Here is a 144,179-nt window from a genome sequence, read left to right as displayed (position 1 = left end):
TTTCCCAATACATCACAGCTATTGCTATGAACACCTTCCACCTCAAGGATTCTAGGTAAGTTATCCTGAATATAGGATGTAGATTTTTCTCAAGAGGACGAGAATAAGGGTAGATGGAATGCAGGAGAGAGCATGACTTACTTCCTGCTAAATGGGCAAAAACTTAATCTTTCTTCCTCTTTCATATAGAAGTCAATGCCAAAACCAATACCAGTGGGGAGACATGCTGAAGCAAAGCCTCCAGAGTCTCCCTCCCAAACACAGGAGAGCTGAGGGGCTTCTCTGACCTGATTAAAAACTCCACCCCTCCTCGGACTCCATGCTTCTCTCAACCCTCCATGAATGACATTCCTCACTGTTTTCACTCATTTCCCCTCCCCTCTCCCATCCTCTTACTGCCCCCCACCTTGCCCTAGGATTCTTTTTCAAAACTTACTGAAGCTCTGTCTTCATGGCATAGCCTTTGATTTCATTTTCAGTGGACAATAACATTTCATTCCAAATATATTCATTGAGCACCTACTATGAACTGGGCACTGTACTGGGTGCTGGAGATGCTGTAGTGAGCAAAGATGCTAAACCCCCTGCCCTGGAAGAACTCACAGTCTACTTAAGGAATACATGGTAAACAAAAGAAGAAAACATTGGGAGTGTTAGATGGTGTGAAGTACTAGGCAGAATAATGAATCAGGGAATTTATAGAGGAGATGTGAAGGTTAGAGCATAGGCAGAGTCGTTATAACCAAGTGATCCAAATATTCAGTAATTTAAATAGAAGTTTATCTCTCCCTTATGTGAATGTCTTACTATTCTAGGTGGATGGGGCATCTCTGCTCCATAGGGTCATTCAGGGACCCAGATTCCTTCTACCTCATTATTCTGCCATCCTCTAAGATACTGTCTTCATGTGTGGGACAGAAGCTGGGTCACTGATCTGTCTGGGGTCCAGTCTGAGGGAAAGTGATAAGAAAAGGGAATCTAAGGCAAACAATTTCCTTTCAGGCAAGGGAGGCAGAAGTTACACAAAAATTAGCTCTCTCACCTATCATTAGTGAGAACCTAGTCACATGACCATATCTAGCTGCAAGGGAAGCTGGGAAATGTAGTCTTTATGGGGCAACCAGGTGACCAGAAGCAAGAAGAGAGTGGACTGAAGGGGTCAGGGGAAACTGGCAGTCTATCACATGTGCTGTGCAAAGATCAAGGCTTAAATTTTTGATAAAGTAGGCAGGGAAGCCCTTACTGGGAAGGTAACATTTAAGTAAAAACCTGAAGGAGAGAGCTATGCAGTTTTCTAAGAGAAAAGCATTTCCAGGCAAAGGGAGAACAGATGCAATGTCCCTGAGGCAGGAGCATGCCTGTTGTGTACAGGAAACAGGAAGGATGTCAATGAGGCTGGAGTGAGTAAGTGATGCAGACAACTAGGGGGGCTGAGGTCAGAGAGGTCTCCTACTGAGGTGGACCTTAGAGGCATTGGCAGGGATCTGGTTTTTACTCAGGGTGAGAAGAGAAGCCATTGGAGGTTTGTGAGCAGAGAAAGGACACGATGGCACTTGAACAGGAAGTGTCTGAAAGAATTTATGTCCAGCATGGCATCAACCACACTCTACCACTCTGCGCTCTGTGGCCCTTTCATCCTTCCTCTTGAGCACCTCTCAGCTCCTGCACCCCTGAACCCCAGAATGCCAGCTTTGAAGGCACACTGCTTCACAGTCCTATCAACCCTCAGCGTCTAAACATTATCTCCACGAAGCACCTCCCACAGTCCACACCTTTTCATTCATCCCAACGTGCTTGCACTTAGCAGACTGGTACCGTGCCTCTGAGTAGATTGTGAGTTCTCTGGGAGCAAGTGTTTCTCTACTTGTTCCACCTATTGCTAAACATAGAGCCTGGAACACAGTAGAGAAATCAAGAATTATTTTCTGAATTAACTGATTAATAGCAGAAGGAAAGGAGACCTTCCCCACCAATCTTGCCCTGGCATTGAAAACCAGACTGAAGTCAGTTGATATTCTTCTCTCTTCTCTCTGGGTTTCCTCAATCCTGCGCATCCAGGAAAACATAGAATCAACCACAACCCATTTAATGAGCTCAGAACATGCTAGAACATAGGTTAGCATTGCACTAGATGCTGGGTTTGAGTACAGATCTAGAATTGTCAAAGCATATGATCCACCCACCACCTCTGCCCTGGATGGATAACACACTCAGTGAGGAGACACACTTCCAAGGCTGGAGTGTGGAACAGGATAAAAGTGCTCATTTGGAAATAGAGTTACTATATGATCCAGCAATCCCACTCCTGGGCATATATCTGGAAAAGACAACAACTCTAATTCCAAAAGGATACATGTACCCCAACGTTCATAGCAGCACTATTTACAATAGGCAAGACATGGAAGCAACCTAAATGTCGATCCACAAATGAATGGATAAAGAAGATGTGTCGTATATATACATATATATATATACACATATATATATATATACATATATATATATGTATATATATATATGTATATATATATATATATATAGTGGAATATTACACAGCCATAAAAAAGAATGAAATAATGCCATTTGCAGCAACATGCTGGTACCATGCTGGTACCATGCCAGCACTGTCCCCCTGCCATAGGTCCAACTAGAGATTATCATATTAAGTGAAGTCAGTCAGAGAAAGACAAATATATGATATCGCTTATATGTGGAATCTAAAAAAATGATACAAATGAACTTATTTACAAAACAGAAATAGGCTCACAGACATAGAAAACAAACTTATGATAACCAAAGGTGGGAGGGACAAAATAGGATTTTGGAATTATCAGATACACACTACTATATGTAAAATAGATAAACAACAAGGACCTACTGTATAGCACAGGGAACTATATTCCATATCTTGTAATAATCTATAATGGGAAATAATCTGAAAAAGAATATATATATGTGTATATGTATAGCTGAATCACTTTGCTGTACACCTGAGAGATTGTAAATCAACTATACTTAAATTTTAAAAAGTGCTCATTCAGTCACCTCTCACCCATTCTTCCTCCATTCAAGGTGTATTCTCAGGTACTTGACATGTTTCAGTCATTGTACTAGGTGTGGAGGATACAAAAATATAAAAGACCCAATCTTTGTCTTCAACCAGTTTATAACCTATGGAGAGAGTAGAAAAGTAAATCTGCAATTACAGGGTCATGGGCTAAGTGCTAAGATTGTAAAGCAGATAGGATGGAGTGTGCTGGAAAAGGATCCTGGGGGTGACTTCATATGTTGTATGAGTAGAATGTGTGTGTGTGTGTGTGTGCGTGCACGCACGCACGTGTGTGTGTATAAAGGGAAGAAAAGGAAGAGAAGGTGCAGTGAGTTTCCAGGCAGAGGGAGCAGCTTGTGTAAAGACCAGGAAGGAGGTGGTGGGGAAAGAGACCAAGTGTAGAATTTAGAAGACAAGTTGGGAAACGCCAAGAAGTAAAAATTCCAAAAAGCACCTGTGCCATACTGAGAAAGGCTTGGAAAGTCATGGAGGGACGTTTGGTTTGTGTCTGAAGAAAAAGAGAGAAGACTGTGGAGGAGTGGAAATAAACTGGAGACACTAGCCAGGAATGGACTATTCACCATTGGACCAAAGATACATGAAAGGTACTCAACATCACTAATTAATGAGAACATGCCAATGAAAACAACAGACACTGTTTTCCCCTATCAGATGGACTACAAATATAAGTCTGATAACATCAAGTGTTTGGTGATGATGCAGGGAGAAGGGAATTCCCATATTCTGCTGGTAGGAGTGCAAATTGCTATGTATTAACCATGTCTTTTATTTTCTGTATTCTGATGCTTTGACACCTGGGGCATTGTTGACCCTGGAGAGACTGCCCTTCCCAGGGCTAAGCAATTCCTAGAGATAGTAAACTAGAGCCCACACACCCCACTACCTCCTTTATGGTCTCTCACACTTAGAGTCACTATTCCCCTGCCATAATCACCCCAGCGCCAGGTACCAGACAACTACGGACAGCCCCTATGCCTCAGAGCCCACTGAAATTATTCAAACTAGCCTATTATAAACTTGTTTACCCACCTCACCCATTCCTTCCCATGAAAACCACACATTCCCCACTGCACCCCTCACTCCCTCTGCCCCCTGACCGGTTCTGGTGCTTCCCCAAGTGGCCCTGCATGATTTGCCATGCCTCCTGCTTCTAGGGAATTGTGAGTATAAAGAAAAACACCTCTTTCCTGACTGTCATTTCCATATCTACATGTCTTACTGTATCTGATTAAAACAAAGCCTTTGGTGTCCTTAACACATGCTACACTTAGAGGAGGGTAAACTGCCCTGCAAACACACCACTCATTATTACCCCTAAAGAAGCCCTGGCAAGTTCACCTCAAACACTTCACCCACTAAGCAAAGATGATGTCAGTACCTACCTCATACAACTGCTGAGAGGCTTAAATGGGATCTCCTGGAAAGCACCTGAAGAGCACCCAGCACTGAGTAAGTACTCAGGCAAGCATGTCCCAGGATGTTCACTGAAGATATTTATGTAATGGTGGAAAATTGGAGACACCCTGAATAATGGAATGACTAAATGAATTGTGGTACAGTCACACTAAGGAACAGTATGTAGTCATTAGGTATAAACTAGATCTCCATGTAGGACCATGGAGAGCTCTCCAAAACATTGTTGGGTGAAAGAAGCAAATTGTGGGACAGAATGGACAGTAAGACATGATTTATGGAAAAACAATACCATAGATTTTCTATCAACTAATGTGAATAAAAAGGGAAAATGCCTGAAACCATGCACAGAAGACAGTGGGGTTGCATCTGGGTTGGTGAGAGCAAATGGAATTGTTGGGGAGGATTAATCAAAGAATAGTTTTATTTCTATAATTTATATTTTACTTTCATTATTCATTTATTTGTATATAATTTTGTTGAGAATACTATTATGTAATGCTTAGATAGTTAGAAATTAATTTGCAAGGCAAAGGAAAAGATAGGAGGGGAAAAAGATAAACATAGAAGAGGAAAAGGTCGGAATGAACCTGGGGCCTAAGGACATGAAGTTAACTTTGAGAATACTGTGCACTGATGGTATATTTTTTGAAACTAGAGATAATGGAGATCTATCTACATAAGGCATCTTTTGACTGAAGCATTTCCTTGGACAGGAGTGGAGGGATGTCCAGTAAGGACTAACTGCAAAACTAGTTTGCCATTTTGTAAAAGATCAACGCTGAGCTCCCCTCCTCATAGAGATTATTGAGATACTGGCTTCCCTTGTCTTTCTCTGGAGGCTTCCTCATTTCATACTATATCCCTAGCAATGGGTTGGTTGTTTTCCTATAATAATTATAGTAGGCTAGACTGACATAACCGATAAGCCAAAACAAGTAACAACATAAGAGAAGTTCCTTTCTCTTAGGACAGTGCAGGGCACTGACGGTGGGGCAGGGATGGGAGAGTTAGAGGAAGACATTCAGGACCAGACAGAAGGCAACTTTGTCATCATCAACATAGTTTCCAAGAATCTGTGATCACTGCCATTTCAGCTGTTTTATAAGATTTAAAGATGGTGAGACCCAACACAATGACACTTGGATAAATGAAAGGCAAAATTCTTTGATTCTTAGAGCTCTGAACAAGAGAAGGTTGCTAGGCAGGGCCACACAGGGGATTGTACCCAGGAACAGAGTAACAGCAGGCTGGGGCTCTAGGGGGCAGCTGATTTATGGCAAGCCGGGTGGGGTTAGCTAGGTTTCATGGTCTTCCTGTGGATTGGCTAAGTTGAATAATTTGGGGGCAGGGCTCTGGGCATAGGGGTTGTCCCTAGTTGTCCGGTACCTGGCTCTGGGGCAATTAGGGTATATGTTTCGTGGCCCCAGAGTGTTAGGGCCCAACAATGAAGTGGTTTGGGATGTGGACTTAATTGGCTGTTTAAGAAGGGAAACTGACTGACCAGCCTCTTATTCAGGGCTTCAAAACTGGGAAAAGACAGTACAATTAAAAAAAAAAAAAGTTATATCAGCCCATAGAAGAAGGAGGGTAAGGCATAAGGTCCAGGCCTAAAAGTGGTCCACATCTTTTCTGCCCACATTCCATTGGCCAGAATGAGGTCACATGGCCAACTAGTCACATAGTCTCACATAGATGCAAAGGGAGCTGGGAAATGTAGTCCCAGGGACAACCATTTCTGAAGAAGGAAAGCTCAGATTTCAATGGCCAACTAGCAGGCTGCGCCAAAAGGCTGTAAATGAATCTGAACTCAAATATTGCTTTACTTCTTCCCTCCCCCCACCCCCCCAGCCCCCGCTTTCTTAATATCTGTTTCTCCTGCTTACATGGTAAGCTGCTTCAGGGCAAAGACCATCATGTTCTCTTGCTTTTGATTCTTCCCCAGCAATTATTTCTGCACCCAATGGGCTTCTCACTAAAACAAGTCTCAAGTAATTTCAGTATGCAAATTAGCTGCCACTTAAGAGCCTGCCATAAATATCTGATACTTAGAATATAATTTCAGTTAGTTAAATTTAGATCACTGGGGGGGAAAAAGAACAGCAGCATAAACATTCTCCGGGCCTTTGGCCTTTTTATTTAATTCTGAATTGGATAAGTCTTCACTAACTTTAAGCTTTGACCTCTATATAGCAATATTTGGTTCTTGGATTAAATCAAAGAAGTGTTGCTAATGAAATGGTTTAACAACGTCACATATAGTCAGATTTTCCATTTCAGTTGACTCTTAGGTAAAGGTAAACCAGTGCTTTCAGGAACACTTTCAGTAGTTAATTACATTAAAAATGTTATTTTCCTGACCTTTTTATCTTGTCTCATCTTCTTTCACCTTGCCTTTTTTCCTTGGTTTCTTAAAGACTCTTACCTTTAAAACCACTGTCAACTTAGCATAAATATTTTCTTTGGAAGGCTAACACTTAATGACACCAGGGAAGGGGTGGGAGAAAACAAACCTCACTATGGAATCACTCGACATTCATCCAGCACTAATTGAGTGCCTAAGGTATGCTGAACACAATGCAAATCCATAAAAATGCAAATGGCTATCATCTCAGCCTTTAAGAAGTTCACAGTTATGAACCTGAACCTACATTTTTTCTACGTAAAAGTTTTTATTCAGTCACCCATTCATTCAACAAATATATTTTGGGTCCTACTCTGTGTAGGTTGCTGATCTAGCTACTGGAAATATAGACTTGAACAAAACAAAGATGCCTGCCCTTCTGGAGCTTACATTCAAGGAGAGGAAGGTAGGCAATAACTTATCCCCACTCCCCACCCTTCCAGCCCAGAGGTGATTTCCTTTACCTGTGAAGTCCCCTGATATTTTAGTATCTTCTGGCAATTGCTACTCTCTACCAGAGTTGACAAAGAGCAGGAACTAGGTCTTAACTTTGATATCCACCATGATGCTAGGACAGGGTTAATAAATGCTTATGAGCTCAATAAATGAATAATGAGTGCGTCTTTTCACAAAAGTACAACCTGTGTAGCTAAAGCAGGTGAAGACCCACAGGAAGCTGAAAATGCCTTTTTCATGTCCGAAGGCAACAAAGTAGCTGCAAGCTCAATGGGGTTTGCACCCACACTCTCCCCCTGCCTTCTCCTGACCTGGTTTGGGGACTGGGATGAGAGGGTGCAGACATGAACTACATCTACCATTGCAACTGCACCACAAATAAATTTTGCAATGGGCTTTACAGTATGATTTTTTTTTTATTCTCAAAGGAGAATTTTAATTCTCTAGGGGTCATAATAGTATGAGAAAAGATATAGACCACTTCAAGGCATGTTTGGGAAATTATGGATAACGTCTTGTGCCGAGAGAGTATGTGTGTTTAGGGGTGAGTTAGGAGATGGCTATTAATAATAAACATAGAACATCCTGTTAGGGCCTCACTGTTAGAGACCTTACATGACACACCAAGGAGTTTAAACTTTATTCAAAAGACAATGGAGAGGTTGTGGATTGAAGGTTGGAATGGAAGAGGTTGTGGGGAAAGAGGAGAATGAGAAAGCAATGGAGCAGGCATCACAACAGGCCAGGTAAGGGGTAATGACGTGTGAACCAGAGTGGTGGCAGTGGCCATGGGAGAATGGAGGACTGAAGAGGAGGACTGTCAGATCTTCGGATGTGTTGAGGGTAAGGAAAAAGAGGATGCAAGGATGATATCAAGATTTAGAGCCTAGGAGACTAAGCTATAAATTACTATCAAAAATAGGAAACACAAATGAAAAGGTTTCATGAGGATGGTTATGAATTCAATGTTGAACATACTGAGTTTGACTTGCTGGAGGGAAACACACATGCAGATATCAGGCAGGCAGTTGGAAAATAGGGCTTAGGAGCTTTGAAGAGGGCTCGGTGTGGAAGAAGTAGGTCCACGGGTTGCTCCAAGTCTGTCTGTTGAAGCCACAGAATAGATGTACTTGCTTGGGGAGTGCACAATAAAAAGAGAAGAGGCCCTGGACAGAGCTTTTGGGAACTGTACTGTAGGGGAAGGAAGGAATGGAGGGAGGGAAGGAAGAGGGAGGGCAGTCAGTGAAAAAAAGAGCAGTGGTTCTTAAACTCTAGAGGGTCAAAGAATCACCCAGAGACATTCATGAAGATTCCTAGACACCTCCCCAGAAAACCAGATTCAGTAGGAACATACGATCTAAAGAGAACACTCCCTTCATTATCTATTGATGCATGACAGATAACCCCCAAATTTCACATCTTAACACAGCAACATTTTTGATCTCATGGTTTCTGGATATCAAGAATCTGTGAGCAGCTCAGCTGGGTGGCTCGAGGCCTCTCGCAAGGCTGCAGTCAAGTTGTAAGCCAGAAATCTGAAGACTTATCTGGGCCTGAGGCTCTGATTCCAAGATGAGTGTCCTCATCAAGTGGCAGTCAGCTTCCCCTAGAGCAGGTGACCCAAGAGAGCAAGGCGGAGACCACAATATCTTTTATGACCCAGCCTCAGAAGTCACGTTTGTCATTTCTGCAAAATCCTATTGGTTACATAGGTGAGTCCTATTTACTGTGAGAGGAGAGTTCACAGAAGTGACAGGAGACAAAATCAGGGTGGAGGGGCAACTTGGAGGCTGACTACCATATGTCCCTACCCTCCTGGAGTTATTTTGATGCAAGTAGCCCTCAAAGAAATACTGGATGGGAAAGAGTAAAGGTCAACAGAGGAAAGAAAATCAAACAGAAGGTGGACCTCAGTGCCAAATAGGACTGAGAAATCAAGATAAGGTTGAGAAGAGGCCAGTGGATCTGGCCTCTGGTATATCAGTCTTGACCTTCTCAACTCGGAAGCAGCACTTCTAGAGAAACACAACTCTTTTTATGCAACTCATGGTGAGAAATGTATTTTACTTCATTGCCTGGTACACAATGCACTCGTATATAGAAACAAATGTTTCACGAATTAATACCTATTTCTACTGCATGAGAAGCACTGATATTTCTTATTGTAGTCTGGTCTATTTCTCTAAAAAAATGCTAGTCAAGACCCACTGAACTGATTTTGTTGGTCATTAAAGCATCTGACCTGAAGCTTGAAAAAGCAGTCTCAATAGGATTGGATAACAGTGAAGATGATGGTGATGACAAAAACAAATACATTTTGAGTATATACACTTTGCACTAAATGTAATACCATGAATTATCTTATTCATAACAACTCTATACTATAGTACCATTAGCATAATTTTAGATGAAAAAGTTTAGTACTTAAGTAGCTTTCTCAAGGCCATATGGTTAGGAGGTGGTACAACTGTAATTTATTTTAACCTAAACAATATGATTTTGGAACTTACACTTTAGAGCTGTGGGATCCAATATGGAGGCCGCTAGCCACATGTGTGTATTTTAATGTTAAATTTAATTAAAACTAAATAAAATTAAAGTTTCATGTCTCAGTCACACTAGCCATATTTCAAGTGCTCAATAGCCACATGTGGTAGTAGCCTCCATATGTGACAGCAGAGATACAGAGTATTTCCCCCACTGCAGAAAGTTCCGTTGGACAGCGGTGCTCGAGAGCTAAACCACCAAGGGCCAACGTATTGGGAAGATGGGAGTCACCTGAGCATGGCTGTAAGGTGAGAGGAAGGAGTTGGAAAAAGAGAGAAGAGTCGAGATAGGGGATGCAGGTTGGAGCAGTGGCCTGGGGGAGGATGGAGGGGCAGGATCAGGGTACGGGGAAAGTTGGCTTTGGCAAGGGATGGGGACAATTTCTGCTCTGGGTCAGAAAGGAAGAGGAAAATGGGTGAAGGTCCAGAGGAAGGGGAAGGTGACGAAGCTTGCTTTGATAACACTTGATATTGTCTAAAACGTAGGGGCTGAGAACAGGAACAAAGAGTGAGCGGGCCAAGTTTGGGCATTGAGTCAAGTAAGAAAGATTGGAAATCATTGCTGCAGGAGGTGCATATACACATAGAGAATGATTGATGCTCACCCATGGGGGCTCAGCTGTGGTTAGATACTGAATTTTAGGTGCAGCCAACCATTTATTTCATTCATTCAACAAATACTTGCCAAGTGCCTACAACATGCCAGGCACCATGCCAGGCACTGGAGAAACATTAGTGAATGATAGTGACAAAAACAGGCAAGCCCATTCTCTCATGGAACTTACTGGTGGAGGTCTTTGTTAATCACAGAGCTGCCAAGAGTAGCCCTGCAATGGACACATACCACCAAGGAGAGGGGCTGGTGCTCTAAAGTGGCTATGAGAGGGCATGGCAGGGCATTTCATCTGGTCAGGAAGGTCAGGGAAGGCGTGCCTCAAACCAAGACTTGAAGAAGGAGCACCAATCCATACAGAAGGGAGAACGGCTCATAACTTTGCCCTGAACTGGGACCGTGCAGAGACCCAGGCAGGCAGACAAAGGCACCTTTGTAAGGTTCCTGCGGACAGAAGTGTTTGCTGAGCACACAGACAAAGCCACCCATGGTTGTCGAGATTCTACTCCAGCCCTGTGTGTGGGTGGCTTTGAGTGAAAAGACACCATATGATATCCACAGTAGGATAAGCCTGCTGGATGTGGCGGCTGGAATTTTAGTGGGCTGAGGATTCCTACCCTGCTGATAACATCAGTAAAGAAGTCAATGCACAGGACTTCCCTGGTGGCACAGTGGTTAAGAATCCGCCTGCCAATGCAGGGGACACGGGTTCGAGCCCTGGTCTGGGAAGATCCCACATGCCGCGGAGCAACTAAGCCTGTGCACCACAACTACTGAGCCTGCGCTCTAGAGCCCGCGAGCCACAACTACTGAGCCTGCGTGCCACAACTACTGAAGCCCATGCGCCTAGAGCCTGTGCTCCACAACGAGGGAAGATACCACAATGAGAAGCCCGTGCACCGCAACGAAGAGTAGCCCCCACTTGCCGCAACTAGAGAAAGCCCGCGTGCAGCAGTGAAGACCCAACACAGCCAAAAATAAATAAATAAATAATTTTTTAAAATAAGAAGTCAATGCACAACATTATTACTGATACACTACATGCAGAGTCAGCACTCACAGCAAACCATCCATCATCAGACTTGTACTGTAGAGCTATCTCCCCTCACTTAGACCTTTCGGAAAAACAAATTTCCTTTGAAGTTAAAAATGCCAGGCTCAATTTTAGCAAAACAGAAAAAGATAAAACTTTTAAAACCCCACACATTTTTTAAAGTTTCAACAAAGCACATTCTTTAAAAAAATTTTAATATAATATCTATATTATGTTGAGGATGAAGAAGAAATTCCAAATTGGGTAAGTTATTAAGTGTGACTATTTTTGCAAATTTCCATTGGAAAAGCCTCTTCCTATGTTTAACTTTACAAATTATTTGTGATAAAATTTCAAAAATAAATAACGTTATGGCGCAGTTTCGTGTTCCTGTGTCAGTGCTGAGTGATCCAGTAACTGCATCCCGTTATCACACCGTGGAAGTGAACTCCCTTTCGGCTCTCAAAGTACTTATTTTAAGTCCTTCCTTCCTTCATAAGAATTGGTTGATTACCATCTCCTGCTTTTAATTGCATTAAGGTTACAAATGTGAAAAACATCAGAATGCTAAGATGAAGCAAAACTAGAAATGTTTAAAATCCTGTCCTGCTCTCTGGTCCACAGGTGTTTCTCTCTGACTATAATTATGTTGCACTTGCTCAGAAGGGCATACAGTGTAGAGGTTAGGGTGAGGGCCAGGGTTCTGATTCTGGCTCCACTGCTAGCTAGCTTCCTGATCTTCTGATTCTCTCTCTGTGCCCCAAGAAAAAACAGTCCTTACTTCACTTCATTGTGGTAGGGTTTACACATAAAGCACTTACAGCAACACTCCAATGCTCCAACTTAATATGGGTCAGCCCTCGTTTCTACACATATCTACTCTCATACACATGGAATATTTGCATGGCGGGTAAATGATTGTTTCCATGGGAACTTTCATATTTCCAGGTCCTTATCCCACTATCTTCTTCTTTTTTTTTTTTAAAGAAGTTTATAAGCTACAAGTTTCATTCTTAGAACAGCATTAACATAAATTTTTCATTCACTGCCGTGGGTGTTCCCATAAAAAATTTTTTTTCACTGTTTTGTGGGTCTGGTATTTTTAATGAGTTCATATCTCATAGGCACATGTACAGAGTGGCCTATTCTGTATTCTCAGATACTGTTGCTTTGGGGCATCGTATTCTTGTGCAGTAAGGAAAAAGTGGGGGTGGGGCGTGAAATAACTGAATTCCTGTGAAATTCTACTGCAAAGCTAAAATCTGAAACTTAATAATTTAACCTATCATCCAGCCATTGAAGAAAAAACCTTTTGACCCAATTATTATCTTTTTAGAAAAGGTAATTTCAAAGCAATACATTTTTTAATTATCTAGTGTCAGGTGTACAGCATCATAATTCGAAATCTGTATACACTACAAAGTGATCACATCCGTCACCATAAAATTGACCCCTTTCACCCCTTCTGCCCACCCCCTAACCCCCTTTCCCTCTGGTAACCACTGATCTGTTCTCTGTATCTATGAGTTTGTTCGTTTGTTTTGTTTTGCTTTGTTTTGGATACAACAGATGAGTGAAATCATATGGTATTTGTCTTTTTCCTTCTGACTTATTTCACTTAGCATGATACTCTCCAGGTCCATCCATGTTGTCACAAATGGCAAGATTTCATTCCTTTTCATGGCTGAGTAGTAGTCCATTGGGTATACATACCACATTTTCTTTATCCATTCATCCATGGATGGACACTTAGGCTGCTTTCATATCTTGACTATTGTTAATAATGCCGCAATGAACATAGGAGTGCATATATGTTTTTGAATTATTGTTTTCATTTTCTTTGAATAAATCCCCAGAGTGGAATTGCTGGATTGTATGGTAGTTTTCTTAATTTTTTGAAGAATCTCTAAAATGTTTTCGATCGTGGCTGCACCAGTTTACATTCCCATCAACACATCCTCTCCAACACTTGCTATTTCTTGTCTTTTTGATACTAACCATTCTAACTAGTGTCTAGTGTGAGGCGATATCTCATTGTGGTTTTGATTTGCATGTCCATAATAATCAGTACTGATGAACATCTTTTCATGTGCTTATTGGCCATCTGTATGTTTTCTTTGGATATGTCTCTATTCAGTGTCTCTGCCCATTTTTTAATTGGATTGTTTCATTGTTGTTGAGTTTTATGAGTTCTTTATATATTTTGGATATTAACCCTTATCAGATACATGATTTGCAAACATTTTCTCCCATTTAGTAGGTTGTCTTTTTGTTTTGATAATTGTTTCCTTCACTGTGCAGAAGCTTTTTAGTTTGATGTAGTCCCATTTGTTTATTTTTACTGTTGTTTCTCTTGCCCTTGGAGTCCAGTCCACAGGAATATTGTTAAGACTGATGACAATGAGGTTACTGCCTATGTTTCCTACTAGGAATTTTACTGTTTTAGGCCTACATTTAAGTCTTTAATTCAATTTGAGTTGATTTTTGTGTTTGGTGTAAGACAGTAGTCTAGTTTCATTCTTTTCCATGTGGCAATCCAGTTTTCTCAACACCACTTATCAAAGAGACTGTCCTTTCTCCATTGTATGTTCTTTGCACCTCTGTCATAAATTAATTGTTCTTATATGTGTGGGTTTACTTCAGGGCTATCAATTCTGTTCCACTCATCAGTGTGTCTGTTTTTGTGCCAGTATCATACTGTTTTGATTACTATAGCTTTGTAGTATAGCTTGAAATCAGGGAGCATGATACCTCCAGCTTTGTTCTTCTTTCTCAAGATTGTTTTGGCCATTCAGGATCTTTTCTGTTTCTGCACAAACTTTAGAATTATTTGTTCTAGTTTTGTGAAATATGCCATTGGAATTTTGATAGGGATTGCATTGAATCTATAGATTGCTTTGGGTAGTATGGACATTTTAACAATATTAATTCTTCCAATCCATGAGCACAGTGTATCTTTCCATTCATTTGTGTCTTCTTAAATTTCTTTCATCAGTGTCTCATAGTTTTCAGTGTACAGGTATTTCACCTCCTTGGTTAAATTTCTTCCTAGGTATTTTATCCTTATTGCTACAATTTTAAATGGGGTTTTCTTAAATTATCTTTCTGATAGAAATGCCACAGATTTCTCTATATTGATTTTGTATCCTGAAACTTAGCTGAATTCATTTATTAGTTCAAAGAGTTTTTTGGTAGAATCTTTAGGGTTTTCTATATATAGCATCATATCATCTGCAAATAATGATAGTTCTGCTTCTTCCTTTCTGATTTGGATGACTTTTATTTATTTTTCTTGCCTAACTGCTGTGGCTAGGACTTTCAACACTATGTTGAATAAAATTGGTAGAGTGGACATCCATCCTTGTCTTGTTCCTGATCTTAGAGGAAAAGCTTTCAGCTTTTTCATCATTGAATATGATGTTATCTCTCGGTTTGTCATATATGGCCTTTGTTTGTTGAGGTACGTTCCCTCCATACACATTTTGTTGAGAGTTTTTATCATAAACAGATGTTATGATTTTATCAAATACTTTTTCTGCATCTATTGAGATGATCGTATAATTTTTATCTCTCATTTTATTAATGTGGTGTATCATGTTGATCAATTTGCAGATGTTGAATCACCCTTGTATCTCTGGAAGAAATCCCACTTGATCATGGGGTGTATGATCCTTTTAATGTATTATTGAATTTGGTTTCCTAATATTTTGTTGAGGATTTTTCCATCTATACTTATCAAGGATATTGGCCTGTAATTTTTGTGTGTGTGTGTGATGCCCTTAACTGGTTTTGGTATCAAGGTAATGCTGGCCTTATAAAGTGAGTGTGGAAGCATTCCCTCCTCTTTGATTTTTTTTTGGAAGAGTTTGAGAAGGATAAGTATTAAATCTTTGAATGTTTGGAAAAATTCACCAGGGAAGCTGTCTGGTCCCGGAATTTTGTTTGTTGGGAGGTTTTTGACTACTGTAATCAGTCTTCAGGTTTTATATTTCTTCATGATTCAATCTTGGTAGATTGCATGTTTCTAGGAATTGGTCCCTTTTTTTCTATGCTGTCCAATTTTTTGGTGTATAATTGTTCACAGTATTCTCTTATGATCCTTTGTATTTCTGCAGTAGCAACTGCAATTTCTCCTCTTTCATTTCTGATTTTATTTATTTGAGCCCTTTCTCTTTTTTCTTGGTTAGTCTAACAAAAGGCTTTTCAATATTTTTTATCTTCTATTTTCTATTTTTTTTTAATCTTCTCAAAGAACCAGATCTTAGTTTCACTGATCTCTTGTCTCTTTAGTATTTATTTCATTTATTTCTGCTCTGATCTGCTCCTTCCTTCTACTGACTTTGGGCTTCATTTGTTCTTCCTTTTCCAGTTACTTTAGGTGTAAAGTTAGATTGTTTATTTGAGAGGTTTTTTTGTTTGTTTGTTTGTTTCTTGAGGTAGGCCTGTAATGCTATGTACTTCTCTCTTCAACTGCTTTTGTTGCATTCCATAGATTTTGGTACATTGTATCTCTGTTTTCATTCGTCTCCAGGTATTTTTCAATTTCTCCTTTGATTTCTTCAATGACTCACTGGTTGTTTAATCTCTACATTTTTGTGGTTTTTCCAGTTTTCTTCTTGTAATTGATTTCTAGTTTCATAGTGGTCATTGTGGTCAGACTAATTATTAACTAATTATTATAATTTTAGTTAATTTTACTACTTTTGTCTTTCAACCTTTATACCTGCTTTATAAGTGGTTGATCTACTATCTTTCCTGTATATTTACCTTTCTAGTGAGATTTTTACTTTTGTATGTTTTCTTATTATTAATTAGTGCCTTTTCTTTCCAGCTTAGAGAATTTCCTTTAACATTTCTTGTAGGGCCAGTTTAGTGGTGATGAACACCTTTAGCATTTGCTTATCTGGAAAACTCTTAATCTCTTCTTCAATTCTGAATGATAACCTTGTCAGGTTGAGAATTCTTGGCTGGAAAGCTTTTCTTTTCAGCACCTTGATTATGTCATGCCACTCCCTTCTGGCCCATAAAATTTCTGTTGAAAATTCTACTAACAGCTTTATGGGGTTTCCCTTATACATTCTAAGTTGTTTTTCTCTTGCTGCCTTTAAGATTCTCTCTTTACCTTTAACTTTTACCATTTTAACTATAATGTGTCTTGGTGTGGTTCTCTTTGGGCTCATCTTACTTGGAACTCTCTGGACTTCCTGGACCTGGATATCTATTTCATTCCCTAGATTAGGGAAGGTTTCAACCATTATTTCTTCAAATTATTTTTCTGGCCCTTCCTCTCTGTCTTCTCTTTCTGAGATCACTCTAATGCAAATGTTATTCCACCTGATGTTGGACCCGAGGTACTCAAGTATCTTCACTTTCTAAAATTCTTTTTCATTTTCCTGCTCTGGGTGATTTTCATTGCTTTGTCTTCCAGCTCATTGATTCATCCTTCTACTTCATCTGGTCAGCTGTTGAACCCCTCAAGTATAGTTTTCAGTTCAGTTATAACTTCTGTTTGGTACTTTCTTATATTTTCTATTGCTTTGTTGAAGTTCTTGCTGTGTTCATTCATTATTCTTCCAAGTTTGGTGGGCATTTTTATGATCATAACTTTGAACTATTTATCAGGTAGGTTGCTTATCTTCATTTCATTAATATCTTTTGCTGGGGATTTGTCTTGTTCTTTGGTTTGGAACGTATTCCTCTGTCTCCTCATTTTGTCTTACTACCTGGGTTTGTCTATATGTATCAGGCAAAACACCTACTTCTCACAGTCTTGAAGGAGTGTTCTTATGTAGGAGATGACCCTTGGGGCCCAGAAGCACAGTCTTCCCTGAACACCAGAGCCAGGTGCTCAAGGGGAGGCCCTCGTGTGGGCTGCATGCACACACCAGCTGTGGTGGGGTCTCAGCTGCTGTGTGGAAAAGGCAGGGCCCTGGGGTGCTCACCTGACTTGGTTGCAGCATGGCCACTGCCTGGGGAAGGCAGGACACAGTGCATTCGCCCAGCCCAGTTGTGGCGCAGCTGCTGCGCAGGGTGGGCAAGGCCCTCACCCAGCTGGGTTGTATTGTGGAGTGGGTGGAGCATGCCCTCCGGTGCTATCAGGCTAGAGGGAGGGTGCCAAAAATGGCATTCACCAGCTCTTCACCAGCAAGTTAGGATGAGATTGTAACAAAGGTGCCCAATAGCACTTCCATCCCCAAGAAAGTACCAGCAGGTTCCTAGCTCTCTGGCAGCTACTGTAAAATCAGTAAGTGGGTCTCCCTCACTTATGGTCTAGGTGCTCTTTGCCATTTTTGCCCTTTCTGCTGCTTTTGCCCTGGATCTCACTGCAAATGGGTCTGCATGTAAGCCCTTTAAGAATGGGTTCACTGTTCCCTATAGTTTTATGGTTCTCCTGGACTTAATCCCCACTGATTTGTGGGGCTCGTCTTTTCAGTGTTGGACCCAAAGGTCAGGGTGCCTCACATGGGGCTCAATCCCTTCACTCCTTGAGGGAAAGTTCTATATCTTTGGGATCCCTCCCAACTGTGGGTCACTGCTTCTGGGGTGGGGACCTGGGTGAGACACTCTGCTTCTCTGTCTCAATGCATCTTTTTTATCTTTTGCTGTCAAGGCACTGTTTATCTAGTTCTCAGGTCCTTTTCAAAGGAAAATCATCCATATGTTGCTGTAAGTTTGTTGTGTCCATGGGAGGAGTTGAGTTCAGGGTCTTCCTATGCCGCCATCTTAAACCCTTCTACTCAAAGCAATAAATTTACATAAAATAAAAATTACCTAGACATTGAAAGCTTTCACTTGCAACATGAATGTTGAGGAACCTCAATTATCTAGAGTAGTGTTGTCCAATAGAAATACACCGTGATATATACTTACATATATATAATTTTAAATTGACTAATAGCCACATTAAAACAAATAACATGTGAAATTAACTTTGATAATATGTTTTATTTAGTCCACTGTGTTTAAAATGCCATCTCAACAAGTGCCCAATATTATAAAAAGTGTTGAGATATTTAACTTTTTTTTATAGTAAGTTTTTAAAATCAGTGTGTATTTTATACTTATAACACATGACAATTGGAACTACCCATGTTCAAATGCTCATACCCATGTGTGGCTGCCAGCTGCTATATTGGATGGAGAAACTCTAGTTTATTTCTCCCCTTTGGCCCATCCAAGAACTAGTTGCTTTGTGCCAAGAGATCAAATCTGAAGTCACTACCACTAACAGTCATTCTGAGTAAGGGCCCACTAACAGTCATTCTGAGTAAGGGCCCAAAACACATGTCTATTCCATAAGTCAATTCAGATTGTGAGGTTAGAGCACATTTTGCCATATTTTCCAAGTCTCCAACAAATGCAGAAAAGAGGCCCATGTCCTCATTTGGCAGAAGGTCTAAATTCTGAGGCCTCCAGTGAAATACACTGAGGATTTTTCTGCCAAATAAAAAGGAGGCTGATTGTTCCTAGTATCAAGGGAATGCTTGGCAGCTGAACATTTACAAAACATCTCTTTCATCTGCCTGATGGAAGAGCTGACATAGGCTTCCCAGCTAGTCATTCTCCCAGGGATCTTGATCAGATGCTAACAATGCAGGTGAGAGCACCTGTCCTGCTTGGGCAGCTGTGCTCTAAGCAGGAGCCTCGTCACCAGGTCCCTCAAAAGATAAGGTTTCTCTTCCCAGTTTCATCAGCCTCTTCCAGACATTCTGTTTGCTGCTCTGTGCCGTAGTCACTTTTATTACAGCTTCTTTCACCTGATTTCCAAAATCACTGTTTTCAAGGTCACCTAGACTGAGACCTCTTGTCACTGCCACTCGCCATCTTCCCAGGCCCCTGGGGTAGAAACCCTCTTTCTCCAGATCGAGTCCACCTTCAGGTCATGGTTCCTTGACTTCTGCAGTGTACCTTGAATCCATCCCTCCCTCTCCCCTTGCCAATGTCTGGGTTTACACTCACTTCCTTCTTGCTTGCCCCAATTATTGAACCAATTCCTTAACTGGCCCCCTTTCTCCAATTTCCCTCCCCATACTCCTCATCTCAATTTATCCTCTACCTTGCTGCCAGGGTGAGCTTTCTAAAATAGAAACTAAATCGGGTCACTGTTTGGTTTCAAGACTTTTATTGACTCACTGTTGTCTACATAGTAGATTTTAACCCTTTTTTATAAGCAGAGGAAGCCCCAACTTTTTTCAATAACGTGTTACCAAGAACCGCAGGATAGAAAACAGATAAAATCTGAGCTGCTCTGAGCTGCTCTGGGTGAAGCAGGGACAGACGCCTCAGAGGCTGCCCTAAAGTCCTCTAGCCCCACCTCCTCTGGGCTCCCGGCAGCTTCAAGGAATCCTGAAGCACTTCTGGACACAGCTGGAACCCTACTGCCCAGTGGGAAGCCTGTGCTCCTTGGCCTAGCATTCAGGGCCCAGTGGAATCTGGGTCCAGCCCACCTTTTTGGTGCCATCACCCGTCACTGCACTGCACACATACCCCAAGTCCCCGCTACACAAACCACACATGACCCCACATGCCAGGCATTTCTGAGGCTTCACACTGTGGCCACACAGTGTCCTCTGCCGGGTGTGTCCTCCTGCTCATGCCTGTATGGCGAGATCCTAGTTGCCTTCCCAGGTTTAGCACCATCATTCTATGTGAACTCTTCCCTTATGAACAACGTGGATGAACTTCCGTTATAAACTAATCCCTCCCTCCTCTAGGAAGACTGCTGAATTTACTGTCTAACCACTTACCACATCTGTTACCTGGACGTGTTTCTCCTAGCAATATTGTGGGCAAGGGCCTTTGATTATCTTTCTAATCCTGGCCCAGATTTCAATAAATGTTTGTGACATCATGAAGTTAAGACTGTGTCCCCTCTATCATCAACAGAGGTGAGTGAGCTATTCTCAATTCCATGAGGAATTCTGAGAACCTTCAGGGCAAGAAAGAGGCCAAAGAGCCCTGAATTGGGAATCTGGCTTGCTCCACACTATGTCTTTCTTTCTTTCTTTCTCTCTCTCTCTTTCTTTCTTCCTTTCTTCCTTTCTTCCTTCCTTCCTTTCTTTCTTCCTCTCTTTCTTTCTTTCTTTATAATTGAAGTATAGTTGATTTACAATGTTGTGTTAATTTCTGCTGTACAGCAAAGTGATTCAGTTACGTACATATATACATTCTTTTTTCAAAAAATATTCTTTTCCATTATGGTTTATCATAGGATACTGAATATAGTTCTCTGTACTATACAGTAGGACCTTGTTGTTTTTCCATTCCATATGTAATAGCTTACATCTGCCAAACTAGGTCTTTAAATTCAGCCCTACGCTGCTATGGTTTTAATGCTCTTGGAATAATGATACTGATCACTCTAGTGACTAATTTTTATAAGGCAGCAACCACATGCCAAGCACTGCTGTAAGCATTTTTCAGGGATTAACTCATTTTTGTTTTGCAGAATGAAGGCTGCAGGAGTTACTAAATTGAACTCCTCTTTCTAGTTGCACTGGGGACTGAATGAGATCTTACAGATCATCTCCTGCAGCAATGAAGAAACCACCAGAGTCACCAGACAGAGAATAAGATGACCACTTCAGATGATTCAGCAGGTGGCAGAGCTGCCTGGTGGCAGGTCTCCTGGCTCTTGGGTGGCTCTACTTTCGCCCACACAGCACTGCTTCTCTGTAACAGGAAATGGCCTGATACCAGCCAGAGCCACATGTAGATGTACAAAATGTTTTACAAAGCTTCCGCAAAGGCATATGACATTCAGGTATCAGCACAACTCAGTTCATGCCCAAATATTTCCTCACTTAAATGATTCCATTTCAAATTTGATTTATTTTATGTAAAAGTTGCCTCCTAGTAAAAATTATAATCACTAAATAATTTCTCTAACAATGGTATGAGTTGCACCAATAGAAACCTAGGGTAGAAACAACCTCCTGTTCTCAGCTATAGACGTGCTAATGACTGCATGTGAGATCCCATCCAGGCAGAGTGGGCTCCTGGGGAGGCCTCAGTCACTCTGGTTAAGGCTGCTACCACATGGCTTCAAGGACATGGCTGTCATGACCCTCGGATATATACTGATCATAATTTTTTGTAAAGCATGTCATCTTAGTCAGCTGAGGCTGCTCTAACAAAACACCATAGACTGGGTGGCTTAAACAACAGACATTTATTTCTCACAGTTCTGCAGGCTGGGAAGTGCTAGGTGAAAATGCAAGCACATTCAGTTCTTGGTGACGGCCCGCTTCCGGGCTTACAAACAGCCACCTTCTGTTTGGGATCTCACATGGCAGAGAGCAGAAGTTCTGGTCCCTTCCTCTAATCCCATCATGGAGGCCCCACCTTCATGACGTCATCTAAACCTAATCACCTCCCAAAGGTCCCACCTCCAAATACCATCACACTGGGGTTTAGGGCTTCAACATACGAATTGGGAAGAACACAAACTTTCGGTCCGTAACACATGTCTCAATTCAAAGTACATTTCCTGAAAGGCAGCATGATATGGAAAGACAAGTGAACCTGAAGTCAAAACTTCCACCATTGACCAACTGATCTTTGGGGGAATCAGTTAATATGGCCAAGCCTCAGATTTGTCTTAAAGAAATGTTATCAGTTCTACTGGCCCTGGCTAGCTGGGTCACTGTGAAACTTCAAGGAGATGTGGGTGAAGAAGACTGGGATCAGTAAATACTTAATTTTCTTCTTTAAGGATTGACCATATTTGGAGAATGTTATCCAGAACTGTTTCCTCATTACATCTCAGAGAAAGGAAGTGACTTAGCCATGATCCACAGTCCAGGAAGAACACAACAGAACCGGGGCATCGTCCCTCCCTAGCACTCTATCCTTTACCTAAACTGTTTTAGGATAACATTAATTCCATTCTTCTTCTCTAGGAATGTGTAGAAACTTTTGTAAACCCATATATTAAACCTTACAATTTGTAATTGAAGGCTAGAAGGACATCAAAATAATGTTTATTGAATGCATTAAGGCACTAAGCTCTTGATACATAGTTTCATCCGACCCTCAGGGCAGCCCAACAGTGCTATTGTCACGGCCCCTCTTCCAGTCCACTGTTCCAGAATTTGAGGGTCAGGAGAGTTAAGTAACTAGCCCAAGACCACACAAGTGGAAAGTGGCAGAGGAGATTCAAACTCAAGTTTGCATGACCAAATTCAGTGCTTTTCCCATTAGCCCTGGGTGCCTCAACAAGAAAAAATAATCTCACAAAACTGGAGAAAAAGGAAAACAACAATAACAATGTGATTTCGGCATGCTGTCCACTGATGTTATTTCAGAAATGTGCACTTAACATTCATATTTTGACAAAAGCAGTAATTGCCATATTAGGAGAAAACAAATTAGTTGTTTATTTTTTCTCTCTCTCTCTCTTCTAAAAGTTTAAAAAGTATACTTTGGGCTTGCTAACTTAAAAGGGCAGAAGGATGGTGCAGTGAATTAACGTGCTTCCATGGCCGCTTCATTTGCATACACTGCAGAGGCGCAGAGAATGGAAGGACCCCTGACTAAAGGACTTGCCCGCCGCATTCCATTCTGGGGGTAATGCCTTCACCTGTCTACTTTTAAAATTCTGCTACTTTAAGGTATACAAATGCGAGTTCAAATTCCTGCCTGAAACACCAGTGGGGGTTCACTACACACCCTCAGCTTTAAGGGTCACCCTGTCTTTCTACAGCACCTCCCCCCTCCCCCTCCCCCTCTCCTCCCCTCCCCCCCTCTCCTCCCCTCCCCCCTCTCCTCCCCCCTTCCCCTCCCCTCCTCCCCCCTCCTCTCACCGCGCGGGGTGCTAGGAAGGCTGGGGTGGGCGAGGGCCGAGGGCCGAGGGCTGCGGCAACCGGGGGGCGGAGGCGCATTGTGAAGTGGCCAGAGCGTCACAGGCGGCCCGGACCCCCGGGATCCGAGGGCGGGGCGGGTCTCCGCAGCGCCCCCCGTGAGGTCCAGGGACCCTGGCTCAGACGCTGGGCGCGCGGGGAGGGAGCATGGAGGGCTTCGGCCGCTTCTCCCCGTGGCCTCACTCGGACCTCTGGGAGGCCCCGCCGCCCCGCAAGGAGCGCGCATCCTCGGCGCGGCTGGGCGGGTCAGGGCCGCAGAGCGAGCAGGGCCTGTGCTCCCGGCCCGGGACTCCCCGCGAGCGGAGCGAGGCCTCGGCGCCCTGGCCGCACCTGCGCTGCTCGCCCACCCCGCGGCCCCGCCGGCGCCGGTACCCGGACTTTCCGCCTGAAAGCCGCAGCCTGACCGACGTGGCCCGGAGGCCCCCGGACCACGCCAGGAAGCACCGGCCCCGCAGCCGGCGCCTGGAAGACGCCTGGGGGGAGGCGGGTACCAAGCCCCTGGAGCAGGGAGGCAGGCCGCCTAGCCCGGCCTGGCAGCAGCAGCCCCAGCTGCCACCGCAACAGCCTCAGCCCTGCCAGCACTACCCTCCGGCCCGGGGAGATTCGCCCCCACCTTACCCGCGGGGAGCTTACACTCCCCCGAGTGGAACTTTCGGGGTAGAAAAGGTGCAGAGCGGAGACCAGTGGGCAGTGCCGGCCTGCAGAGGTCTCGGTCGCTGGTCCCTTTCCTCGGTTCACACGAAGAAGTGTTCTGTGCCCTCCAGAGAGTTCGGGACGCAGTCAGGTTGCGTGTACCTCCAGAAAAGATACCGTAATGATCCGGTGGAGTCCTTAGCCAGCCAGTACTCCCAGCCCTCGCTCTCCAGCAAGGCGATGCAGAACCAGCACACCCAGATCCTCAAGAACAAGCTGGAAGAGGCAGTAATGTCCTCCAGGGACCGGAAGATTGTGGCCCTGGTGCTGACCTGGCTCAAGAAGGCCCAGAGGATGCGGGAGCTGCAGCAGCAGGCGGCCCTAGCCTGGGAGGAGCTGAAGCGCTCGGACCAGAAGGTCCAGTTGACCCTAGAGACAGAGCGCAAGCTGCTGCTGCAGCAGAGCCAGGAGCAGTGGCAGCAGGAGAAGGAGCAGTGTGTCCGACGGCGGGACCGGCAAGCGACGAACACGAGCCGGCAGGAGCGCAGGTGGAAGGCGCAGCTAGGGGACCAAGAGAACCAGCGCCAGGAGAAGCTGGAGGGGGCCCCCTCTGAGACCGAGGCCAAGCGCGGGACGCAGTACCAGGTGCAGCGCCTGCAGGAGCACGAGAGGATGATGCAGGACCTGCGGGAGCAGAACAGCCTGCAGCTGCAGAAGAGGCTGAAGCAGGTCTGTCTAAAGAGGCATGTGCACACCACCGAGGGCCAGAAGAAGATCCAGGAGACCCGTCTTAGCTCCCTAGTCAATTACCAGGCCCAGAAGGTCCTCAGGGACTGCCAGGCCAAGGCTGAGGAGCTCCTTAGGAAGCTGTCCCTGGAACAGTGTTCCCAGTGGTCCCAAGAGATCCCCCAGGGCCTGATTAAGGAGCATCACCGGGAGCCGAAGGAGAAGGTCAAGAAGGAGGAGGAGCAGTGCCAGCAGGTCAAGGGGTGCGCGGAAGAGTCCGGGGAGCAGAGGAAGGGGCACGAGCGGCTGCCCGTGGAGCTCGCGGACCAGAAGATCCTGCAGACCAGGAGTAACGTCCACAGGAATATCAGCGACAAGGTGCAGCAGATTCGGGAGCTCAACATCCTGCGGGAGAAGAATCATCACATCCTGAAGCTGAAAGCCGAGAAGGAGGAAAAGTGCCACATCGAGCGCATTAAGGAAGCCATTAGGAAAAAGGAGCGGAAGATGGAGCAGATCTCGCGAGAGAAAGATGCACCCTTCGGTGAATTCCAAAAGATCTCCAGGGCCTCCAGGGCAGACAACGTGAGAAAGTTTGCCAACAACTTCTTTGATCCGATAGGGCGGGAGGCCCAGGTTCGAGCTGGGCAGCAGAGAGGAGGCCACTGAGAACCTGACGACAAATAGCTTACAGCCCAGGCGGCTAGAAAGAGATGTGGCAATGTGATTCGTTTTATAATCTGATTATAATTGAGCATTCATTTTTTAAAAGTGTATAAAATAGCTGCAATTTCGTCTGATGAACTAGTTTATTAATTCATTTGGATGGTTGAGAGGGTTGGGGTAGAAATTTGGAAATTTTAAGAAAATTACTTGCCTTTGTACATTTGGATTTAAGTAGAAAATATTCATTTAGTTCTCAAGTAATCTTAGAAGCATATGTCAGACACATCTTTGAGGAACCAAAGAAAAATCTACAGTGGGGAATACAGTTCTGTGTCATGAGGTAAGTCTTTCCCTGTCCAGAACTTACGAAAGTGTGAAGTGTGATGTACCTGTCATAAGAAATCTGCAAGAAAAATCTGCACAAAAAGAGTGTGTGGGGGTAGGGGTGGGAGGAATTTCTGTAAACAAGTATATTTGGGAACACAGCATACTACAGCCCCTCTTGGGATTTCATAATGCATGTGAAATTTTTAAAGGCTCTGAAAAGTCTGGCAGTAAAGACACATTTGATTAACCTAGTGTTTTTCACAAACCACGGAACTCTTTTTTTTCTTGGATCTTTCCATGGGATTGATGTTCTGTGAAATATTTTTGGAAACAGCTCTCTGTAGATCCTCCCAGGCTGCACTTCTTTGGCCTTCCCTTCCTGTGTTAATAGGAAATATTTATAATTCCTTTAGCACTACTGATTGACTGCACCACCACAGACATGCTGTCCAAAAGCTCACTGGAATCTTTTGGTCCAATTCTTCCCCCCCCCCCCCCCTTTTGGTCAGTCTCATCCAGTCTTTTGGAACGAAATTCTATTAGAATCCTTCTCTTCCCCTCTGTTTCTCCTCTGTCTCTTCTGAAGGAGGTATGTGATGTCATTCTGTCTACCCACATTGTGTCTAATTAAACTAACCAGTCTGAATGAATGGCTAAGCATGATTCAGGAACACGACATTTAAAAAATAAGGAGCCAGAAGCTAAGTAGAATTTAACCCATCACATCTCAAAGTCTCCATTGAAAAATTCTAAAGGTGTTCTTTAAATGCCCCTAATGTAACATTTGTCTTTCAAAAAAAAAAAAAAAAAAAGAGGAGAGAGTAAGCCCCACTGGAAGATTTGTGTCTTCTTAGTGTTTTTGAAGTGACATGAAAGGTGACCTGGCAAGGGGTTTTGTTCAAAGGTCAGTGTGAGATCCATATTCTCATCTTACATAATGGAAACTGGGCCCACTTCCCTGCCGTAGTTCCCCTCTGTCTGCTGTCCCCAAAGAGGCCTACTCAGGCCCTCACTCCTTTGCTCAAAAGTAGAAAGGCCCATACATCTTGGCTCAATTTCTAATCTTATTATTTTCTTCTCTTCACCCAAGCTAATGCTGTTCCAGCCAAATGCTGTGTACATTCCCAGCATTCTAGGAAAGTGCTTAAAATATCTCAGACAGACGTCCCATGAATCTAACTCTTCCTCTTGACATAGGTATGTGACTTTGGGGAAGTTACCTTCCTGGGCCTCAGTTTCCTCATCTGTAAAATAGAATTGTATTTCGTACTTCAAAGGGGTGTTGTGAGGGATGATTAAAATAATCTAAGGTGCCTGGCATAGTGTCCAGAACCTAATACACACACAGTAATTAAATATTGCAGTTGTTATTATATTACTGACTTTCCATTTTTGTCAATTCCATTCTCCCTATCTAATTGCTATCTCACCAGCTGCCTCCTCCCATCATACCCACGTCTGATTTCTCTGAGGTTAGCTCACATCCTGCCTCTTGTATGAAATGTGGGACCTCCGTGGCTGCTCTGTCTCAACATCAGCCTCCTTTGACAAGCTGCTCACTTTATGGCTTAGTGAGCACTTAGAAATTGCTGCTTTGTTGGCATATCCGTTTTGCAATCCCCATCTTGGCTTCCAAGCTGGACTGCATGCTACTTAAGGCTAGGGTCATTATACCCATGCTTAACATGGTGGTCAATATAAAGTCAAAAGCCATTAAGCACAATATTTTGACCCTACCTCCATATCCCATGCCTTTACCCTACTAATGTTCTTTGCTCTTTACTCCAAGAAATAAATACAGACTTTCATTCTTTTATCCAATTCTTTATGAATATTACTGGTAGAAATAATCAATACAGAATAAAACTGACAGAAGATGAAGTACATTTACTTTCCCCTATTTCTCCCTTAAAAAAAAATATTCTATATATACATATATATCCCCAGTATAAATATATATATTTTTTGACCCCAACCATTACCCATGCCCCCAAAGACCCAGTGGGGAGCCTAGACTTTTACCCTCACCAGGATGTAATAAGGAGCTCCCCACCCTGGCAGAGTCAGTTGAGACCACCTGGGGAGCCTAGCCTTTCAACCACTACTGACACCACCACCACCACCACGATGCAGTAACAGGGCACCCCTCTCTCTCCCTACTGAGTGGTATCAGATAAAGCCTAGTGGAGAGGAGTTTTATCACCCTCCATCAGTAACACCCCTCTGGTGTCAATAGATGTCATGTGGGGAGCAGTAATGAGGCACTCTTAGACCTCCCAGCCAGGGAGGTATCACTGGAGGCCTAGAGGGGAGCCAACATCCCCACCTCCACCCAGCAGTGGTGGAGAGAGCCCCCTCCCCCCCACTCAGGTGGCAATGGAGGCTGAGTGGGGAGCTGGACTTATATCCCTGCCTGGCAATAATAAGGCCTCAACCTTCTTCCCTTTCTAGAACAGTGTGAGAGAATGCCAGATAAAACAGCAGATCCAGTCCTGCAATACTCAAAATGTCCAGGTTTCAATTCAAAATCACACTTCGTGTCAAGAACCAAGAATATCTCGAACTGAATGAAAAAGACAATAGGTGTCAATGTGAGGATGACAAATGTTAGAAATATCTAAAGATCTTAAAGAAGCCATGATAAAAATGCTTCAACAAGCAATTATGAACACACTTGAAACAAGCAAAATATAAAATTGTCTTGGCAAATAGAAAGCCTCAAAAAAAAAAATACGAGATATAAAGAAGAACCAAATGTAAATTTTAGAACTGGAAAACACATTAACAAAAATAAAAAGCTCAGTGGATGAGCTAAACAGCAGAATGGAGGGGACAGAAGAATCAGTGAACTGTAAGACAGAACAATAAAAATTACCAACTCTGAGAAATAGAAAATTACCAAAAAAAAAAAAAAAAAAAAAAATAGCAGAGCCTCATGGACCTGTGGGACTATAACAGAAGTTCTAACAGTCATGGCATGTCCCCAGAGGAGAGAAGTAAGAAGGTAGGGCTGAAAAAGTGCTCAAGGTAATAATGGCTGAAAACTTTTCAAATTTGGTAAAGAGCTAACCCTACATATTCAAGAAGTTGAGTGAACCCCCCCAAAAGAGTAAACCCATAGAAATCCATAAGACATATCATAGTCAAACTTCTAAAACTGAAGAAAAGAAAAAAATTCTTGATCAGAGAATGAGAAAATAAGCCACAGACTGGGAGAAAACATTTGCAAAAGAGTGGCTATATTAATATGAGACAAAGTGCACTTCAGAGCAAAAATTACCATAGACAGGACCATCATAAACTTACAAGAGAGTCAATCCACTGAGAAGACATAGTTCTAAACATCTATGTATAAACAACAGAATTACAAAATATATGAAGCAAAAACCAATAGAACTAGAAAAAGGAATAAAATCACAGTTGCAGCTGGAGACTTGAACACCCTTCTCTCAACAATTGATAGGACTTCTAAAAAGAAAATCAACAAAGATACAGAAAAACTTAACACCATCAACTAACAGGATCTAATCAACAGTTACAGAAAACCCCAGCCAGCAGCAGCAGAACACACATTCTTTTCCAGCACTCATGGAACAAATAGCAAGAGAGATCATATCCTGATCCAGAAAATAAACTCAGGACATTTAAATTATTGAAATCATACAAAATGTGTTCTCTGACCACAAAAGCATCAAACTAGAAAACAATTACAATGATACCAGGAAAATCTCCAACAGTTAGAAATTAATCAGAACTCTTCTAAACAATCCCTAAGTCAACGTCTCAAAGGAAAATTTTTAAAATACATTGAATTTAATTAAAATAAAATGTCAGATTTGTGGGACACAGCAAAAGCAGTGCTGAGAGGGAAATTTATAGAATTAAGTACATTTAAAAAGGCAAAAATCTCGGGGGCTTCCCTGGTGGCGCAGTGGTTGAGAGTCTGCCTGCTAGTGCAGGGGCACGGGTTCGAGCCCTGGTCTGGGAAGTTCCCACATGCCGCGGAGCAACTAGGCCCGTGAGCCACAATTACTGAGCCTGCGCGTCTCGAGCCTGTGCTCCGCAACAAGAAAGGCCACGATAGTGAGAGCCCCGTGCACCGCGATGAAGAGTGGCCCCCGCTTGCCGCAACTAGAGAAAGCCCTCGCACAGAAACGAAGACCCAACACAGCCATAAATAAATCAATAAACAAATACTTAAAAAAAAAAAAAAAAAAAAAAAAAAGTAAAAAGGCAAAAATCTCAAATCAGTAATCTAAGCTCTCACCTTAGAATAACCTAGAAATAGAGCAAAATTAAACCCAAAGCAAACAAAGAAAATCGAAGAACAGAAATCAATTCAAATAAAATTGAAAAATTCTCTGAAAAATTCAATAAAATAGACAAACCGCTAACAAGACTGATAAAGAAAAAAGAGAAGACACAAATTACCAATATCATGAATGAAACAGCAATATCACTACAGACCCTGAAGACATCAAAAGGATAATAAGGGAATGCTATGAGCAACTTTACACAAAGTTTGACAACTTAGATAAATGGACCAATTCCTCCAAAAACACAAACTACCACAACTCACCCAATATGAAATAGATCATTTGAATAGCCCATAATCACTAATGAAATTAAATTCATAATTTTAAAACTCTCCCCCCAAAATCTCCTGGCTAAATGGTAACACTCAAGAATTTCACAAATGCTTAGACAAGAAATAACACCAATTCTACACAACCTCTTCCAACAAAATGGAAGAGAAGGGAACGCTTCCCAGTTTATTTCATGAAGTTAGTGTTACCACAATACCAAAACAAAGACAGCGTGAAACAAACAAAACCTGCAGAATAATGTCACTCATGAATATAGATGTAAAAATCCTTAACAAAACGTTAGCAAATTGCATTCAACAGTATATAAAAAGAATTATGCACTACAACAAAGTTGGATTTATTCCAAGACTGCAAGGCTGATTCAGTACTTGAAAATCAATCACCATATTAATAATCCAGCACATTAGCAAATTGAAGAAAAGCACATGAACATATAAATCAATACAGAAACAGCATCTGACAAAATTCAACACCCATTCATGAATAATACTTTCAGAAAAATAAAAATAAAGGGGAACTTCCTCAACTTGATAAAGAGCATCTACAAAAAAATCTACAGCAAGCATTACACCTAAGTGAAAGACTACATGCTTTCTCCCAAGATCGGGAACAAGGCAAGCGTGTCCATTCTCACTGCTCTTATTCAACATCATGCTGGAAAGCAAGAAAAGAAAATAAAAAGCATAAGATTGGAAAAGAAGAAACAAAACGATCCTTATTCATAGATGACATGATGGTTTATATAGAAAATCCAAAGGAATCTATGTAAATCTTCTAATAAGTGAGTTTAGCAAGATCACAGGATACCAGAGCAGCATACAAAAATCAATCAGATTTCTATATATTATCAATGAACACATGGTCACTGAAATTTAAAAATACACTACCATTTACAATAACTCAGAAAAACTTACATATAAATCTAATAAAACATATATATGACTTACTTGCTGAAAACCACAAAAAGCTGATGAAAGAAAGAAGACCTAAATAAATAGACCTACTATCCATGGATTAGAGGACTCAACATAATAAAGATGTCAATTCTCCCCCACTGATAAACAGATTTATTGTAATTCCTCTTAAAGTCTCAGATTTTTAGTAGATATGGACAAGGTTATTCTAAGATGTATACGGAAAGGCAAAGGAACTAGAAGAGCTAAAACAATTTTGAAAAAGAGAAAGTGAGAGGAATCAGTCTGCCCAGTTTCATGACTTATTACATGGCTGCAGTAATTAAGACTATGTGATACTGATGAAGACATAGACACATACATTAATGGAACAGAATAAAGAAACCAGAAAGAGACCCACAGAAATATGTCCAATTATCATTTTCGGCAAAGATGCAAAAGCAATTTGATGGAGAAGGACAGACAGCTCAACATGATACTGCTGGAACAAGTGGATATCTACAGGCAAAAAGTAAGGAAGTAACAGAGAGAGAGAGAGGGAGGGAGGAAAGGAGGGAGGGAGAAGGGGAGGAAGGAAGGAAAGACTTCAACCCAAGTCTCAGATCTTATACAAAAATTAACTCAAAGTGGATCATGGACTTAAATGCAAATTGTAATACAATAAAGTTTTCAGGAAAAAATCTTCAGGATCTAAAGTTAGGCAAAGAGTTCTTAAACTTGACACCAAAAGCACAATCTATAAAAGAAAAAATTGATAAATTGGACTTTATCAAAATTAAAAACTTTTGCTGTGTGAAGGAATCTGTTAAGAGGATAAAATGACAAGTTATGGGATGAGAAAATGCAAGTTTAAACTATAATGAGATATCATTATTCACCTATTGAATGGCTAAAATAAGAAATAGTGACAACACAGAATGCTGGCAAGGATGCAGAGAAACTGGATCACCCAGGCATTGCTGGTGGAAATGCAAAATGGTACAGTCACTCTGGAAAGCAATTTGGCAGTTTCTTCAAAAACTAAAGATGTAACTACCATATGACACAGCAATTGCAGTCCTGGGCATTTATCCCAGAGAAATTGACTTATGTTCGTACAAAAACCTATATATGGATGTTTATAACAGTTTTATTCATAATAACCCAAAACTGAGTTAACCCAGATGTCCTTCAACAGCTAAAAGGTTAAACAAACAGTGGTACATCCGTACCATGAAATACTACTCAGCAATGAAGAGGAAACAACTACTGATACACACGACAACTTAGATGAATCTCCAGAGAATTATGCTGACTGAAAAAAGCCAATCCCAAAAGGTTACATAGTGTGTGATTCTACTTATATAACATTAATGAAATGACAGGATTGCAGAAACGAAAAACAGATTAGTGGCTGTCAAGGATTATAGATGGGATGGAGGTGGAGGAAAGTGTTTATGGTGATAAAAGGGCAACATGAGGGGTCCTTCTGGTGAAGGAAATGTTCTGTATCTTGGCTGTCAATGTCAGTATCCTAGGTGTGATACTGTACTATAGTTTACAAGATGTTATCATCAGGAAAAATTGGGTAAAGGGCACATAAGATCTCTCTGTCCTACTTCTTTTTTTTTTTTTTTTTTTTTTTTTAAAAGTGTTTCTTTTGGGGCTTCCCTGGTGGCGCAGTGGTTGAGAATCTGCCTGCTAATGCAGGGGACACGGGTTCGAGCCCTGGTCTGGGAAGATCCCACATGCCACGGAGCAGCTGGGCCCGTGAGCCACAATTGCTGAGCCTGCGCGTCTGGAGCCTGTGCCCCGCGACGGGAGGGGCCGCGATAGAGAAAGGCCCGCGCACCGCGATGAAGAGCGGTCCCCGCACCGCGATGAAGAGTGGCCCCCGCTTGCCGCAACTGGAGAAAGCCCTCGCACGAACCGAAGACCCAACACAGCCAAAAATAAAAATAAAATAAATAAATAAATAAATAAGAAAATCCTTAAAAAAAAAAAAAAAAAAAAAAAAAAAAAAAAAAAAAAGTGTTTCTTTTTTTTTTTTTTTTTTTTTTTAATTTTTATTTATTTATTTATGGCTGTGTTGGGTCTTCGTTTCTGTGCAAGGGCTTTCTCCAGTTGCGGCAAGCGGGGGCCACTCTTCATCGCGGTGCGCGGGCCTCTCACTATCGTGGCCTCTCTTGTTGTGGAGCACAGGCTCCAGACGCGCAGGCTCAGTAATTGTGGCTCACAGGCCCAGTTGCTCCGCGGCATGCGGGATCCTCCCAGACCAGGGCTTGAACCCGTGTCCCCCGCATTGGCAGGCAGACTCTCAACCGCTGCGCCACCAGGGAAGCCCTGTCCTACTTCTTAAAACTGTATGTGAATCTACAATTATCTCAAAAGATTTCTAAAAATAAAATAAAACTAACATTATTGATTGCTGGAAAAAAAAATGCATTTTTGTTGGTGACAATGAGAACGTCAAAACCTGAACCCAGGAAAACTAGATTTAGTAGAAATTTATTAACACAAAGTAAACTCAACAAAGGCTAAAACTGAAAATAGTAACAGTTGTTACTGACTAAAAATTGAAGCACATTTTCTCTATACATTTACCTATGTATAATTTGGCCTGGAAAAATTGAACTTGGTAGAAATAATTCCCACAACAGCAGAAGCTGTAATTGGTCACATTTGATATTGTCAAGAACACTGATAAAATAAATGCAACTGGTCTCAATGCAAAGAAGTTTCGTAAATTGAAAACAAAAATAGAAAAATTTGGAAGCAATGACTGTACCATTTAGAAAACTGATCACAGAATTGAATTGGCTTAAAGGAGTTTGTGTTAGAAAATACTCTCTCAATGAAAATGTAATAGCCTTAGCATTCTGACTTAAATATTTGTATTCAGTACTTAGCAGATCAAAACTATGGGATCAAAACATCCTATCATCTAGCCAAACCTTATGAAATGTTTACTATGTGCCAGGCACTTGACATACACTAGACACTTTTACATTCATTTATATCCTTTTATTTTATAACCTTTATAACATAAATTAGCTACGGTATTTCACAGATGAAGAACTGAGGTTTACAGAGATTGAGCAAGATTTCTGAGATGCTGCTGCTAGTAAGTGGTAGAGCTGGGATTTGAACCCAGTTCTCTCCGACTCCCTATGCTGTTTCCATACATTACCGGCCTTTCAGTGATGAAAAGGAAATATACCATTGTGATTATAACCCAGACTCTGAAACCAGACTATCCATGTTCAAATCTAATCTCCATCATTTAACTAAGAGGGGCATAGGGCAAGGTTCTTTACCCATCCATGCATCAGTTTCTTTATTTACATGAAGGAAATAGAGTGCATAACTCATAGGGTTGTGGTGATTAAATGGATCAACACACGTAAAGTATTTAGAACAGTGTTGAACACACAACAAAAACTCCATGTTAGCTTTTATTATATAATATTTTCTTGACTCCAATGTTGGACAAAATATTTTTGAAAAAAAAAAACCAGGGCTTCCCTGGTGGCACAGTGGTTGAGGGTCTGCCTGCCGATGCAGGGGACGCGGGTTCGAGCCCTGGTCTGGGAAGATCCCACATGCCGCGGAGCAACGGGGCCCGTGAGCCACAACTACTGAGCCTGCGCGTCTGGAGCCTGTGCTCCGCAACGGGAGGGGCCGCGATAGTGAGAGGCCCGCGCATCGCGATGAGGAGTGGCCCCCACTTGCCGCAACTAGAGAGGGCCCTCGCACGAAACGAAGACCCAACACAGCCAAAATAAATAAATAAAGTGAAAAGAATCAAATTTAAAAAAAAAAAATGTTCCTGTTGCTTTCTTACATATCATGCTACAATACAAAAGCTGAATTAGACAACTCAGAAAGTAGTCAGGTTTAAAAAAAAAAAAAAAAAAAAAAAACCAAAAAGAAGAAAGGAAGAAGTATTTTTGAAAATCTGATTTGCGAGGACACTCAGAATTTGGGAGGAATGAATGGTAAAATAACCTAAGTTTTGTCAAACATTAACATGTATATGTCTTTTATTGTAGGATTTGAACAAGATAGTGATATTAATTGCATTTGACCGGATATCAGGAGTTTTAAAGAAGTTACCTTTGGCTCTAGGGGATTGAAGTGTTTCTCCCCTGCCTATCTAATTGAATTAATTCCATATTGGACCAGCTTTTGTTAATGTTCCTACTCTATGCTGATCCTGTAGTGATTGTGCATTGAGGGGAGAAAATACTGATTCAACTGAGTATTCTCAGGCATTAATCCTTCCTGGGTATGGGATGTCACTGAAATGATCTGGAGCTGTATGCTTCTCCTTTGCGTGTATCTTGTATAATGAAGAGTCAATAATGGACTTTTTTAAAATTATTTTTTGAGACACCAAACACTTTCCAATTTGATTTTGCCTTTTTAAAAATCAGAAAGTTCTGGGTATTTTCCAATTCTATATCTAGTTGCAATCAGACCCATTTCCCTTTCTCATAGCACATGAAACCAGCATCATTCTATTTCCAGTTAATTTTTCTGTGCTTCTAAAGGAGTGACTGTTTCACTTTGATGTTGCAGATGTTGAAACTCACAGGAAGTAGGGGGTCAGATTTACTGGAAAGCTTACATTTTTGAGGTCAAGTAGAGGTGAGCTAATTCTCAAAAGGGGAGGAAGGACCACTTCAAAAGGTTCTGAATCTTATTTTCTCCATTAGCCTAATTGACACTTATACTGGGTGGATGATGGTAATTGCTTAAAGCCATGCCCCTTTCACTGCCTTGAAGGTGGTAAAGGGATAGAAGCCTTAGGTCCCTGTCAGGGCACAGCAAGGGAGTCCTCCTGCAACCATCTGAAAATATGAGCTGCCAGGAACTACTCACCCCCCCTTCTTTATAATCATTTTGTAAATGTCTTCTTTTTTTAACTTTTTATTTTATATTGGAATACAGTTGATTAACAACATTGTGTTAGTTTCAGGTGTACAACAAAGTGATTCAGTTATACGTATACACGTATCTATTCTTTTTCAAGTTCTTTTCTCATTTAGGTTATTACAGAATACTGAGCAGAGTTCCCTGTGCTATACAGTAGGTCTTTGTTGGTTACCTATTTTAAATATAGCAGTGTGTACATGTCAATCCCATCCTCTTAAGCTCAGCTCAGAAACACACCCATGTGTTAATCAAGGCTACAGATTGACTCTCCCTACGTGACATGGAAGATGGCCAACAACAGCCTTAGTCTTATGTGTTTCTTATTTGCAATCCAAGAAGAGAGACTTCTCTGCCTCCAATATGGAAAATTCTAGGAAAGACTTGGATTGGACCAGTTTGGGACCCAAGCCTTTCCCTTGGACCTGTCTCTGTCTATTATAGCCTTATAGCATGCAGCATTATACTCCATCCAGTCTGCAAGTCAGGCCTCTTGCGGGCATTACAAAATGAGGTGAAGTGGGCAAGGGTGCTCTCAAGATGCTAAATAGAAGAGAGGATATTGGGTAGCCCTTGGCACTCAGGAAGCAAGCTTCATACACATGAGGTAGCCAGGAAGCAAGCTTCATACACATGAGGTAGCCAGAAAGCAATGACAGAATGATGAGATTTAGGAAATTATATGCCACAAACAATAACTAGGATTTACTTAGCATTGCTTAAATGGCAATGAAATGTTTCCATCTTTCCCTGAACTCTCATACTCCCTGTCTATTTTATTAATGCAAAAACAGGCCCAAATTTCTACGTCTCATAGTGTGGGAGATTAGTGATCTTGAGGGTCCTCCTGTTTCAGAACAGGTATATCTTTCATAAAATACAACTTCTTTGCATTGCTGAGATTATGGAAATAAGGGACACCTCCATGGGGACACACCACACACACACACACACACACAAACACACATAGTCAGAGATCTGAGTAGTTAGTATTGGAAAGTTGCTCTGAGGACATACAGGCAGAGTTGCTCTGAGGACAATTCCAAATAACAGTATGTCAAGAGGGAGAAGCTGACCCTGAGATTCACAGTTTAGTCCAGGGACTATGGAAGGGGATGACATGGGTCCAGGTCAGCAGCGTTTCTGGTCCTGGCAGAAGAAACCACTCTGGAGACAAGCATCCTATTCTGTATTCCACAGACCAAGAACAGCCAAATGTGAGCTCAATAGATCATCACACAAGGACACAAATCATAATGAGTGATTATCAGCAGAAATAAAACAGATTAGGATGCATATGGATTTGAAATATTAGAATTCTCAGAATCAGAATAGAGAATAACCATATATAAAATGTTTAAACAAAAGATGGGATCATAAAGATGAGCAAGCAGAAAGGAATAGCAAATATGATGAAGGAGATTTGAAAAAGACATAGAACTTTTTAAAATGACATATATAGTTTTAGCTATTAAAAAAATTCAGGGAGTGCGGTAATAGCATATTAAACATAATTGAGGAGTGAATTGGTGAACCTGAAGATAGATCTGTAGAAATTTTCTAGAAAGTAGCACAAAGAAACAAGATGTAAAGTGCAAGAGAGAAAAAAAGAGACAAGGAAGGTAGAGTAAGAAGTTCCAATATCATATCAGAGTCCAGGAGGAAGGAGTAGAAAAGACAGGTAAGAGGGCTAATTTAAAGGTAATTTTCTAAAACTGAGGTACATGAGTACAAGGACACAGTAATCATGGCAGTTACCCAACAAGACAAAGAAAAAGTAAATCCAAACATGGACATATTGAAGACAACATGCCAAGTACCAAAAACAAACTGAAGATCTTAAAAGCATTAAAAAAGAAAATGTACCACCTTCAAAGGAATGACAGACTGACAGCAATTTTCTCAACAGCAAAAACCAAAGCCAAGAGACAATGGAATAATATCTTCTAAATGCTGAGGGAAAATCACATCACAGTCATCCTAGAATTGTCCACCTAGCAAAAATACCTCCACTCATGAGAGTGAAATAAAAACATTTTTAGAGAAACAGAAACCAAGTCTACTACCAATAGACCTAAGCCAGAAGAACTTTAAAATATGCACTCCAGGAAGAAGGGAAATAATCTTGGAAGAAAAGTCTGAGTTGCAAAAAAGTAAAGAAGTAGGCAAATATTAATATTGTCCATAAAATAATATTAACATCTAATTTCCATAACTTAGAAATAAAAATGTTTAAGAAGACATAATGAAAATACTCAGGATAATAGTATAAAAGTTGAAAGAGGAAATTGTTGTGTGATTTGCTAGGAGGGTTGAGGTACTATTGTTAGTGTTTAGTAGTTTTGCATGGTATAATTTCAAAGGTAACCATCAGAGAACAGAAAGAGAGTACAGCATCACTTCCAAACGAGTAGAAGGAAAAATGGAATGAGAAAGCCAATAAAAATGGAAAGTTTTAATAGTCAAGAAGAGAAAAATAGGCAGAGGGAAAAATAAATAGGAAGCAGAAGGTAACAGCATAGTGGAAAGACAGACAAATATTGCATCATGTTAATGAAACAGGACTAAACTCACCACACAATGGACCGAGATAGTCACACTAGATATTTTAAAACATTCAGCCATGTGCTATTCACAGGGGACACATTCAAACATAAGGACAGGGAAAAGTTGGAAGTGAAAGATTTATGAAGCAAATATTAACCAAAAGAAAGATTTCTACTGTCAGAAAAGGTAGGCTTTAATACAGAAAAGCGTTATATAGATAGGGCCTCTGTGCAATAACAAAATGTTTGATACATCTGAAAGATAAAACAATTCTAAAAAGTCTTATGTTACATGTAATGCAAAATTGATAGAGTACATAGGGAAATTAAACTCATCATCAGAGTGGGCAATGTTCAAGGTACATCTTTTATTTATTGATAGGACAAAAAATTAGTAAAAATATAAAAATGCAATTATCGTTTGATTTATCAAACATATATAGATTCCATATGACAATATTTACAAAGACTAACCATGGAATAGAAGAAGGGTTAAAATTTTCAAATATCCCTTATCATATGGACCAAGTTTTCCAACCACAGTGCAATTAATTTAGACCTCAAAAACATATGCTTAGAACTTTTAAATCTCACTTTTAAATACCTTTTGGATAAAAGACCCCGAGAAATTTAAATATATTTAGAACTAAACAATAATGAAAATACAACATACCAAGGCTTCTGGAATGCAATAAAAAAGATACTACGAGAGAAATGAGAGAAATGTAGAGACTTAAATGCTTATTCGTATAAGAGAGGCAAGGCTGAAAATTAATGAGCTAAGTACCCAACTTAAGAAATTAGAAAAAGAACAACAGAATAAATTTAAAGAAAAATAACTTTAGGTGTCGAAATTAATGAAATAGAAAACAAAGATTTACAAAAACCTAAAGTTGGTTCTTAGAAAACGCGAATAAAATAGGCAAGCCTCTAGGAGAATTGTGCAAGAAAGAGAAATGCACAAATAATATTAACAATAAAAAGGGATATAATGAGAGATCCATCAGAGACTAAGAAGATAAGAGAGTACTATAAAAAACTACATGCCAAAGAATGCATAAAGATGCATTAACTTAGAAGAAATGAGCACATTCTTTGAAAAATAACCAACTCAAATAGAAATAGCTCATAACCATCAAAACAAGTGAATCAATTGTTTAATTTTCCTACAAATAATCACCAGGCACAGATGATTTTACAAGTAAATTCTACCAAGTGTTCATGGAACATATCATTCTAATATTATGCAAATTCTTTGAAGAAAAAAGAAAAAGAATATTCCCTAATTCAGTCTATGAGTCCACTCTACCTTTGATGCTAAAACTGGAAAAATATAATAAAGAAAAATCATAGGGAAACTTCATTTAGGAACATAAAGAGAGTAATCCTACACAAATATTAGCAAAATAAATCCTGCACTTTATGAAAAAAAATAACACATCATGACTCAGCTGAGTTTATTCCAGGAATGTAAGGTTTAACTTCAGAAAATCTGTAATTATCTTTCACACCATTAGCATTACAAGAACAAAACAATATGGTTATTTCAAAAGACAGAGAAAACACATTCGATGAAATTCAAAATATCTATTTATGATTTAAAAAATTAACTAGCTCAGAATCGAAAGGGATTTCCTTAATCTGATAAGGGAAGTCTAACCAAAACCTACACAAAATTATTTTTAATGGTGAAACAGTGAAGGCTTTTAAAATCAGGAAGAAAAAAGAAAAGAAAGAAAACATATAAGGTTTGGAAAGGGGAAAAAAAAACTTAAAATTCTCATTATCCACAGATGATATGTTGTCTATATAGATTCTTTTATCTACAACCTTAAAAGTTTATATATGCATAATACAGCTTTGTGTAATAGCCAAGAAAAAGAAACAATTCAAAGTCCATCAATAATAGAATGGATACATAAACTGAAGCGTAGTCACGCAACGGAATTCTGTACGGCCAAGAGCATACCAATGATCAACAGCCATACTCAACAACATGGGTGAATCTCACAAACTTGATGTTGAGTGAAAGAAGCCAGACACCAAAGAGCACACACTGCATGATGCCATTTACATAAAGTACAAATACAGAAGGACTCACCTCTGCTGTGGAAGTCAGGAGAGTGGCTCCCCTTGGGCGGGGGGCTAGCGGCTGGAAGGGGCCCAGGGATGCAGTGTGCAGTAAGGAGGGAAAGCGTGGGATGTGGAGCCAAACGGTGTGGGGTTTAAATGCCGGCTCTGCCACTCACCAGCTGACAGACTGTCCACGCGGGACGTAACCACTGTGAGACTCAGTTTCCCCCACTGGAAAATGGGCGTAAGGATGGTCCCCACCTCACTGGATTGCTATGAGATGAACAAGATAATGTATGTGAAGTCTGTGGCTCAGGAAGTTCTGGAAAGTGATAGCTATGGTTGTTGTCAGTCTTGTTCTTCTTCCTGGACTCCTCCACTAGGAACCTAGTGATTCCTGGGGGTAAAACACAAAAAACAGAGTTTTCCCTTAGCAGATGGCTTTTGATTTCAAGACGTTTCCTTCAAAGACGCTTTGGGGACCCTCCAGACCCCAGATATGGCCTCTTCAGTCGACACAGGTGTTGCTTTGTCCTTAGAACTCCTGCTGAGGTCACAGGCACCAAATGTCAAATGGTAAATTCTGCAAGGGGAGGGGGTGAGATACTAAATCAACTGCTTACTTAACTGCACTTCTTACAAATCTCAGACCAGCAAAACACATCTCTCATTCTTACCTTTATGGTCAGAGCTGCTTGAGTCTAAGGGCATTTTGGTTTGGAGGCTGTGTTTGGAAAACCTTCTGGTACCACTCTATCTGGGACTAGTCAGGCAGCCTCCCACCCCACCCTCGCCCGGGCATGCACCACCATTTATCATGAAAAGAACGCAGCACCTGCTTCCCCCGCTAAATTTCCTGCTTTTTGTAAAAGCTTCTAAAATAGATTTTGAATTGTACAGTTTTCATAAATGCTGTTTTTGCAAAGTGTTTCTTGAATAATTATTTGTGCTTAGTGTTTGAAAAATAACTTTGCTCAAAGAGAAGGAAGATAACGTGTCTAGTGACTATAACATTAATGGGAGCACCCCTGAGCCAAGTTGAAGGAGATGGAGATGAGACACGTGGATAATCAACATTTGAGCTCCTGGAAGGGAGCCATAAACAAGTGGCAGACTTCCGTGGAGCTTCATCGATTCGTGTTCACTGAGCCTCATTCATTAGGGCAGTTGGGAAGCAGCAGGTGTACACACGTGTGCACATGTGTGTATTCCAAGGGGTGTAAGGACGAGAGATTGGTCCAAGCATCCTACCAATGTGACTTCTGCTTCATCCCAAGATGAGTCAGAGGCTTTCAAAGTATTGAAGAAAATAGGAAACGCTCCCCTAGTTCATGACGTAAAGAAGGAAGAAGCTTGACGTGGGGCAGGCTGGGTTCTGGGTGCTGCACAAAAGCCCCAAATAAAAACAGAGCCTTTTCAGCCCAGAAAGAAAGCCACCTTGTCCGCTGCCCAGGCTGGAAAAGACACGGTCCAGAACATTTATTCTGCCATGCTTCAGTCTTTCAGGCAGAAAAAGCCCTGGCAGGAGTTGATTTTGCAAGTTGAACAGAGAAGACTCGTCTTTGGAGTGGAGGGGATCAAATGATACTAGATGTGAAAGCACTTTGGAAAGTTAAAGGGATTATACAAAGGTAAGAGATCATTGTTATTAGTGGTGTGTTTGCTGAGAAGATGCCAGAATATGTCTTCTCCATAGATGATCACGACACCGCAAGGGCCAGTCGTGTCAGAGTGAGGATGGCGTCAAGTCAGGTGCCAGGAGGTGGGCCGTCAAGTGCAGCCCTACCGCTGATGAACCGCTAACTAAAAGCAAGCCCTTCGCCTCTCTGGCCTTGAGTTTCTATATCTGTAAATGGGGCATAATAATAACACCCTGCTCAGCGGGGTGTGGGAGACCACATAGGTAAACGTGCCCAGCGTGTGAAAGCCCTCAAAAAACCAGCTATTGTTTACTGAGCTCTTATTCTGGGCCAGACACCACGCTGAGTGCTTTTTGTCTAGTCTCCCATTAATCTTTACGAGAAACCCATGCGGTAAGAATGGTTATTCTCCATGTATGATGAGACACGGAGGCTCCTTGTGGATGGAGGCCCTGAAAGGTCCTACTGGGTGCCCGAAACCCATAAGTGACAAGATCAAAACCCAAACACAAAACCCTGTGGTGCCAGCCCCAAGCTCTGTTCACTCTCTCCCATTTTTCCCCAATAAATGTTACTTGAATCTCAACTAGGTTGTCCATCTTTTGAAGGCAGGTCCTGTTTGTACTTCCTGAACTCTCATCCCGGAGCATCTGTTCTGGTATTGACTGCCATTAAATATTTACTGAAATTGAAATGTAATAGCTCTGTGGGAAGGTCCCTGCTGGCCCGGTCAGGCTCTGACAGCTGTTCTGTGACTCCACGTGACTCCCTGATCCAGGAGGGATGACCTCTGCACAGGGGAGCTCAGAGACCATCATACACACAGCTTCCAAGGGCAGGTGATCAGACAACTGTGCCCGTCACCACCCTGAAAAGAGGGACCCAGATCAGGTAGCCTCTGGTGGCCAGGCAGGTGTCTGAGGCCCTGGGGACATCCTCCAGCCCAGCTGTAGGAGTGCAGGTTGGCTTATCTCAAAGCTTCCCAAAAATCACTTCAGAAGTAACATTCGAGCTGTCCCGCATTGTAAATCTTCGAAAAGATTTCTTCGAAAGCCTGACGTAAAGACTGTATTGTAGGAAACACTGCATCACCATCAACTTCCAAGTGAAAACTGCTAAAGTGTACACAGTGGACAATGCACCCAGCATTTCAAATTAAGGCTTTCTAACGTAGCATTTCTTCACTCTCACAGACAGATGCACACGGCCTGATTTGATATGATACCCAAATATAACCAAAGTGTAATTTTAGGAAACTAAATTAAACTAAACCAAAGTGTAATTTATTTTTGAGTCGATGATAATACCACTGTAAATTTTCTTTAGGATAACTCCTTCTCGTGCCAGAGATAATAATGTTCCGGTCTTCAATTAAATGAAAGATTGAGTATTTCCTAGGGAGCTACTTGGTAGATGTGGTGAAGCCGCTTCCCTCGTGCTGCCACGTCTCCTCATTTTCCGTCTTTCTTGGGTGCTCTCCTTTCGTGCATTCGTCCCTCTTTGCGAGTGCCTCGTTCAGAGTTAGTCCCCTCGGGTGTACATAAGTCTGGAGGAGGAGGACCGGTCCTCTGCCATTCAGAACCCAGGGGAGCACCCAGGAATGAGCAGGAGACAACCAAACTGTGCTGACGAGCATGGGCGGCTGGCAGGTGGGGCAGCGCACAAGTTTGGCACTATGCTCTGCATCCAAGCAAGCCCCGCCCCTAGTGCACCGAGTCTCATTTTTCAGGGACTGTTTGCCAGGCTGCAAGTGCTGTGTGGATTGGAACTCCAGTGTCCCATGGCCTCTCCAGCCTCTGACATCGAACTGGCTTTTGTCTTGACCTGCTCATATAAGATCTTGGGCTCCCACAAAGTCGCCTCTGGAAGTACCCAGAGTAGGTGCCCCTCCCCACCGTCATGCCTGTGGGCCATGTTCTGCCTCTGTCCCGCTCCCGTCCTCCTGAAAACCCGCGTGAGAGTCACTGGCACTACCCACGTGAGACCCCAGTGTCCCCATCTTCCTGCACAGCCACTGCTGCCAGGTTGTATGGTCCTACAGCACAGGGTGCCATGTGCCCAGAATATTAAACTCCCCTGTCCCCCACTGTGAGCCCTGCTTTGTCCTAGGGACACACATGCCTGCCGCTCACATTCTTAGATTCATGGTGTCTCACACAAGACAGTTCCTTCAATCCCTGCCTGCTGCCCTCCACACCCTGCCCCTCATCAGAGGCCAGCACGAATCCCCCACCACACACATAGCCCCAGTGCAGTTCAGTTCTTGTGTACTGACTCCTTCTGCCGGCCCCCAGCTCACCAGACCGGCCTGGACACGTTTGCTGTCAGTGAGGGCTCAAGGAAGGACACCCACTGTGGGAATACATCGGGGTTTTTTAGTTAACATGCTGTTTTGTTTTCAAAAACTGAGATAGATAGATAGATAGATAGATAGATAGATGATAGATAGACAGATAGATAGATACGTGAGAAAGTTCTTCCTTACAGTAGAAAACCAACAAATAAATGTGAAAGGAATAATGGATTTAGAAAACCGGCACCTGGCAACCATCATCATAATGATAGATTCAGGCCAGAATCATCAATGGATGCTAAAATTAGTGGGTGAAATTTAGAGGAGTATATAGACCAACTCAAAGTACCTCCCCCCAAGATTCTTATTAATTACAAAGTAACCTTACAGAAGGGAAAATTAAGTCACTTTACCGTGGAAAAATCTGGCCCATCCCCCCTTAACCAAATGATCAAAGCTAACATCACTGGTGATGAAACAAAGAGACAGCAGCACGTGCCTCCTGATACGGTGCCCTGAGAAAAACCCAGCACCACAGCTTTGGTGTTACTGCCCAGAGCATACGACCTGAATGCAATCACAAAGAAACATCAGACAAGCCCGAAGGAAGGGTCATTCTACAACCTAAGTGGCCTGCGCTATGAAAAAATGTCAATATCATGAATGCAAAGAGATACTCAATAACTGTCCAAAATTAAAGCAGACTAAAGTGATGCAACAACTGAATAATATAGTCCTGGGTTTTCTTTTGCTATAAAGGACTTTATAGGAAAATTGATGACAACTGAATAAAGTCTGCAGGTTAGGGAATAGTATTGTATCAGTCTTACCCTGTATCAGTATATGTGGTGAGAGAGAAAATGATAAAACCAATATAGTAGAATGTTAACATTTGGGGTACAGGCAGACTTTGTGTTTTGGGCTTTATTGTACTTCACAGATAACTGTGCTTTTTACACATTGAAGGTTTGTGGCAACCCCGTGTCAAGCACGTCTATCGGCGCCATTTTTCCAACAGCATTTGCTCACTTCGTGTCTCTGTGTCACGTTATGGTAATTCTCGCAGTATTTCAAACTTTTTCATCATTATTATATTCGTTACAGTGATTGTGATCAGTGATCTTTCATGTTACTATTGCGAGAAGATTATGAAGGCTCAGGTGATGGTTAGCATTCTTAACAATAAAGTATTTTTTAATTAAGTTATATATGCTCTCTTAGTCATGCTATTGCACACTTAATAGACTATAGTGTAAACATAACTTTGATGTGCACTAGGAAACCACAAAACTTAGAGTGTCTCACTTTCTTTGATATTCTTTTTTCTGGAACCAAACCTGCAATATTTTTGAGGTCTGCCTTATTTGAGTGTAATTCTTTGCCCTAGCCTTGTAACTGCTCTGTAAATTGAAGTTAGGTCATCATTTATTTTTTTTAAATCTGAGTTTTTCTTTGAAATTTCTGAAGGCATGTTTGTATGTTGCCAAACCAGGGTGGTGGGAGAAATAGTTGCTGTTTTCCCAGCAATAGCTAAATCCAGTCTTCTCCTTGGCTTTAAGGGCACAGCTGGTTTCCAGGTCTTTGCAAACAGAGAATCATCACTGTTACCTGAATTTAAACCAGTTCTAAACCTTTTCATGGCTGTTTCAAAATAGCTTAGAAAAAATTGGTGGGGAAATGGGATGGGCGTGGGGTAAGGAGGGCTGCATTTCTAAAAGGACGCATACCCTGTACACCCTGAGCCCCCCGTAGGGTTGTCTGCTTGGCTTCTGAGAGGGAAAAGCTGCAAGGTCAACGCAAGACCCTCCTTCCCCTTCATGCCAGGGGCCAAGAGCTCCACGTCCACAGATTCCTGCAAGCCTGCTCATGACTCAGGTCTCAGAGCTGATTTCTTATAGTCCTAAAAATAATTCAAAACTAGCCCAAAGCTACTCACACATCAGACAACCTGAGGGCACTCTTGCTGGCATCAGGAAACTCAGAGACCTAATTAAACTCTTCTTCCCCTCCCCTCCCTGGGAGCACAGACTAGGGGAGAGCAAATCACAATGGTCAGATCCACGTGGGTGTCCCCTGAGGGGAGGGAGTGACCTCAAATCTCAGCAGAAAAGCAAAGAAGGTGGGAAGACTGTGGGATCCTGGGCTGCCTAAGGCTGGTTTCCAAGAAAGATGTGTCCCTGCTGCTTCTCTCTTTTGTTCAGGGGCCCGCCAGCCCTCTGACAACCGCCCATATGTCCAGCTGGGGCAGTCCCACTAGGAGAAAAGAGACCTAGATATCTGTGCTAGAGACGGGCTTCAGAGCAGTATGTGGGCCGTGGCAACTGGAAAAGACTATTTTCAGTTGAATCTGCACCCATCTACCATTCCCCTCCTATGTGGGAGGGACTGATATAAACCAGGGACGGGACAGTTCTCCCAAGCTTAGTTAGGATGTGACCTCAGGGTTGGGCAGGAGGAAGTTATAGGACTAGAGTCCCCACCTCAACCCCTCCTCCCCACTGTCACGTACCCTGAGTGAACAGGAAGTGTTTATACACCTGGCAGGTATGCAAGAACACTTCTTAGTTTTGAATCAAATAAATAACATCGAGGCGACATTCAGTGTTCATTGTCTACCTTCCTCATTCCAGGCACGATGCTAATCGCTCCAGGAGATGATCTCTTTTCGTCCTCCCAACCGTCTATGTGGTAGGTATTATTAGTCCCATTTGAGAGTTGAGGAAACTGAAGCTGAGAGAGGCAATTTCCCAAGTCACCTTTGAGAAAGTGGAAGAGCAGTTAAGTTTGCAGTCAAACAGGGAAGCCAAACAACCACATGAAATATTAAACAGCAGTAAAAGAGCTCTTTGGAGAAGGGTTTCACCCTAGACTTTGTCCATGACCTCATCAGTTTCAAGGCTTCAGTCCTCTCCATGCAAAGCCCCCTAAACCTGTAGCTCCAGGTCCGGCCTCTCTCCTGTGCTACAAAAATTCCCTAAATGCTTGCTGTCTGCTTGCTGTCTCCTCCAGGTTGCCCTCTCTGGAGCTCACACTCAGCCTGGCCAAAACTAAGCTCACCATCACTTCTATGTTCATCCCAGACTAACTCCTCATCCGATGTGTCTATTTCTGGGCAGTGACACCATCTCCTAAAGACAAAGGTTTGAAATCTTGAGCTTTCCATCACTGTTCTGTTATATGCTGTCTGAAATACTTTTTTCTCATTTTCCTTCCTCTCCCATACCTGCAGCTCTTCTTTCACCTATCCTCCCTCACCCATCTAAGGAAATCTGGGCTCTCTTTTAGCAGAAAAATATGATAGAACTCCTTCCTCATCTATCCACCAGTGCCTAAGAATGATTTTTTGAAAGTTGATCAGTCAGAAAAAGGAATGTCAAATCCTGGACGCTCACTTTACCTAGATCCAATTTTAATGATTCACATACATACCTTTATTATCTAACAAAATGGAACGAGGACACTCAGCGTGAAGAAAAAAACATTTTTTTTTAGACTCTACCAAGCCTTGTGCCAGGTGCTTTCACATACATTATCTAACTTAATTCTTATAACAACTCTGCAAGGTAGATACGATAAAACTCACTTTATAGACAAGTTCAAAATCAAGCTCAAAGGGTGGGAGGGAGGGAGACGCAAGAGGGAAGAGATATGGGGATATATGTATATGCATAGCTGATTCACTTTGTTTTAAAGCAGAAACTAACACACCATTGTAAAGCAATTATACTCCAATAAAGATGTTAAAAATTAATTAATTAATTCAAAAAAAATCAAGCTCAAAGAAGCTGAATAACATGCTCAAATCATACACCTAGTGAGTCTAGAAGCCTTTCTCTTCTCTTTTACAATCTCTCCCTAAGTGATCTCACCCAGATTTAAAATATCATCCATAAGCTGATAATTTCCAGCTTCATGTCTACAACTCTGTGTTCTGGACCTCTTACATCCCCCCTTAAATGGCTAATCCACCTAGATAAATTAACATGTCCAAAACCCAAGTCTTGGATTTTCCCCTCCCCCACTAAAATAGTTTCTCCAAGGCTACTGAAACTTCTGCCTCATCCCTACCACTCTCTCCCTTGCCCTCCAAGCTCCAGTAACACAGGCGGATTTGGTATGACTTAAACATGTTAATCTTATTCTTGCTACAAAGAGTATGTACTTACAAGGAATATCCTTCCCCCAAATCTTCCTTCTAGCTTTTTCCTTCACAACTCAGATCTCTCACTTCCTCAGAGAGTTTCCCTAATCGTCTAGCTCAAGTAACCTGTTGGTCCCACCACTCTCTATCCCATCATTCTATTTTCTCCATAGTACATATCAGTACATATGTGAAATTAATTTTTAAAAATATGTTAGTTGGTTCTCTCCCCAGACCAGATAGTAAGCTCCATGAAGGCAGACACTTTATTTCTTATATCCCAGTTCCTAGTATAATACCTGACACAAAATGGGTGCTCAATAAATATATGTTGAATCAAAGAATGAAAGAGTTTCAGAATAAGAATTGAACACAGCCTTGTGTAAATGCAAACCTCATGCTGGATGAAGGTTGAGTGATGGTTACTTGTCTTGGAAATCACAAGATGAGGCAAGTTCCTAGGTGTGCATCAACTTCATTAAACCCTTTGTAGCCAGTTTGATCCCAAATAAGCTAAGGTCAGTGGTGGGTAAGAAGCAGGGGCCTGGGGGCTTCCATGGTGTTCCATAGTCAGTGCCCCCTTGAATGATCCATGCTTCCATCTCCATGCCAGGATGGCTATTGTGACATGGATTCAAACCTCTAATTTCACCCTGAGGTAGACACTACTAGCTGCCTTCCCAATAGGCATTTCCATCTCCCTAATGCCAAGAGTAATTCATGCACCTACCATTAGCTTGTCATGTGCTTTGGGGAAAGCTGGATACATCCTTAATCCCAAGGGTCTATATGAGTCTAAGCCAGTCATGGTGGTCCCATTCCCCTTGCCTGTGACCGGTTTAGGCATGAACATGGTATGCGGTCCTGGCTAAGGACACATGAGGGGAAATCTGTGTGGGGCTTCTGTGAAAGATTCCTTCACTTGCCCAAGAGAGACACAAGGAAAGATAGTTGCTTTTCTTCCACAAGAGTAATTGTGTTATTGTGTCTGGGTGTGGCACAGTGGAGCTAAGGCAGTCATCATGAGCTCACAACAAAGCTCATGTGTTGAAAAGGGCAGAATAGAAGTATGGACAGAAACTGGGGCCTTGATGCTAGATGAGCCACTGAATTAACCAACCCCTGCAGCACCCTACCTCGAGATCTCTTTTTATGGGCGATGATAAGGATAATGGTCTTTACTGTCCAAACCATTCTGAGTTGAGGTTTCTGTTTCTTTCAGCCAAAAGCAGGCTCAAGGAGCCATGCCCTGATGAGACTTTGTCGATCTACTTCTTGGCTCTGTTTCAGGCCTACATCAGTCAAAGTCAAATTGTTGCTGCCTTTAGCAACAATTGGTCACATCTGGTCCTCGGTCCTGAACTAGGCTCACTATGTGGAATCCTTCCAGATCGAGAAGAGCCACATGAAATAAATAATATTTTTGACATATTTATTGCACTTTGCATTTTATAGAGGTTTCAGTATTTCCTTCTACATGCTTAAGCATCTAGTATGTGCCAAGCCTGGCACAAGCAGCGTGATAGAGCTGTGAAGGCAACAGACAAGATCTGCGTCCTCATGAAGCCTACAAGGAAACAAGTACAATAATTTCAGATTGTGGTGAGTGACGTGCAGGAAATAGATAAGGCAATGAAACAGAGAGTAACCAGCCAACTGCAGTAGGAAGACTTCTTAAGACCTGATGGTCAGGGAAGGCCTCTTTGAAGAGGTGACCTTTTCTCAGTTGTAACTTGCATCTATTTTTTCTATTATTGAAAAATGTACATAACATAAAATTTACCATTTTAACCATTTTTAGTGTATAGTTCAGTAGCATTAAGTACATTCACATTGCTATTCAACTATCATTACCTTCCATCTCCAGAATTTTTCATCATCCCAAACCTAAATTCCATATCCATTGAACACTAACTCCCCACTCCTCTCTCCCCCCAGCCCCAATGACCACCATTATGCTTTCTGCCTATGAATTTGACTACTCTTGGTACCTCACAGAATTAAAATCATACAATATTTGTCATTTGTGGCTGGCTTATTTCACTCAGCATATGTCCTCAAGCTTCATCCATGTTGAAGCATGCATCAGAATCTCCCTCCTTTTTAAGGCCAAATGATATTTCATTGTATGGATACACCATTTTATTGATCCATTCATCCATTGATGAACGCTTCAGTTCAAGAAGGTGACGTTTGAAATGAGAGCTAAAGAATGAAAAGAACCAGCCATCCAAACCCAAAGAACGTACAACGCTGAGAGTGGACCATAGTGTAAACTGTGGACTTTCAGTGGTTATGATGTGTTCGCATAGGTTCATCATTGTAACAAATGTACCACTCTGGTGGGCGATGTTGATAATGGGGAAAACTGTACATGTGTGGGCACAGGGGGTATATGGGCAATCTTTGTACCACCCCCTCAATTTTGCTATGAACCTAAAACTGCTCTAAAAATATAAAGTCTTAACATAAAAAAAAAAAAAGAGCCAGTCACAGGAATTGCCAAGGGACTGGTTTCTCGGCAGATGGGGCAGCAAAGATAAAGGCTGGGAAACTTCTAATCTTTCCTGAAGACTCAACTCCAATGCCAGCCCCTCTGCAGTTTTCTCTCACATCCCTGAGCAGCCGGTCACTCCCTGTCTGTGCTTCCAAGGACTTTTACCTGTATTTATCCCATTGCACCGTTGTCTCTCCTACCAGGCTATGGTTCCATCACCCTTCCGAACACACATTTTTTTTTTCCCAAGAGCTGCAAACAACTGCAAAACGGTGAACTTGAGCTGCCAACAAACTGTGAAAATGATGGATTTGAGTTTCTCTTTACTTTCAGCCCCATAAGGCGGAGGAGATAAGGAACACGATGAAACAGCAAATGCAGGCGGAGGAGGAAAAGAAGCAAAGGACCTGCGTCCTCTCCTAGCTAAGCCTTGAATTTAGAGCCGCAGCTTCCTGGAGCGGGGAGGGATATTGCAGATCCTGTAATACAAGGTGTTTGCTTTGTTGTGGGGTGAAATGTTTTGTGCAAGCTTCCTGGACGGACACGGAGAGGCTGGGAGAACAGCAGGCTCTTAGCAGTCCTGAGAGGTGGTTAAAGCAAGTTTTCAGTGCCCCTCTGTATCCTCCTAGTGTCCCATCGGCTGGAGGACTTCACATTATTCCACGCTTGGTGGGCTTCTGGGGCAAAGGGGTCCTTGCAGGGCCCCCTCAGCTCATACCTGCAAGGGCTGCAAACAGCCCTGGGTGACTTGCTGTGAATCTTTGCTAACAGGAAGGAAAATGGCGGTTACTCCCATTGCCCCAAAGATCCTGGGTCCCAGAGAGAGAGAGAGAGAGACTTGGTCTTACTCCAGAGGATGCCATCCCATCAGCTGGGAGAGGGTCGCTGGTGGTGCAGAGGCCCCAGGTGCACTCTAGCGGTTGGTGGGTGGGCAGACCATCCTGAAACTGGCTGTTCAGAGGTGGCCCCTGTGCTTTGCTCGTCCACATGGCCTTGAACTTGTCAGAGCTGCCACTGCGCTTTGCATGAACTTGCCCTCTACAGCCCAAGCCATCCTTCTCTGACTCTCTGTCACAAAGCTGATTAACATTCTCTCTCGGAATAATTCCCAGGCCCCTCAATCCCTTTCAAAAGCTATTTTCTCCCTTTACATGGAGCACAATTTTGTGGGGACAGAGGATATCGAATAATGCGAATGCTGAATTCTCAGAAAATGGCCAGACGTTAGATTGGTATGTATGCATCCCTCACATAGAAAGAGGAAGATGTTCGTCTTTTGTTTATTGACTAGGCAATCAAAAAATTACTCAGAGTCTATTGTGTGCTACGAACTAGGCATTTTGGAAGAGACGGCACAGCCTGACATGGTCCTGGCCATTCACAGAATTATCAACCTGCTGAGAATGACTAGCACATGTGAGAAAATGAGAGAGAAACTGAATGCTATTGTGTGTGGCCCTAACCCTTTGTGCGTAATTACAGGCTGCCATCCATCCCTGGGAAACACACCCTTTCTATAGGATGGGTCTCCCTCGGAGTATTTTTCAAGGTGAACGAGGCACTGTTCTTCCGAATGTGGCATTCCTGCCAAACTCTCTAGCATATTTGTCATCTGAATAAATCTGATCAACAAATGACACTCTATACTCCTTGGAGCAAACACCAAGTACGGATGCTGCATGTGGACCCTGAAGGCAGAGGGTCATCTCAGTGACAGCTCATTATCACATGACCTGGAAAGCCAAGGTTGCCCATGTCCCCGCCCCTCACCAGGCGGGGCCACGTCTCCTTGCCTGCAGGGATTCCCAGGGTGACGGCTCTGTGTCTGCGGCTATGGCCACACCAGGCACGACTGCCGATTGTTTCCCTGGGGCTGACCTCATACACCTCACACTTTTGTCCTCTGGGCTGCTGGGAATGCCCTTTGGGGTTTTCCCATCTGAGCTGCCATCTCTCTGCAGTGGCCCCTGCCCTTCCCCTCTTCCTCTCTTCCTGGGGGAATCACAAGGTTTAGGGAAAAGGTAGAGGCAATTCCTATCTAAAGAATTCCGCATTTGGCTATTTGTTCCCCCTGTGATGGGGCTCAATCACAGCCACCACCTCTGTCCAGAGTTACAAGTGCAAAGGAACCCAGAGAAGGGAGAAGTCAGTGTGGAAAGAAAAGGGCTGAGAAGGCTGCCTGGAGGAGGCACCTGATTGTGTCTTTGACATATTGGCATGATTAGAAAGAGAGGGGGAGGGGAGACCCCAACAGGGTGAAGAACTGGGGCAGATCTGAGCAGGCTGGGGGTGGGGGCAAGCTGAGGGTGACACCAGGGGGCAGAAGGGCATGGAGGAGCCTGGTGAGTCCAGGGCAGAGGGCCAGGGGAGGAGGTGAATAAGGTCCACTCCCCAGCCAAGAGTGAGCACTTACTATGGGCAGACACTGTGCTAGGTCCTGGGGACAGAGCAAGGGACAAACAGACAAATCTTACTGCCCACCCCATTGGAATGTGACAGAGCTTATATCCTGGTGGGCAGAAGCATTCTAGGAGTAAAATAATAAGTAAATTGTATAGTATTTAGAACCCGATAAAGTGCTATGGAGGAGAATAAAGCAGGGAGAGTGAAAGGGAGAGCTGGAGAGGCTGAGGAGTATCAAAATGTAAATGCGATGGTTAGAGAAGGCCACACAGAGATAAGTGACATTTGAGCAAAACTATGAAGAAGTTGATGGAGTGAACCATGTGAGCAGCTGAAGGAAGAGTAACCCAGGCAGATGGACCAGCAAGTGCAAAGGCCCAGGGGTAGGAGCTAAATCCACATATCCACGGAATAGCAAAGGGACCAACATGGCTAGCGTGAAATGAACAAAGAGAGAATAGGAAATCAAGTTAAATAAGTCATGGGGAGGTGGATTGTGTAGGGCCTTGTAGACCCCTGGATGGGCTTTCTTTGCCTTTTTATTGTCCTCTGAGTGACATAAGGAGAGATTTAGCAGCTCTCTCTGATGGCTTGGTTGGCAAGAGTGGGGGCAAGCAGGGAGGTCAATTAGGAAAGAATGCAACAACCAAGGCAAGCGGTCATGATGGCGAGGACCAGTGTGGTGGCCGTGAAAGTGAGAAATGGTGGAGGCTGGGTGGTGGGTTTTTTTTTCGGCCACATCGTGGCATGCAGGACCAAACCCATGCCCCCTGCAGTGGAAGCATGGGGTCCTAACCACTGGACCTCCAGGGAATTCCCCTGGGTGTGTTTTTAAATTGGTCTCAACAAGCTGGCTGTAGCCGATGATATAGCCTGGGGTGTAAGAGAAAGAAAGCACTCCAGGAAGATGCCAAGGTTTTCCACCTGAGTAATTGGAAAGAAGGAGATTCAATTAATGGTGATAGTTACTTGGTTGGGGAGGGGAAAGGACCTGGTGGGAGGGGTGGAGTTTCAACTATAGAGACTCTGAGTTTGCCTTGCAGGCAACAGGAAGGATTTTAGTCTTTGTGATGAAATGAACGTTCCAGAAAGGCAAATCTGGCAGTAATATTTAAGAGGGGCTAGAGCAGAGAAAGACCTAAGATTAGGGACTCTGCTTTAATCTAGACATGAAGTGATATTTATGGGAATGAAAGTAGAAAATCTATGTAGAATGCAAATGTGCAATGGAGTCTTTTTTTGAGACCCACTAAAAACAGGCTGAACCTTCCCATGTCCCACAGTAGGTCCTATGCCCTCCCTGACGTTTCTGTGATTTCAAAACCTTATGTTTGTACAGCCATTTCTCACGCTGTCCTTTGAGCACCGATCTCGCTCTGTCTCACTTCTTGGAGCTGGTACCTTCTCTCTGACTTGGGAGGTGGGACATCCCCTTTTCTTGATTTTTCTCCCAAACTACTCACACAGGAAAGCAGGGGGTAGTCAGCTTTACTGAAGATTTGTAGGGTCATGATGGTGGCATGGGGTGTTGGGAGGTGACATTGTGCTCCTGCCCCCAGGAAGCTTAAGGACACCTTGTTCTTAAAAAGCTGCTCCACTGCATCTGTCTTAACAAGTGTTCTCACTGGTGTGAGTGACAGACCCCAAATGACAGCAGCTCAGACTCAAGATAGAGGCTCATTTCTCTCTCACGTGACAATGCCGAGGTCAGGAATCTGCTGTGCCCCCGGGGCTGGTGTGGCCTCCCGTGGTGCCAGGGCCCAGGATCCTGCTGTCTTCTCGCTCTGCCGTGTGTGGCCTCCATTCCCAAAGCCTTCTGACGGGGACAGCTGGCCTCTGGAAAGAGGAAGGTAAGAGCCCCACTCCTCCCTGGGAGGGAAGTTCCCCCAGGCTGCCCGGACCTCTTCCTCTTACAAACCACTGGGCAGAAGGAGGGCGACAGGTCGTATCTGGTTGCAAAGGGGGTGGGATTTACAGGTGGGATTTATTCTGGGAAGTCATGTACCCACTGAACATTTGGGATTTTTTTTTTTTTTTTTTAACTAGAAGAATAGAGGAAACTGGAGGCTGTTGATAAGCCTCCTTCCTTGGAGCCAGTCTCACTTCCCGGGACTCCCTTCCCCAGCCCAACCACTCCACACTGACAGCCTTGCTTTCCAGCCAGACACACCCTTTCACTTGAATTCCTAAAACGACACTGTTTTCTCCTGAGAAGGACTTTGTGCCAGCCTCTTCAATTAATGCTTTTTCTCCCAACCCACAAAAGAACAGGCATTTGAAGAAAACAGCGACAGAACTGGGGATGAAGAAGAGAGAAAATTTAGGTCCCTGCCTTTGGAAACAGGAAAAATAGGAGTCACCCTATTGGAAATAAGGTCATGGGGAAGGAAGAGTGTAAATAAAAATAAAAAAACAAACTTACGGTTACCAAAGGGGAAGGGGGAGGGGGATAAATTAGGAGTATGGGGTTAACAGATACACACTACTGTATATAAAATAGATAAACAACAAGGACCTACTGTATAGTACAGGGAACTATATTCAATATCTTTTTTTTTTAATTAATTAATTAATTAATTTATTTTGGCTGTGTTGGGTCTTCGTTTCTGTGTGAGGGCTTTCTCTAGTTGCGGCAAGTGGGGGCCACTCTTCATCGCGGTGCGCGGGCCTCTCACTATCGCGGCCTCTCTTGTTGCGGAGCACAGGCTTCAGACGCACAGGCTCAGTAGTTGTGGCTCACGGGCCCAGTTGCTCCGCGGCATGTGGGATCTTCCCAGACCAGGGCTCGAACCCGTGTCCCCTGCATTGGCAGGCAGACTCTCAACCACTGCGCCACCAGGGAAGCCCTATTCAATATCTTATAATAACCTATAATGAGAAAGAATATGAAAAAGGAGATATATATATATATATATATATATATATATATATATATATATAAAACTGAATCACTTTGCTGTACACCAGAAACTAACACAACGTTATAAATCAACTGTACTTCAAAAATATATTTATATATATAGGTGGGGAAGTGGAATGGGGATGGGAAGAGAGTGCATTTCTAGAGGAACTGGTTATACAAGGTTTGGACATGATAAATTAGAGGTAAGGGTGGCATCAAGGTAAAAATGTATTCCACATTCTTGAAAATGTAGAAGAAAATATCAGGTAAAAAGTCAAGCTGAAGGATGGATGTAATTTCTATATGCCTCAGTTTTCTCATCTGTAGAGTGGTGGTAATAATAGGACCTCTTAAATGGTGTAGAGCGTGTAGCACAGGGCCTGCACACAGCGAGTGTGGGGTACGTATTAGCTGTTACTGCTTTCACTAGATGCAAGTCATCAGCTAGCAGGAGGCAGAATGTGCTCACCTAGAGGGATGTTTGAGAAAGAAAAGAGATGAGAATCTCTCCTTGGGGGTTAACCAAGGGGGAGGGAGGAAGAAAGAACAGAAGAGGGAGGAGAAGAGGCTGGGAAAGTGTGGGGCTGCTGAGGCTTTGAGAGGAGGGAGGGTCAGGAGTGGGTGATCTTTAGGTCAAACGCTGCAGTCAGACCTGGACGAGGGGGACTGAGGCAGAGACCCCGGGTTCAACAGGCAAGGCATCAGTACACTTTGCAAGGGAATTTCCTTGAGATATTAGACACAGCAGCCAAGACCACAGAGGATAAATGAAGAAGTGCTGGTATAAATGAAGGGCAAGGGCAGCGTAGATCTTACATGGCCACCGAGACACAGGAGCCAGGTTGCTGGGAGTCATAGAGAAACAAGGCTGGAAATCTGCCAGGTTGATGGGGGAGATCACTCAACCTGGGTGACACTGCGGGTTCCAGCGTGTCCACCAATCTCTCAGGGCAGCAGGACCCAAGGGATGTGTGGCCAAGGACTCCACAGGGAAGGGTAGAAGCCAAGCCGAGCAGCCGGCTCCAGCTCACATTCCAGCCCCCCTGCATCTCTTACCTTCTCGATTCTACACACAGGCAATTCTGAGGGCTGGCCAGCTGGTCTCAGAGAAGCAGGTGCTCCTTTGTGGCAGCTCCTAGGTCCTCTGCATAGCGATGCCACAGGGAAGTGAGTTTGAAATTGACGGGGGTTTTCTGCCAAAACTGGTACCCAACTTGTTCCAGTCACAATCTACTCATCACGTAGTGATTCAGAAATATGGCAAAGCAACCCAACAGAGACCCATATTCTTTCTTTCCCTCTCTTTGGTATCTTAGAGGTGATGAATAAGAATCTGTCATATTATTTATGATAAAGTGCCACATATATACTCCTTTTGACATTCAAATCTCGACTTAAATAGCATGAAACATGCCTGCCCTCTTTAAAGGATGGCTTCTCTGAAAGCGGATAATTCACCATTATCTCTACATGACCAGGTGTAATTTGCGAGACCAGAAGATTCATTTTCCTGTTTAAAACAATGAATGGGATTGAGATGCTGATTTGTTTGGTAGCTGCTTTAGGCTGCCAACTCTAGATGTTTTCATCTTTTATCTAGGTTGGTGTCTGTTTCAGAGCAAAAACAGCCAGGAGCAGTCAGTAAGATAAACACATGCCAAGTGAGAACTTTTGCCAAGAGGGAAAATCTTATCTAATCCATGTGGGACAAAGATGTGCTGGTGGACGAGCCCATGTCCAAGAGTAGGCTTGAGGTCCAAGGGGAAGGCTGAAATGGCCTGGAGGTCCATAACCTTGCCTCTGCCCTCACAGCCAACTACACCAGTCAAATTGTTGTACAAAGCCATGTTAGTTCAGGCCTTCTGGGAAACCGATACCAAGATGGCAAGAGATTTTTACTTGGCAAAATGTCAGAAGGACAAAGAAGAGGGAGCAGGAGAAGGAAAGAGAGCCTACAGATGGTGGTACAGGTCTGGCCCCTGTGGAGGGGCCAGAGAGGAGGAAGGATGAGGTGGGAAAGTCTCAGACTTCAGCTCTATTCTAAGAAAGCTTCTGCCAAGCTGATGGGAAGTCTCCGAAGCAAAGTGGCTCATCTAGGGAGTCCCCATCCTGCAGGAATGGGCCTGCCACAGACCTCTGCCTTGCATAGTCATTGACTGGGACCAGCCCTGGGGAAGCCTGGCCTCCATGCCAGGGCCACGTTGGATCCCGCTGGAGCCATCAGTCAACCTTTCTCCCTCCAGTGGAAGATCTGAGCGACACATTTTTATGGCTGCCAGGCAGACAATTCGCGAAAAGCCATGTCTAAAAAAGCCTGGTAGAGACTTCCCTGGTGGCGCAGTGGTTAAGAATCCGCCTGCCAATGCAGGGGACACGGGTTGGAGCCCTGGTCCAGGAAGATCCCACATGCTGCGGAGCAACAAAGCCCGTGCGCCACAACTACTGAGCCTGTGCTCTAGAGCCCACGAGTCACAACTACTGAAGCCCACGCGCCTAGAGCCTGTGCTCCACAACAAGAGAAGCCACTGCAAGAAGAGAAGCCCCTGCAAGAAGAGAAGCCACTGCAATGAGAAGCACGCGCACTGCCACGAAGAGTAGCCCCCGCTCTCCGCAACTAGAGAAAGCCCGCGTGCAGCAGTGAAGACCCAACGCAGCCAAAAATAAATAAATACAATAAATAAATTTATTTTAAAAATTAAAAAAAAACTAAAAGCCTGGTAATGATCCTTGTGAAAATGTTTGTGACTCAGGTACCAATAGGAATGAATCTTACTCCAAGAGACCACTGCTTATTTGGATGATTTTGAAAGTCAAGGGACAATAGTGGATTCTCCTTACAGGGGTTGGGTAGGGACTGGCTCTGGTTCTAGGTCTCGAGCTCTGTCCCACACACTGTCAGTGCTCCGTAGAGTTTATTACGGTAATAATAGCAATAATGACCACCACAACAATAACAATAGAACAGAACAGAATAGAAAAGAACAGAACTAGGTTCTTATGTTTGCTAAGTGTGATGCTTTCCATAAAAATCCAGGGCTGAGATCACGGCAGAAGTGGGTTTTTTTCCTCTCATATATAACTTCCAAATTATGGTAACTGCTATACTCAAGACACTCTTCAGTTAGAGAAGGACGGGGCAGCTCATGGAAGGAAAGGGAGGCTGGCAGGATATTCCCATATCCCATTTCCCAACCGCTGACACACTGTGCAGAACAGCATGTAATAATCACGAGCACCACTGAATTAGCATCTCCTACCTGGCAGCCTGGGAACTGGATGTTTTTACATATATTTATTATCTGGATTCCTCAACACAGGCTCACAAGATAATTTTTAATTGAGAAAACGAACTCGTCCACAGTCATGCTACAAGTGGCAGAGCCAAAATCTGGTTCTGGGTCTGCCTAACTCCAAACTCCATCTTTTTTCCACATCTTCTGAAAAGATTGGAAGCAGCTTTTGAGTGACACCACACTGCTTTTCCCGTGGCATTAGGACCAAATTCTCTAGCCTGGCATTTGAGAGTCTCCATGACCCGCCCCCATCCTCCTGTCCCCCACGCTCTGGGGGTTCCTTTCTCCAGGACTCCAGCCAGGTCCCCCCTCCCTTCCTTCTCTCCCCACCCCTCCCCCACTGTCCGAACCCACCCTCGCTTTTTTTTTTGAAGGAGCCACTAGTAGGGAGAGGAAAATTTAGAGATTATAGGTTCACGGTGTATTCACAATAGCCTTTTGTGTCTGCCAGGATCTTTTTTTTTTTTTTTTAATTAATTTATTTATTTATTTTTGGCTGTGTTGGGTCTTCGTTTCTGTGCGAGGGCTTTCTCTAGTTGCGGCAAGTGGGGGCCACTCTTCATCGTGGTGCGCGGGCCTCTCACTATCGTGGCCTCTCTTGTTGCGGAGCACAGGCTCCAGACGCGCAGGCTCAGTAGTTGTGGCTCACGGGCCTAGTTGCTCCGCGGCATGTGGGATCTTCCCAGACCAGGGCTCGAACCCGTGTCCCCTGCATTGGCAGGCAGACTCTCAACCACTGCGCCACCAGGGAAGCCCTGCCAGGATCTTTTTAAACACTAACTAGTTAATCCTTACCTTCCCTTTGTTCTTTCTCTGTGCTCTGTGCTCTCAACACAGTAGATTCTCAATACACATTTATTGGCCAGTTCGTTAATTCTGTTAATAAATACTTGTCACAAGGGCATTAAGTGCATTTGCAACACACTGACTGCACCACAATATGTAACACTGGTTTCAGATGACCTTGATGTAGAATGTTTTGATTATTAAAATATTGTCTTCCAACTGGATGAAAGGAACTTAAGGGAAGGAAGAAATGTAGAATGAGCCGCAATTCTCTTTTTCTTTTTTTTATTGAGGCATAGTTGATTTACAATGTTGTGTTAGTTTCTGGTGTAACAAAGTGATTCAGATATATATATAGATAGATAGATAGATATAGATACATACATATATATATATATACACACACTTTTTTTTCATTTTCAGATTCTTTTCCATTATGGTTTATCACAGGATATTGAATATAGTTCCCTGTGCTATACAGTAGGACCTTGTTGTTTATTTATCCTATATATACTAATTTGCATCTGCTAATCCCAAACTCCCAAGCCTTCCCTCCCTCACCCCTCTCCCCTTTGGCAACATTTGTCTTCTATGTCTGTGAGTCTGTTTTGCAAATAATTTCATTTGTATCATTTTTCTATTCCATATATAAGTGATATCATATGATATTTGTCTTTCTCTGTCTGACTTCTTTCACTTAGTATAATCATCTCTAGGTCCATCCATGTTCCTGCAAATATGAGCCACAATTCTTTATCTGCAACTCTGGAATCCAAAAAGCTCTGACAGCCATAGTGTTTTTTTCCCAAGGTTTGAGGCAAACTCCCAAGGTGGTAACAACTTGACCTGAACCAATGTAAGACTATTGGTTTATCCGCCGACTATGAATATTCATATGTTTCACTGCAGAAATACTAATGTGTTGCTTGCAGAGCGCTGCTCCAGACCCCCTTGTGGTGTTATGTAATGTACAGTTTAGGAACTGGATTACTTATCTAAATCTGAAAAATTCTGAATTAGAAACATGCCTGGGGCTTCCCTGGTGGTGCAGTGGTTGAGAATCTGCCTGCCAATGCAGGGGACACGGTTTTGAGCCCTGGTCTGGGAAGATCCCACATGCCACGGAGCAACTGGGCCCGTGAGCCACAACTACTGAGCCTGTGCGTCTGGAGCCTGTGCTCCGCAACAAGAGAGGCCGCGATAGTGAGAGGCCCACGCACCGCGATGAAGAGTGGCCCCCGCTTACTACAACTAGAGAAAGCCCTCGCCCAGAAACGAAGACCCAACACAGACAAAAATAAATAAATAAATAAATAAACAAAATAAACAAAAACAACACAAGTCTGGGACTTCCCTGGTAGCGCAGTGGTTGAGAATCTGCCTGCCAATGCAGGGCACACGGGTTCGAGCCCTGGTCTGGGAAGATCCCACGTGCCGCGGAGCAACTGGGCCCGTGAGCCACAACTACTGAGCCTGCGCGTCTGGAGCCTCTGCTCTGCAACAAGAGAGGCCGCAATAGTGAGAGGCCCACGCACCGTGATGAAGAGTGACCCCTGCTTGCCGCAACTGGAGAAAGCCCTCGCACAGAAACGAAGACCCAATACAGACAAAAATAAATTAATTAATAATTAATTAACATAATAATAATAATAATAATACCAATGATAATAATAATGTCAATGATTGCTGACTCTCACTGAGCACTGAATATGTGTCAGGCATTGTCTAAATGGTAAAAACACATTATCCCATTTAACCCCATAGCAACCCTATGAGGTAGCCCTTTCGAAGATAAGGAAACTATGAAAGAGCTAAGTGATGCAGCAAGTTCACACAGCAACTGAATGAATGAAGGAGAAGATGAATGGACACTAAGAAAGCAGGTGGGATCTTAGTTTCCCGACCAGGAATCGAACCCACGGCCCTTGCATAGGAAGCTTGGAGTCTTAACCACTGGACCACCAGGGAAGTCCCATCACTTTTCTTTAAATAAATAAATAAATAAATAAATAATATAAAATAAAAAGAAAAAAAACCTAACGTAATAAGATAACATATATAAATTGCCCAATTGTCCAAAACAATCTTACTCAAAAAATACTAGCTTCCTTCCCTATCTATAAAATAGAACTAGTCTTGCCTGCTTCTCCCTACCTTACAGGGGTTGGGTGCCAGTGGGACAAGGTATCAAATATGAAGACATTCTGTGACCTATATCTCTATGGGACACAGCTTCCCCCCATCATTCTCCTGGGGAAAGTGCGACGTTGATTTCCCAGCACTCGCTGGCCTCCCGTGGCATGTGTCAATGACTTAGGACCCAGCGTGATGATTTTGCCAGTGGGCTCCAAAGCAGACAGGTCAGTGAGGCCTCTGACATCTTACACTCCCGTCTGCCTGATGGTAAGTGAGCTGCCTCTAGCTCCAAGTAAAGCTCAGGAGAGGGGACGGACCACCTCCGTGCCCTTCGGGGAAGGACTAGGCCCCAGGAAGGCAGCCCAGAAGACCAGATGTCAGAGCGTAGAGTCCATGAACCAGACGGGAGCAGAAGGGAAAGCCTCTCTAAAGACCAGCGCCCCTACCAGAGACGGCTGGAGGCTGAGCTTCCCAGCAGCCCGCGGTGGAAGGGAGGCTCTGAGCAGAGCATGCGTCTCACCCGGTGCTGCGGCCCCTGGGGAAGCTGGGGTCCAGGGACAGGTCCTGGGAGGCTGATGAACACCTAAGATGGCCCAGGTGTGAAGACAGGGCCATGCTTGGGGGCTGTTGAACAAACAGGATGGTGGACGGGGTGGGTGGCTGGATGGGAAGGAGATTGGGCCCAAAGTGCAGAGCAGGAACCAGAAAGCCAGAGGTCGTGAGGCCAGAAGCAGAGCAAGCTCAGAGATCTGCACCCACCTCCTGACCTTCCTGATCCTCTTTCTGACAGCCAGCCCCACAACCAGACAAAGGCACTCACCCTCCCCTCTTAGCCCCATTTCCACATTAGAAAGCCCCAAAAAAACATCAATTATCTGCTTCCGTTTTAGAAAGTCTTTAAATAATTAATGATTACGGGATGGCTTTGAACTCCTAAGATAGGAGCTGCTATGGTAATATTATTATTGTTTTGGAAAATAATATGTCTCCAATCACTAGCTTTTGCTAAAGGGTCTGTTATCTTACCCTTGGGGGTAGCTGTTTGCAAGCTGATTAATTAGAACTCCATTTTTCGGACTTTTTAATTTAGATGTTAATAAATTCAATACTTTTATCCATTTGTTGTCCCAAATAAGATCCTTTGGGAATAACTTCTCATTTACGATAGTGACCTGGGCAAGACGGCTCATAAAACTGTATTAAGAATGCCTTCGAGAAACGATGAAAATTTCATTATGAATATACAGTCCTCTTGCAGGCCTCCAAATTACTAGACCCAAGACACAGCCCAAACTCCACCATTAAGTTGAATTAATATTCCTGTAAGAACCGTAATCCTTACACAGTCTGATTTTCTGTTTAATTTCTCAACCCAAGCATACTGACTTTTCCATTTAATTGACTTTGCCTCAATCTTTACCCAAAGGAAAAATAAGATACAGAAGCAGAGGGAAAATGACTTCAATTGCGTCTCTCTGCCCTTCCGCTCAGAGGCTGCCCCACTCCACGCTCTGGGCTGAAAGGCAGCCCACCTGGAAGGAGAGACACGGCCCTCGTCCATCAGGGGACCTGGGGACCTGCACAGGGGGCAGGGAAGAGCCCATGTGACATTGGGCACCCTTTCTCAAGATGAAGGTGCCTGAAGATGGCACCCAGGACAAGGGGTGGTCAGAGATTTAGGGGAAGAGAGGGCTTCTGCCCATCCAGGAGGACCAGCTCCCAGCCCTGATGGGAACGACAACCAGCAGCCTCTCTGGGTCTCGGGGCTCTGTCTTGGGGCTGCACAGCAACACAGAACTGCTCTAGATATTTACCGCAGGGTGTAACCTTTCTCAAAAAGCCCCGCTGAAGAGAACCCCACCCGTCCTCTGGGCATCACGGTCCAGCCCCAAACTCTGCAGGGGGCCACAGCCTGGTCCCTGCACTCCCCGTCTCTCCCACCCTCCCCTCTTCTCTGCCCTGCTCCTCCTTTCTGTCACCTGGCCTCTGCTTCCCTTTCCTCCCTCACCTGCTCCCACTCACCCTGCGGGCTCTCCTCGAAGTCTTGTTTCACACTCCCAGTAGACCGTCATCGCCGAAACAATAGTAAAGATTCACCCATCACCCCTCAGTTACTTCAGGGTGATCAGAGGCAGCGGAACGACCCCCAAACCACATCTGGAATGTGGGAGGATGGTTTCATAAGCTGTAGCCCCAGCCGCGCCTCTGTTAGCTGCTCTTCGAATGAACCTCGTTCCGCGACCGCGGTCCCTGGCGTGAGGTGGGCGCTGTGTGGGAATGAGCAGGGTTGTGGTGACACACGCCTGTCCCCCCATGGAGTGCCACAGTGGCGGGCAGGTCTGGAGACGGCTCTGCCCGGCTAAGCCTTTCCTCATGGCTAGCTTCACTGGGGAGGCAAAAATGGCACCAACAGACCCGGGATGGGTGGATGGAAACATTTCCCTTCAAAAGGGAGCAGCCTACTCGGACCGTATGTTGAGAAGAGAGGTGAGAAAAGAAATCCCCCTGGATCCAAACACAGAACAAGCAGTCGGTGTGCGTGGAACAGGCAGCTCTGAACCCCAGTCACGGGGTAGCTTCCCTCCCGCTGTGTGTGCAGGGCCTGCTTCCTCGTGTCTGGGTGAACCGGTAACACCTATGTCCCGCGGCCACCCCCTTACAGCCCCCATCATGTCACACCGGGGGCTCAGCCTCTGTGCTCACCTGCCTCCCGTCTCCCTTCTGTTACCGACCCAGGTCCTTGGACTCTTCAATCACTAGAAATCGGTAAGAGTCCAGACGAGAAATCCAGGTAAGGCGGTACTGGGAGCAAAAACAAGTAACAGGTGCCCTCGCCCGCTCCCTGAGGAGGGTGCCAGCTGGCTCCTTAGACGGAGTTACGACAGATGCAGGTCCCTGGGTTGGGCAGGAGGCGGAGCTTAGGTGGCCTGCCCACCCCCTTGGCGGTGCTGTGTGCAGGGATCATGCACAGTCCCCTGCTTTCGCTCCTGGCACTCAGAAGTGACAGTTGGTTTGTGGCCTTTTTGTATCTTATTGCTTATAGTTGCCCCAACTGCGCATACCTGCAGTTATTTTTAGTTTCTTTGTATTTTGTTGCTGGAGGAGACGTTTGTCCAGGTGCGAGCACTCTGGTAAAGAGTCCCAGGTCTCAGGGCCCAGGGCCTGTCTCCCTTCCACTCCCACAACGTTCTCAACTGTATCCACAGAATCTGACCCAGGGTGGGAAGAGTTCATTTATGTTTTTCCCCCCGTCACCAAAGCAGAGAGGAGCCTGGCTGAACCAAGGTGAGAGGAGGTGCAGCAAGGGGTTAAGCCTGAAACCTGGCCCTGCCACCTTCCAGCCATGTGACCATGGGTGAGATACCTCCTCTATACCTCAGTGTTCCCCTCTATAAAATGGGGCTAAAAACAATGGATTGCGTTTGTATAGATTAAATGGCTTAATATGTATAAATTGCTTAGAACATTGTCTGCACACAGCAAGTTCCATGTAGGTGTTTGCAATTATTGTTAATAAGATGTTTAACCCCTTGAGGGTAGGGACTGTACTACTTTATCCCCAGATGTACTGCATCCCCAGATCTCCATCCAGTTTGTGGAACATAACAGCAAACTCATCCGGCGGAAAGGCATGGGAGAGAAACGAAGTTAGACTCAAGTCCCAGCTGTGTGATCTTGGATGAGTTATACGTTACAATGACATTCATTTTCGTGAAAAGCTTGCAAGTCTGATACGAGGATTGGAATGATGTTCGTAAAACCCTTATTAGCATAGTGCCTGGTGCTTCAGGACACTGGATAAATTAGTGGCCGTAATCTTTGATATTATTGCTGAATAAATGAGCACAGAGTGAGCTGCAGTCCCTCCAAGGATGGAATTACATCAGTAAATCTTCAGGAAACCTGCATCCCCATGGGCAGGTCCAGCTATATAAATTGTGGGGTCCAGTGCAGAATGTAAAGGTAGGGCGCCTTGTCCAAAAATGATTCAGTATTTCAAGATGGCGACAGCAGAGCATTGCACCAAATATGGACCCTCCTTAGGGCACAGGAGTCATGCCCATGGGACCTGACCAGGACTAGTTTCAGCCGAAGGGACCAAGGCCCTCTTATTTTGTAATCAAGAGTCTCGGCCCAGAGAATTCGGGGGCCTCATGTCACTTCTCTTTTGGATCACTCAGCAGGGCGAGGCCGACAGCTCAGAGCTCCCAAGGCCAGGCCAACTGTCCTCAATGACTATCAGTTCCCAGCAGGGGCCCGAGCACTCCCTCCTGCAGCTGAGACCTCAGATCGCAAAAAGTGAATGACTCAAGGCCATCCTTTATCTTTGATTAAGTGTGGACAAAAAAATATACATGGTACCTGCGGCCAATTGAATTACTGGCCCTAATCTCTCACCGCCCCTGCCTGCCCCCCCCGCCCCCCCCACCCCCCGCCAGCGTATTGACCTCCACAGTAAGCTGGGTGCACCTCACTGCCCCTTGACTTTCGGCACGTCCATGTTACTTGCTTTGGTCAATGGGAACAGCTGGGCTTGCCCTCTGGCACACCTGCCTGTCACCATGGGAAGAACACAGTCTGCGTGGCCCCTGTCTCAAGGAAGAGGAGAGACACGTAAAGCAGACCTGGACCCACCTCGCAGTTTGCAGTCAAGCCCAGCTAAACGCACCCGAGATCAGCTGAACCCATCCAACCTGTAGACCCATAAGCGAGAAATATATACTCCTTGTTTTGGGCCAGTAAGCTTGGGGTATTTTGTTAAGCAGAGTCACTGTGGCAATAGCTGGTTGATATAGTACCTTGCAACCCAAAGAAACTGTCACTCATGCCCCAGACACTTATTGAATGGCTATAATGTACCAGGCACAACTTCTGGGGGTTTGAAAATGAAACACACACACACACACACACACACACACACCCTCCACCCACAGTCAAGTAACCATTTAGAGGAGAGAGCAAATCTGTGTAACCATTACATGGAGTGAGCAACTCTATTTTTATCTCCCAGTTTTATGCAAACGTATTCCTGGAAGCCCATTTTCCCATGGCAGGCCCCATGGCTCTCCTGGTCACTCCTGCATAATACAAGAGTTCTCCAGTCCTCACAATCACAAGTCTTGGTTTAATAATTAAAATTCCAGCCCAGAGGAATAGTCAAGACTCCACTCTTGATCCAAGCTGGAGACCCCTCCCTCCACTCCCAGATCTCACGCCTTGGAGGCAGCGAGGCTGGCTGGGTGGATGTGGTCACGGTCTTCTCTAGCCCCCCAACCATGGGCTTCTACTCCTCCTGTCCAGCTTTAGACCCACTGGAACTGGACTGAGGTGGGGGAAAGAGAAACAAGGAGTGGAGAGCAGAAAGTTCTCCCGTGACTGGCACTGCTGGGTGATCTAGCACCAACTTCCTCTTACGTGCGGGAAGATTCTTGTCTCATGTGCGTTTATGAGGGCACATCTGGAGACACCCTCAAAACTGGGGCTCTCTGGCCATCAGTTCCCTTGACCTGTGTCAAAGTACCTCTATTCATGTTGGTTCCTTACTCTTTCCTCAGCCTCTAAGCTATCAGTGATCCCTCCAGCTCCTTTCAGCTGTATCTCTCTGACCCTCCAGGTGACCCTCTAGGACAGGTCCTAAGATGGCCCACACTAACCCTCTCTCACACATGGTCCAAAGTGGTCCATGGGCATCACCCTGCACCCTTTGACCTGACAGATGCCAGGAGAGCAGGCCAATCCCAGTGTGGCAGGAACTTCTGCCTTGCTCCTCCCCTCACAAAGCTGCTGGTGAGCCTGTCTCTTGCCTTCTAGATTTTTCAGGGGGACTCAGACCGTGGAGCGTTGTGTCCCCCAAACTAAAGGAGATCCATATTGACCTTTCTGGGTGATGCATTTAAAACTCTTCCATCTTGACTTGAGGTGAAGGAGGATATACTTTCCATGCCCTCTATTGGTCATGGTTTTCAGATAAGAAAATAGAAACCACTTGTTATTTTAGTGAAAAAAGGGTGAAAGAGTGAAACTTCCCTTGTCGGCAATACTCTGTGTGTGTTGTCACACATGCCAGGAGAGTAATGTATCCTGACTCCATGGGGAGAAGAAAATGAAGAGTCCACACTTGGAAATTTCCTGGGCTCTGCAGCATGCCTCTCTTCCCTTGGATGATTTTAACCTATACCCTTTTCCTGTAATAAACCACATTTGTGAATAAAACAATGTAAGTGAGTTTCTGTGAGTACTTCTAGTGAATTATCAAAATTGAGGGTGGTTTTGGAACCTTCTGAACTTATAATTGGTGTCAGAAATAGGAGCAGTCTGATAGACTGTCCTCTCTAACTTCCCAGTTGGTTAACTTTTGCGGAAATCAGGTGCTGGTCAAATTCTTGGAAGGGCCAGAGGAGAGAGATTCAGGAGTGCCTCTCTAGCCTACCATAGAATTTCAGATTTATCACCATGGCAGTGACCCTAAAGATCAGGAAGTTGTTGTGCTACCTGGAGTCTGAAAACTATGGAAACCACTGCTGCTTTTCACAGCTTCCTAATAGCCCTGAGGCAGGAGACTGGCTGGCAAACAGAGAATCCACTGGGAAAACTCATGTTGGCCAGAGCACACGCACCTGCCGCCATGCTGGAGGAGAAAGAACGGCTCTGACTGCTACTCTGGCTTCCAAATCTAGCTACAGGGCATCTCACTGGCAGAATTAAACCACTCTGCAAACAAGCAAGTTTGGGAACCGGCCTCTAGACTCTTAAAGAGAAGAGAGCTAGAGCCCGTTGAACGACTCCCGGCCTTGGGCTCAGCAGGAGTTCTCACTTGGAATCCACTTCCTAATTTTCCATCACCAATCTTTGATGCCCTCACTAGGAATGAAGAGTTTGAGACTCATGTGACTGGATTTTGGAGAGCTCCACGGCAAATCCTGCAAACAGTCTCACCACTCCTTTGAATGATGCATGTATGGTCCACGAGCTTCAACCACAAGCACCCTTTTAACATCTCATTACACAGGTAACGATTAGGATACAATAAACACTTGGAATAATGAAGGTATGAACATCATTCCATGTTTTACCCCAGTCTTCTGTTTGGGAATAATAAATGTGATCATACAGCCTGATATTCAGGTGAGACCCTTCTCTTTAGGACCCTTATTTCCAAAATCTGCAATTAAAGGAGATAAATTAAAGAATTAATACTCATTTGGTAAAGGATAACTTGTTTATAAAACACTTCACCTGAATAATAGGGATTTCCAGATATTTACCACTTGTCAAAACAGAGGAAAGAAACTCTACAGTATTAAGAGCTATTGTGAGTTAAATACCAATTATTAATTAGGTGAAGTATCTCAGAAGCAGTTATGAAATCATTGGAGAATTACAATTTGTGTAACACATTGTTTTTATGAATGCATCTTTTTTATAAAAAAAGACCCAGCTATGCACTATGGGTATGGCATGGGTTGGTAAGTGCTTTCCAGAGGCCTCATGGGTGCATTTCCCATCTCCCTTGGATGCTAATCTCCTAAAGGGAAAGATTCTGTTGTCCGTGTTTATCGGTTAGAAAGCTTTCGGCTGCAAAAACAGAATATCCCAGTCAAAATAACTGAAACAATAAGGACGTTGATTATTTCACACATCAAGAAGTCTGGGAATATTCCCAGGTCTAGGGTTGGTTAAGTCAGTGTAATGAAGTCATCAAGGACTTACTGCCTTCCACCTTTCCACTCTGCCATCCTCAGTGCCTGCCTGGTCCCCTCAAGGTGGCAAGATGGCTGCCAGGCACCCATCCTAATGCAATCACATCAGAAAGAAGGAGGACAACCTCTCTTCCCATTTCTCTTTTTGTCAGAGAGACAATCTTTCCCTAGAAGACTTTTCTTACTGGCTCCGTAATCAAGGCTGCGTCTCATGTGTGGTATGCTTGACCAGAAAGGAAGGAGGAGGCTGGGAAATGTTATTGGTTCAGCAACCAGTAACCAACTCTGCTCTTTCCTGAAGCCATAGCTCAATGCTCTGCACATAGTAGGTGCTCAGCAGACACAAGCTAAGAAATAAAATATCCAAGACCCAGCTGGGACCAGTGCTCACTCAATCAATCTCAATGTCCAGGCTCAGTAGCCTCCCTCATAGGTACCAAGAACCAGCCCCATTTTCCTTCCTCCTGTCCTGGAAGCGGCTGGTAAGGAAACAAGTAAAGGAACATTCTGTGTTTTGTCACTATCGTGTTCTCCCATCTCCTGTAAGAGACTATGTGCCCAGACAGTGGAAGCCCAGAGACCCCACAGGAGAAGAGCTGCTGACAGGTGCATAATTGTCCCTGAGAAGATGAGAGAGCCAGTCCCGGGCGTGACCTCAGGAGGCCTGCCTTCAGATCAGGAAATAGAAGGGCTTTGTTCACATTCCCGGGGAAATTGAGGACAGCACTCTTGAGTTAAAACAAATGCGTCACGCAGGGCTCCCTTAGAGGAGCTAAAACCAAATGGCTTTCAAGAGAAGAGAACTGTAGTTCAGAGGCGAAAGGTGTCAGACTGCAGAGGTCCCCATCCCCAGCGGGGACCTGTGGGCTGGACACTCCCTCTTTCCTCAAGATGCAGATGGGGACTAACTAAAATGTCACAGCCTCTTCCACTTGCCACAGTGACAAAATCGCATTGATCTCAGTAGCTCTGTGGCCTCTTACCGGCGTTCTCTCTGTGTCCACTCAGCTTCCTCCAGGAAACCAGAGGAAAGTGAGACTTCACCAAAGATCATGGCAAGTGAGGAGCTTGGACACGGATTCAGCCCCAGCTGACCCTGTGACGAGAGCCGGAGCAGCCCAGAGGGCGCAGACCATTGAGGCAGAAGGAGGGAAAGGCATGCATCTTATACCTAAGGAAACAGAAGCCCCGGAGAGAGACACACAGGCACTTTGGCTCATTGGAGAGGCTAATGAGCCCACTCTCCACTCCTAATTAATTGTACAATCTTGGAGAAGCCACATAACCACTTTGAATATTGGTTTCTTCATCTGTAAAATGGAGTTAATTATGTCGACTGCACAGAGCTGCCGCGAGCATCAAGTGAGATGAGCCGGGTGGGGGGCGGATCTTCCTGGACCAGGACATCTCCGTGACCGTCCCCCTTCCTACCCCTCTCCCCACGCCGCCTCGGGGCTCCTGGGAGCAGCAGGAGGCTATACACCATCACAGCACGGATGTTCTCTCCCCAACACAGCTCTGAGCCTGCCAGTTGAGGGGGGATGAGGCAGGCAGGGGACCCCACCCATGAGTCCCCCCACTCGGAGCATCAGCCAAAGTCTGGACGGTTCCTTGGAGGAATCACAGACGCAGCCCTGCTCACCCCACTGCCTGGGAGCCATCTCTTCTTTACCCCCACGAAACTGCTGCTGTGAGGTCCCGGCTCCTTCCTCCTGCCCCTTCCTTCCAAACCACCCTCCCCGGGCCTGCCCTCATGGGGGCTGCTGTCCCCACCCACAGCTTCAACCACCTGGTGGGAGCAGCTTTGGCCTTCAGAGACTAAGGACACCAGCCCCGCCTCCCTCCCACCTCGCCCTGGGCGTACCGGGACAGGACCCGCCCATGTCCCAGTTATGCTGCAGAGTCAGTGATGATCTAAGTGAGAACAAGAGCCCACGTGGACCAATCTGGAAGAGTGTCCTCAGGGAAGTCACTGTCTATAGAGATGAGCTCTTCTGCGCCAAAGCTCCTGGGCTCCTGGATGAGTGTCCTTGGCTATCCTGAGCACCATGCCCTGGCCAAACACCAGTTACCCTGCTTTCACGGCCCTTCTCATCCCCACAAGTCTCCCATTTGAATTAGAACTATCTCCTTCACAGGAAACTTCCAGCACAAATAGAGATACCCAGAGCCCCCGGGCAGCCCTGGGGTGGCAGCCAGGGTTTCTGCTTGTGACTTCTTATAGGACTCAAGCAAGAAGCATTAAGCCTCCGGATCCTCTAAAGCTGGATGTGTAGACATGATCTCCATCACAAGGGAGTTGTAAGGAATAACTGAATAGCAATTGTATTTTTAAAGCACTTTGCAAAGTGTCACATAAATAACTCGTCCTGTAAGTGACTGTCATATATATAAAATGCTAGAGACGGTGGGGAAAAAATTATCGCCAGAGGCAGAGACACACACATTCATGTCAGGAAAGCAGGTCTCTGGGAGTAAGTCACCTGCAGTGTCCTGAGAATTAAATGTCAGCAGGGACCCTGTCCCTGGTCTTCATTTCTCGGTTGCCACAAGCAGTCAGCAGGAGACGTGTGTATGTGTTTTAAAAATCACCAGCACTAAAATCCACTTAAAATATTAAAACAGCCCTGATGTGGGAAACTTACAGTGGCATTGATTCTACCTATGATTGCTTTTAATTCTCTGCAAAGAGTGAGATGATCAGACATAACCATTATTTTGACATCCTATCTGTGGTCGCTAATTCTTTATTCTCTGAGCGCCGTGGAGCCTGTGAAAGGGAGTTTTCTTTCCCCCAGTAACATGGTGTTTAGCATTAGTTAGATGTCACATACAAGTACAGCTCAAGGCCAAACTTCCCCAGCCCCACGTATTCCCTCCATGATTAATTGGACAGTGTTGAGTCAGCTTCATTCTCAGTGTGAAAAAATTCTCAGAAATAGAATACGATTGCGTAAAAGTCAGCACACAATCCTTTAGTGGGACAACTTTGGCGTCCTAGCTCTGAGCTCGAAACAAACAAAAAGAGTCCCATCCTGGTGATAAGCCAAGCCTGATCTAAAATGGGACAAACAGGGAGCATGGAAAGGCCAACACTTTGAAACACCAAGAAAATAGACAAGACTCAAACGAGACTTGATCAAGGAGAGAGAGAATACAAATAACATACAACAGGAATGAAACAGGTTATAACTACAAATACCTTAAACATTGTAAGAAAATGCATGAACAGTTTTGTACCAATAAAGTTTAAAACTTGGATGAAATGAACGATTTCCTCAACTTACTGACTTCAAAGCAAATAGAAGGCACGCTTCTGGGTAAAGATAGTGGATTGAACACATGCCTTTAACATTTTTCCCTCCCTTAAACCCCACTAAAACCACAGGAAAGGGTTTTTTTTAATTTGCCACTGTTCGGGTTTAATCCCTTTTCTGCCCTGTTGTGTGGTCTGCCGTTCATTTCCACTGAGCTCTTCTGTTGTGTGTGTTTTTTTTTTTTAAGACAATTTCTGAGAGCAGTTTTCGATTCACAGCAAAATTGAGGGAAAGGTACAAAGATTTCCCATACAGCCCCTGCTCCCCAAAGGATTTTTTCAGGAAAAAGACTTAAAATCCAGAAGCTGCAAATCAGAGGGACAAGTAGTAGGTAACTCAGCAGTCTTGAGAAGGTGGCGTGTCACACAGCACCACTGGCCCACGCCTCCTCCTGTTCGATGACCACTGCCCGAAAGACACCGGAGAGCAGCTTCTCCCTGGGCCATGGCTCAGCTGTGCCGGGTGCCTCTGTAGAGAAAGCTGGGGTGTCCACCTCGTGCTCTCCCGGGGTGGTCCCAAAGCCAAGAACACTCAGGGGCAGAAATAACACCATGGTTCTCTTCCCTTCTCTCCGAGCCGTCCCCTCGTAGGGGAAGGCCCTCCACTCCCTGTCCCCAAAAAGGCAGCACTTCTGCTCCCGACACAGGGTGGGGGCAGGGACCAGAGTGTGCGGGCTACACCGTCTTTTCTCCCCAACACCAACATCACACCTGACACCCCTTTCCTCCGCGTGTGCTCTTCCCCATGCGAAATAACTAACGCTGGAAAAAGGCTGTTGTGAAGCATCACCCCGCTCCCCCACCAAACCACAGTGCACGCCCAGACCCACTCCGTCCCCCCACTGGGCACTGCAGCCCAGACATGAGACCCTGCTATTCATACAGGGTGGATTTTCCAAATCTCCTATAGGTGTGAGGAAATAGAAAAACAGATTTTGTCTAACTTGTTTGCATTTTAAATAATTATAGGGCTTCCCTGGTGGTGCAGTGGTTGGGAATCCGCCTGCCAGTGAAGCGGACACGGGTTCGATCCCTGGTCCGGGAAGATCCCACATGCCACGGAGCAACTAAGCCCGTGCGCCACGACTACTGAGCCCGCGAGCCACAACTACTGAGCCCGCGTGCCACCACTAATGAAGCCCCTGCGCCTAGAGCCCGTGCTCCACAACAAGAGAAGCCACCACAACGAGAAGCCCGCGCACCGCAAGGAAGAGTAGCCCCCACTCACTGCAACTAGAGAAAAGCCCGTGCGCAGCAACGAAGACCCAATGCAGTCAGAAACAATAAATAAATAAAATAATAAAATAAATTTATTTTAAAAAATAATAATTATATTTGGTAAATTAGAGGTAAATGACTCCCCAGTCACACAAGATTTTTAAATGTAATAGAATTTACTTCAAAATGTTTTAAATTTTCATTTCAAATGGAATTCTCAGAAACTGAATTCTTCAGCAATCTGGCCTCTCTTAGCTTTTGGCAGGTTGTGAGAAATGAGCGAAAGGAGAGTGGAAGTCGTGAACATTACCATACAAAGGAAGGTACTGTATTTTCTACACTAAGTGCCTTCCGATGTCAAGAAGGTAGAGGAAGAAAATGTATTTTTAAAGGATAAAAACATTTCCAAATTTTCTGAATGGGATTTTTGTTTTTAATAATGAGAAGTGGGGGCTTCCCTGGTGGCGCAGTGGTTGAGAATCTGCCTGCTAATGCAGGGGACACGGGTTCGAGCCCTGGTCTGGGAAGATCCCACATGCCACGGAGCAGCTGGGCCCGTGAGCCACAATTGCTGAGCCTGCGCGTCTGGAGCCTGTGCCCCGTGACGGGAGGGGCCGCGATAGAGAAAGGCCCGCGCACCGCGATGAAGAGCGGTCCCCGCACCGCGATGAAGAGTGGCCCCCGCTTGCCGCAACTGGAGAAAGCCCTCGCACGAACCGAAGACCCAACACAGCCAAAAATAAACAACAAATAAATAAATAAATAAATAAGAAAATCCTTTAAAAAAAAAAAAATAATAATGAGAAGTGGTAACATTGATGGAGTGTCTGATCGGGGCCCACCCCTGAACCCAGAGCTGAACATACATTAACCCGTCCAACCCTCACAGCAACCCAGGCCAGTCGGAGCCACTATGGCCCCATTTTACAGATGAAGAAACTGAGGCTTGGTGAGGTTAAGTAATGAGGACTAAAATAATGCCTGCCATATCAAGTAAACAAAGGATGTTGCAGCCATCAAGCCATTACATTACAGTTGCCCAGATGGTGAGCCTTGAGGGAACTCAGGATGAGAAAACACAGGATCCTGGCCCCAGATAGCTGAGGTGCATATCAAAGGAATAAATTCAGTGAGCCCAGACTGCCGCATCTTCCCATACATAGAAAAGCACTAAATTCCTTAACTGGAGATATCTGGTTTTCTTTAATTAACAATAACCTTTTCACATTCCGACTACCTGCCCTTTGTTGCAAAAACTCCTATACACCCCGGCTCCTCACCTCACCTCCTCGGAGCAGTCTCTCAGAGTTATTTGAGATGCTGTCTCCTGGGCTTGAAGTCCTAAAAATGTTCATCGAATAAAACATACTCTCAACTTTTAGGTTACGCATTTATTTTTTTCAGTCGACAGTAACTCATCCAGGGTCACACGGCTAGGAAATGGGGATTCTGAGTTTATCTGACTCAGAGCCTGAGTTTTGAGTCAACACATATCCTGACTTTTTTCTGCAATCTTGTCTAAACCTTCTCTATTTCTACTGCTTCTAATACTTAATTTTTGTCAGGCTTAAGAAAACTAAACTTCTGCCCAGAGAAAGAATGTTCTATCCATTTAGATGCTCACTTATTTCTTGGTCCACAGGGCAAATTCCAGAAGACAGTTTCTCTACCAAGGTGAGTCAGAGCCCAGCGTGCTGATGCTGTTGGACTGTTTGAGATCGAAGGCCTGGTGGCACCCAGCCCTCCAGGCATGCTTCCCTGAGATGCCTACTCTTAACAGTTTTGTTTGGCCATTGGGGCTGTTGAGAAGAGCTCGCTGCACCTTGATTAGGCTGGTCCCCTAGACTTTGCCCACTGGCCTACAGCACTTGCACTGTCCCTCTGGGGTCAATCAGTCCCCCCTCCCCCGGCCCCAGAATACCCCTCTCTCATCCCTCCTGGACACACAGAACCCTCCCAGGTTACCTGTGCCGCATAGTTACCAAATGGGCTCCCAACTGGCTCCCCTACCCTGACTCCTTTAAAGTACCCTACCCACCCCATAAACACCTGCCGCCATTGTAACTACCTCAGCTCAAGAACCCACACCACCCACCTTGACCCTCCTTGTCAGCAGCAACCCCTAAACTCACCCGTTCCTCACTTCATTCCCTGGCTCAGCCTTTTGCATCTGACTCTGTGGTGACCTAGCTCTGGACCATCCATTCAGCTCAGACCTTGGCCCCCTCAGACTCTGCTTCCAGTGTTGGCTCCTTGGCTCTCCCTGCCCACACCCCACCCCCCCTCAGGGTCCATGTCCCCCCACCCCTACCCTGCCCCAGTGAGAAGCAGACAACAGGATCCCATTAGGGAGAGAGGGAGGGAAAGACGTAAAGTGCTAGACGCTTTGCAATTGTCACTTAATCCTCATTCCTTTGCCGCTACTTGTAATTTATCCTCCACTTTACTCCAGAAATGGGTTAAGAAGCCTTATGAGACTACATAAAAGGCCAACTAGCATGAATTAACAGCAGAAGCAAAAGAAGAAAGAGAAGTAACAGGGCACATAAACCAAGATTAAAGAGCCAAGTGTGTCCATAAAGTCTGTGCTCGGCGTGGGCCATAGCTTCGCCTCGAATATCCCCTGCAGCCAATAAGAGGAGGACCTGAGCAGTGGCTGAGGCAGGTATTGCCATTTCCCATTGACAGGTGAGGAAACTGACCAAAAGGTTAAGTGACTCAGCCAAGGTCACATGGCCGACTGGTCGAAAGGTGGCGATGAGATTTAAATCTAGGCCTGCCCGAACAGAAGATGCTTCCTAAGTCTCTAAGACCCCCGGACTTCCTCCTGAACAAGAAGCATCCGTCAGCCTCTCTCAGCCACAGTGGTATCACCTGGATGATTAGAGAGAAGGCCACCTGGCTGCAGTGGGCTTGTCCCTAGGGGCCATGGCACTGAGGGAAGTGGCCTCCTACCGCTGCTCTGTAGGAGAAGCAGAAGCAATCAAGCTGCAGCCCTGCAGGACGGCCTCTACTTCTGTGTGACAGCCCTGCTTCCCTGCTTCACCCCGAAGCAGCATACAGCTAATAGGCTCGTCATCTGGGGAGATAACATTAGCCTCGTCATTACCATTTCACTAAATAAGTCATTTTAAAGTAATTACATTGCACCCTAGAAAGAATTAGCTCTGGTTGACTTTTCCATTCCTGCTGATTATGGCATTGGCAGAATTCATTAGTCCTGTAGATAAACCAGAGTGTTTGTGGGTGCACTGGGTAGAGACAAGCTCACATGGGCTGGTGCCAGGAGCCCGGGTGCATTAGGAAAGCTCAAGTCTGTGGCTGGCAACATGGCTTTGGGTCTGCCCGTGACCGCTCCTGGGCTGCAGCCATTAGCCCTGAGAGCTGCATGAGGCTGGGAAAGGCCTCCTCACTGGTTGCTTTGCCCTTTGCCTCTCCGTTTGGTTCCAGGAGAAAATCTGTGAATTGACTTGTTAACCACTTTCCTCTCAATTTGAGAGTCTCAAAGAGCAGCTGGAGACAGTGCCCTGAGGGAAGGGGAGCCTGGACCCTGTGCTGAGGAGCAAGCTGGGGAGGACCAGTCCAGGAACACCGGGTGCTGTGCAGTGGACGCATGTGGACAGTCACGGGCTGGAGTTCCTCCTTGGCCACTGCAATGGATGGATGTTCATGTCCCCCCAACATTCATGTGAAACCCCATCCTCAATGTGATGGTGTTTGGAGGTGGGGCCTCTGGAGATAATTAGGTCATGTGGGTGCAGCCCTCATGAATGGGATTAGTGCCCTTATAGAAGGGACCCCCAGAGAGCTCCCTCACCCTCTTTCCATCACGTGAAGACACAACAAGAAGATGGCAGTCTGCAACCTGGAAGAGGGACCTCCCCAGCACCGCCCATGCTGACACTCTGGTCTCAGACTCCCAGCCTCCAAAACTGTAAGATGTAAATGTTTGTTGTTTCACCCAGTCTATGGTACTTTGTTACAGTAGCTCAAATGGACCAAGACTGCCACCTACCCTTAGCCTCTCTAAGCCTCAATTTCCTCAGCAGTCAGCGGGAATAACAGTACCCTCTGGTAGGAGTGTTGGGAAGGCTGTCATTTGTAGTGTTAATAGCTAGATTTTAATGCAGTATTTACCACATGCTGGATACTGTTCTGAACACATAGACAAATTCATTTAACCATGATCACAACCTTATGAGGTAGGTACCATAATTATTCCCACTATCAGATGAGAAAATTAGGATCAGAAAGGTAAATAATAACCAGGTGGCCCAAGGCCACACAGCCAGCGAGTGGCAGAGCTGGGCTCTGGAGCTAGATGGTCACCTCCATGCCCCTTGCTCTTAGCCACTATGCCTTGTCAATTAAATGAGATAAGGCATAAAACATTTCATAGAAATTCTGGCATATAGAAAAACTCAACTACTGTTAGCTGTTATTGCTGTTAATTTTGCACATTAGTGGGATGGAGAGGAAAGACCAAACGGGAAATTCCACTGGAAGGGGCCCTATGACCCTGGGTTCCTAGCTTCCCACTGTAGCCCACCTCCCAGCAGACAGGAGTCCATTTCAGAAGCTGTTCCCTCCGTAGACACTGTAGTAATTTTTCCAAACACAGAATGTTGGGTTTGGGGAGCTGGGAAGGAACTGAGTGACCCTCTAGCCCAGCTCCCCCACATTACAGATGAGGAAACTGAGGCCTGGAAAAGTCACAGAGTGGAGGCGGCAGGGGCCTGGGTCCCCTGACAGTTCCTCTACCGCAGGCTTGATGTCCTATGCTCTTATTTGCATATTGTTTTCCATAAATTTGCATATTGGGCTCCAGAGATTCAGCATGTGAAACAAAATAAAAGGATTTATGGATACTGAATTCAAACGTAATAATCAACTCGACATACTTGACATGCAGCACAGAGCCCAGGCTGCCAGGGAGGTGCTGAGGGCGTGGTGAGGGAGGACGAGCGTGCGGGAGGCAGCCTCGCTCTGAGCACCGTCAGGAGCGTCACCGAGTGCCCAGGACAACCCAGGAGCTGCTCCAAGGAGCCCTGAGACATCTCCATGACAGCCCACCACAACTGGGACACAGATCCAGGACACAAGTCTCTCCATACAGCCTTCATGAGGCCCCGAGAGGCGAGGCAACTTCCCTAAGATCACTGGACAGCTTATGACAGAGCCAAGACAAGGACTCCAAGCCCCATAATGACGTCCACCTTCCGGGTGAAGCTGCCAGGAGGCCTTTCTGAAGTGCAATCTCTTCCTCCTCTGGCTGAGGAGGGGGAGCCTCTAATCCCCTGTTGGCGCAGAGCTGTCCCCCTAAGGAATTGTCCCCTTGGAAAAATCCAGAGGCCACGAGCAGATGAGCCCAAGGACGAGTAAGCGCTGGGCTGTACGGACACGCCCTGGGTCGTCCCCGGGGGCACAGCCCTGGAGCAGGCAGGCCCCAGGGCTGGTCTGCTTGGCCTGAGGGTGTGGTCGGGAGGGAGAGAAATAAAAACACCCACCAGAGCCCACGTGGGAAAAAAGAGAAGCCAACGAAGCAGTCACCACCCTGCTGGAAAAGAACAAGCAGGACTGACCCAGGAATGCCCAGCTCTCTCCTCTAGAGCCCAGGGGTGAGACATTAGCATGAGGCTGGGTGGAGGGCAGCTCCAGATGCTGGAAGGGACTCAGGAAGGGGGTCCTGAGAGACCCAGTTAAAGAGAGACTGTACTGAGGACCCTGGGGCGCCAGGAACTCAGTGAGAGTAAAAGGCCAGAGACAGCCCAGAAGACACCCCTTCAGTCTGCATTGGTTTTCCTTGCAGTCACTTGGCTAAATACAGGGAATTTGCTGATTAATTCATGCAAGGGCCTGCCGATCACAGACTGCAGGGAAACACCTTCTTCTCCAGAGATGGTGAGAGACAGCGTGGAAAACCATCTTCTGGACTGGACTGAAATTGTGCCTGGGGTGGGCAGATGGGCCTTCAGGGGCTCAAGTTCAGGGTCCTGCAGACCCTTCCTCTCTGGTCCACAGCCCCGGAATTCTCTCTCTGCCTCGCTGGGAGGCTCGAACTGAATGGGCTATAATTTGAGTTTGGGCATGTTGGAAAAAAGTAAAGAAACTGTCCTCTTCTTCACCTTCATGGGGGGTGGAAGGAAGTGGGCAGGGTGGGTGGGGCATTTATAGGCCGGGGAGGGACAAAATGAAAGCACAGGTGGAAGAAAGAGCCCCAGCAAAGGTAGCATGCTTGGTGATTGTAGTTAATATCGAGCCATCCTGCATGATTAAAACACAGTGATGACACTGGGGTGGAGTCTGGAAAGATGGCTTGGGACCCATCCAAGGAGGCTCTTGGACACCGTGCTAAGAGTTTGACTATCATTCTGCTGGCAACAGGACACCACTGAGAGCTCTGAGAAGGAGCCAGAGTGATGCACTGTTGCTTTAGGAAGCAATTCCCGATGCAGGGGACAGAGAGGCAAGAGCTTGAAAGGAGAAGAATTAATTAGAGGCCTCTGCACCGGGACAGGCCAGGCGAGACAAGGGAATAGCCTGAATTCAAGCAGTGGGAAGGAAAGGGGGAAACAAGGAGGGAGTGAAAAGAGAACTGACAGGAATCAGTGATGGATCAGCTATGAGGATGAGTGAGAGGCAGGCGTCAAAGATGACTGAGCTTGGAGCCAGAATGGCTAGGTGATGACATTAAGTGACATCAAGGATTTGGGAGAGGGGGTGCGAATTAGGTATAAAGGGAGAAGAATGAGTTCATTTGGCAACATGGAGAACCTCAGGTGTCTTCAGGACAACCTTGTGGAGATCCCCAGAAGGCAGCTGGAAACTCAAGACCAAGTCAGAGGTAGTTGGGCTGGAGAAAGGATGGGGATCTGGGGGTTGACCTCATTAAAGGAGCCAGAGAAGGAGACTGAGAAGGAAAACAGGAGACATTGAGAAGGAAACCCTGAAGAATTCTGAGCAGGTAAAGGTGAGGACAGACAAATCCTCAGTAGCTAGCAATGGCGGGGGGAGAGTGGGGGGGACCTATGGGTAGGTAGCAGGAGTCAAAAAGGCAAAAACAAAAAAACTCTAGAACATTTTTTGTGAGAAAGTAAAGCCCCAGAGTGTACAAGGCCACTTCCACTCCCAGGACCTGTCTGGGAAAATAATAATTTCATAAGAGTAGTGAACAGGAAACATGCAAATATCCTGGATTATTCAAAATGGTTTATACATCTCAGGTTATTAAGACTGCATTCTTCAGATTAATTTACTCAGTGAATTCAAATGGAATCTTTTCATAACTTTATAATCATCGATGGCGTAAATATTTAAAAAAACCCACAGTTACTGTCAGCTCCATCCTTCAACGGCTCCAGCCAAAAATACTGTAATCATTCTCGACTCTTCCCTCCCAGTCATACCCCATACCTAACCCAACAGCAGATCCTATAAACTTTCCTCACCACCTCCACAGCTGCAAGGCTGGTCCAAGCCACAAAATGCCTGATATTTTGCGGGTACTCAAAAATCAAGGCTGAATGAACGAACCTCCAGCTTATGGGATCACCCTCCCCACCTTCTGAATCTCTGTCCACTGGCTCTATATTCAGCTCTGCCAACAAGGGGCGCCCCGAGCAGGTGAACCCGCTCCGCAATTATTCCTACAATTGTAAAACCTGCCCCCTTATGGTACAGCCTCCCCTTCCAGAGACACCAGCTTCTCAGAGGTCTGAGTTTCAGCTTGATGGGGTCTCTCTAAATTTCTGTGTTTTAATAATTCCAACCTCTTCCCTTTGTTCACTCAGCCCGACGCAGTAGCTTCCCACAGCTGTTACCTCCACGGTACCTTTAAGTACTCTTTTTATCCATTCAATTACTAGTTATAACTTTTTACCTAGATAACAATTTGCTGCGTTTCATTCTTTCTGTTCAAATAAATGTTATGGTTTCTGTCCCCCGATGGACCGTGGCAGATACAACTCACCCTTCAGGAGAACAACCCATAGCCTACAGCCTTCATACCTGGCCTTCGACCTGTAAATCAGGTGCTGAGAGTTGGGAAGGGCTCCAGCCCTCATGATCTAGGTAAGAGTGGAGGAAAGTCCTTGTTCACACTCTCTTCTGTTCCACAGACTTGCCTGAACTCCAAGATGCAGCTAGTGCCCTCATGGTTCCCTGTGCCTGTCTCCACCGCATGCTGAAGCCACTTGTTTTTACACGTCTCTCTCCTCAGACTATAGAGGCTTACCCACAGGAGGGATCCTACCTTATTCATGTAGCCCACTGGCCAGCATACCTCCCTGCACACAATAGGAGCTCAATAAGCTTGATGAGCCTAATAAACCTTTGATAATCCGATATTCCAACATGATATGAAAGCCACTTACTTGTTTTAATGTGCTATCCAATCTACTATAAATACACACACACACACAAAATTCTATGTGGCAGTAAAAACAAAATAGAAAAGAGAGAGAGAAAAAAATTAGTCTGCTTTAATCACCACAATGCAAAATGGGACTTACAGACAGGAAAACATGGCCAGTCCCCAGTGAGTCTCTCTCCTCATAATGTTTGGCTATAATTATGTTTGCATCATGTCTGCGTGTTATTATTTACATTTCCGTGTTGGTTGGTGTTTGTACAGTTGGCAGGGTTCCTGAGGAAGCTTTCCTTCTGAGGCCAGAGATGGCTGCATGTCTCCTGGAAGGGTTGCTGTGGTCCCCAAACAGCTGATCTCCTCCTCTGAGACCAGGAGGACCTGCCAGCCAGGCTTTCCTTCTGTCTCAATCCAAAATCTCCCCCTCTCTCTCTTTCCTCCTCCACCGCCCCCCACCCCCACCCCTGCTCCTCCGTCCCTCTCATTTCTGGGAGAGCATCTATTAGAATCACTTGTGAAATAGATAACGACCCCTTTATAGCTGCTAGTGCTTCCCCTGTGTAATTAGGAAGTGCATTGTTGTGTAATTCAGAAATTAATTAGTAGTAAATGTTTCAAGAACGCAGGTGGAAGCGGGAGGCCAGCTGCACTTCCTCGGCCAATCATCTGGATTGCTTTCAGCTCCAGGGGAATGTTTCTGGCCTCTCCCAGGGGCTTTCCGCGAGTTGGCCTTTTCTTCTTCACCCTGGGTGGTGGGGACACAGCTGCAGAAGCTACAGCTGGCTGCACATCAAGGTGCTTTGACCCAGTGCCGGGCAGCAGCCACAGAACATGGCTCTCAGCTGCCCAAAGAGCTCTGGGGGCGCTTCCAGCCCAGGGAGTGCAGGAAGTGGACGTTACCCAGCAACCTGAACCTCAGGACGCCAAGGATACTGCCCTCTCTGGGGAATAGCCTGAAATTCTTTCCCTCTGATATAGAAGGGCAAAGCACCCCAGGCAGGATCCTGGCACAGAAGACAGGAAGAAGCAAGGAAGGCAGTTGGCTGCTTCCTGGTCCAGCAGGTCCTGGGGGGATGCAGCGACGGCCTCAAAGTCACAGCCCAGGCTTTTCCAAACAGGCTGTTGTCTTTTCCTATGCTCTTCCCTCCTCTCATGCTGTTCCCTCCATCTGGAACACCTTTCCCTCTCACTTACTGGTGCCCGCACAATCCCTAGAATATAGCTGATGCATAATTAATATTTACCAAATGACTGAATGAAGTCCCAGCTGCCCAATCCCTACCCATCTTGCAGGAAACCTGCTCCCTTTCCTGAGACAGCATTAACCTCTCTCTCTTCTTGTGGCCTGTCTTTTCTGTACCTCTCTTCCAGCACTGATGTTACACTGTTTCAAATTGTGTTACTTGTGTAGGAGTCTGTCTCCCCCATTCGCCTGGAAGGTTCTGGGAGGCAGAGACCTCTGTTATTCACCCCTGCGCCACCCACCATCCCATCATCCCACCTCACCCCCCCCCCCCACACCTCCCAGGGCGAGCCCTGAGCCTGGCTTGTAGTCGGTGCTTAAGACGTTTCCTGATCGAATTACTGAGTAGAATTGAAGAGCATGGCTCCACGCCCTGAGAACCCGCCCCACTGCCCTCAGGAGGCTGAGGGCATTCCACTCCAGGTCTCCAGGAGTAGCTTAGGGGCCAAACAGAAGCCCCTCGTGCCCACTGGGTAAGCCCACTGTGCAAATCCACACATGGGTGTCTGTGAGGTTCTGGAACGGGCTCCCTGCCAATCCCTCCCAGAGCATAAGTAGAATAACTGTGACTACAGGAACATTTGGGCTTGAATTCCATCACCAGATAATGTCTCTCATCTCCTAATCTTCTCTTCCTTGCTGAATTCAATTCGATTCAACAAGCCGAAATTGAAGGCTTACACTATGCACAGAACCACAATACCTTCTAAATCCCAGAGAATTCCCATGTGCTTTCCTGTGTTTTTACTAACTGAGCCGTTCCCCTCTGTGAATATTCAGAGGCAGATCGCTGGTCTGCAGGCCTCCCCGGGGGGCTGGCGTCCTCAGGGCCAGGATGAGTACTGCCCCACCCCACTGGCTGAAAGGAGCCTTGAACCTCAGGGTCAGAGAACAAGGTGACCTGAACAAAAACCAGGTGTGGCCCAGAAGGGGAGGCTCCAGCTCAGATGGTTCTGGAGCCAACGGGCCACCAGCAGGCGATGCCACCGGCAAGGACGGGCGGGCTTGGATGGCAACCACAGTGGAGGGAAAACTAGACGCCCTTTTCCCAGATTCCCGTCCCTACAGACCATCCTGCCTGGTCCTGGGGAGAGGGAGGAAACCGGAGGGGATGGGCGCTCTGCATGAGATTTAATTAGACTGAGAAGCAGATAGAGCAGATTCATATCACCAATATTCTTTCTTAAAGCTGCAATTATGCATCAATCATTCAATACCCCCCAAAAATGGAAGAAGGCTGTAGATTAAAACCGGAAAAATGAGGACCCTGGTTGAATCCTCACTCAAATAAACCAACTGTAAAAGTATATTTTTAAGTCAATCAAGGAGATTTGAATATAGACTGGTTATTAGATGTGATTAAAGAATTATTGCTAATTTTGTTAAGTTGGATAATAGTATTGTGGCTGCGTAATAAAATGTCCTTTGCTGGAGATGCACAGTATAGGGTAAAATGTCATGATATCTGCAATGTACTTTCACAAAAACTTCTTCAGGAAAATTCTTCAGCAAAAATGATCAAACAGATATGGTAAAATATTAAAAATCATTCACTGTAATGGATAATACATGGGACTTCAGTATACAGTCCTTTTATTTATATGTTGTTGATATTTATTGATATATATATTGATTTTATATATTATTATTATATATCTTGATATTTATATATTGATAATGTATAAATATGTAAATGTGTACATAAACATATAAATGTATAACAATAAATAAATAATACATAAAATCATTTTAATAGAAATAAATTTATAAAATATAAGAATGTAGATATAACAAATATGAAAAAAGAAAAAGCAAGTTTCAGCAGATGGCAGTAAATTGCTGGGTCTCCACATGCCTGCACCCCTGGCTCTGCTCCAGAGTACAGCAGGGAGCTGGGAGAAGGACCATCAGCCTTCACAAGACCTTCATAACTCAGTGGCTGGGACAATATCCCCTGCCTCATTTCCATCCCCCATGAAGCCCTATGTTTAATCAACGGGTGAAGCAGACACAGGCCTCCCAAAATTGTAAGGAGTCAACATGTGTATTTACAGCTTGCAAACTCCAAATCATCACCCTCTCCCCCACTAGAAGATGGGCCCTCCTTCTCCACACAGCTGCCACTAGTAAGTGACTACTGCTATCCTTCCCAAAGACTGCAGCTCAGATATGACAGGTACGCGTCAGATAGGATCGAAGGCAGGTGGGATTCAGGACGCTTCTCTCCATCCTTGTCTGTATCACACAGATGGGCTCCACAGTCACCCTGTCTATAACATGGAGCTGAGGAGCAGGGCAAAGGTGGCAGGTAGGTGTCCCCGCACTAGGTCCTTCCTGACACTGTCTGTTCTGCAGTGCAGAGAGAGGTTGTCAGGGTGGGGGGGTGTCTTGGTTGTCCCCTGTCCAATTACGTGAACTCTCGAGGTCAACCCAGCCCGTCAATCAAAGGGAAGGGTTCATGTATGAAGGGAGATGTCGACCGGGGGGCTGGGATCCCCCGTGGAAGAAGAGCGGAGAAGCGTGGGCTGGGGGGTGGGGTTTGGCCGTGTCCTGGAGCCACAGAGGAAGCAATGACAGGATCAGGGCCTGCGGGAAACTGGAACATCGAAAGCTGAAAAGATGCTGGGCATCTGAGAGGCTGCGCAGCGTGAGGCTTGGAGTGAGAGGCAAGAAGTCAGCCTAGGTGGCAGAGTGAGAACAGCTGATGCAGGACTTTGTACTGTGCCCCGCTGCCCCAGCCCGGAGGAGCGGCTGGCTTCAGGGAGGCGGTGAGGAACGGAGGGGAGCCCCGAGCAGGGCGGGGGCCTCCGCCAGCTGCGCCCCGGGCAGGACGCACAGGATGCCATGCGACCCGGTGCTGTCGGGACCTTGGTGGGAAGAGACCCCTGCTGCGTGTGGCAGGGCCACCGGCTTCTCCCAGCCCTGCTCAATGCTGCTTCTGCGATTGTGCATAACTACCGAGACCCCTGCTTGGGCCGGTGACGTGAGCAGAAAGCTAATAATGCGTGACTCGAAGCTCTCACGGGAAAGGGGACTTGCTAGAGGTGGCCTTGCTGGTGTGGAATTACCCAGAATATTCGATACCCCCTGACCACCTCCTGCCGTGGTGTCAGGTTCCATGCTCCCGGAGGTCTCAGTTGAGTCTGGGGGCGGCATGGTGGCGTGTGTGTCCTTACGTTGACTAGTGAGGAAACAAGCTCGGCCTTTAAGAGAAGTGGCGGGGCTCTGCAGGCGAGGGAGGATGGCGAGGAACAGAAGGAGGCTCACCCTGACCCCCACCGCTGCCTCAAGCCTCCTGCCGAGCTGCTTCACTCTCCTTCCGGAAAGTGGGGAACCCGAGAGCCGCCACAGACTCTCTGCACGAATCAAAGACCCGCCGACACGGGAGGCGGCCCTCTGGAGGCAATAACTCCCTGTGCTCCTGGCATGGGGGTGGGGAGGAGCCTGGGGAGGGAGCGGCTCAGCAGGGGACCCCGCAGGGGACACAGCTTCTCCTTCTCGCCATCCCCCGCTCCAGCCCTTCACCCGCCCACGGAGGCTGGCTGTAACGCATCCAAACATCAGCACTTCCCCTCTGGGGCTGCCGGGAATTGCAGTGAGGGACCACTGCAAACCCATCCTCTCTACTGGGAAAACAAAGTGGGGCCCAAATGCTACAGTACCTCCTCATTTGCAAAGGAAAGGACACGGGTTTCGTTCATTGAGCACCTGCTCTGTGCCAGGCACTGTTCCAGGCTCTGGGGGAATCAGGAACACTCTGCATTCACAGACTGTCCACAGGAACAGGGAAGACGTGAAACACGTGAACGCAATAACGTGGGGAGGGCTCGGCCGGGGAAGCGCAGGAGCCTCCCTGGGGGATCCGCGCCGAGGCGCCACCATCCAGCAGGGGCTGATCTTGCCTGAGATGCAGCCACATAGAGGGGCGATGAAGAGGCCACACCAAAAAGCAGCACCTCTGCTGCCTTAATTCAGGGGGCAGAAAGGAGCATACTGCAAACTCTCAGGTGTTTAAGAGGAAAACTATGCAGTGTTAAGATCCTTAGCTGGCCTCACACGCTGTACTGGTAAGAAGTCCCCAGAACAACACTTCCCTGAGACTGGGACCCCCAAAGCAAATCCATTTTGTAACTAAGCTGTTTTTTGTTTTTTTTTTTTGTTTGGTTTGGTTTTTTTGCTTACCAGACTATTCCCTGAAGTAGCTTGTAGGCCTGAAAAATAAAACTACCTGTTGCCAGCTGATTATAACACAGTCCTTTCAATTTAGGCAGCCACGCTATATTCGAAATGTAAAGGAGAACTGCTTTGTAGTACTTTATTTTTAAACAATGGTGTGGGTCAGGGACTTGTACCCGGCTAGTGAGCATCAGACTAACACCACCTGGGCCGACAGGGGCAGGCTGGGTGGTATCCCCAGGCAGCCTGAGGGCAGCTGGACATACACCTGCTGGGTCCTGCTGATGACCCAGGTGATGAAAGCTCCCTCATACTTCTGACTACATGTGGAAGGACCTCTTTACTTCTGGGACCCACAGGCTGCCAAACAAATATAGCTCCTTCTCCACCCTCCAATGACTGAACTTTCCCTGCAGGGGCGCCGTCCCAGAGCCTCTCCCGGAGGGGTGAGATCCCAGAGCTCCCACAGCCCCCTTCAGTTAAGGGCCTACCCCTTCCCCCCGCTGGGCCTTGGGAGAGTTGAAGACAGCATTAAAGCTGACTGGTGTTCAGTCAGAATGGCCATCAACAAAAAGTCTACAAATAATAAATGCTAGAGAGGGTGTGGAGAAAAGGGAATCTTTTTACACTGGGAATGTAAATTGGTGCAGCCACTATGGAAAACAGTATGAAAGATCCTTTAAAAACTAAAAATAGAGCCACCATATGATCCAGCAACCCCACTCCCGGATATATATCCAGGGAAAAAAAAGAAAACACTAATTCAAAAAGATCCATGCACCCCAATGTTCATAGCAGCACTGTTTACAATAGCCAAGACATGGAAACAAACTAAGTGTCCACCAATAGATGAATGGATAAAGAAGATGTGGTTTATATATATATATATATATATATATACACAATGGAATACTGCTCAGCCATAAAAAGAACAAAATAATGCCATTTGCAGCCACATGGATACAATCAGAGATTATCATACTGAGTGAAGTAAGTCAGAAAGAGAAAGACAAATACCATATGATATCACTTACATTTGGAGTCTAAAATATGACACAAATGAACCTATTTACAAAGCAGATACAGACTCCCAGACATAGAGAACAGACTTGAGGTTGCCAAGGGTGAGGAAGGGGGGAGGGATGGATTGGGAGATTGAAGTTAGCAGATGCAAACTATTATATATAGAATGGATAAACAAAAAGGTCCTACTGTTTAGCACAGGGAACTATATTCAATATCTTGTAATAACCTATAATGGAAAATAATCTGAAAAAATATATATATATATAACTAAATCACTTTGCTCTACACATGAAACTAACACAATATTGTAAATCAACTATACTTCAAAAAAAAAAAAGCTGATGGCTGTTATACCATACTTATAAATCATGTTCCTATAAGGAACATTCATCCAGCTCTACTTCTGGAGGTCAAAAATTAATCCTTAATCAGACTAATAGAGAGGCCAAGGCATAAATGTGTGTTTTCTCTCCAGTAGGTCACAGCTATGGGCTGAATGGTTGTATCCCCTTCAAATTCATACGTTGAAACCCCACCCCCTAACGTGGTAGTATCAGGAGGTGGGACCTGGGGGGCTAATTAGGGTTAGATAAGGTCATGAGGGTGGGCCCCTCATGAATGGGATTAGCGTTCTTCCAAGAATCATGAGAGAGCTTGCTTCCCCTCTGCTCTCCACCCTGTGAGGACACAATGAGAAGTCTATAGTCTGAGAGAGATCTCCAGAACCCAACTATGCTGCTCTGATCTCGGACTTCTAGCCTCCAGAACTGTGAGAAAATGTGTCTGTTTTTTATAAGCCACCTGGTCTCTGGTATTTGCTCAGACAGCCCAAACTGACTAAGACACTCATCTTCCTGTACACTTCATTTCCAACATCTGCGTATGAGAGTCAGCTCTGTCTCCAACTACCCATTAGGACACTAGGCTATGGCACCTATTTTCTTACCAACAACAAAGATCGCTGTGTTCCGCCATGAGCAAAACTAACCTGAACTGCATTTCCCCTCAAGCTATTTGTCAGGTAAGAATTCCCCTCAGCAAGAATTTTCCTATCCTTTCCTTTCCTTTAGCCCATGCTGACCTGCAGTATAGCAATTTCTCCCGTCTGCGTGTGAGGAAGAAAGGCCTCTCCCCCCAGCAGACCCTCCCTGCGCCCTCCTCGGAAGGGCGGGAGCAGCTCCTTTCCTGAAGGCAGTCCCCGGAGGCAGTTTAATCTATAGCAGGCCTTTCCTCCAAGAAATTCACCCACATTTCCCATCTTTCAGCAGCTTTGGGCTGCATCATTGCTCAAGAACATCTTTTCTAAAGCAGGAACACCCCAGGGCACCCCCCAGATTACATATCACTAGAGGAAGGCAGAAACCATTTTGGCTCACAACTTTAATTAATTTCTGTCTCTCCATTGTGCTCTGGGATCAGCTTAAATGCTGCTGAAAGAGATCTCGGGCTCCCGGGACTGCTCCAGTGGGACAGGCCAGGATCTCAGGGAACAACAAATGGCAAGGAAGAGGTGAATAACCAGTGAATGCTCCCCTGAGGATAAATGTTCACAAAACTGTAAAGAAAGGGAGAAAAGAGGCAGGCAGGCTGGCAGGGAGCGTCACTGATGTCCAGAACCCTGGGTCAGACCAACACACAGCACAGCCACTGCAAAAGAAGGAGATCGGGGTGAGCTCAGGGGTCCTCAGGAGCTGGTGTGACTGCACCAGAGGCACTCTCCTGCCTCACGTGGTATGACTTGCTCTAGCTGTGTCCTCCAGTAAGTGCCTTGCTCAGCAGGAGGAAGCAAGGAAGGCCTTAACTAGGTCACTACCCTCTGAGCCAGAGCCCCATGGAAAAGTGACTTAGGAAAAGCTTAGCCCCAAAGGGACTTCCAAAAGTTTCAGGTTCAACACTATTGAGCGGGTGTTTGTAGACATCCACAGACATGCTTCCAGGAAGGCCTTCCCTAGATCACTGAAAGGGGTCAATGACATTCCCATTCTAGAGAAGAAAAGAAGTGGTTGTACCCAGACAGTTAGGCAGGGCCAGGAATAACCTGATGCTCTAGTTCCTCTGCCTGAGAAGCAGGTCAAGGGCAATGCCTCCTGGCCTGGCCCCTCAGGACATGCCCACACCTGCATCCCCACAGGTCAATAAAGGCCCTGCTGCATAGGCTGCAGCCCTCCACAGGGGAAGGGCACGACGTTGTCAGCGTAAGACATTATGGGCTTTGTACACAGTAATTTACACCCATTTATTTTGCATCTGCACTCTACCTTGTTGCAATTTAATTCTTTGTTTCTGATATCCTTCTATACGTCAATCAAAGATGCCTGGTCCTAAAAGTTAGGCACTTTAAATTGTACCTACCACCCACAATTCCATCCAAATTAATAAGAGCTTGCATCCTTGAAATGATTTGAAATGTAACTGTCGCTTTACCTTTAAAACAACAACAATAATAATAATTATAAATAAAAATATTTGAAAGATTGATGACAATCACACTCCTCCTGGCAATGCCTGCCATAGAACATGCGTTGTATCCGCGTGGAAATAAGACAAGTCAGTGTGAATTAACAGCGCTCGGCATCAATACCATCCAAGAATGTTCAAGTACCATCAGCAAGCAGTTTATCAAAACCATTTACCTCTGCCAGAGAGAGCCGGACAATGCCATTCTGGTCCTTGTCCAGAAGGCTGAACAGTTCTAGAATGCCAGAGAAGGAATGAAATCAGATGGGGATGTTCCTGGACTTTGGAACAGCCGGGGAGCCATCTCTGTCCACCCCACCTGGTACCTTCCCCTGGCCCCTGCACCCTTCCCAGCTCCCACTCAGCTTCAGGTACCCCGAAAAGCTAGATCTGGATCCAGAGCCCAGGGTGAGGGTTTTAGACAGCAGATGTCCCCCTGCCGAATTAGACAAACTTCCAGATGTGAGCAGAGAAGGTCCTTTTGCCATCTCCCCCCTCAGAAGCTGTAGAAACTTGCAATTCTTTCAACAGAGGTAGGGGATGGGGTCGTGGAACAGAGGTGGTTGCCCCATTTGTGGGTAATCCAGTCACTGAGCTTTCCCCGTTGAATTTACACTTCCCAGCCCTCACTGGAAGGAAAACTCCCTCCCTTAATATGATACCTTAGCATGAGCCCAAGGGGGCACTAGACCATCTATAGGCTTCCAGAAGGGGACCCCTCTTCCCTCCCTGGGAGGTGACACACGCTCTCAATATGATCCCCATGGAGGCATAGATGTTAAAAGCCATTTAAGGACTGTTGCTGGGACTCATTCATTTGGCCCAGTGACTGCATGTAGTAGGTGCACAACAATCTTTTTAAATCTCCCAGAGGAGGCAGCACCTTAGGCGTGGCCAGCTTGGGCTTCCTCAGCCTCTTTAGTTTCTGCTTCCCCTCCCCCAAGGATGCCACAATTTCTGAAGCCTGTCTGGTTCCGCTTGCTGGCCCTGCCCCCTGCCCCTCTCCGCACCTCAGGAGAAATGAGATAGGGTTAAAGGAGAGAGTGACTCACTGAAGAGGGTCTCCAGGCGGATCATACAAGCAAGGAAGCTGTCAAAGTCGATGCCAAGTTTGCTGCATGCATACTGCATGGTGATGGTCTGCTGTACCTGGTTGTTGAGGGTGAAACCTACGGGCAGAGGGGGGCCAAGGTTATAGGTGCAGTGGGGGGCTCGGCCCTGTCTACAGCAGAAGTCAGGGCTGATTCAGGCCTGACTCTGCCCCCTACAAAAGATACCAGAAGGGTCTGGTCATCCAATCAGTCTCCTTATAGATAATCCTCAACAGGATGAGCCTTCTCCCTGATCCAAGAATAAGACCTGTAGCTCCAGCACTAACTCAGCTGTGCATCACATTGGCCACAGCAAGAAAAAACAGGGAAGGTGAGGGGACGGCCTCTCCTGCCCATCCCGTTCACAGCCCCGTCCACTGTGATTGCTGTCACCTTCCCAGTAACAGGCAAAGTCCTTGGAAAAAGTCTAAAGAATCCAGCAACATTCCCTCCTCCCCCCGCCTGAGTGAGCCAGAGCCCCCGAAGCAGCTGCTCCTTTAACCCCGTCCTGTGTGAGCGAAGAACAGACGCCCTCAGGCCACCTACATGCAGAGGTGGGTCCAAATCCAAAGCTGAACCCCGGGAGCTGTGCAAACAAAGAAGAGAAAGGGAAATCTCTCCCAGCAGCCTCAGGAGCAGCGGATTAAAGTTCCACAAACAACTTGATGTACCTGCATCTGTGGAATACCTGAATAGACAACAAATCATCCCAAATTGAGGAGGTGGACTTTGGGAGCAACGATATATATATATTTTTTACCGTCTTCTCTTTTTGTGAGTGTGTATGTGTATGCTTCTGTGTGTGATTTTGTCTGTACAGCTTTGCTTTTACCATTTGTCCTAGGGGTTCTGTCTGTTTGGTTTTTTTTTTTTTTTTTTTTTTTTTTTAGTATAGTTTTCAGCACTTGTTATCATTGGTGGATTGTTTTTTGGTTTGGTTGTTCTCTTATTTCTTTCTTTCTTTTTTTTTAATTACTTTAAAAAAATTTTTTAATTATTTTTGTTTCTAATTTTAATTATTTTATTTTATCTTTTTCTTTCCTTCTTTCTTTTTTTCCCCCTTTTATTCTGAGCTGTGTGGACGACAGGCTCCTGGTGCTCCAACCAGGTGTCAGGGCTGTGCCTCTGAGGTGGGAGAGCCAAGTTCAGGACATTGGTCCACCAGAGACCTCCCAGCTCCATGTAATATCAAACGGCAAAAATCTCCCAGAGATCTCCATCTCAACGTCAAGACCCAACTCCACTCAACGACCAGCAAGCTACAGTGCAGCACACCCTATGCCAAACAACTAGCAAGACAGGAACACAACCCCACCCATTAGCAGAGAGGCTGCCTAAAATCATAATAAGGTCACAGACACCCCAAAACACACCACCAGATGTGGACCTGCCCACCAGAAAGACAAGATTCAGCCTCATCCACCAGAACACAAGCACTAGTCCCCTCCACCAGGAAGCCTACACAACCCACTGAACCAACTTTAGCCACTGGGGCCAGACACCAAAAACAACAGGAACTACGAACCTGCAGCCTGCAAAAAGGAGACCCCAAACACAGTAACTTAAGCAAAATGAGAAGACAAAGAAATACACAGCAGATGAAGGAGCAAGGTAAAAACCCACCAGATCTAATAAATGAAGAGGAAATAGGCAGTTTACCTGAAAAATAATTCAGAATAATGACAGTAAAGATGATCCAAAATCTTGAGTCCTCAGATAAATTAATCTTTTCACTGTTCCTGGAACACAAGTTTGTCCTCGATCTGGGGCCTTTGTCCTTGATGCAACCTCTCCTCAGAATGTTCTTTGTCAAGTTCAGGTGGCAGCCCCTTTCTCATTCTCTAGCCTTTGAGCCAATGTCACCTCCCCAGGGAAGCCTTCATGGACTACTTCGTCTGAAACAGCACCCAACTGTCCCTCTCTATCCCATTACCTTGTTTCACTTTGTTCAAGCACTTACCTGCTATTTGAAAATACCTGTTTAAATTCTGTGTTTCCTGCCTCTCTCCCTCGCCAGAATGTCGGATCCAGGAGAGCAAGGTTGGTTACATTTGTCACTGGACCTCAATGCATTGTACATAGTAGATACTCAAAAATACTTGTTGAAAGAATAGTAAATGTATCTCAACAAGAGCAACTGAGATTCAAGCAGAGGTTCTGGTCCTCAAAACCACACTGATGTGGGCAGGGCACATGTGACTCCCATTTGACAGATGAATAAGCTGAAGCTCAAAGAGAGTTATGGGAGTTGCCTGAGCACCAGCAGGGAGAAATGCACCAGTCCCCGGTGGGTTTTTCCTGCGCTCCCTCAGTCCTGCATTCTGGAGGGGACAAACGGGAGTGTCCCCGGTCTGAACAGCTGCTGCCAGGGGTTGAGGTAGACCCTCACTCCCTGGCCCCGGTTACGAGGGAGCCTGAGCTGTACCCTTGTCCAAAGCTGTGCTGTGGCTCTTGGGGGGGTGTGGTGGTTGGGCTGAGGAAGGCCAGTCCGTAGGAGAATATAACAGGACTCCAGAGAGAGCGGCCTGTCTGCAGAGATGTGCGTTCTGGAGCAGGGGTGTGGCTGGGAAGGGCGTGTGGCAAGAAAGCTGGAGTCCACGAGGGAATCGTGACTCCTCTGGGGTTTGGCTGTGGCATCCGGGGTTTCATCCAGGCTCAAGGGCCCAGCCCCGGCCTCTCTACACTCAGCCTGAGGCAGGGCCGCCCTCTGGTTCTGGGTCCCGCGCAGATGTGAGGGATTCAGGGCTCTGGCCGCAGAGCCTGGACTGCCATCTGAGCTTCGGCGGGCAGTGGGGCTGTTGGGGGCCCAGGATGACCAGGCCTTGCGCATGCTCTGTCCCTGGGTGTGCAGAGCGGGAGTCTGGAAGGTCAGCAGCAGCTGCTCTTGGACTGGCCTTCTGGTGAGAGCTTGATGGAGTCTGTGAGGTAATTCTCTAAGACGCTTCGATACTGGAGAAGGAAAAGAGGAGTCAGCGTTTGCATCCTGGCAGGCAGAGCCCCACCTGCCCTCTATTTCTTAATGGCCAATGGTGGTCGGGCTTTCTGTTCCCCCACTTTGTGCAGCTGGGAAACTGAGGCCCAGGGGAGGAAGTCTTCCCTGCCCCCTCCTTCCTCACCTCCTCCTCCAGCTCCTTCCCAGGAGCCCAGAGCAGGTGGGCGGCTGCATTAGAGGCCCAGGTCTCCTGACCTCCAGCCAGGTCCCGTAAATTGCCATTCTCCAGAGGGGACAACTGAGGTGACGTTTGCCCTCAGGCAGAGATGATGACGGCCCACTCCTCATTTCTGCAGGAAACCTCTCCCTGCAAACGTCCCCACACCCCAACCTTCTCTCACCATGCCCACCTCTCAACCTCCCACCATTCTCTGAACTTCCCATGTCCAGGGAGCCCTCCCTAAAATAGACTCGATGTTTCTACTGGGCCTTTTTGCTTCTTTGCCCACCCTCCCAAAGTCTCCTGTCCCAATGATGTCCAGAGAAAGCCCCTTCTCAATCTAGCAAGCCACTCCCCACCCCGCTGGCCACTCCTCACCTATGACCCACCCAGCTTGGTTCAAGGGTGAGGGCGGGGGAGGGCATCCTTCCTCAAGGAGATGGGTTCTACACACTGAAGGGTCTCTTCTTCGAGGGATCACTTTCCTTGGCCAAGGCTCCCCCCAGTCTCCGAGCTCCCAGCCTTCATGTTCTCCCGGCAGCTGGTGGTGTGTGTGAGGGTGAGTGGGTAAGTGGACACGCTGGTGTAGACCTGAGCTGGACAGAGCCCCCTGTGGGGCTGCCTGTCTCAAGTGCCCCTCTGAGGGGACAATTTCCAGAAGAGCGGTTGGGCCTGCACTGATTTTTTTCTCCTCCATGGCTCCTGGGCTCCGGCCATGGTGCCCAGCTGGTGAATGTCAACCAAACCCTTAGTGCCGGTGACTCTGGACCCCAGGAGGCTGTGTCAGACCTGCCTGTGTCACCCTCATGATGGTCACCCCCCAAGACACATGAGAAGGTCCCCTGATGGCCCATCACTCGCTGCCACCACCAGACAGTGAGCAGTAGGTTAGCCTGACAGCACAGAGCTCAGGGCACCGGGCCTGGGACCCAGCCCTTCTTCCCACTGTTTGCTTCTTGAAGAGCCCCCATTTCTCACCCACTGCCTGGTAGGGTGTCCGGGCCAGCAGAGCACCAGCTACCCTTAGTCAGCCTGGATGATGGGCCTTGAGTAGCCCTCAGCAAATTCTTTGGCGCTATTAGAATTTTATTTGTGTTATATATATATATATATATATATATATATATATATATTTGCATTAGGAAAGATTAGTGTTGGGGAGTGGGGGGCAGTGTCTCCCAATGAAAGCCTGGCCCTCTGGGGATGTCTCCACACCCCAGTTCCATCTTCCCCTGCGCTGGGGAGGATCCTAGCCCACTGCTTGGCGACCTGGCCCCACGCACCACAGGCCTTCCCCAGCCCTTCACCCTGAAGGAGCAGAGTCCTTCCCTGAGGTGCCTGAGGCTCCTTCCCCCAGCACTGCCCAGGTCTGCTGTGCGGGCTCGGGGCTGCACCGCCCGGGACACCATCCAGTCCTCCAGTTGGCCCCATCTGCAGGGCCCGCTCACTCCCCTGAGCTGGTTGTAGTTAAAATCCTGACCCTTCTGAGCCTCACAGGGAGGGACAAGGAGAAGCAGAGCATTACTGTTTAAGTCCCGTTTTAAGCTGACTGATCCACTTCTCCCAGAAAGACAGGCTTTTGAAAAGATTCTCTGATTTTTGTACTTTCCTGGTCCCCGTCTCACCATAAACATCAAAGAGACCTTGCCTGGGATCAGGAACTTTCCTAGCTGGGTCTTTTGGACCCAGGGGGCAGGGCCTGTTGATTCATCACCCCTGGGTATGCCTCACCCTCACATCCACAGAAGGCCCAGCTGGGATCATGAACAGAGCCCGTGACTTGTCCTCGATGCCAGCCTTTGGGAGGGAGAGTCTAAGCTGAGGGCTTTCTGAGTTGCTTTGCACTTTATCCGAGGAACAAACAGTGCTGCCTTTGAAGGTGTGAGAAATGCCCTCGTTCATTACACCGGCAAAGCCTGAGGTCTTCATGCCAGCTCTCTTCACCCAATAATAGTCACATCCTCCCCAGGTCCAAGTCAGCTCTGAGCTCTTCCCATTTACGACATCATTTCACTCGATAATGGCATCATCTCGCTCCTCAGGTTTCCTGCAAACCTTCCAAGTCACTGGCAGTCCATAATTAGATTTCCTGTGTAATTCTTTTCTCCAGACCCCAGTCGTCTTAGCAAGTATGTGCATGTCTAACTATAAAGTAACACCATAGTATCCTAATGCATCATTTCAGTGGGGATGTGACTGTGGGAGTCTGTCTCTCCAAGCCTGGTCACCTCATAGCCCTGACTTTAGATCCTACATCCTGACGACTTCATAAAAGTCCTATAATTTCACTAAGCTTACCTGCCTGTCAGCCTGCTTCCCTCCCGGATATGGCAAGTTTGTCTTTCTCTAATTAATCCAAAAGGAACTGGGTTTCCATGCTGCAGCTCATGCCGGGCCTGACCAGCCCCAGCAAGGTTGGTATTGCCAACTTGGTAGAGCAAAATCCCGTCATCCCAAATCCCCCAAAGCAGGTGGGTGTCCCTTCTTTGATTATGAGGGCATTCTTAGTCATATTTTGGAATAACTAAATACCCTAATCCTTGAAGGTGGCCAGATTGGGAAACTAAAGTAACTAACTACCTTCTCTCCTTTCAAAATGTAAACCGAGTATCTCTTCTGGTGGTCTACCTGTAAGCTGCTGTTTCCATCCAGAGCTCACGGCAGAACTCAGACATTCCAAGGAACCTCAAGGAACCCCAAATGCCATGTGCTCCATTGCCTCCTCCTCTTGGGACGCTTTTGCTTTCCCCTCTCTTTTCTATCTTGGTCTATAGCATCACTAATCAATCATCCCTCCGTTTGCCAAGCTAGAAACCTCGGTATCAATCTCAACAGCTCCTGATTCCTTCTCTCCTACATTTGATAATCATCAACCCCTGATGGTTCTCCCTCCAAAGTCTCTTTAATCTATACCATCCTTGCCATCTTCATCTTCTCATGTCCGGACCTTCTGAACCACACATCAAGCCCATCCTCCCTGCAGCATGAAACTTCCCTGCTGAAAGCCCTTAGCCATAGCTTTCATTTAAAAATAGCTACCTTTTATTTAATGCCTTCTCTGTGCTACCATGTTATTTTATTTAGCCCTGGCAACAACCCTATGAAGAAGATACTATTACTTGTACTTTAAAGGGAAGGAAGTGATGGCTTAGGGGAGGCTGTATGACTTGTCAGGGACACAGTGAGTAAGAGGTAGAGCCAGGATTTAAGCCAGACTCACCCGGCTTCAGAGCCCAGCTCTTCCCACCCCAGGCTGCGGCTCCCTCCTTATTCTAGCAGCACCTCTCACGTCTTCCTCTCCAAATACTCTGGGCTGGTGTGAATGAGCACATGACCTTCCTGGGAAGGAGGGGAGAGGTACTTGTAGGAAATGTCCCTGAAAACTCCTGTTTGATTTTAAAGTATAGATTTGGAAACTCCAGTTTCACCTTAAAAATCCATGTGAGAATTTACATTCTGTGCTCTAGTAATTATGTTTATTTTAGGGTGACATGTTTCTCTTCCAGATTTCTGAATAATAGAGACCTTGCTGGAAGATGCGCCCTGCCGGCCTCCAGGTCCCGACTGGGCCCCTGTGTGCCCTGGGAGTCTGGCAGCGGGTCTAGAGGTCATGGGCCTACAGCATGAAGTCCAAGGTCTGGTTGGGGCTCACGAGGCCTTCATGGTCTGGTGCTGTTGGCCTTGAGAGCCCCATCGCTCACCTCGGCCCAGCGGCCCCACTTCCCTCCATGCCACGGTTCTTCCTCTTACAGACGGAGCCCACAGTGGTCCCTCACATGAGCACTGTGGACTCACGCCTGGGCCTCTGCGACGCCCTTCTCTCCGCCCTTCTGCGGCTCTCGCTCATGCCTTCAACGGCCTACCATGTCCCCCATGCAAACTGCATATGACCTTTCAACCTCCAACTCACACGCCACCTCTCTGGGCAGGCATCCTTGCCCACCCTCGCCACCAGCACCTCTGAGCCACCTCGATGCCTTGGCCATGTCCCTTCCCCGCCCCGGCCCATGGCACTTACCTCACTCCATGACAGTCTATTTGTTTTCTTTTTTGTTTTGTAAATCTGTATTTTTTGTCTTTTCCATTATGGCCTATTACAGGATATTGAATATAGTTCCCTGTGCCAGACAATAAGACCTTGGTGTTTCTCCATTCTATACATACTAGTTTGCATCTGCTAACCCCGAACTCCCAGTCCTTCCCCCCCCTCCCCCCTCCCCCCGCTTGGCAACCACAAGTCTGTTCTCTCTGCATGACCTCCTATTTCGGATGCCTTACTCCTTTACCTGACCGTGGGGCCACTGAGGTCCACATCTCCAGCCCTAGCCTGACAACTCAAGAATGTTTATGGGATGGCATTATTTCCATCTTATGAGGAAATTGAGGCTCAGAAAAGTCATATGTCTTGCCCAGGGGTCCACTTGAAAGCATGTGGGCGGGATCAAACCCAGGTCAGTCTGACTGCAGGTATCACACCCGTGACCGCCAAACTTCTCATCAGTAAATTTCCCCCATCATTGTGAGGGACTGACATGGGGTCGCCAATCCATTCTTTTGCCAAGTAAGGACAATGGAAAAAAAAACAAGCAGACAAACTACCATCCACTAACATCACTGTGTCATAAAAGTGACACAGCAGGAAGGACATAGTTTCAAGAATGAAGGACACTCCTTCTCCAGAAAGGACAGAGGCTAACTACGCACAGACACTGGCTGGCTGTGGGCTGACGGAGCTTCCCTGCGACTAAGCACTTGGCGATCACTGCCCTGTGTTCGTGGAGGCTCAGTGATCACGCGTCACGCTACGAGGTCAAACAGCATCCCTCACCTTCCAGGGGACGGCATGAGCAGGCACGTCTGTGTTACTGACTGTGTGATAGAGCAGCACTTCTTGACCATGTGCTGGAGAGAGCCGCCCCTCTGCTTCCTTTTAACATGACACAGTGAGGGCTGGGGGCCAGGAGGGGAAGCATTAATAATAGCGCATGGGGGCAAACTCTGAGATTAAGGCAATGGGGTGTAAGGATGGCAAGCTCGAGCCCTCTCCCTGGGCAGCTGCTAGGGGTGGCTGCTGTCCCTCTCCGTTGTGGACAACCCGCAGGGCAGGGCCAGGCAGACCCTGTGACAGCAGGCCCTTCCACAGAGGGGAGCCCTCCGATTGCCCATCCTCATTCGCTCCTTTCCTCAATTCAGAATCACTGCCGTGATGACCTTCTCCCCATTTCTAAGAAGCCCACCTTGATTGCATATGGCAGAATAATGAAACTTGCTGAGCCCCTCCCCGTGCCAATCTCTCACGGACACTCTTCAGAGTTTCTGAACTCTATATCAGAATGGCATTAAAACCCTGCTAATACTTCCAGGTGGCCTTCCCTGGTCTTCCTCTTCTCTCTCTCCCCTGCAGTGTGGGCTGTGTGTCCCTCCTCTGGGGCCCCATCACCAGTCCTTGCCCACCATACAGAGCCTGCCCGGCAGCCACTCCTGGGCCGATCTGTCTCCCTTACGAGAGCAAGGGACCCCGGAGCCCTGGATGGGACCTGACACACGTGACATACTCAACACATGCTTGTTGAGAGACTACACCAAGTGGTCTACATCTAGCCATCATTTTGATTGGAGGATGACAGCAACTCCCGCAGGCTTCATTATTCCACTTGGACCAATACTTGGCACCTTGGGGCTTCTCTCCCATCAGTGGGGACTGAACTAGAGCATTACTTCTCAAACTCTTACTAAATTAGAGTCTCCAGGGGTGAGGTATAGAACTGTTATTTTTTAGAAACTCCACAAATGATAATTAGCCGGATTGAGGGACCACTGATGATGGATTCTAAGAAAGCTTTATGCCTCTGGCATTCTGTGGTTCCAGAATTGGAGTATCGTTGAGCCCATTCAACAACTAATTAATTAAGATGATGAGCAATCCTGTCCCACCCACGTCCCTCCCGATATATACTTTTCTGGACGCTCCTGAGTTCCCCCATCCTAGGGGGCAGCCCTGGCAGGTGCCACTCACCCTTGACAGAGCCCGACTGGCCAGCATCTCGAAGGCTTGTACCACATTGATGTCATTCTTGGCACTGACTTCAAAATAGGGAATATCCTTCTCTTTACACCAGTCTTGGGCTACCTCCTGTGGCACCTGCATGAGGGGAAGAAATGATCACTGTTCCTGTGTCCCCATCCCCACCATGATTATCACCATCACCACAGCCCCACCTTCCCCACCACCACTCTCATTTATTGAGAACCTTCCATGTGTCTGTAAGTTTACAGGTGTTATTATTATTTTTAAAATTAATTAATTTATTTATTTATTTATTTTTGGCTGTGTTGGGTCTTCGTTGCTGCGCACGGGCTTTTCTCTAGTTGCGGCAAATGGGGGCTACTCCTCGTTGCGGTGTGTGGGCTTCTCACTGCAGTGGCTTCTCTCGTTGCGGAGCACGGGCTCTAGGCACACGGGCTTCAGTAGTTGCGGCTCGCGGGCTCAGTAGTTGTGGCGCACGGGCTTAGTTGCTCCACGGCATGTGGGATCTTCCCGGACCAGGGCTTGAACCCGTGTCCCCTGCACTGGCAGGCGGATTCTTAACCACTGCGCCACCAGGGAAGCCCCACGTGTTATTTTTTAACATAAGCCAATGAAGTGGCTATTGTTAGCTCCATTTTACACACGAGGAGACCGAGGACTGGAGTGTGTGGGGCTGAGCAGGGCTTGAATACAGCCTTGGCAGAATTAGAGCCCTCTGCACTATCCCATCTTCTTAAGGTCTACACTAGGAGCTTCCTACTGCCATTGACTCCTTCCTCAGTCCCTTCAAAGGGAGGTGGACATAACAGACACTAGCCAGGGAGGGAGGGCTTCCTTCTCCTGAGCTGGCTGACCAGGCCCACGCTGCTGGGCAGAGACTCAGGTCCCTGTTAACCCTTCTTCCCCAGGGTAGAGTCTTTGGAACAGTTGGTAAGCTCCCACTCTGGGCCAGATACTAGGTTAGACATCTGATCATATTTACTCACTTAATCCTCTAACAACCTTGTGAAATGGGTCTTTTTAGCTTCACTTTATAGATAAGAACACTGAGCCTCAGGGAGGTTCCGCAGCTTGCCTCAGATCACACAGCTAAGAAAGGCTGCAGCCAGCCACAGCTCAGTGCTCCCATGGCACCTGCGCTGCCCTCTTCAGGGCACTGCACAAGAATTGTGCTGCTGTTCTGTCTCTCCCACCGGACTGCAGGTTTCTTGAACTCAGGGTCAGGACTTTTAGCTCTTGGCCTGGCACCATGAGCCACTCAGTACAGGCTGAATGAATACGTCTCTACCCAAATGCAAACGCCAGTCACAGTTTGAGGATGTTAGATTGGAGAATGTTCTGGCAGCCCTGTGGGTTACTTCCAAAGACAATTGGTTCAACTGAGTTTAGTCTAATCAATTATTTTGGGGAAGAGGGAATGACCATATATTGATATTTGCTGTGCCTGATACTTTATAACCATTATTTCACTTTAAGGGAGCCAAGGTTTTTCTCCTGGAGAAAGAATCATTCTGCCCCTTTCCCTGAACCCAGGGCAGCCAGGGGGAGATCTGAGACTGTTCCTTGTCAAATTGTCTCCTGCAGGTTCTGGGAAGTCTAGCTTACTGGGATTAAAGGAACCATCACTGTCCCCTGTCTCTTTGGCCTTTGCTGTCCCGGCCTCAGGAGTGGCAGCAGGGCCCAGGGGCTCATGGCTCTCTTTCACAAAGCCTCTGTTGTCCAGTGGCATTGCTCTGGTATTGTGAGGCTCGCTTCCTAAGACTGGAGGGGAGAAACTGGGGTCAGCTAAGCAGTCTGCCCTTTGGGGAGCCCGGATGACACCTCTGGCCCCCCACGCTCAGTCTCCCCGGAGCTGCTGCACTTGAGCAGAGCAGGGAGAGAGTCCAGGCCCTGGTCTTGGCCTCTGATCTCTAAGGTCCTCCTGCCTTTTGGGGCGAGGGGCCCCCGAACTGGCCACGACTGCTCTCTTCTGTGGAGCATAGATGTCCCTGGTCTGGTGAGCATCCAAGAAGCCTCACAGCTCCGGGAAAATCCTGAACTATTTGGATGAAGAATCAAGGATGGCCACATGGCTGATTATTATTTTCCTCACTAGTAACACACAAATAAATAATCATTAGGAATTAACAGGTTGTCATAATACCTTGATGGCATCTTTGGAATCCCAAAGGTTTTGCATCTTTTAAAGTTCTTTAAAAGACCTTAGGGTGGGCTTCCCTGGTGGCGCAGTGGTTAAGAATCCACCTGCCAATGCAGGGGACACGGGTTCGAGCCCTGGTCCGGGAAGATCCCACATGCTGCGGAGCAGCTAAGCCCGTGCGCCACAACTACTGAAGCAGGTGTGCCTAGAGCCCACGCTCCGCAACAAGAGAAGCCATGGCAATGAGAAGCCCGCGCACCTCAACGAAGAGTAGCCCCCACTCGCCGCAACTAGAGAAAGCCCACACGCAGCAATGAAGACCCAATGCAGCCAAAAATAAATAAATAAAAGAAAGAAAGAAAGAAAAGAAAAGAAAAAAAGTTAAAAAAAAAAGACTTTAGGGCAAGGACTGGACTTACCCTTCTCATTGCTCCCCCTTCTTTATATCCTGCCGCCGCCCCGCGGCCACCAGCTAATGAGCATTTTTCCGGGCACATCATCGGTGCTCAGGAGTTGCAGGAAAAATGGTAGTAAATTGCAATGAAGTCAAGTGCCTCTGATTCTCCAAGAGGCAGGGAGAGTCTTCATATGCTACGGCATGAGAAGCTGAAGCCCAGACTGGTGCCCAAGGTCACCCGGAGACAAAGCTAGGAAGACAAGCCCACACCTACAGCCCGATGACCTCTCTGTCCCTTCTCTACCACTGACAGTGACTGGGCCTGCCCAGAGTCCGGTTATGACAGACATTTTCTCTCACTTCTCCCGGCTCATTCTCTGTCTGGTTTTTATGGAGTAGTGATTAAATACACACTCTAGAATGTCAGTTGAGATTGTGTTGCAAATTAACATTCCTTTTATATCCCCTCACCTCTCCCACTCAACCTCAGAATGTCGCCCTGCGAAGAAAATGACCCACACAGCACTTTTCCCTTCCAATTCTAGTTACAGCTTCATGATGTTAAAAATCATCTTGTCTTCTTTTATTTATAAAATAACAGCTATTTATAATTTAGGCTCTGACTGTGGAAATAAACTCAGGGTGTCAGCCGTGGGGACATGGGAAGTATGAAAATTTTGAAGTGTTACTTCCATTGATTTTGTTTTGGCTGACAACATACTATTAACATTTTACTTTCCCTGTTACAATTTGGCTTGTTCATCAGAGGTCAAATGTTTGACAAAATTAGCCCACTTTGCAGACTTTTATTTATGATGCTTTTCCATCTCACATGCATTTTTTTTTAATCAATAAAAATGTAATAGTATTTATTTATTAGAAGAGTAATACATGGTAAAAGTACAAAAAGTATAAAAGCATAAAATGTGAGGGCTGGTCCCTGTTCCCAGAGGTAATTACTGTTAATAGCTTCTTATGTACATTCCAAAAGTTTTATATTACGCAGCTTCTTAAATAATAATTTTTAAAAGTCTTGAACTATGGAAACATAAGTAAAAGAAAGCAAAATATAAAATTTATTCTTCTTAAGAGCAATTATATAAAATATGTATGTCTGTGCTTAAGGATTAAAAAATGTTTTCTATGATTTAAAAATTACAAACCTATTAAAGAAACCTTGGGAAATATATAAACCTGGAAGGGAAAAAAGGAATTACTGATATTCCCATGTGAATATCAACCATGTTAGTCTATTTCTGGCTAATCCTTTTTTTTTAATAAATTTATATACTTTTAAATTTATTTATTTTTGGCTGCATTGGGTCTTTGTTGCTGCGCGAGGGCTTTCTCTAGTTGTGGTGAGCGGGCGCTACTCTTCATTGTGGTGCGCGGGCTTCTCATTGCAGTGGCTTCTCTTGTTGCGGAGCACAGGCTCTAGGCGCACGGGATTCAGTAGCTGTGGCATGCAGGCTTCAGTAGTTGTGGCTCATGGGCTCTAGAGTGCAGGCTCAGTAGTAGTGGCGCACGGGCTTAGTTGCTCCGTGGCATGTGGGATCTTCCCGGACCAGGGCTCAAACCTGTGTCCCTGCATCGCCAGGCGGATTCTTAACCACTGCGCCACCAGGGAAGTCCTTCTTACAATTCTTTACAGGACAGTTCAACCACTCTGGCTGACAAAATCTTTCCACTGAGAACAATGTGACACAGTAGAGAGAGACTCAGATTTGGAGTCAAAAGTCCAAAGTTACTAGGTCAGCTGTAACTATGTGAGCTGAGATTATAAGAGTCAAGGTAACCAATCCCCCAAAAACTTTCTACGGGGTTTCATCAGTTATTGACATATAATGCAGATCAATTCCCCTATTTCATATGAAGAAACTTTTAAAACCACAGATGTTAAATAAGGAAATATGAAATATGCCCTGAAATATCAAAAAGGAGAACCCACCAACTCCCTGGAAAAGGGAAAAATCAACTTCATTAAATATGAAAAATACTTCAATTATTCATTTGGTCAAAAGGTAGTAATCAGCCCCATAAAGTCATAATATATGTTCAGTTGGATTCAGTAAACTTTGCAGACTAATGTTCTGAGTTCATTTTTAGATCAAAAATCATTCACTTGGACCACAGAGCCCCTGGGCCCTCAGGTAGAGAGAAGAAAAGGACAGCCTAGAGAGAAGGGAGCCCCTTTTCCAGGAGTTCAATCTAATCAACAAATGACTGACCTGCTTTTGCCCAAACCCATGGTATCCATATCACTTGAAGGAAATTGCTGGGTGAAACCATAAGTTGCAGTGCCTTAGGATCCGCCAGGTCCGAGGCCTGGGTAACACAAAGGAAATGACAAAATGGCTATTTCTGGAGGGTGATTTAGGTTCATTTGGTTGCTCTCCGTGTGGATATGAATCCTCTCCCCTGTTTCAGTAACGCAGACAAAGTTAACTAAGCTACAGTAGTAATTCTCAACTGAGGGTGATTTTCTCCCCCAGGAGACATTTGGCAATGTCTCCAGATATTTTTGGTCACAACCAGGAGGAGGGGTGTTGCTGGCATCTAGTGGGTAGAGGCCAAAGATGCAGCTAAATATCCTACAATACCCAGGACAGTCCCCCACAACAGGAAATTTCCCAGCCTAAAATGTCAGTAGTGCCAAGGTTAAGAAATCCTGAGTTAAAGCATCCTCTGGGTACCCAGTCCTGAAACAGGACTTGGATAAACAAAAGAAGACAATACTTAAAACACAGAACAGAATATAACAAGTGAGCTGTGTCACATAAACACTGCAGTGAAGTTTTGAAAAGGAGACAAATGTGGGCAACAGAGAATCTGAAACTATGTGGAGGAGGTACAATTATGCTGTTTTTAAAAGCATGGAATGAGGAAAAATGCTTTAGGGAAGAAGAATAGCTTGAGTAAGAGTACAGAAGTGGGAAGGAGCTGGGTTATGGAAGAAACAGCGAGGAGGCGAGGGTGGATGATGCAGGTGAGTTACAGACGAGGGCAAATTAACTGCAGGGAAATGGACTGGCCAGTTTGCTCATGCATGAAAGTACAGAAATGACCTAGATACCTAAGGTCTCTTTCACCATCAACATTCTATGATTCTAGAACAGCGGGTCCCAACTTTTTGTGCATCCAAGTAGCCTTAAGTTATTTCTAAAACTACAGATGCCTGAAGCCCACTCCCCAAGATTCTGATTCAGTAGGACTGAGGAAGAACCAGAACATCCGTATTTTTAAAGCCTTTTGCAACATGATAAATACAATGAACACTGTTGCATTAATATATATGAAACTTGTTGAGAGTAAACACTGAGTTCTCATCACAAGGAAAACGTTTTTTTCTACTTCTATAATTTTTTATCTATATGAGATGATGGATATCACTAAACCAACTATGGTCATCATTTCATGATGCATGTAAGTCAAATCATTATGCTGTACACCTTAAACTTACACAGGGCTGTATGCCAATTATATCTCAAAACTGAAAGAAAAAAAGGAAAATCTGACACAGGCCAGAAAATCATCATTCTGACTCTTTACCCATTACAGTATTATCTGTATTACGTATTCAATGCTTCAGCTGAAGTAAAGTAATTCAACCTATTAACTCCCAACTCATGACTTTCTACTTTAACAATTATCTATGCCCTCTAACTCAATAATTCTGGGAGCCTATCCTAAATAACCAGAAAATAAAACAATGTTTTATTATATATTATACAACAAAGATATGTTATTTTTAACTTTTATTAAAATATAATTACAGTATCACTTTTAATGTCTAAAAATTGAATACAATATAAACGTTCCATCACAGTGAACAATTAAATAACGGCAAACTTATGACAGAATACTAATTAGCCACTAAAAATGACAATTACCTTTTAACAAAATAAAACACTTATAGTAACACTAAGGGAAAATATCAGGATACAAAACTACATATAAGGGTGTGTGTAGGACTCCATTTCTGTTAAAAATAGAGCTTAGAAACAAAACTAGAAGATTTGATTCAAACTGTTAACATTAGTTATCTTTAGGTTTGGGGATTATGGGTAACTTTATTTTCTTGTTTATAATTTTCCATGCTTTCCAAATTTCCTATAAAACATGTATTACTTTTCTAATTGGGGAGAAAAGTTGGCCTATTCTGCTGATATAGGCTGGACAGAAACAACAGTTTGTTCCAAGGCTAAAGAGATTTAAGTTTCAAAAATATATCTATGAATTAATTCTTATGAATACTTATTGAAGGCCAAAAATTTTAAAAATAGATCAAGACCACTAAATTCCTAAATAGTGATGAATGTAACACAGCATCCACATTTTAGAGCTACTGTAAGGAAGCAATCCTATAAACTCATTAGGTGGGGAGTGTTTCCTATAAACTCATTAGGTGGAGATTTGAAGGCACTGTGGACAATTTCCATCAAAGCTGACTGAGCACAGGGCAGGCAGGATCTACCTGGGATTTGGTGACATAACTAACTCATCTCCTGCCATGAAGGGAGCTCATCAGGGCCAAGAGACTACCTACTTTATGGTAAAAGAAATAATGGCAGGATCTGTTGAAATTAACATGCTTTGAAAGACGGGGCAAATATAATCTAGAAAAGTAGTTACTAAAATGGAAAGGTGGGACATTTGAAATTATTGCAAACTCTTAAATATTTCCTGCAAGGATTAGCCAGTAGTGGGGTACTAGGCATCCAGGATTTTCAAAGATTTCGAATATTCTATCCTTTTGCCCCCAGAAGCACACTCAAACTCGTAGACCAGGTGCCTCTATTTTAAAATAATGAAAGTAGGGATGTGGTTAGAGCTATGAACTACCACAATCACAATGTTCAGACGGCAACTGAAAGCAGAGGTTCAAGTAATCCTAACTACATACGTCCAAGTATGCATAATCCCACTGCACATTCCCAGCACACCTCAGAGGTGGTCCGAGCAACGGAGACGCTGGAAGAACCTTCATCTTATTAACCTATCCCGCTGGTGGGACACAGGGCTCAGTCTCTGTTAACCTACAGGGGCTCCACAAACCAAGTCTGCCCCTCCTTCTGGAGGCCCAGGCCACAGCCGTGCAGGCACCTGGAGATCATTGGTAGGAAAAACACTCTTTAAAAATGAAACAAAACAAAACCCAAAAAGACAAACAAACCCGACTTCTCAAAAGCTTTTCCAACCTGGAGTGAGAAATAGTTGAACGCAGTGGCAGAATATCAGGATGTCTGAAAGCCCAGTTTCACCGAGTAAAAGACCTGGAATGCGGCAAGTTAACTCAAAGGCCCGGGGCTGCACTAGACGTGGTGTGGTTGCAAAGACCGCCCAGACCGGCCCACAGTCTGGCCTCTGAACCGGTCGGCGGCCCGGGGAAAGCAGCCCGCGTCCCGCCGCCGGGAGAGGCCTGAGCGGCCGCTGCGCCCCTAATAGACCTGGGGCCCGGCCGACCGCAGACTGCCCACCAGGTGCCCCGACTCGGGGCCGGGAAGCTCGTCCGGGGCAGGCGCGTTACCTGCAGCAGATGCAGCTGGGCCACGAGGCGCCGCGGCAAATGGAGGAAGCAGTCGCGAGCGTTGGTGAAGGCCACGGTCACGGCCGCCCCGTCACCCCCAGCACCCGCCAGGCGACCGCTGCCCCACATCATCCGCAAGCGCTGTTCCCGCGGCCGCACCCTAGCCGACCGGGGCTAACCCGGCAGGCCGAGGACGTCGGAGCCGGAGAAGATCGATCGGCCCCGCCCCTAGCCCCGCCCCCTGCCCTGCCGCGCATCTGTAGCGGGCGGGTGGGGGCATGGAAGCCTGCTCCGGCTCTCCGGGCCTCTCCGCCGCGCCGCCTCACATGCATTTAATTAATTAATTTGTTTGTTTGTTTGCCTTTGGCTGCGCCGCATAGCATGTGAGATCTTAGTTCCCCAACCAGGGATCGAACCTGTGCCCCCTGCAGTGGAAGCGCGGAGTACTAACAACTGGACCGCCAGGGAATTCCCTAATATGCATTTATTTATTCTTTTTTCTTTTTTTTTTAACATCTTTATTGGAATATAATTGCTTTACAATGGTGTGTTAGTTTCTGCTTTATAACAAAGTGAATCAGCTATACATATACATATATCCCCATACCTCATATGCATTTAAAATGATCAATTGTGTGTGTTGAGATTAGTATGTCAGATACATCTTAAACCAATCAAAAATAATGAAGAAAACATAATCCCAATGTTATGAATCAGCAGTAAGTCAGAAACTGCCTGAGTGTAGAGAAAGAATGCACATCCTAGTGAATAAATTCTTCATAGCATAGATGCTAGCAGAACTGTTCTTTCTAATTAATTTTTTTTCACTTTTACCTTGTGTAGAAGGAGTAGGGGTTTTAAGAAAAATCTAAGTCAGCAATTTCTTTAAAATTATCCTGGTGAGGTATTGATTGATTGTGGTAAAATATACCTAAACATAAAATTTACCATTTTAACTATATTTAAGTGTACAGTTCGGTGGCATTAGTACATTCACATCATTGTGTAACCATCACCACTGCTCATTTCCACAGCTTTTTCATCATCCCACATCTAACATATATGTTTTAAATATTCATTTTCTCTTTGTTAAGTAGGAAGAGCTTCCCTATCTTCCCAGCCCACACCTCGGAGGTATTAAATTAAGGAGGGGAACAGTCACTTCCACGTATTAAGATTGCCATGTGCTTTATAGGCATCATTGCCTATAATCCTCAAACAACCTCATGAAATCTGAGTCTGGTCTCTATTTCACAAAGAAGCTGGAACTGGCCAAGGACACACACGAATTTGAGCCCAGAGAAGGTGCTCCTTCCGGTGGCCCTCAGCTCTTATCCACTCAAGCCTGTGCGAGCGGGGACTGTCTCCAGACTGGCTCTCCAAGCCCAGGGTGTGCCTCTCAACGACTGGCGGCAGCCCCTGCTGGGTCTGTGCCGTTTGCGGGCAGCCGCTTCCCAGCCTCACCTCTGGCTCCACGATCCTGGGTCTCTGGATTGAAGTCCCTCTGTTCTCCCCACTTCCAGTTCCTCCTCTCCACTTCCCTGTGCTCATCTCATGGCTGCGAGCACTTCTTCACCTCTGTTCCTCCTGCTCTGCCTTCCTTCAAGCCCTTCCCTTGTCACCCTCTCCAGTGCGGGTTATTTCCACACCCTACTCAGTACAGACCCCAGAGACCTGGTTGGGCTTGCCTGGGTCTTTGCTACTTCTTTCAAACTTTTATTCTTCCTCTCTCTGCAGAACAAAGCTCATCATCCTGCAGCTGGGATTGGACCCCCTCTACCCCTCTGAGTCATCACCTATGCCTCCCATCCTGCCAGGTACCCCCTGATTCACTGAACACTTGCAATCTCGTGAAACTTCCTCTGCACGCAGCCCCCAGCGCTCACGAGAGCCTCACACTTCCTTCCCCTGCAGCCGTCTTCACCTTCTCTCCACTCAGCCTCTCCTTCCCAGGCCCAGACCCAGGGCCTCCATTGTCTGGTCTCCTTTCCCCTCCCTCCTTCTGCCCTGTTCCTCAACCTCTGACAGCCTCCTGGCTCTTCAGCCTCTTCTTGTCTCTCCTCTTTCCTCCATGGGTTCTCAGCGAGTGCCCTTGCAGCTCTGTTCTTCAGCTACTCTTGTCTGGAAAAACCTTCCATCAGGTCCCTGGCTTTTACCCCATGTACCATTGTTGAAGAAAAACACAACATAGACTCCACTTCAAACTCCTGGTCTCCCTGAGCCCTTGGTGTCACCCATCAGTTCTGGTCTTTGTCCTTGACTAGCTCCTTCACCTGTTTCTCTGCAGAGTAACTGGCACAGCTTCACCATGATTCTTGAGATTCCTCCTGGGCTCCCTTCCTCCTCTCTCTCAGCAGAAGATGGTGCCTCTTATTTCACTGAGGAAACGTCGGACTCTCAGTCTTGAACTCCCTCGACTGCCCACCCCACGACTTGCAGGTATATGAAGCAAGATGTGAAATGGAAGTTTTGGCAGAGACACTACAGTGTGATTGATGCCAGGTATCAAGTTGGTTGGGAGACAGACCACCCCTGGGACTGTGCACATTTCCAAAGGTTCATGACCAAGAATCTGCTAGACGACTCTAACACCCCTGGCATGGATATAAAAGGATTGAAAAGGAGGGTTAGAAAGGATTTTTTGGGGGGGTACACCCCTCCTAAGAGGGAGACCATGTAAGGCCTCACCTCTGGACAAAAGAGGGTTTCAAGGAGGCCACTTGGAAAGGTTAACATATGACCCCTGGAGTTTGGTGGCTACAGTGGATTGGTATCTGATTGCATCTGAGGGATTTAAGGCAAAAGGCAACAGGGCAGAGAGAGGACAGACTGCACTGAGAATGAATTACCCTTGGCCCTACAATGGAGCCAGAATGCACGGTGTGTCTTATGAAAGAGAGGCGGGCTCCACAGAGAGCTAGGCAGCCTGGAGCTGTTGTAAACCCCATCAGGAAGAGTGTCTGCAGGAGGAGGGGACCCCATGGAGTGGAGGATGGCTCTTAAGCTCCTAAATTAGGAGTTGAGGAAGAATATGCAAGACCCTTGTCAGGGGAGGTACAGTTAAATGTTCCCAGTGGAGGCTTCTTAGGACCCAAAAGAGTAATCCACCAAGAGACAGCTTGAAATACCGGACCGGGAGAGCACAAACTATCTTAAGACAGTACCAGTCAAATAAGGATCTTTTCGCTTCTCCTGACCTCTTATCCCTCTTTTTGCTTCATTCCTGATGGGCTCTGAAACCAAAATTATCCTGAGAAGGGGAGGAAGTGTAGACACATAAAGTTGGCAATGAGATGCCCCTCCTAGACCACAGTGTTCTCACTTGCAGCTGGCCCCAGTGGGAAAAAGAGAGACCCCTTGGCTGTGAATGAACTTAGGACTTTGATTCTTATTTGAGATTGGATATTTGTAATTAGAGAATTGACACTAAATTTGCAACCTGAAGTTACCATAGAATTGATGACTTCTAGATTTCTATTTCCAGCACAGACTTCTCCTTTGAAGTTTCATTCTTATGCGTTCTAAAGCCTACTGGTCATCCCCAATTAGTTGTTCTCCAAGCTCCTCCAACTCAGCATGTCAGAACCAAACTCATCTCTCTCTCTGAACAAGAGGCTCTTCTTTATGGAGGTAATAGCTTAGTTGGAAGCACCACCATCCATTCATCCACCCACCCATCCATCATTCCAAGTGATGCCTCAGTTCTCCTATCACTTTTCTCCATTTGAACACTTGTGAAAATGTGGTTCAAATATGAACCCCATTTATTTTCTCTATTTGAAACACTAAGACAACTTGTTCAGACACTCTTTTTGGTGTCCTTTGGGCTTTGTTTGGCACAAGAGCATCTTTTATAAATTGTCTACTTTTATTCTCTTCTCATTAGTAGGCAACGATGAACAGAGCTCTACTCAATGCCACTGCCATGGTAAACACCTACATAAGTGTGGTCACTGCAGCCATGGAGCAAGCAGATCATTTGTCAAGTGGTTGGCCAGATGATATAGAATATGCTTAAGCTAATAAGAAATAAATACTGTATTACTACTTTCCCAGAAAATTTGTAGTTTCAAGAATTCATAACTGCAGACCCCCTATCTGACCCTGGGTAGAAATACTGTTCTACAGGTTAATTCAAATCCCACCTGCCTACTTCTGGTGCCTTCATTCTTCCATTCCCTGTCTCTAGACAAAATTGCCTTCAAAATTGCTCACATCATGCTATTTCTTACCTTTGTTCTTGCTGTCTCTTCAGCCTGGAACCCACTTCCTTATAGGAAGCCCTTTCTATACTCTGGGCTTGAGTAGATAGATGCCCTTTCACTATGGTCCCCAAATATCCAAGGTGTATCTCTATGATTGCTTATGATTTATCTTATTGTATCATAATTGTCTTTTAAATTATCTGCATCCATTACTAGACTGTAAAATTCTTAAGGTAAGGACTATGCCTGATTCAACTCTGTATGTGTGGGACTTAACTCAGTGCCTGGCATATAGCCAGTCCTCACATGTTTGGTGAATGAATGGATGAATGAGTCAGCGGTACCTGCCGGTCTGCCAGATCGATCTTGTTCCCCAGCACCACCATGGGGTAGGACTGCTCCATTGGAATGGTTTTGGCTAGAACATCACCCCTCCAGGTTTCCAGGGCTTCAAAGGTCTCCACGTCAGTGACATCAAAAGCCAGGACGCAGCCATCAGAGCCTTTGTAGAATGTAGACACCATGGAGCGGAATCGCTCCTGTCCTCCTGTGTCCCAGATCTGGAGGGGAAGAACAGAGGCTCCATGGGGCTGTGATGAGTGGCTGAAGGTAGGCCCAAACAGGTCACATCATGTCAAAGCTTCCTTTTCTGGGTAGGGGGCAGATAGCCCTGGCACAGGTGCATGAGGTCCTTTCACACACGGGCATCACACACCCTGTCACCCATGTACACTACAGAATCTCTGCACTAATATTTAACATCCCAAGAGTACTTTCACATCTGAGTCCTCATTTTCCACCTGGGGCATCAGGACAGGCATTGTTCTTCCACCTGATAGATTTGGACCTTGGGAGCGACTTGCCCAAGTCCACTTGGCAATTTTTCCAGGGAACCTGAGCCTTAGGGGGCCTCTTAATTCTGGATTGGTGCTCTCCCTTCTAGATCAGGGATCAGTAAATTTTTCCATAAAGGGACATATAGTAAATAACAAGCTTTGCAGACTATATACCTTCTGTTGCCACTACTCAATTCTGCTGTTGTACTGTGAAAGCAGCCATAAGACCGTGAGTAAACAAACGGGCAGGGCTGTGTTCCAATAAAACTTTATTTTCAAAAGCAAATGGTGGACCAGATTTGGCCCATGAATTAAAGTTTACTGATCTATGCTCTAGACTCTTCTAGCTCCTGGTGCACATTGCTGTGTGAGTGGCCGTCCAGGGAATGTGGGGTGATATTCAGGTGTGTATGTTGAAGAGGGGATGAGAGGGCGGCTCACCTGTAGCTTCAAAGTTGTGTCATCCAGTATGATAATCTTGGAGAGGATGCTGGCTCCCAGTGTGGTCTGATAGTCCTCGTAAAATGTCTTGTGCACGAATCGGTGGAGGAGGGAAGTCTTTCCAACACTAAGGAAAAAAACCCAGACACATGTGGACACACTACAAACACACACACACACACACACACACACACTCACACACATATCCATACCTTTCTCAACATCTTACCATGACCCTCTCACCACTGTCTCTCTCTGAGATTTTGAATTTCTAACATTTGCAGTTTGAGTAGCTTGCTAATACTAGGGAATGGACACTAGAAGCAGGGACCAAAGTGAGCAGAGAAGTTTGCAGAGAGCCGAGTGCCTCACAGCAAAATGGTCAGGTCTTTCCTGTATGTGGCAGGAGGTAGGAGGGCAGAGAGATGCTAAATGGCTTGCCTAATTCACATACCTAGTTACTGCAGAGTTAACTGCAGAGCCGGGGTCAGAAACCAGGTAGCCTGACTCCCAGTCTCTTTCTCCCATCTCAGCTCCCTTCCCTGGGGTGGAATGCCCTCCCTGGTGCCACTCTGAATCAGAAAGGGACCCATGCAAGGTGGGAGCAAATATAGGACGTCTCACTGTTCTTGGGTAGGGGCTTCTTCCCAACCCCCAGACCCCCAGCTGAACTTGGCTTACCCCAGGGCTCCGATGATGATGAGCTTGAGGTCCACCTTCTTCCGAGGATTCATGGAGGGGCTTCAGAGCCTGTAGGGAAACAGAAGTCATCTACATGCTGGCCAGAGTAACCCTGTGGCCATTGTCACTGGGGCTGGTGTCTACTTTCCCCTCGTCATGTGCAGAACTCTGCCCTGGGCTCGGATGGGGTTGTTCTCCAAGTGAGGCGGATGACTCAGCAACCCTTACACACCCACCTCCTCACTTCCCCTGGGGGTCTCCCTGAGGCTGGAAGGATGGTGGCCCCACCCCATCCTAGGACAGGCACACCTCTTACGTTTCAGCTCTACCGACCCCGCAGGGCACCAAGGCTGGACTGGACTGAACAGAGGCCTCGCAGACAGCCTCTGTTCCAAGCCTGGAGCCAGGGATGCAGGGCAGTGCGGGAAGAGGAGATGGGGGTGGGACAAGGGGTCCATTGTTAGGACCGCTGAGAGGCTTTGGATGGAAGAGTGGCCTTCCTTCAGCCCGAGGTGTTGCTGCATTGGCAGAATCAAAAGGCTCTTCTCTAATGCAGCTGGTGGGGGTGTAACTGGTACATGTTTCTGGAAAGCTGCTTGGCAGCAAGTATTGAGAGCCTTAAAAATGTCCCTGCCCTCCACTTCTAGGAATTTGTCCTAAAAAAATAATCTGAAACGCAGGCAAAGACTCTTGTTCAAGAATGTTCTTTCCCAGCGTCATTTATAAACACCCAACAATAAAGAAGTGGTTAAAAAAATCATGGCACACGATGAACTATTAAGCAGTCATTAAAATGGAGTTTGTGAGCATATTATAATAACGTGGGAAAATGCTTATGCCATAGGATCTAAATGAAAAACAGAAGACACTAAACTGTACATACCATACCGCCCCCCCAAGTACTGAAATGAATTCCTACTTGCATGGAAAAAGATCTAGAAAGAAATATATAAAAAACGTAAGTCGTTAATTCTGGGTGGTAGGAAACTATGATTTTAACTTTGTTCTCTATACTTTTTAGTATGTTCTAATTTTTTTTAACAACAAACATGTCAAACATGTATTGTTCCTATAAGAGAAAAATACTTGTATGTATGTTTTATATATATAAATTATATATGTATATATATTGTGATTATTAACAAGATAAAGCAAAACTGTCTCAGGGAATTATGCTTAACTGGCTCTTTGGTTCTACCCTTACATGCACACACATATATACTATTCCCAACTCCTGGGTCTTCTGACGTTGGATGCAGTAGAGGTATTGAGTTAACCCTGATCTGACTCTGCCTGGTTGAGGTAGCAAAAGTTGGCCAGCTTGAACTTGCCTGGTACTGGGAAAAAGCTCTCAACTGTATGTCCTGAGGTTTGGGTTCTAGTTCTCACTTTGCCACTGTGTGACCTTGGGCCAGTTACTTCCCCTCTTTGAGTCTTGGCTTTCCAACTAGAGGATGAGCCATCTGGGCCCCAAAGACCCAAGGCCCCTTCTGGTTGACAAATGCTTTATCTGCTGGAGTGTAACTCACTGGGCCACGAGAGCCTTGCACTGGACACTGGGAGGAGCAAAAGACAAAGCGAATAGGAGCCCACTCCAGGGAGTCATCAGGGGAGAAGGGAAAGGGGTGAGTGATCACAGCAGAGAGAAAATGTAAAGTGCCCCGACAGAGGCCCCAGGAAACTGCTGTGAGAATTCAGGGCTGGGGGAGAAGCTGCCAATCTAACGGGGCCCTGAGGAAATGACACATGTAGTTGGGAGTGATATTTCCCAGGAGGAAATGAAATATCAAAGCTCTGTGAACAGGGGAGTGGAGAAGGTGGATGGTTTGCTTCAGGGAAGGGTGAGGTGAAGGGTGTGGAGAGAGAAAAGCCTAGAAAGGAAGCAAGATTAAGATGGGTCATGAATACAGACCAAGGATTCTGTCATTCATTTATTCATTCGTCAAACATTTCCCACGCTTCAGACACGCAGAGGAAGAGAATTCAAAGTATTAACAGGGGCTGGTATTTTGTAATGGGTGTCACCGCCTACAAGGAAACCAGCCAAGGGAGAAGTGACTCAGAAGCTTCTGAAAGGCATGTGTCTCTAAGCATCAGTTACCACTCGGGAAGGGGAGCAAGGGTGAGCTCTTTCCTAAAGGCTTTGGTACAACCCGCTAACTTGGCCTCAAAAGCCAACAGAGTGCCCTGGAAAGGGGGTCAGAACAAAAGAGAGGCAGGGGAAGTGGGAAGGGAACCAGCATTGGTTGAGCACCTGCAGGGGCTGCTCTGTAGAGCTTAGGAAATCATGAGCTATGAGATGAGTACAATGGGGGCTCAGAGAAGCCAAGTCACTCATAACTCATCTAAGGCCCCACAGGTAGTATATGGATGAGCTAATGTGTGAATCAAAGGCCAGAGAAGGCTGCTCTGTGCCATGTTGCCCGCTGACGTCCTGAGTTTGAATCGGTAGAATCTGTGTGCACAGGATCTAGGGCGCTGGGCTCAGGTTTGGTGAACCCCAACAAAACCTTGGTAGAGCTGTAGGGGATCGAGAGAAGGGCAGCCAAAGTGACAAGAGCCACAGTGGAAGCCAAGGGAATGGGCTGCTGAACAGGAGCTGTCGTGTGTGGACTGACCACAGGGGTCAAAAGAGCATCCTGAGGCAGAGGGGAGCAGATTCACACGTTGCCATGCGGAGTTGTCAACGCTCACACTATAAGCTAAGGTTTACTCGCCTGGTGGTGTTGTAGAGCACTTTGTGAATATGCAAATAAACATATCATCGTGAGGTTAATAAATGAATACATTATTATACTACATTTAACACACATAGTACATTATTATAATGCATTTATGGCAGAAATTAAGGGCTCAAGAAACATTAGCACACAGAAATATCTGTGGGATTGATACTACTCTTATCTCTGTTCTACCACTGAAGAAACAGGTGTTTAGAGAACTTAAGTATGTAGTTCATCTCTAAAAGCATGGTCTGTAAGTGGCAGAACTGGGACTTGAATACAGACAGGCCTGACTCCAGAGATCACACTCTTAGCTGCTAGGTCCTACTTACTGCCTTCTGTGAAACTAGAATGAGGATCACACACCCTGCCACTTGGTGCCCCTGTCGGAGAGTCTGGGGGGCTGGATGGTTTGGGTTTGACATGGTGCAGCAGAGCTGGTGTGCATATGAAGGGAAAGCTGGGGTTGAGGGCAGGGTAGGTGGAAAGTGTATGTGTATAACAGAGGATCAATATCCACTATGTGTAAAGCACTCTACAGACAATCAAAGACAACACAGAACATAAAAGCGGGCAAAGAATACGAATAAGTAACCAGTAGAGATCTTATAAATGATAAGTAGTAAGCTTTGGGAGATACTTAAACTTACTAATTTTTAAGGACATGCAAAGTTAAAAAATACCACTTTTTAACCCACCAGAGTGGCAAAAATTAAAAAGATTGATGATAATATTTAGTGTTGACAAGTGGGTGGGGGAAAACTCTTGTTTATTGCTGATAGACTATGAATTGGCACCGTCTCTTTTGGAGAGCAGTTTGACATTATCAAAATTTAATATGCATACACCCTAGATTCTAATTCTAGGAGTCTATCCAACCGAAATACACATATGCTCAAACATGCATTTTTACAAAGATAATTGCTGGAGAACATTGTAACCTAAATGTCCATCAATAAAAGACCCTTGGCATAAATTATGATCCATACATACTCTGGAATACTAGGCAGTTTTTAAATGAGTGAAGTAATGAAGTGGAAAAATATGACAATTTAAGTGAAAAAAAAATCACTGAACATTTTGTATAGTATGATCCCAATTGTATAAAAACAACAACCCTATGTGTGTGACTATATGTTTAATATTATATTTATGCTTGTCCTGCAGTACATAGAAAGCTATGGATAGATACATACTAAATGATTAATAGGAGATGGGGAAAGGTAGATTAGAGGCAAGGAGCTATTGTTTTATTTTATATATGTCTTGTGTTAAAATTTGTTACACAAGTCTAAGTTGTTATTGTAATTAAAATATCAAATAGGGCTTCCTTGGTGGTGCAGTGGTTAAGAATCCGCCTGCCAATGCAGGGGACAAGGGTTTGATTCCTGGTCCAGGAAGATCCCACATGCTGTGGAGCAGCTAAGCCCGTGAGCCACAACTACTGAAGCCCACGCACCCAGAGCCCGTGCTCCGCAACAAGAGAGGTCACCACAATGAGAAGCCCGCACACCGCAACGAAGAGTAGCCCCCACTCCCCGCAACTAGAGAAAGCCCGCGCGCAGCAACAAAGACCCAACATAGCCAAAAATAAATTAATTAATTAATTAATTTTTAAAAAATTAAAAAAATTAAAAAAGCCTGGTGAGGACTTTTCAGTGTATGTGGCATGAAGTCCAGTTTCCTGGCTTAAATTCCTGGAATTCCTCCCTACGTCTAAGAATATATATATATCAAATAAAGACAACATTTCTTTATAAAGAGCAGGTGGAAGGATGGCAGCCCAAAGTCATCTGAGTGTGACTTCCTGACAGGACAAGTCACTTTTGTGTCTGGGGCAGGAGAGAGAGGCCTCCTGGGACTCCGGAGTGATCATGAGTTTTGGAGTCAGAGTTTTCATCCCACCTCCATATATTTGTGACCTTGGGAGAGTTTCTTAACCTTGGTGAGTCTGTTCCCTTGTGGGTAAAATAGACATTGCTCATGGCTGTGGCTGATTCTGCAGTGTGGCATGTGTCATGTTCTTAGAGCAAATTGGAAAGACCTGGTTAAACGGTTAAACACGGTAGGGGGCAAGATACCTGATTTGTAGTGCCTGCCACTTTCAGTGGTGTAAATACTCCCACCATGGCTGATTTCAAGCTACCAGTGTGGATCATTCTCCAGTTCACTACAGAAGGACCCCAAGGTTCATCTAGTCTAACCTCCCACCCAGTGCTTGAGCCACCTGCACCATATTCATGGAAAGATGGCCAGACTTGCCCCACAGAACTTGCCTCCACTAGGGGTGGGTTTCTCCTGGAAGCCACAGAAAGAATGCTCAGTTCCTCTGCTACATGCCAGCCCTCCTGAGATTTAAAGTCTTGGAGTTTTACTTGAGTCTTTTCTTCTCCAGATTCTTATAACTCACCTCAGCCTGTACTCTGAGCCCCCTTCACTCACCACTGCCCTAGTCCTTCCTCTGCATGAGCCCTCAAAGCCTGCTGCCATGCAGATTCCCCTACACCTGCCAGAAGGGCAGGGATTTGCTGAGGCTGCTCTTTATAATAGCCTGTCTCTCTCTTCCCTTCTCCACCACCTTGGTGTGTGTGGTTGACTCTGTTCCTTGCCATGCCTTCTCACAAGACATTCAGGATCAAGCAATTCCTGGCCAGGAAACAAAAGCAGAATTGTCCCACTCTCCCAATGGATTTGCATGAAAACTGGTCACAAAATCAGGTACAACTCCAAGAGGAGACATTGGAGAAGAGCCAAGCTGGGTCTGTAAGGAATCACACACGAGACGGCCCACATATCGATGCTGTATCAAGGTCACTGGCATCTTACCATATCTAGCTGAAAACATCGCCACCGTCTGGACAGCAGGACATGTTCTATTGGGAAAAATGATTTTTTTCTTTGTCTCTATGCTTCTGCGCTAGCAGGTTGGTTCAGTAGTAAATACGTGAGCCCTTTTGTTTGAAAAATAAAATAATATAAAACAGCCTGGTCGTTGGTCCCAGGATAACTAGCAGCAAGAGGGTGACCAGGACTACGTCACTGGCAGTGGAGGGTGGCTTGAGGGTAGACACTGGATGGGCTCACCAGGGAACCACGTGCAGATTTCAGACTGTGGCTGAAGGTCCTTCTTGTATCCTTTGGGCTCTGCCCTTGGCTGGGCTTTGGCAATGTCTGTCCTTTTAAGCCTCCTTCCTCCCACTCAGCTGACTCAGATACTTTAAACCAGTGCATCCTCCTAGAGGCCAGACTGAGTCATCACCTTCCACTGTTAAATAACAGTGAAAAGCAGGTTTGCAATGCAGGGCCCCCCTTCAGCCAGCTCAGGTCCGAACAGAGCAGAGTCTGCCGGGGACTGTTCTCCACTGCACGTGGCTAACTGTTCTCCCCATCTTGCCTGGCAGGACTTCTAAGCCCTAGCCTTGCCCATCTGCCAAAGCTCAGTGTAGCTCAGTGCCCAGGGAGTGAGAAAGATGGAGTTGATGCCTCCCCAGTGCCCCCACCCCATGCAACACATTTTTTTTAAAGTCAGTCTTCTAAGAACTCTTGGACCTGCTCTGCTTTTACCTTCCCACTTTGCTTCTCTCTCTACCCTCCTGGCCCCAGCCGGGACCCAGACACAAGCTTCAGCCTAAAAGAGGTGTTGGGTGAGGTGTCATTTCTGCTGACAGGGAGGAGGGATGAGAGGCAGTGAGCAGGGGCAGCTGAGATTCCTGAAGCAGGCAAAGCCTCCCCCTCCTCATATCATCTTACCCCACGTCACAGCCTCCCCTCTGTGCTCCCACGCCTTGGAAAATGACAAATGTATCCACCCTAAAACATAAATGGGATTTACAATCTTGAAGTAAGTTTGCATTTGAAAAGAGGCTATCGGGGAGCATAAGTCTTTATTGCCTCTCAGGAAGGCTTACAAGTCTGCCTCACCCACCCAAATCATAGCAGGTTTAGACCTGCTCTCTCCGGGAAGTGTACCCACAGCCCTGGTTTCAGGAGGCTCAGCACTCCTGTTCTTTAAGTTCTTTGGGGGTATTAGTTCTATTTCCCCAAGTAGACTGTCAGTGCCCAGAGGGCAGGACAGTGCCTCACACCTCTCAGTATCCCTCCAAAGAGTCTGACCCATGCTGGGAATACTGAGTCTTCAATAAATAGTCATCTATCTATCCGTCCATCCATTCCCATCCATCCATCCATCCATCCATCCATCTTTCTGTCCATCCATCCATCCATCTTTCTGTCCATCCATCCATCCATCCATCCATTCATCTGTCCATCCGTCCATCAATCTATCCATCCATCCAGCACATGTACTACATGCCTACCACACACTATGTAGGTCTGAGGATATAGGTAAGTTACTATCTCCATGTGACCTGTGGTGGGGGATTGATCTGTAAGTTAAAGAAATTATTTTTATTAATATACAATGCTAGCAACTATAGGACATTTTGCAGTTAACAAAATGCCATCATAGCCCAGTGGATTTCAGAGTCAGGAACAACTAGTTTGTGACAAGCTGAGACTAAAATCCGGGCCTGTCCAACGCTGTTCATTGGCTTCCCAAGCACCACAGAGCTGTGCTGAGAGGCGTATTTACAGTTTAGAACAAGAGGGACACTTTCCTACTCCAGGGGTTCCCCCTTCCCCGATGAGACCCTTGGGTTGACACGGTTCCGTCCCAGAAGGTGCCCTGTCAAAGTGGCGAGGAGACTCTGGGTGCTGGCAGGACACGGTCCTGCTGAAGGGCTCCGGTCTCTGGCTGGCCCTTCTCTGACTGTGCCGGCAGCTGCATCGCTTCGCTGCTGACAGCGGGCCGTGCAGAGCCCCGAGCCGGGCCCCAACTCCCCTGGCTGGGCAGGGAGTCCTTTCTGCCTTGGCTCGCTGCCACCCCCTGGGAGTTACTCAGGCGTGGGTGTTCTTTGGGCTGCAGCTGACAGATTCTAAGCCTCCCTTGCCTCCACTCCTCCCCGCACCCCGAAACCCAAATACCTCTGGGGCTGCTGGAATAGACAGGAACCGAGAAAAGCTTGCAGGGCCCTTTCAGCCTCTGACGGCAGGCGGGGGTTCTCTCTGAGTCGGGGGTCTCCTCTTAGAGCAGCAGTCTCAGCCGGGTCAGAGGAAAAAGGCTTTGGGAGTAAAAAAGAGTTTGTTGAGGCTAAGCCACTTCCTTCTGAGTTTTCCTCCTCTCCCTCTCATGCACAAACTTGGGAAAGTTGCAAAAGAGGCTGGGCTGGGGTGACCTCAGCCGTGTGGGTGGAGGGAGTGGGAGGATGGGAAAGCCAGGCTTCCGAGCTGACTGGATTTGGGGCCCCTTGAGAATTTAGTTTACAGGGACTCTGGTCCTGGGGGGAGTGAGGCATAGGAGGCATGAGGGTGGGCCCTTGTGGGTCAGAGGGTCTGCAAGGTAACGTACCAGTTTGTGGGCACCATAAAAAACCTCTGGCTGCTTTTAGGAACTTCTGCCTCTGCTGCTGGAAGCCGCCCAGTAAAGGGGCCCTTTTGTTGGTTGAATTATCAGACTCACATGTGTAATAGATTCCCTCCTGCCACCGGCCTGGTTGGGAGACGTTCTAGTCCTCATGCCTTGCCCTCACTTTAATACTGCACACCACATCTCCACACACACACACAAACACACCGCATCAACACACACACACACACACACACACAGAACCAGACTTGTGAGATGGGAGGCAAGTCCTGACATCTCCCTGTGCCTCTCGGATGAGAATGTGTGGCCCAACCTGAAGTTCTTCGGCGACTACAGGAAGTTAAAATGTTAGCGTGAGGCAGGTTTGAGCTGCCTGGAACTATGCCTTGGGTAACTATGGTTGGCAGATTGAACGGGAATAAAGTGAGTTTAGACACGCCCAAATGGATCCCTTTAAGGCTTATAATACATTCGCTGCGCCCCTCCATTCCCACATTCCTCCTGAGATGGGGTTTTTCCTCCTTGGCGTTCCATCCTTTGTTTAATAATCCTCACTCTCAAAAAGTTCTTCCTTTTCTCCAGTCTGAGTCTCTGACGCTGCTTCATTTCTACTGTCTAGGTCTGTCTGGTCAGGTAGACTCTACATTCCTCAAGGGTGGACTTAATATCCCTGAACCCACACTAGGCCACATGCAGTGCTAGACACAGGCCCTGGAGAGGAGTTTTTGGTGGAACAAAAGCTCCGGTTGAAGCTCATTTCTTTGTTTCACTAGCAAACATGCCTGGAGGGAGGGTGCAGTGATTTCCATGAAGTGTAGTATTGGACAGGATACATTACATTTGGAAAAATTCTAGGGCATATTCCACTTGGTTTACTTCGGAAAGGGTGCATCAATTTGCCCTCAGGACAACCACTGGTTTATGACAGCCAATTTGCCCTTAATTTGGTGCCCTTTGGAATCCCCTGCCCCCCCATTCTTCTGCTTTTCTGAGATCAGGTTTTAAATGAATGTGTGTGTGTGTGTGAGAGAGAGAGAGAGAGAGAGAGACAGAGAGAGAGAGAGAAAGAGAGAGAGAGACGGGTATCTGTAGAGGTATAGATGCACATTTGAGCCTCTTTCAGAGAACATGTAAAAGTTACCATGGGCCCGATGGCTGCTGTGGGTGCTTTTGGGTAGGGGAAGTGAACTGTCCTCAGCTAGTCATTACAGCCTCTGAATATGGGACTGAAATTTATACTTTTAGGGGATGTTTGCAAACTACCCTTAACACCTTTGGAAGCCAAGTCACTAAGCACCTTCAGGCTCTAGTCCCCACTTCCTCTGTCTGCACGGATCGAAAGTCAGCAACTTCCCTTCTCTTCCTCTGACACATGCTCCACTGGAAAATGGCGTCCAGCTTCTACTCTGCAGGGGAGGCCCTGACACTGTGTTCATTGAAGTTCCTTCCTTTCTTCCCTCTTGCACGCATTCATTCAATAATCTGAGTGTGTCAGACCCTTTGGGGGACACAAAATGGATACTTGTATTTTATCAGAGGAAGTAAGACATGGTTCAAACTCACCTCTGGCCCTCACCACCGCCCTGCCAATGGTCTATTCTGAGCTGCCCTCAGTCCACGGCCTTGCTGGAGGTGCCTGTGTTTGCTGCAAATCTGTAGTGAGCTTGGAAACTCACCTCCTTGTATCTATTCCCCTTCTCTTTCTTCTTCACTTCCCTTTCCCCCTTTCTTACTTCCTTTGAATTGAACTTCCCAATAAAATGTTAAATATAAGCTTCTGACTCAGGTATTTAAAAAAAATTTCCCCTTAAGGAAACAGGCCCAAGATAGGACTCCATAAATATTTGTTGGGTAAATGAATGAATTGTAGGACAAGAGGTCAGGCTAGATAGCGCAGGACGAGAAACAGAGATACAGGAGCTAATTTGAAAAGGTCGTAGATTTACAGGTCATCTGCGTAGAGATGTTGACACAGGGGTTGTCTCCATAGGTTGCACTCAGCAGAGACACATCATCCCCGATGTGGGAGAGGGGAAGGAGATGGAGAGAGGAGAATGAGAGAGAGAGAAGAGGGCTGAGGCAGAACTTGAGACATACTCACATTTAAGAATCAGGAGAAAGGAAAGGATCCCAGCCAGAGGCCTGGTGAGGCAGAGACGACCAGTGTTCATTCAAGCCCCCTTACACCGCCAGGCCACAGCTCACTGCCATTTCCCACCCCCTGTAGACAGGCATGGTCATGGACCACATTTTAGCCGATGGACGGAACGGTGAACAAGACAGAGCCCCTGGTCCCATAGAGCTCAAGTCAAATGGATATAGAGAAGTGTCCTGCTGGTACTGGGCCTCTTTCAAACCTGGCCTGGGAAGACTTCTTGCAGGAGCTGCCATAATCTATCCCTGTCCACAGGACAGTAGAATGACTCTGAGGTCCTAGGGGATGTGGGAACCACAAGGCAGATGGATCCCAGGGTTTTGAAGCATCGGCTCTTCAACTGGCCTCTCCATGAACGAGGAATACACTTTGATTGTGCTAAAGCACTGTGATCTGGGGGTTTCGTTGTTATAGAAACCAGTGTTATGTCATAACCTGGCAAGTGTTGAAAAGATGAGGGCAGATGTTGAAGCTGAGGAGAGGGGGCATACTATGGTCCTGAGGCCTGGACTTGTAGCTCTAAACCCTGATGTGTTTTACACACCCCAAGTGTGTGGGGTGTTGGGTAAGTTCTCACATAACTCCTCTCCCCTGACCATCCTCGTAAGCACAAGTTCTTCTTTTAAGGGCTCCCCAGCCAAAGCCACTGAGGCATGTTTTGGAACTTTCCTTAGAGAAAAGAGCAGACTTCACAGTCCTGAGGCCACCGACTCCCACACAAGACAGTCATCCCAGCCTCCCTCATACAGTGAGTTGCATGTGCCAGAGTTCTTTAGCTGAGAACAGACACAGTAGGAAGGATAGAAGCAGGGTAGCCCTGTGACCTTGGCACTGGGAACTTGGGAGTACTCTCTGTGTGCCTGCCATGCACGACTCAGCTCCAGGCACCCCTCTGTCCTGTGGGGTCCCACTCAAGATTTCCATTCCCAGGAGAGAGAGTCTGACAGGTGTGACTTGAGGCCTGAGTCCTCCCCTGTAATGTCACTGGTGATGACGGGAACCCAGGAACCACCAGGAGAGGCTACAGGACTTAGAACAGGAGGGGAACAATTCCTCAAAGGAAGTGATGCCCGACACACGAAAATAGCAGGCTCCCGGGAATCCTTTGGCAGGGTCTTATCTCCATGTAGGAGCAGACATGAGGACGCTGTGTGGATCCTTTTGGGGGTCAGCAACCATTAACTTTTCAGCAGCTTATACATTTTTATTTTAACAAGTAAACATTATTAGGGGGACTGTTTAGAATCTACCTTTCATCCTTGCCTTTGAGATATCCTGAACTGGCAACTACCTGGGTGGGGGAGGAGGATGAATCAGAAGCAGTGGATTAGGAGCTGGGAGACATGGATTCTACCTTCATCTCTACTTTTGACAAATGGTTTCATTGTTTTATACCCCAATTTCCCCATCTACAAAACAGGGTAAGAAAACCTCCTCTGCCTAATTTACAGATTTGTTGTGAGGGAAAGAAGAGAAAAGAGGACAAGAAAAGAACAACAAAACACCGAAAACTCCTAAAAGGATTTTGAGAAGCCAAAAGTCAAATATAAGAGCAGTTAGTTAGCAGAGCATCTGTTACGGGTTAAATTGAGTTCCCCTAAAAGATAGGTTGAAGTCTGAACCCCTGTACCTCAGAATGACCTTATTTGGAAATAGGGTCGCTGGAGGTGCAATTAAAATTGAGATGAGTTCATACTAGAGTAGGGTGGGCCTTTAATCTGATGTGACTGGTCCTTATAAGAGGGAAGAGTCACAGAGACAGAGACGCACAGGAACGCATCATGGGATGACGGAGGCTGAGATTGGAGTGATGCAGCTGCAAGCCAAGCAATGCCGAGGATTCCAGCCAGAAGTCTGGAATAGGTGAGGAAAGTTTCTCCCCTACGATTTCAGAGGGAGCATGGCCTTGCTGACACATTGATCTGGGTCTTCTAGCCTCCAGAACTGTGAGACAATAAATATCTGTTGTCTTAAGCCACTAAATTTGTGGTACTTGGTTATGGCAGCCCTAGGAAATGAATACAGCATCCTTTAACAATTCCCAGGGTACAGTGAAGCTTTGGCCAAACCTCTTGGCCCATCCCTGAGAGGTGGTGACCTAGTATCAGACATGGGACATGGGACACGGTCCTGGATTTCAGAGGTAATAACCACTGATGTGAAGGTCACAAAGAGCCAAGGTCAGTTGTGGAAAACCCAAAGCAGCTATTAGGGTTAAGGAGGTTTACACAGGCAGCAGGAGTTTAGTCCACACTGACTGAAAGCATCACTTCTGCCTTGAGGGACCAGAGTGCTCAGAGCAGAACTGGGTTTGGGCAGCCTTGGGGCTGAGCATGATTTCACTTCCTACAGATGTGATTGGAGCATCACTTTCATACTCCAGCCTCCGCCACTCAGGCTCCTGGACCCTCAGGCTCCAGGCCAGCACATCAGGGTTGCTGCCCATGCAGAAATCACCCTGGAGGAGAAAGTCTGCAGGGATGCCCTCTAAAGGTTGGCGCCCCGCCCTCACAGAGCTTGTGTTGTTAACCGCTCCACTATGCTGCTTTTGACTTACTTGCTTAAATATTGCTCTGAAAGCAATAATTTAGTTTAAAAAAAAATGTATATATATATATATATATATATACATATATATATATAGGCAAAAAAAGAGTAAAAACAAAGCAAAAAAAAGTGTGTGCATGTGTGTAGCTGTGAACTTCTTGGATCCTGATGCTTAGAGAGAAGGGACGCTAACATTATGAGCCAAGCGCTTCCATCCAGATAAGCTCAACTCTTCCCAAGAGCTCTGCAGGGAGAATATCCCAGAGACACAAAGTAATTAGCCAAGGATGGCAGATTGATGAGGGGTTGAGCACAGATGTGGATACAGGCTTAGGGTTAGGGTTAAGCCTGGTGTGTTTTCCACGACCCCTGCTGCCAGAAGTGACAGCTAGGGCCTCCCCCAGTTGTCTTGCAGGTCTTGGGGTGTCTCTCTTAGCACCTGGCACAAAACAAATATTTATTAAGAGAGGGTTTGATAAATAAATTGACACTGTGCTGAATGAGTTAGAAGAATGTACTGTTGGGAAATCTACTGTTAAATGAGAAAAGAAAAAGGTTTCCTTACCAATAGCCATCTCTGTTTACATATGCAAGGAAAAAAGTCTGCATAAGGTAACTTCAAATTGATAGTAATGCTTATCTCTGAGGAGGAGGCCCATGGGGGACTTTCACATATTTTAGAATAAGAAAAACGCTGAAGATATTTCCATTTTGAAAAAAGAAAAATTGAAAGGAAGGAAAAGAAAGACAAGTTGTTTCTAGTGGCAAAGGATGGTCCTTAGACCCAGATTCCCCATATCAGCTCCCTTAGGATGGGCCCTGGTTCCCAAAAGTGAAAAGCGTTCGTTCAGAGCCTCTCTCTCCCTCTCTCTTTCTCTCCAACCACACCCCTCCCATGTACTATGAAATATTTTCATTTACAACAAACACATGAACACACTGCAAGGAACCAGAACTGTGGGAAAATGGGCCCAGAAGATCTCTTTGTATTGAGGTCAAGTCAAAAGTTCACAGGAGCTAAATTGAAGGGGCGCCCACTGGCTAAAGGTGGGGTGATCTGAGCGTTAAAAAATGGCAGTTAAGTTGAAACATACTCTTAATTCTGAAAACTGGTAAATAAAGGGAAAAAAGCAGGTAATCTTGCCTTTCTTGTATGAGCTGCACCTCATAGTGGACAATACTTAATGAAAGGGTTGTTTTTTGTTTTTTTAATTATTTATTGATTTTTGGCTGCTTTGGTTCTTTGCTGCTATGCGCGGAGTTTCTCTAGTTGCAGCAAGTGGGGGCTACTCTTTGTTGCAGTGCGCGGGCTTCTCATTGCGGTGACTTCTCTTGTTTCAGAGCTCGGGCTCTAGGCACGTGGGCTTCAGTAGTTATGGCGCACGGACTCAGTAGTTGTGCCTTGTGGGCTCTAGAGCGCAGGCTCAGTAGTTATGGCGCATGGGCTTAGTTGCTCCACGGCACGTGGGATCTTCCTGGACCAGGGCTCGAACCCGTGTCCCCTGCACTGGCAGGCGGATTCTTAACCACTGCGCCACCAGGGAAGCCCGAAAGGGTTGTTTTTTATAGAAGAGTTCCAGCTAACAAATACAGGAGGAAAAATAGAATTAGAAAAAGCCCTGTTTTCAGCCCCTAGTGACAGTGTGGATCTAAGCGAGGATCATCAGTGGCTGCTGAAACCTTTAGGTCAAACACTGAAGGGAACGTTATCGTGGGTGGATGAGGCTGACAACTCGGGAACCCACCCATCAGTCCTAACGTTACAAATTGAGAGGCGCCCGGCATTATCTGCCCCCGATGGGATACAGTAGAGGTACCCAGCACCATTTATGAAGTGTTCTTTCCACGAAATAAGGCCTCTAGATCTAACTATCGTTTTATAGGAACAATGAACTCAGACAACCATGTTACATGACAGCTCTGGATTTCAACCAGTGAAATTCAGAATGTGAAACTATGGATGAAAAGAGACATTTCAAACAAATGTACTCTGTGAACCTTGAATCCTGACACAAACAAGTCAACTGTAAAAATGACCAAACATTTATGAGGCAATAGGAAACATCTGAACACTGACAGCACATTTAAGAATACTGGTTTCCCACACAAGGAACTGTATTCAATATTCTGTGATAAATCATAATGGAAAAGAATATATATATGTATAACTGAATCACTTTGTTGTACAGCAGAAATTAACACAACATTGTAAATCAACTATGCTTGAATAAAATTAATCAAAAAAAAAAGAATACTGGTTTCCCTTGTTATCTGAAAGTAGAAGTTCCCTATGAAACTATGCTAATGGACACATCTTGTTAATGGACACACAAATTAAATCAAGATAAAGCTCAGATGCTCACAGATACAGTTCAAAGCTATGGAGGCTTGATGCCCAGATGCTGAGTGTAGTTCCCATGAAGGAGCTTGGTGGTGCGACTCTCACTGCTTGGGTATGCCCTGCCTCTATAAAAGCTTGCTGCAAAACAAACACTGACTGTTTTTTTCGATTTCCGCCTTTTTTTCATAAGTGCAAAAATCCTCTTTGGATTCCTTTAGTTTAGGGAAAACAGGTACTAATGTAGGTCTTCCATAAAAGCAAAATGGTATAAAGTGAACTTTTGGAAAGCAGGGGATACCTGTATTAGAAGGGTTTATGGATAAATATTTGATGTGATGATTTATGATGTGATGCTAAGAATTTTACTTCAAAATAATCCAGGTATGTGGGGCTGGAGAGAGGAGTAGCTGGTGATACAGATAAAACAGGCCCTGCCATGTGTGGATGGGTTGTGGAAACTGAGTGGGGCTGCACAGGGATTTATTGTACTATAATTTCTGCTTGTGCACATGTTTGGAAATTTCCATAATAAAATATTAGCAAAAAGCGATAAAAAGTATGGGCATACAACTTAATTCTTGCATTATGATGTTGGTGGATTTGGTGTGTATGTGGGTGTATGAAGTATGTGTGTGAGTGTGTATGTGTGTGTTCTCATGATCTGTTTCATTCTAATTTGGGTTGCAGCTCTGGAAAAACTGCATTCTGTTGAAAATAACTTTGACAGCTGTGGAGAATGTCCCAACCTAATAGGCCCAGGTGAATTTCCAGGGAGGCTGGCACAGACACAAGGCCCCTGCTTAGGGGACTGCTGGGGCCAGCCCCACATGGTTATTCCCATGGTCAAAGGCAGTAAAACTGTTTAATGATACATTGCTTAGGGTCTGGAAGGAACAAGCTGGAGGTTGGATGTCAGAACCTTGAAAGCCACTGATTAAGAACTTCATTCCATCCATGAATTTCTGGAATTGGAAAGAAGAATATAAATGACGTATAGGGAAAGAAGGAAGTAGTGCTGTCTACAGGCTGTACTGTGCAGTAGTGGTAGCTATACCAAATGGCCTTGGACAGCCACTTCACAATTTTGGTTGGTTGGTTCTTTCTTCCATTTCATATACCTATACATGTTTACTCAAAAAAGTGTTTGCACAATTTCATATACATAGGTCTTGGCTTCTAAGTTCTACAATTTTGATAATTGTTCATCTGTTATACACCTCCACTCCTTACCACCAACTTAACGATTGGGAAAACTGAAACCTTGTTGCATGGCTGGAACAGCAAAAGGTTTGGCATTAGAAGATCTTGGCTTAAATTCTGGTTTCTTTAGTTTCTAGCAAAGCTCACCTTAATTTTTTAAGGGAGAGTAATTGCTCTGTAAGTGGCTAGCCACTGCTACTCTCTTGCTAAGTTCTGGGAAGAATCATTTGAGTGGCTCCTTCAAGTTATAAGGCAAGTAGGTATCCATTGATCCGTGAGAGAAGTATAACCTCTCCCAACCTTATTTGGTTTGGTAAAGACTTGGGGTCTAACAGGCAGGAGTTGTCTTTCCAATGACCACTTGAAATTTGAGGTTGCTGATGAGGGTTTGGGAAAATGCACTGAGAGCTTCGAGTCTTCTTGAGAGGAAGGGGATAAAAATGCAAAGTTATGACAGCATCCTCGATGGATTAAGGTGGCTTTGATTGAAAACTGCTAGCATAAAAGGACAATAGCACCATAATGGGTACAGGGAAGGGTGTGCGGGTGAGCAGGGACTCACGTCGGGTGAAGGGGAGAGGGTGTGAGGTGTTGGAGTGGGGACAGGTGTATAGACTAATGAAATTAGCACAGTTGAAATGTGTAGCTTGTCCTCAGCATCGTGTTCACAGTGGCAGCTCTAGAATTCCTTTGTTGGAGGAGCTTAGGAGACTTGACATGAAGCTTGTGTTTTAAAGCAAAACATTTGTTTTCACTTGCATTGTCTGTTTATATTTGGTGGCTTTGGGAAGGGGTGAATGGAGATCAAGTTATGGGGGTAGGTAAAGCCCTCTGTCTACGCCTTAGTGCTTCCATCCTGGTGCAGTCACCCTGATGTTGCAGGTGACTCTTGGGCAAAGTTGGTGTGTTAAAGTGTGTCGCCAAAGAAACGCGATATTGAAAATTCAGGATCATAGATTTCCAAAACACCTGGAAGTTCCCTTTCTACCTCACTCTCCAAACTTACCAATCGCCTGCAACAAGACATTTTCTTGTTTGAGGACAAGGTTAACTTGAATGTTAGAAGAGATATAACCTTATTTCGTATCCCCCTACCTCTAGCAGCTCATATCTTGAAACATTTAACTCTCTGAGTATCCTCATCTATAAAATGGGCTAATAATATCCCAGTCTGACTTGGTGGTTGAAGAGATTAAGCTTTGTCAGTTGAAAAGTCCTACCTGACAATGTCAGAAAACCTCATTAAATGGCTTGTCCAAGGTTTGCTGCTGCTTCATGGCAGAACAGGAAGTTAGAACCAGCCCAGCGGTGTTTCCGCCATCGGCAGTACCACCCCTCCCAGAGCGAATGCTTTCAGAGCTGGATAAGATGGGAGGGAGGCAAGGGGTAAAGGCACCCTGAGTACAGGCGACTGTTTGGAAAGGAGAAGTGGCAGGCATGTGAGGATGGCCCTGTGACTTGCAGAATAAGGAAACAGTTCTCACCAGCAGGGTGTAGGCAGTTGGTTGGAGGGTGTGGGGGACCCCATTGATGGTGAAGGTGACATCCAGCAAGACACCGATGTTGACACACTCCACAGTGTACGAAAACACAGCACAGAGGATCCATTCAGAGGCCTCCCAATTCCCCATCCATGGGCTCTGCCCCAGGGATCTGTGCAGCTGCTTGCTACTGCTTGAGGGGCCTGTGATGAGGGAGGCCCCTGGGTCCACAATGGCCTGCAGCCTTCGGAGAAGAACATCATGGTGCCTCCCACCTGGATTCTGAGGACAAAGGAAGCATCGTCAGCTACTCCTACCTGCCCCTTCCCCTTTCTCCCCCTAAGCTTCCCTGGCACCCCAGCAGCTCTCACTCTCTGCTGGGTTCTCTAATCTGCTGATGCACGTTAGTAATTTCCATTTTGGTCTCTCTCACCACATGAGTGTTTCTCAATTTTTTTTTTTTTTTGACTGAGATGCATAGCAGGAAATACATTTACTTCTTGACCCAGTACACACACACACATGCACACACACACGCAGGAAATAAAAATTTCATGAAACTGTACTTAACCTTAATATGTGAAGTGCACTCTGATTTTTTCTATTTTAGCCCATTTCATTAAAAAATGTAGGTCACGATCCCCTAAAATGATGTCATGACCCATAAATGGGTAAATCCTTGCAGTTTGAAAAACCCTCAGTAGACAGTAAACATTGGAGCCTTTATGGCTTTTGTATCTCTGTGCCTAGCACATGCCTGTCCCCTTGCAGGAACTTATCTTCAGCTGAATTGAAACTTGAATTACATTTCTTTGAATTCCTGCACTGTCTAGTACAGTGCTAGGTATGTGGCACTTTCCCTGATTGCTCCATGCCTCTGTGTGTGTGTAGACTCAATCAATGCCACCCACTCCATGAAACCCTTGAGGAGTTCTTCAGATAGAAGTGGTCTTGCCCTTTCTGCTGGGCCACTTTGGTGGTCCATCTCATGGAGTACTGACCACCTTCTACTCTACATGGCAGTAGTTTGTGTATAGGTGTCATCTTCTGCAATGATTTGTGAAGGCAAAATCTGAGTCCAATTCGCTTTTGCACCCCTGTGTCACTCAGCCCTTGCCTTACATGTTAATTCATGTTGAATGAGTAGTTGGCCGAGTGTTAGTATTTACTGTCTGTTGAATTGGAGATACACCACATGTACAAGAAAGGAAGCTGAGAGTTGGTACCGTGTGCCTGCTGCCCCGTCCTGCCCTCTGCTCAGCACCTCCATATTCTAGCCTCATGCAGCCAGCTCCCAGCACCCTCTCTCAGTGACCAGCAGTTTCATTCAGGTCAATTTAGTTAATCCAATTTCAGTTGAGCCTGTTAGGAGTTCTTCCCTCATTCTGTAAATACTCTGTGGAGGATACTTACGTGTCCACTGCAATCTGCCAGTAGCCTTGTTTGGTGACTGGGACTCAATCTATGTTCCCAGAGAGATGGGAGTGGTCATAGCCTCTGAAAATCAGCTCGCTACCTGCACCACCTCCTGTGTCACTACATGGAAAGTAAGGCAGATTTTCAAGGAAGGGCCACTGGAAAACCTTAGGGGCGAGTCTCAGCCAGGCCCCTGCTTCTTGGTCTGGTCACTCACACCAAGTACCTAGATAGGCAGAAATATCTGCCTGTGCTTTGAGACCAGGGCCTCTGACTGCTGCAAGTTGATTAGTCTGAGCCTCTTGGGCAAACAATAGAAACAACTCTGCTCAATGATTTGTGACTATCCTCCTGCTTCTTGGATAGAAGGGGTAGGGAGGTGAGAAATGGAGAGCACAGATCCGGTCAAGCAGAGCTCATGCAGCACCAAGGCCAGGACCATCGGGGGCGTGCATTCACCATGAGACTTGAGGCGTCCCCAAAGACGCCTTTGCCCCGAGTATCTTCTCCACCATTGTGGTGGTGCCTGGAAGTTCCACAGTATTCACTCTTTCATATTAGGCAAAGACACTAATTGAACACGAAGTGACTTACTGGAGCTTGAACATTTATTAATATTGTGTTGATTTCTCAGAATATGTTCTGCCACCTAGCAGGATCCTGCAGAAATAGGACCTAAAACTGATTTGTTTTCAGGAGGAAAAGGATCAGAGAAAGACAAAAATTGGGGCCTTGTATGCAGGGCAGTAAAGGGGAAGGGAAGTAGATATCTGTAGGAATCCAAGGAAAACAGTTTTCAAGGCACGAGGTGGGAGGAACTGATGTTTGTTGATGGCCTTTATGCAAGGCGCTGTGCTAGGAATTTTCCCTGCCTCATCTTATTAATTCTCACGTCAACCTAGTGTCCATTTGAGAAAAATGAGACTCAGGGAGATGAAGCAATGCAAGAGGGGAGATTTCCTTTTTTTTAAATTAATTAATTTATTTTTGACTGCGTTGAGTCTTTGTTGCTGCACGCAGGCTTTCTTTAGTTGCGGCGAGCAGGGGCTACTCTTTGTTGTGGTGCACAGGCTTTTCATTGCGGTAGCTTCTCTTTGTTGCGGAACATGGGCTCTAGGCACGCGGGCTTCAGTAGTTGCGGCACGTGGGCTCAGTAGTTGTGGCTCCCGTGCTCTAGAGCGCAGACTCAGTAGTGGTGGCGCACGGGCTTAGTTGCTCTGCGGCATGTGGGATCTTCCTGGACCAGGGCTCGAACCCATGTCCCCTGCATTGGCAGGCAGATTCTTAACCACTGAGCCCCCAGGGAAGTCCCAAGAGGGGGGGATTTAAATCCAGGTCAGTCTGACTGCAAAGTCTTTGCTGTTTTCCACCACAATTCACATCTTTCCAGGCCGAAAGGGAGTAGGAAGCTCTGAAAGGAAGAAGCGAGGTGTCCAGACACCTGCCCTCTTGCTCACAGTTCTGTCCAGGCCTGGTCTCCACTGCAATCAGGCTGGAGAGGAAGCCATTTGATGGAGGAGATTCAAGGCTCTCCATGTGAGAGAGGAGAGCGAGAGAAATGGGCTTCTGCTGAAACAGGGTAAGCTCAGGCCAAGTTTCCTTGGGAAGGAGTCAGAGAGGTAAGAAATCTCCTCCCTGACCCTCCCAGGACCCCAGGTAAACGTGCCCAAGGGCTGGTGAGTCTCATGACCTTTTCCAACCGCAACATGCAATTTAAAAAATTGTATAAATTGGCAAAGAACACATAAAATTGACCCTCTTAGCCATTTTTAAGTGTACAGTTCAGTAGTGTTAAGTATATTCACATGGTTATGCAACCAATCCCCAGAACCTTTTCATCCTATAAAATTGAAACTCTATAGCCATTCAATAACTTCCTGCTTGTTCCTTCCCCAGCCCCTGGCAGCCACCATTCTACTTTCTGTCTCTATGAATTCCACTACTGTTAGAATTTTCTTCCTCTTTCAGGCTGAATAATTTTCTGTTGTATGTATATACTACATTTTGTTATTCCATCCATTAATGTGTAATTATCTTATTGTCAGCTAACATTTGAATTTTTTTTCCTGCCTCCTCCCACTAGAATTAAGCTTTTTGAGGGCAGGGACTGTCTCTCTTGTTCCGTTGTGTTCCCAGTGCCTAGTAACATGGTGAGCACATAATAGGGGCTTGATAAATATTTATTCACTGCATAAATGAATGTCCAATCCCAGAGATTCTTTAGTTACTCCAGTGTGGTACAGTTTACAAAGTCCTTTTTTCAACGACTTTGAGGCAAACCGCATTTTCTCAATATTCAGAGAGGGTAAGTGTTTTGCCCCAAATCACACAGCTAATAAAAGACCAAGCAAGAGCTCCAACCCAGGTGTAGTGACTGGTAAGTCTAGACATGTTGTCTCCCTATAGTCATAACCTTAACCTGGTGGGTCTGACGGGCCTTACCTGCTCGTGTACACAGAAAACACGGGTAGATCCACTAGCTTCCGGGCCATTGTGTCGAACACCAGGGTCACCCTTTCAGCAGCCAAGCAGGGGTATCCCAGGCCCAGAATGCCATCAGACTCTGCATTCATAAAGGACTGGTCAGTCTCTGTGACACTCTCTTCAAATTGCTGACCGACCTCAGTCAGTCCTTCTACCTAATTGTGGAGCCTGAAGGAAAATCACACAGATCTTTGGCAAACAGGCTCAGATTCTTGAAGTCTTCCTCTGTCCTAAAGCTAATTCTTCCCCTACTCAATTTTCCTTGGTTAAATGGATACGACAATTTTTGCCATGTTCCCATCCACTTAATTTTTTCTATATAAACATTTTTTATGGAAGTGTAATACAGAAATCACAAGTGTACAGTGTTTTCACAGACTGTACACATCCATGTAATCAAGCTCGTAAATCAAGAAACAAGACATTACAACCCCATCGCCAGAAACCCCTTCAACTACCCTGCCAGTCATTGAGACTTTCCTCAAGAGTAACCAATCTCAAAAAAAAAAAAAAAAAAAAAAAAAAAACCAGCAAGGTAACCCATCTCTTGGCTTCTAACAGCTTATACTGTCTTTGCCTATTTTTGAATTTTATATGAATGGAATCATATGGTATGAATTCTTTTTTATCTGGCTTTTGTCACTCAACATGATGTTATTGCATGCTGTTGTAGAATTTTCATTGTCTTTAGTATTCCATGTTATGAATATATCATCATTATTTATCCATTCTACCACTGATGGATATTTGGGGTGTCTCCTGTATTTGACTATTGCTAATAGTGTTGCTTGTACTTGTCTTTTGGTGAACATGTGTACATATTACTGTTGGATATATGCGTAGGAGTAAAACTGCTAGATAATAGGGCTTGCAAGTGTTTTGCTTGAGTAAATACTGACAGTTTTCCAAAGTGATTGTATCAATTAACATTTCCAATACCAATGTTTTGAAAGGTCCAGTTGTTCCATATCCTCACCAATACGGGCTATTGCCTATCTTTTCCACTTTAGTCTTCTAGTGAATATGCAGTGGGCTACATTGAGGTTGTAATTTGTATTTCCAGATGACTAATAAAATTGGAAATTTGGATATCCTCTTTTGTGAAGTGGGTTATCTAAAATTTTCTTATCGATTAGTAGGAGTTCTTTATTTATTCTGGAATAAAGTCCTTTGTTGGATATATGTACTACAAATATCTTCTCCCAGATTGTGGCTGATGTTTTTACTCTCTTAATGGTGCTTTTTGATGAGCAGAAGATATGAATTTCAATGCAGTCAAATTGATCAGTTTTCCCCCTTATAATTAGTAGTTTTTGGGTTTTTTTAAAATTAATTAATTCATTTATTTATGGCTGAGTTGGGTCTTCGTTTCTGTGTGAGGGCTTTCTCTAGTTGTGGCAAGCGGGGGCCACTCTTCATCGTGGTGCGCAGGCCTCTCACTATCGCGGCCCCTCTTGTTGCGGAGCACAGGCTCCAGACGCGCAGGCTCAGTAGTTGTGGCTCACGGGCCCAGTTGCTCCGCGGCATGTGGGATCTTCCCAGACCAGGGCTCGAACCCATGTCCCCTGCATTGGCAGGCAGATTCTCAACCACTGTGCCATCAGGGAAGCCCATAATTAGTAGTTTTTAAAAACTTGTTACAAAAATTTTTGCCTACCTTAAGGTCATGAAGACATCTTCCTATTTTTTTTCTAAGAGCCTTATTGTTTTGCTTTTCACATTTATATATATCTACAATCTATTGGAAGTTTGATAATGTGTGAGTTAAGATCCATTTTTCCTTTATTAGAAGTCAAATTTATTGAGATATGATTTATACACAATAATTCACCCTTTTAAGTGTACAGTTCAGTGATTTTTGATACACAAATAGTTTCTGTTTGCTAATATTTTGTTTACAACTTTTGTGTCTACATTCATGAGAAAGAGACTGGTCTGTAATTTTCATTTCTTGTAATGTCCTTTTCAAGTTTGTTATTAAATTTATGCTGGCCTCATAAAATGAGTTAAGAAATGTCTCTATCAATTATCTGGAAGAGTTTGTCTAAGATTGGTGCTATTTCTTCTTTAAATGTTTGAGGGAATTTACCAATGAGGCTACCTGGACCTGGAGTTTTCTTTGTGGAAAGGTTTTTAACAATAGAGTCAAAGTTTAAATAGATACTGGAGTATCCATTCAATGTTAAATAGATATTGGAGTATTCATTCAGTGTTAAATAGATATTGGAGTATTCATTCAATGTTTAAATAGATATTGGAGTATTATATTTTCTAATTTTTTTCTTGTGTCAGTTTTGACATGCTCTATTTCTCAAGGCATTTGCCAATTTTAAAAAATTGTCAAATTTATCAAAATAAAATTATTCTTGATATCCTCTTTTTATCATTTTAATGTATGTAGCGTCTTTAGTAACGTGTTACTTTTTACTTCTAATATTGTTAAGTGTATTTTTTTTCTTTTTCTTGAACAGTTTTGCTAGAGGTTTACCAGTTTGATCAATCTTTGTAAAGAGTTCATTCCTGGCTTTGTTGATTTTCTCTATTGTGTGACTTTTCTATTGTATGAATGTTCCACTCTTCTAGTTATTATTTCCTTCCTTCTACTTTCTTTGGGTTTGATTTGCTCTTCTTTGTGGTTCTCTTGTTTTTTTATTTGTTTGTTACTTGAAATAGTTGCTGAGACCGTTGATTTTCAGCTTTTCTAATACTCACATTTCAGGCTGTAATTGTTTCTTGAAGGACTGCATTAGGTGCATCCACAAATATTGACATGTCATATCTTCATTATCTGTAATAGTTAAGGTTTTATAAGAGAAACAGAGTCATTAGGAGCTATATCTAGAAAGGATTATATTCTAGATATTTGACACTATGCAATTGGAGGTCCTGGCTAACAGAGTACATTAGGATGTTGCTTCTGCCCTGGTGCTGCAGTCTCAAGTCTACAGTTTGGACAGTCAGCAAGGGAAGACAGATGTCAAGTGGGAGAAGAAGGGTGAATTGAACCCTTAAGGTTGAAGGGGAACGGGAACCTGCACTGTTCTCTCACTGCCTCTAAGCCTTAGTGATGGGGGAGCCTGCAGCACAAGCTGACACTGTCTGTCACAGAGGCTACCACTGCTGTCACACATGCCAACGCTTCCTAGCTCTGGAGTAGGAGGTAGGGGACCTGGATTAGGTCAGCTCTGCCATGACCAGCCAGCCATCTGGCAAGTCTCCTAACTGCCGCTGAGAGCTCTGCTTTCCGTCTCTGAAGCCCAAGAGGCAGATGGACTTGGAGCTTGGAGATAACTTGGGCCCTGCCTTGGGCTCCAAAAATGTTAAAAAGGACATCAGAAGGACTTGGGGACCAGCCCAGACCCTTGACCCTTGCCCCCAAGTGAACAAATCCTCTTTGGCATTTACCCACTTTGCAAGAGTCCTTCCTTTTGACCTTTCACTGGGGAGAAAGTGTGAGCCAGAAGTGGCTGGAAGTGGTGAGAATTCTGGTTAACGCTGAGCCCTGCCGTGGTTTGCCCCTAATTGCCCATGTGTGCCATCGGGACTGAAGATGGTCACTATAGAAACCTTACCCTGAGAGACTTCCTTCAGACCCTCAGGCAAGCCCACTGCTATAGCAGGTGAGGGCGCCGAGGCACAGAGAGGTTAAGTGACTGGCCCAAGAGCATGCACTTCACTCAGTGGCCAGGATTAGGACACAGGCCTCCTGCCTTCCAGGCCAGTGATCTTTCCGCTACAGAATTACCATCATCATCACCATGATCCCTCCCTCCCCTCCCATCTTCCAGGCCAGTTAGCCCCCATATCCCCTTGCCTCTGTTTGTTGTGAGCAGAGGGTGTGGCTGGCTGACACGTGAGAAAAACTTTGTTGGTCTGTGCAGCCGTGGCCACCCGGCCACTGACTAGATCAGAGACATCCTGGATGGTCTGCGAGGAGCTCCAGGCTCTGGCTGGATTTGGAAAGTTTGGCACAGATTAGAGGCAGGAACGTGGGAACGTTTGTCAGAACTAATGGGTCTGTTATCTCTGGAAACACCTGGAACTGCACCTGCCCCGGTTGCAGGTTTCTGATCCTCCCACGCTGGAACCAAATATTGTTGTGGACGATTTGAACACTTTCTCTAGGGAACAAAAGCCCTTGGGCATGTGGGTGATGGTGCGTGTGTATGTACGTGTGTGTGTGTGTTCTTTACGAAAAGGGAGAGGGAAGAGCATTTGGGGTGAAATGGTACCATGTGGGCAAAAACAGGTCATAGTACAGACAACGATCCAGTCTCTGCAGTCTGTCAGCACTGGGAGAGGGTCCTGGGGGGCAGAGAGAGAGAGAGAGAGACAGACAGACAGACAGAGAGACAGAGAGCGTGCAAGCGCCTCTGGCCTCAGGGATGTGGATTGGAGGCTGGTTTGGAGGCAGAGGTTTTGTCTGTTACCAGAACATTTGAAAGCTGTTGAGGGTGACATTATCCAGTCAACTTTTCTGGAGCTTCAGCTTCCAGAATGTAAATTAATAATAAGAGGACGGTTGCTCAGCGCTCTGTGGAAATTGGCTCTAGCAGGGTGTGATAGTCCTGGAGACTGTGCGTCATTATGAGACGTAAGCAGCACTTCCCCTCATGCTCAGCCGGCCCCTGACCACAGCGGGACCAGCAACCCAGGATGCTCTTGGCCCTGGCTCTGCCGAACTCAGCAGCTCAGCACGGACATGACCAACCGGAAAGTGTCCCAACCTCATTCTGCTCGAAGGTCATGACTGGCGGGAAATATACTATGCGATGTGTGGTACAGCAGGAAGAGGGCCTGGCTGGGGTGCCTGGACCCAGACTTGGCTCTGCCATTCACTCACCATATGACTTTGGATAGATCACTTTTCTCTAAATCCAGTTTCCTTGTCTGTAAAATGAAGAGGGTGGATTGGGTGATACTACAAGGAACATTTTGGGGGCATAGGCTATGTGCCAGGCTCTGCCCTAAGGATCTTACAAGCATTAGCTCATTCAGTACTCACACCAGTCCCATCAGGTAAGTATTATTTTTAAGCCCATTTTACAGATGAGGTAACTGAATCACAGAGGGTTTAAGTAACTTGCATAATGTGCCATAACAAGGATTCAAACCCAGGTTTTCCTGACTTTCAAGTTGATGGTCTGTACTAGATAATGTCTAGCGTCTGACATTCAAGAGTTTCTTCCTGGAAGAGAAAAACAGAGAGAGGATGGGAAGGAGGAGGAAAGGGGAAGAGAGGGAGAGAGACTAATTTCCTACATGGTGGAAATTTTGAGGCCTTTTAATTGTAAGAGAGAGGGGTGTGTGCAGGATGGAGTATGGTGGTAAGGAGCTGTGTGATGCGAAATCTTGTCATTGCTTACTTTTTGCAAGTATTTTGTTTCATCTTCAAGGGACCTCTCAGCAGGATCATTATTGTATTGTAGACAGGTGCAAAAATTCTCCCATGCACCCCTCTGCTTGTTACCCTCCCCCACCTGGACACTGAATTATGAAAACCAAAAGTTTAAGG

General features: G+C 45.5%; 3 protein-coding genes, 1 long non-coding RNA gene and 1 pseudogene across 8 annotated transcripts; 3 read left to right on the top strand and 2 right to left on the bottom strand.

Annotated features, from left to right (window-relative positions):
* Positions 1-23,301: 23,301 nt before the first annotated feature.
* Positions 23,302-29,652, top strand: LOC103020732 (coiled-coil domain-containing protein 185). Of its 2 annotated transcripts, XM_028168044.2 has the most exons (3): positions 23,302-25,761; positions 26,839-26,945; positions 28,200-29,652. In XM_028168044.2, exon 1 carries the CDS (start codon positions 23,544-23,546, stop codon positions 25,422-25,424), a length of 1,881 nt encoding a protein of 626 aa, XP_028023845.2. In that variant the 5' UTR covers positions 23,302-23,543; the 3' UTR covers positions 25,425-25,761; positions 26,839-26,945; positions 28,200-29,652. The 2 variants fall into 2 exon arrangements, with proteins under 2 accessions (XP_028023845.2, XP_007188347.2); XM_007188285.3 differs by lacking the exon at positions 26,839-26,945.
* A 12,553-nt stretch (positions 29,653-42,205) lies between these two features.
* On the top strand, positions 42,206-50,260 carry LOC130707285 (uncharacterized). 2 transcript variants are annotated; one of them, XR_009007181.1, is made up of 5 exons: positions 42,206-42,433; positions 45,702-45,788; positions 47,366-47,423; positions 47,745-47,875; positions 50,099-50,260. It is a non-coding gene; the product is annotated as an uncharacterized LOC130707285 (long non-coding RNA). The 2 variants fall into 2 exon arrangements; XR_009007182.1 differs by lacking the exon at positions 45,702-45,788 and having other exon boundaries at positions 42,209-42,433.
* A 36,036-nt stretch (positions 50,261-86,296) lies between these two features.
* Positions 86,297-124,836, bottom strand: RAB7B (RAB7B, member RAS oncogene family). Of its 3 annotated transcripts, none has more exons than XM_057541072.1 (10): positions 124,599-124,836; positions 116,893-116,961; positions 116,212-116,338; positions 115,279-115,494; positions 102,654-102,779; positions 99,858-99,976; positions 95,145-96,434; positions 93,447-93,563; positions 92,571-92,629; positions 86,297-91,584 (listed from the first exon to the last, which is right to left on the bottom strand). In XM_057541072.1, the coding sequence occupies exons 2-6, from the start codon at positions 116,943-116,945 to the stop codon at positions 99,923-99,925; spliced, it is 576 nt and encodes a 191-aa protein (XP_057397055.1). In that variant the 5' UTR covers positions 116,946-116,961; positions 124,599-124,836; the 3' UTR covers positions 86,297-91,584; positions 92,571-92,629; positions 93,447-93,563; positions 95,145-96,434; positions 99,858-99,922. The 3 variants fall into 3 exon arrangements, with proteins under 3 accessions (XP_057397055.1, XP_057397052.1, XP_057397047.1); XM_057541069.1 differs by lacking the exon at positions 99,858-99,976 and adding an exon at positions 123,366-123,425 and having other exon boundaries at positions 124,599-124,829; XM_057541064.1 differs by lacking the exon at positions 99,858-99,976 and having other exon boundaries at positions 124,599-124,828.
* Positions 122,226-122,382, top strand: LOC130707282 (60S ribosomal protein L39-like; annotated as a pseudogene).
* Positions 124,837-129,461: 4,625 nt separating the features above from the next.
* Positions 129,462-138,957, bottom strand: CTSE (cathepsin E). The gene is given in 7 exon segments (XM_057531054.1): positions 129,462-129,653; positions 132,911-133,045; positions 134,768-135,003; positions 135,006-135,046; positions 136,178-136,300; positions 138,623-138,819; positions 138,943-138,957. Coding segments are annotated over 7 exon segments (939 nt in total).
* Positions 138,958-144,179: the final 5,222 nt, after the last annotated feature.

This window comes from Balaenoptera acutorostrata, chromosome 1 (genome assembly GCF_949987535.1).
Source record: "Balaenoptera acutorostrata chromosome 1, mBalAcu1.1, whole genome shotgun sequence".
NCBI classification, from domain to species: Eukaryota; Metazoa; Chordata; class Mammalia; order Artiodactyla; family Balaenopteridae; genus Balaenoptera; species Balaenoptera acutorostrata.
This window is presented reverse-complemented; position numbering and strand designations above follow the sequence as displayed.

Coding starts and splice junctions, on each gene's coding strand:
- LOC103020732 (XM_007188285.3), top strand. CDS start 23,544: ATGGAGGGCTTCGGCCGCTTCTCCCCGTGGCCTCACTCGGACCTCTGG.
- RAB7B (XM_057541069.1), bottom strand. CDS start 116,945: ATGAATCCTCGGAAGAAGGTGGACCTCAAGCTCATCATCATCGGAGCC. Junction 102,780..115,278: donor TCGATCTGGCAGACCGGCAG/GTACCGCTGACT, acceptor CCCCTCATGCAG/GTGCCACAGGAGGTAGCCCA. Junction 96,435..102,653: donor CCAGTCGGGCTCTGTCAAGG/GTGAGTGGCACC, acceptor TTCCTTCTCCAG/TATCGAAGCGTCTTAGAGAA.